The sequence below is a fragment of the Lethenteron reissneri genome, chromosome 25 (assembly GCF_015708825.2).
Source record: "Lethenteron reissneri isolate LAM-NWPU_2019-01 chromosome 25, ASM1570882v1, whole genome shotgun sequence".
NCBI classification, from domain to species: Eukaryota; Metazoa; Chordata; class Hyperoartia; order Petromyzontiformes; family Petromyzontidae; genus Lethenteron; species Lethenteron reissneri.
This window is the reverse complement of record NC_083803.1, coordinates 17,129,364-17,273,542: the sequence shown is the minus strand read 5'-3', so window position 1 is coordinate 17,273,542 and position 144,179 is coordinate 17,129,364. Positions and strand designations below refer to the sequence as shown.

The 144,179-nt window shown below is 51.3% G+C and overlaps 6 protein-coding genes across 10 annotated transcripts in view; 3 read left to right on the top strand and 3 right to left on the bottom strand.

The window, feature by feature from the left end:
• The window catches only part of LOC133347351 (uncharacterized), a 5,352-nt gene extending 471 nt beyond the window's left edge, over positions 1-4,881 (top strand). Inside the window, exon 2 of the mRNA XM_061559560.1 lies at positions 91-4,881. Within this exon, the coding sequence (XP_061415544.1) occupies positions 129-1,274 (1,146 nt within the window). The 5' untranslated portion in view covers positions 91-128 and the 3' untranslated portion in view covers positions 1,275-4,881. The remainder of the gene's footprint in view (positions 1-90) is intronic.
• A 5,788-nt stretch (positions 4,882-10,669) lies between these two features.
• Positions 10,670-15,132, bottom strand: LOC133347350 (ADP-ribosylation factor 6). The gene is made up of 2 exons (XM_061559559.1): positions 15,004-15,132; positions 10,670-13,781 (listed from the first exon to the last, which is right to left on the bottom strand). Exon 2 carries the CDS (start codon positions 13,762-13,764, stop codon positions 13,237-13,239), a length of 528 nt encoding a protein of 175 aa, XP_061415543.1. The 5' UTR covers positions 13,765-13,781; positions 15,004-15,132; the 3' UTR covers positions 10,670-13,236.
• Positions 15,133-16,092: 960 nt separating this feature from the next.
• On the top strand, positions 16,093-20,172 carry GEMIN6 (gem nuclear organelle associated protein 6). 3 transcript variants are annotated; one of them, XM_061559557.1, is made up of 3 exons: positions 16,093-16,349; positions 17,499-17,838; positions 18,807-20,172. In XM_061559557.1, exons 2-3 carry the CDS (start codon positions 17,534-17,536, stop codon positions 19,219-19,221), a joined length of 720 nt encoding a protein of 239 aa, XP_061415541.1. In that variant the 5' UTR covers positions 16,093-16,349; positions 17,499-17,533; the 3' UTR covers positions 19,222-20,172. The 3 variants fall into 3 exon arrangements, with proteins under 3 accessions (XP_061415541.1, XP_061415542.1, XP_061415540.1); XM_061559558.1 differs by lacking the exon at positions 16,093-16,349 and adding an exon at positions 16,419-16,744 and having other exon boundaries at positions 17,492-17,838; XM_061559556.1 differs by lacking the exon at positions 16,093-16,349 and adding an exon at positions 16,420-16,744.
• Positions 20,173-32,487: 12,315 nt separating this feature from the next.
• Positions 32,488-72,571, bottom strand: SOS1 (SOS Ras/Rac guanine nucleotide exchange factor 1). Its single transcript, XM_061559565.1, is given in 24 exon segments — positions 32,488-35,402; positions 35,404-35,979; positions 36,700-36,809; positions 37,514-37,781; positions 38,205-38,321; positions 39,351-39,523; positions 39,837-39,954; positions 40,523-40,685; positions 41,640-41,759; positions 41,998-42,226; positions 42,786-42,889; positions 43,711-43,833; positions 44,500-44,581; positions 45,396-46,089; positions 46,947-47,226; positions 47,722-47,849; positions 48,231-48,329; positions 48,951-49,061; positions 49,741-49,884; positions 50,792-51,004; positions 51,334-51,498; positions 51,964-52,095; positions 53,065-53,190; positions 71,058-72,571. Coding segments are annotated over 24 exon segments (4,572 nt in total). The 5' UTR covers positions 71,136-72,571; the 3' UTR covers positions 32,488-35,183.
• A 2,086-nt stretch (positions 72,572-74,657) lies between these two features.
• On the top strand, positions 74,658-80,993 carry RDH13 (retinol dehydrogenase 13). The gene is made up of 7 exons (XM_061559569.1): positions 74,658-74,868; positions 76,335-76,453; positions 76,933-77,088; positions 77,725-77,829; positions 78,822-79,034; positions 79,434-79,535; positions 80,041-80,993. The coding sequence occupies exons 1-7, from the start codon at positions 74,804-74,806 to the stop codon at positions 80,343-80,345; spliced, it is 1,065 nt and encodes a 354-aa protein (XP_061415553.1). The 5' UTR covers positions 74,658-74,803; the 3' UTR covers positions 80,346-80,993.
• A 4,632-nt stretch (positions 80,994-85,625) lies between these two features.
• Positions 85,626-141,251, bottom strand: LOC133347356 (mitogen-activated protein kinase kinase kinase kinase 5-like). Of its 3 annotated transcripts, XM_061559566.1 has the most exons (34): positions 139,992-141,251; positions 128,050-128,107; positions 127,587-127,677; positions 125,851-125,915; positions 124,510-124,565; positions 121,724-121,771; positions 119,822-119,864; positions 118,905-118,977; positions 115,857-115,988; positions 115,500-115,562; positions 113,312-113,393; positions 112,281-112,394; positions 109,587-109,662; positions 108,955-109,013; positions 105,110-105,171; positions 104,867-104,905; positions 102,890-102,934; positions 101,627-101,653; positions 100,003-100,033; positions 99,144-99,342; positions 98,680-98,795; positions 97,753-97,791; positions 96,619-96,703; positions 95,981-96,060; positions 95,778-95,838; positions 95,053-95,143; positions 94,400-94,458; positions 93,414-93,520; positions 92,355-92,520; positions 91,665-91,733; positions 90,359-90,451; positions 90,156-90,226; positions 89,264-89,319; positions 85,626-88,844 (listed from the first exon to the last, which is right to left on the bottom strand). In XM_061559566.1, exons 1-34 carry the CDS (start codon positions 140,097-140,099, stop codon positions 88,757-88,759), a joined length of 2,652 nt encoding a protein of 883 aa, XP_061415550.1. In that variant the 5' UTR covers positions 140,100-141,251; the 3' UTR covers positions 85,626-88,756. The 3 variants fall into 3 exon arrangements, with proteins under 3 accessions (XP_061415550.1, XP_061415551.1, XP_061415552.1); XM_061559567.1 differs by lacking the exon at positions 102,890-102,934; XM_061559568.1 differs by lacking the exons at positions 102,890-102,934; positions 104,867-104,905.
• Between the last annotated feature and the right edge of the window lie 2,928 nt (positions 141,252-144,179).

Here is a 144,179-nt window from a genome sequence, read left to right as displayed (position 1 = left end):
AAATGGGTCCGGGTTTGGTCTACAGTGGGAAAAGGTTGCAACCCTACAACCGCCCCCGTGTTTTATTCGTGCTCATTCCACAATTCACAGGCACCGCACCCCCGGCACGGGGAAACGAGAAGCTTGGCATGCAGGGCACCGTGCGTGCCACGGGTGCCGGGCACCTGCAACGGGCTCAGCGGGTTGCGCGCGACCGCCTGCTGCGGCAGCTGGAGCAGCAGCGCGTCCACTGCGTCCGGGAGCTTGATCGCCGCGTGGACGCCGAACGTCGACTGCTGGCGACCATCGCCGAGAGCCGCTCCACGGCCGCCACCCTGGCCGGTCCCGTCGCCGCCGCTGTTGCCGCCGCCGCCACCGCTGTCACCGCCACCACGCGGTCTCCGGTGCCGCGAGGCCGAGCGGAGAGATCCTCGCTCGTGCCGGGCGAAGTCGTAGGTGCGAGTGACACGAATAGCTCTGCTGTTTGTGCACCCGGTGTTTCGTGTGAGTCTGCACTCCGCTCAGATCACGGAGCTCCTCATCGACACAATCACCGTTATCCTCATCATTATTCACAGCATCGTTTGGCCTCCCAGAGCCAGCCACTCACTAAGTTGTCACTGCCATCGCCTCACGGGGAAACATCCAGCCTGTCTTGCCTGAATGGCTCCACTGTTAATCACAATGGTGATGAACAAACTCAAAGGTCTGACTGCTTAGAGGACAAACATACGTCAACTGGGAGCAAAGACAGTGACACGAAACACGATCACCAATGCGACGACCACCACCGTGTCCACCACTGTGGTAACCGCCGCCATGCCCGGCTCCAGCACGGCTATCGCCGCATCGCCCAAGCAGACCTTGAGGAAATGGTGCCAACGTACACGGGCGGCGACGAACTTCGTGCGGTCGATGAACGAGAGGAGCTCCCGTTGGCGTTTCCCTGCCGCCACCGCAGCCGCCAGCGTCGCGGCCGCTCACCCGCCACCCGCGCCAGCGCGCCGTCGGGGCCTCGCACGGGCGTGCGGGCGCGGCGCGACGAGGCGGCGCGCGCCCGCAAGGCGGAGCGGGCCCGGCGGAGGAGGGAGCGCATCACGGAGCGGACGAGGCTGCCGCCGCTCTGGGGCCGCGGTCGGCACGGCGAGGGGGCCGGCGAGGCGGCACCGGAGCAGGGCGACTGGGCGAGGGTGCTGCGCGACGTGCGCTACTTGCGCATTCGCGACTGCGGGGAGGGCTCGCACGCGAGCGGTGAACCGGAGCAGGGATGCCGGGACGGGTCGGCCGTCGAATGAGAACAGCTGCTAAACACGTCCACGGGTGGTAACGCATAGGCTTATATGCATAGGCCTACTTCAATCCACTGCTGGATGAAGACCTCCCCACATCGCGTGGGTATTGTGGGTTGAAGGGGGAAGCCCAGGAGAGGTTCGCATCTCACTCGCCACTGAAGTTGGCTTGTAGCCTGGCTCACAGTCACAGCCACTGCCCTCCAGACAATGGGTTTGATTACAATGCTGAAGCCTGTATACCTGCAGCATAACAAAAGGCGGCTTAATCCTAGCTTGCTTATCTACTTCTGCCATCTACATTACAAAGGCTCAGTCCCAGCAGCCGGACTGACCATCTCACAACAACTCCTCTCCCGTGGCCCATCCTGGCTCCTCCCCCCTTAACCAGTATATATAAGGTCGGGTCTCTTGGGACTTCTCTTCACTTGATACAGCAATTGTGTTGTGACGGTTTCACCTGAAGACGGAAGCTTGTGTTGCCTCCGAAACATCGTGATTTGTAATTTTATTTCTATTATTATTTCTATTATTTCTTTTTATTATTTATTTTTACCTACGTGAGTCTGTATACCTGTGTTTGGAGTCTGCGTGATCTCTACCTGGGGTTCCTCTGGTTTTGCCCTCAACATTTACATACATGACTTTAGATTATTTGGCTGCCGCTATAAATTCTCAGGCATGAAATCAGCCACTGCGATGAGCTATCATCACGTGTTACCAGGTCGCCTCTGAAAACGAGCTACTAGCTCAGTGGGCTGTACCTCGTAAAATAGTTTAGTGTAGTTTAGACATTGCAAACCAAGGCTCATTTTGGCAGCTCCCACTGTTCTCTCTCCAATGGTGATGGTTCTACTGAGGCAGTGCTCCTTCATAACCTCATCACAACTGGAGGTGACAATTTAATAAAAACATCTCATCATTTAAAATACTGTGGTGAATGTAGCGTCTCAGGGATTCGTGTGAACGTATTACATAATGTAACCAAATGTACACAATGGGATTTTTTGCGAGGTATTGGTGACCAGCATCGGTCCATCACATTCGCTCGGAGAACCTGCATCTTTTAAATCCCAGTTTTGGAGCTCAGTGACCGTTTGCGTAAAACACCCGCAGGACGACGCTCAAGTTTCTGCAGGTTCATCTTCTTGGTTCTTTCGGTAAAGTCACGAAAGAACCAAGAAGATGAATCCCTACAGTCACGAAAGCTTTAAATCGAAATTTCTGCAGGTTGTCTGACGCGACCGACCCCAGGGTGGCGATCCCCGATGTGTGCAGCAGAGGCTCCGTGCCGTGAAGCAGCAGCAGCAGCGTCATTATTCGTCCCCAGAGGCCCCCCTCAGACGGATCGGCGCGAGTTGTTACCGCGGCGTGCAGTCGGCGTGAAGCCACAGAGGCTCCCCACAGTCCCATCGTCCCTCGCGCGCTTGCCAATGCAAGGGAGCGGTCGTGCCATTTCGTGGCGTTTAAGCACGTTCGCGTGCATATATTGCAACGTACATGAAGCTGCGGGGCAAGTATATGCGTGCACGCATTGGGCGGGCAAATGGCGTACCCAAGGGATCACCCGCATTTTTGGGGATTCATAGAAATCCAACAGCAATAAAGAGGGGAAACATTCGCCGCAATATTTCAGTCTTCAATTAAATTGCGGCCTCGAACTGTGGAAATTCAGGGAGTGAATTGATACATTTTTAAGGGCAATTACATATCTTTTTCTGCGATGTAACAATCCGTCCAGCAGCTGCACTTGATACCATTGCTCCATCTCCTCTGTGGACGTGCTCTCGGACGCGTTTCATTCCTTGGCTGCCACTCCGTCACTATTCTTACCCAAGCGTACCCACTTTCCCTAACAGTTAGAACGATGTCAATATCCTACGTATTTTCTCCAACCCAAGTGCTCCACTTTCTCTCAATGTAATTCCAGGAACGCCTTTGGTATGTCATAAACAGTATACGGCTGTGACAAGTCAACCTCGGGTCCCGGTTTGAATGCATAGGGCGCGTTAACATATTTATATAGTAACGTCGTAACGTTACTATATATAGTAACATATAGTAATGTCATGACGAGAGAGCGAAGAGGCTCTGGTATTCGGTAAATAAGCGCTCTTGTAAGCGAGCAGCGCATGCACGTGACCTTGAAGACACACTGTGCATACAGTCCTCTCTACTTAACTGGCTTTGGGTAATTGCGCTATAATTAACCGATGTTTTATTCACTGCACGCCTGCGTTTTATTTCTCCTGCAATTACAGTTTGACGTAATTTGTTGACAATTGGTGGCAATCAGCCCGATTTTGCATTATCTGCACGCGTGAAAAATGAGCTCGAGGTTGGGTGCGTTCGTACGCTACTTTCGCGACCAAGCTGTAAGCCCTCCGAGCCACGGAACTTGTTCCCGTAATTGTGAATATAAAGAAAAATTATAATGAAAACTGCCGATTCAACACAAACTAGAATCAATCATTCCGGGACAGGAATGTCACCGCGTTCTCCAGAAATTTTACTTCTGCAAAGGAGTTTCCAGCCTTTGATCCACATTGAAAAAACACCAATGAAAAACACATCTGAAGGGAATATCACCGACACTATATCAATGCACCGATTGATATCACTCTGCCTCCTTATCCCGGAAATAATACGGACAGAATAATGTAAATTTAATATTTTAGTGTCCTAAAAATGGAGTTGCACAGAGGCAACACTGATAGTTTGTTTAAACATAATGGTTTTATGCATAATGCATTAAAAGTACAAGCACTGTTATGGTTTGCTTGTGGGATACACATTACATTTTTTGTTCGGCGCACGCAGGGCTACATATCTCACCTGCTTCTGTATAGCCACAGTTGCGGGTTTGATCAAATCGACTCGGAAGGGTAAGCAAGCTTGAACCTGGATAGCGCTTGCATGGGTCAACCACTGGTGGATAAAGCAGGTGCTATAGGTCCTGTTGACATCAGATGGTAGTCGAGAACAAGCCACCGTTATGCTGTACTTCTGCACCCCTACTTTCACCAGTCCGCGTTGAGAACTCCCGTGACCCCCGTGTCTCACTGCTCAAAGGAGCAATCGGGGGTATCACTCCTATCCACTGGCATCCCCAAAGCCACATTCCCACGCTGTGGCGAGCGGTCTCCCCCGAGGAAAACAACCACTGCTGACGTTACACACAGCGGTGCCGATTGCAATCGACCGCGGTGGGATGAACACGAGCTGCAACGACCCCTTGAAAAGTTGGGCGGCTCGGCGGTCGCGAGTCATCCCCAGTGCAGGGGATCCACAGTCTTGGATGTGCACCTCTTCCCGTCCCTTGCTTCCTGTGACGTGCCGCACTCTGTCCGTCCTCGTGAAACAAAACACTTTCGGTTGTGTCGCCCAGACATTCAACTTCCTCGTCTCTACCCTCAACCTTACGAGCGATGCACAAAATCACCAAGCCCTCTCGTCGCATCACGTCCCAAACAAAAACCGTCGCCCTCCCTTATTGTTTCAGGGACTCCCGCACGAAAGGTTTCTCTTGCACACCGCCAACTGCTCACCATTGCACTCTCTCCACAACCATGGCTTTGGCAATCACAGGCAGTGGTGAGAGAACACACAAGTCAGAGACTTAACTGAGATGCGTTACAATTGAGAATCGTGTCGGTGATTCAGGTGGCTAATACCAGCCACGTAACAATGAATAAACATTTTTTTAAAATCTATTCCTACACTTCCAATACATGCATTGCCTCATGCATGTAACAATGTTTTTGTGTTGTATGATAGTTTCAAATGACTCCTGCAGCCACGGGAGGTGCTACATTCACCACAATTGAAACAAATAGAATTGATGCTTAAATATAACCCGTGAGTGAGCCCGTGATGCAAGCGGGGGGAAATGACTTCATGCCTCGCTAACGCACTGTCAGAACACTGAACCAGTACCACCAAGATCCTGGGAGGTCTAAGTCCAGTTTTCAGACACGCGCCCCTCTGTTCAACCACGTTCTCAAGTATCGTGATGACGCGATCGACTCAACGTAATCAACAATCGCACAAACAAAAAAAACCCCATCTTGTTCAACTATTCCTGCGTGTACTTAATTCACCTCTGTGGTGAGTTATTTGTGCTGCAACACCCGCTGTGAACGAGGCAAATGACGCGCGCGAGTGACATCGTCTCCCGGGCGTCCAACACAGGGTCACCAGCGTGCACTCAGCGTTGCGAGAATTCATTACTTGGCGACTCTGCCTCTCCGGCCTCTCTCCGAGGACTGTGAAGACGAGTCATTGCCCGAAACGTCGCCTATTTTTATAGTTTTTATTCAGGCGGTGTTACGTGCCGGATTTTGTTCTAATTTATTAATTAAGCTTCGTGGGGAAACCCCCTTGCAAGCCTGCGTAGTAAGCTCACTGAACAACACCCTGCAAGCCTGCGTAGTAAGTTCACTGAACAACACCCTACAAGCCTGCGTAGTAAGTTCACTGAACAACACCCTGCAAGCCTGTGTAGTAAGTTCACTGAACAACACCCTGCAAGCCTGCGTAGTAAGCTCACTGAACAACACCCTACAAGCCTGCGTAGTAAGCTCACTGAACAACACCCTACAAGCCTGCGTAGTAAGCTCACTGAACAACACCCTACAAGCCTGCGTAGTAAGCTCACTGAACAGCGCCCCGCAAGCCTGCGTAGTAAGCTCACTGAACAACACCCTACAAGCCTGTGTAGTAAGCTCACTGAACAACGCCCTACAAGCCTGCGTAGTAAGCTCACTGAACAACACCCTACAAGCCTGCGTAGTAAGTTCACTGAACAACACCCTGCAAGCCTGTGTAGTAAGCTCACTGAACAACGCCCTACAAGCCTGTGTAGTAAGCTCACTGAACAACACCATACAAGCCTGCGTAGTAAGCTCACTGAACAACACCCTGCAAGCCTGTGTAGTAAGCTCACTGAACAACGCCCTACAAGCCTGTGTAGTAAGCTCACTGAACAACACCATACAAGCCTGCGTAGTAAGCTCACTGAACAACGCCCTACAAGCCTGTGTAGTAAGCTCACTGAACAACACCCTACAAGCTTGCGTAGTAAGCTCACTGAACAACACCCTGCAAGCCTGCGTAGTAAGCTCACTGAACAACGCCCTACAAGCCTGCGTAGTAAGTTCACTGAACAACACCATACAAGCCTGCGTAGTAAGCTCACTGAACAACACCCTGCAAGCCTGCGTAGTAAGTTCACTGAACAACACCCTGCAAGGCTGCGTAGTAAGCTCACTGAACAACACCCTGCAAGCCTGTGTAGTAAGCTCACTGAACAACGCCCTACAAGCCTGCGTAGTAAGTTCACTGAACAACACCCTGCAAGGCTGCGTAGTAAGCTCACTGAACAACACCCTGCAAGCCTGTGTAGTAAGCTCACTGAACAACGCCCTACACGTCTGCATGGTAAGCTCACTGAACAACGCCCCGAAATCCAGGAACTGAGCACCACTCGGTGCTGAGCCAGTGTGTGTGGGGGGGGGTCCACGTGACCACAGGCAGCTGGGTTGGGCCCATCAGGGATGTGGCTGCTGGCAGCCCGGTGGTGTTGCTGGCCTCTTCGAGACATATTTCGCCACAGCCCAAGCGCCCTTCACCAGATGACCCTCATTTGTTGCCCACTGTTCAAACAGAACGGTCCACCGATGATGAAACATTACACATCCCAGTGAGCCATTGCAGGCAAAAAAAAACAATGAATGGCACATTAAAAAAAACTTATTTACGAGAACACTTGCGTTCAATAAATGTATTTTCTTCGAATGAAAATAAATACGTAAGTCAAGTCTCTTTTTCAGAAGGCTTCTGCTTGGGATATAGGGCCACTTTTTAAGAAATAACTTTTAGTGATTGACGTTAACCCGTCATCTTCACAGCACGGGTGTCATTTTAATGTGTTCTCCTTGACCGTTGTGACTCCGCAAGCAATACCTTTAGCGTCATCCCTCATTGCATGACCTCCACAAACACCCTGGGAATTGTCTAGAACAGCATAAGCACGTGGGACAATACACCGCTTCACTAATTATTTGTCTCCACTCAAAACAGAAGAGTGGGCGATCTTACAACGACTCACAAGTAAATGTCCCTAATCTCACTGCATACACTGTAACTCACTGTATACACACGGTGATTCACAGCCTATCTCACAGGAAAGCATTGTGCGGAGCTCATCAGAACAATCTAAACGATAAGAAAACAAGAATCGGTGGTACTCAGTCACCGATGTTCTTCAGCTGCAGATGCCGCAGCTTACTTAAGTCTGAGAATCGTGACATTGTTTTGCAAATGTCACTTAAGTTGCCTCTCGCGTGACCCACCCTGAAGCATTTAAGACAAAGTTAAAACACCCACATGTTTTATTTACGACGCATCGTATACACGGCCGCTCATAAAAGCCCGAGTAATCTGCGACACGCTGCTGCCATAGCACGGCAAAGCCAAATTGCACTGCGCTCGCCACGGAAGGCAGGCGCCGTCGTTATTGGCACGAGTTGAGAGCCTGCCTGGGATGGCCGGGATGGAGAGTTCCCCGCAGTGCAGCGACGTGACGCCACGCGTCCACCACCACCCCGGGGGGATGCGAGGTGTCGTAAGCTCAGCCGCCGGTTGCGCAGTGGCATCGCTGGTGAGCGAGCGAGCGAACGTGCGCGTTGTCTCATCACGACGGAGCGCGTCCGACACGATCCGCCCTGGCCAGGACTTTTAATCGGCACCTTTGCGCCGTGGGCAGAAACCACACGGAACCATCGCAGACCCGGCGCGCCAACTCTGCCAGCTGGAGACATTGTTACAGCGAATACAATTGTGAGAATCTTTAGCCCTTTCACTTTAGATGTCTCAAGATGGGTACTGGTAAAGAAAATGCCAAGGTGGAAAATGCACAAATAAGTATTGAAAGGTGAATGCTTGGCAATCGGCCGGGACAGAAAGCAGGCTTGGATTAAAGAGCACGAACTGCACGCATCATGTGGTCGATTAGCAGTGGGAACTTCGCACAAGGGAAGACGGCCGGTGGTCGAGACTGACAATGGAATGTGAGCCAAAGAAGACCGCGTGCCCGAGATGACGCATACCGCGGAGATGATAGCTCACGTGCACAAAACTTGGGATTGTGACACAGGAGGCCTTCATCTGGCAGTGGAAAATGGCTCATTAACATTTATTCATAACCAGGTGAAATCTTAGTGTCTTCTTTGAATATAAATTTGGGAATATAAATTGACGTTACAATATTTGTATGAAAAGGCGGTGCACCAACCACGTATTTATTTTATCCTATGGATTTCCAAGCAATATTCCGTTGGTGTGCTACTTAATTATATTCCCCCATGGTAAATGTGTTGTATTGTCTCGTCATTCCCTTGCAATGCTCAGCATCCCTTTGGTTGACGTGGCACGCGCTGAAGAGCGCATGCAAGCAGATTCAGCTGCACGGCACTGCGGTGAAAAAATAATGCAGTCTAAAGTGTTTCCTTCACGTGCAAATAGACAAATGGTGCACTATAGAGGTTAGTCAGCATGAGCCATCCGGTCATGGGTAACCAGGACAACAATTTAATGGGAGACTTACCAGGCTAAAGTTTAATTGTAAAAAAAAAAAGATTTGAAGTCCCTTTTCAGATAAATGTCATTAAATTGGAAAATATGCCTTACAGTAACGATTGACCTTTTTTTGTATCCAGAAAACCTCAACTTGATACTTTTGAGTATGCTTCATTGGATATTTTGCCAATTCCTTCTTCAAATGTTACATCTTGGAAAGAACCAGACTACCCAACAATAACCCTATTTATCTCACATCATGAGATAAAAGTCTCCTGCAACAATTTATGTTTAAATCACAAAAATTGCACGGTCTATTTTTGTTGTTCTCTCATAACACCACGACGCAGGTTAATGACGTACGCCTATTTGTTAATGCAATAGCCACTAAACACAGGATGCAAATGTGTCACGGTGGCGCAAGTTCCACTGCGGTGCCCCTGAAATGTGAAACACACACACGGAGCTGCCGCCAGCACTTTCGACCTAATTGTCGCCGTGAGCTGCAGGAAACCAGGGCACGCCTATAAACGTAGCTACACACACACCAGAAACACGATGCTATTTTTAACTGAGCTTCACTTTCACGTCCTAGAGTCATCCTGAAGACTCGATGATCGGGTCACAGCAGAATGACAGGACCGACAAGTCTTGCCCATTTTGCAATTTCCATTTTGCAAAAAGATCCATTTCGCGATGCTACAGCACGGACGCAACTCGAAACTGTGATCGCGTCAAAACAGTTACTTGAAATGGATTTTAAAGAACCAAAAAATAACATTTTGGCCAGTTAACTGCTTTCTGAAAAAAATCTATTTGCGCTTTAGTCGTGTAATATTCATACTGTGCATACTGTATAAACTACATGTGTAATGTGTGGTGAGGCTTTTCCTGAATTAAACAATGAGTTCTACGTACACACCACTTATATATTGCATACATTACAAGTGTAGGGGGATGATACGTGCAGCTGACCAAATACGGGACACAGGTACAATGGTGGTACATTTACGAGCATTTGGGAAGTCGAGCTCTTTCTGGAAATGTGGATCCAAGTACACATTGTAATTAAACACCGTTTAGACATTGACATTCTGTGCTGACCTAACAACACTGGAAGCAAATAGATCAATGGCAGTCACTCACATTCATTACCTGAGCCTCGCATGGGATCTCACTCACGACTCTACTTTTTAAACTGCTCGTGTCAAATGCGTGAAATTGTTTCAGTACTTCATTCCCAAATTGTTATGACCACCACCCTTCAGTGTTGTTCAAATGCATTTACACACATCACCGTAATTTTGTAACTAAAAAGCCACCCCAGTTTGTCCACATGTTACGTACCACCGAGCCAGCTTCTACAAAATAAGCAAAACGTCAGCTGCATTTTCCTCATGCAATTAATTATTTACGGTTGGCGTGCCGCAGTTAATTCTTTCCCTGGCTTAACAAACTCTTTTGTAAGCAACTAGGAAGAAGAAAAAAAAAGGCTGTGTTAACAGACAAATGGACCCACACCTTAAAATATGATTTAAGTTGTTGTAAATAATGCACCAGAATCTACGTCAGAATAGATTAGGTGGTCTTGTTTGTGACCCCGTGAATCCAGAAGGGAGGACATGAAAGGGCAGTATTTAAGTTGGGCTCCCATCAGTGACAGAGGCTTTCAAATGTGCAGCACCCATCTTCTGCATCCGTGGACAGTGGGCCCTTGTGTTGAACGCATCTCAAAGCCCCTCACGCACGAGGCCACGTTTGCACCTAACAACACGCGTTGCACGTAGCACCACCCTCACATATTGGACACGAGACCTGTCAGCCATGGTTAAAATTTTTACTGAAATAAAACAAACCACATTGAAATAGCTTTTAATGAACAGTAGTATAAATTATCCCAAAGCCCCCACTACCTGTTAAATCCGCGTGCATCTTTGCTCAGCCTCACATCCGATAAGCATCTGTGTTTCAGGATTATGCACGATGACAGATTGTCCGGTGGACCTACATGCACGTGCACCCTAATAATCCATCGGCGTCAACGCAGGCGCAAAAGCGGCTACCAGTTAATTAAGAAATCCACGCCGCCAGCAAATCGAGCAGGAGTGCATGTACTGTGTGTGTGCAGCTTGAAGACTTATTCTCCACACACACACAAAAATTGTCAACGGCACCGCAAAAGCAAGATGGCTCGATGCCCGGAGCAGCTGCTGTCACCTACACCGCCAAGCCCGAGTGCCGCGCAAGCAAAAAGCCACCAGAGCCGGGCAAACCACACGCGCGCAAGATGCTATTCTCCTGCAGCTATCATCAACTACAGTCGGCACGGCCCAGCTTCCTACGTTGCCAGTGACCGGACTCGAGCCCACTGCCATGGTCAGCGACGCTACCTGGGGCCTGCCGGGGGGGGGGGGGGGGGCACGGGAGCACGGGTTGTGCAGACTGGTGTTGGGGACTGCTGCTTCAGGCAGCTTCAAGTAAACAAAGAGTCTTCTGTTGTCAACACACCGGTTGCACCACTTCCCATAGCTCACAATTAAACCTAGCAAGTATAAATTACGTCACTCGCTATTTTCTGCCGGAAAAAAAATCAATTGTTAGATGTTTGGTCTTGAAATTAAAAATGCAATTTTATATTTTACAATCAACAATAGTTTACTTTCTCAGTTGTTAAGATTATAATAAAACCTCTTGATGCACCAATGTTACCGATATCAGTGCTATCCAGTAAGCAATGGTGTTTGTTGGGTCTTTTCAGCAGGCAGCAAACTGCATGTTAATTTTATAGCATGCCTTCTTCACCTGTAAAAAAAACTACGTGGTGTGATTTCAGCCATGGTGCAGCACATGTCAGGTGCTATTATGCTTCCAGTGCAATGAAAACCTCCACAAAAACACTAACTTCTTTACACTAACTTCCATTTATTGTTTAAAGAAAAAGCAGATGTTAAACACAAAATAAACTCTACACATTTAATTGAATTAAAATGTCTACAATTAAAAGACAGGCTCCCAAAGAAGTTAGCGTTTCCGTGGAATATCACTGCTCTGAGTAATTTATTTGAGAAAAAATCATTATGTGGTTCATACTTTGTGCACTTATATACGTGGAATGGCTGGAAGAAATAAAATAGCGTTAAATTCCCCAAAGCTAACACTACATCCGTACCCTGAAAAGGCTGCATAGTTAATGTATGTACAACAAAAGAAACGAATGAGATGAGACCGCGTGTCTTAATAAGAGCATCACCGATATATAAAATTGAATCGAAACTGATATGTCCGACATGCCCAAATACGGTATCGCCAAACCCTGTGTCATGGATCATAGCACATCTGCGTAAATACGTTTACATTGTTTTGGTTAAACATTTCACAATGCATTACAAGTAGGGCGAGGATGATGTGGGGCGGATTGGGGGGGGAAGGAGGGGGTGCGCGGGCGGGCAGGTAAAATACATTCTAAAGCGATCATCTTATGATCAAATACACGAAATCCAGAGAAGATATATAGAAAAATAGCCTATTTTACAAATTTAGTCCATTCTTTATTTTTGATCTTCATCCAGATGCGGCTAGACGGCGTTTTTAATACTTCGAGGCGGCTGCTTCTCAACAGTGGTCATCATCTATCAATCAGTCCATGCTGCCCTCCCTCGACTCCTGGTTCATGGGAGCATCGAGACAGTACGGCACAGCTGCTGCTGGGCCGGAACTGGATTCCACCGCCACCGCCAGCCGGTGACTTTGGCGAGGGAGACACCGCATGAGCTGGCATCGGCTTCAGTGTGGGCGACACTACACCAGCAGAATGTGATTTCAGTGCGAGTGGCACCACGCCAGCAGGTGATGAGAGTAGCACCACACCGGCCGGCTGGTGGAATTGAAGGTTGGTACCACGCCGGCAGGCTGTGGCGACAGTGTGGGTGGTACCACAGAGGCAAGTGTATACCCACCCCTGCATGCAGTGGCTGGACGCCACCATGTCCCCCACCGTTATGAAGCCTCACCGATGGCCGGTAGCCTCAGAGAACGGTAGAATTGGCGCTTGAACATGTAATCGCGCACAATCGGCACGCCACGCGCACACAAACTCACATTCTCTCACTTGAACGCACTATATAAACCTTTTAAAGAAACTAAACCACCTCTGACCAATAAAAAAGCTAGCTAGCTCAGTGTGCCATTAATCCCCCTTCCTCATCACCTTCGCGCCCCTACCCCCCCCCTCCATCCGCACCCCCCCCCCCAATAACTATGAACGTGTCAGGCAGTGCCAACACCAAACCACAGTCCCCCTTGCCCCACGAGGGCATGGCCAGCTGGGAGGAGCCTTCATCTCCGTAACCTCCGTCCTCCACTGCCACCTCCCCGTCACTGGGGCCACCGGCTAGGACTTGTAGTTGGACGTGAGCCACGTGAGGCCTTCGTAGAGGCCGTCGCCCGTGGAGGCGCACGCCGGCTGCACGTACCAGTTGCGGTCGCGCACCCTCGTGAGGCCCAGCTTCTCCTGCACCTCGTGCGGCTTCATGGCGTCGGGCAGGTCCTGCTTGTTGGCGAACACCAGGATGATGGCGTCGCGCATCTCGCGGTCGTTGATGATGCGGTGCAGCTCCTGCCGAGCCTCGTCGACGCGGTCCCGGTCGGCGCAGTCCACCACGAAGATGAGGCCCTGCGTGCCCGTGTAGTAGTGCCGCCAGAGCGGGCGGATCTTGTCCTGCCCGCCCACGTCCCACACGTTAAAGCGCACGTTCTTGTAGGTGACCGTCTCCACGTTGAAGCCCACGGTGGGGATGGTGGTGACGGGCTGGCCGAGCTTGAGCTTGTAGAGGATCGTGGTCTTGCCCGCGGCGTCCAGCCCCAGCATGAGGATGCGCATCTCCTTATTGCCGAACACCTTGGACAGGAACTTGCCCATGGTGGCGAAGTCACCGTCTGCGAACAAGTATATCGATAACATTGTTCATTGTCAATAACGATTTTTTAATGTACAATGCGGTATTGATGTAATTTTTTATATTTCTTTGTGAGAAGTCATGGACTTATTCTTACTGTCTGATGTTATTCATATAATTGTACATTTTAATTGAGGTGATTACAAGGAGCCTCACCTTACCACCCTGTTGATTAATATTGCTCATGCTTCATGATAACAATTATTCATACATTCTAAATAAAGGGTCTTTATTTAGAATGTATGAATGAGACGTGTTGCCCTGTCTTTTCCGTCTGAAGACATTAAGAAAACACGAGAAGACCCTTGCCACCCCACGATATTTATAATTGTGTAATTGCAAGTGCAAATTCATGACACAGTGCCTATTCTCAGTCTGATGACCTTGATGTTATTTATAATCATGAGTGTTAATTGACAAAACGCAAGCGCCCTCTCTATCTCTACATCACAAATGACGTTAACTCGGTTCATTACAATTATAGTTCGATTACGGCTCTCCACAAGGGCCGATGACGTTACTTATAATACCATAAATTACACGTGTCAACCCACGAAACGTGACACACGCTTTTCTCACCTTCTGACGATGCGAATTATAACGTCCAATTGCAATTATTAATGTTGATACGCGATGACTCGGTGTGGCCTCGATATTTGACGACGTTAATGAGATGCATCATTTATAACAGTTCTGTACGCTCGGCGTAAAGACGCCGAGACGAGGCGAACCCCATCGCCGACGATGCTTTTCCTGTTACCGAGGTATCATGGTTGAGACGCGAAGCTTTCTCTTATCACCCATTAATGACGCTGAACAACCGTAAGCCGCAATTAGAATTGCCAAACGATTGTGCCGGTTTCAACATCCTCGCCGCCTGATCGGGTCCAATTACAACATTATGGAACATTTTACGATCGCTTAATACTTGTCTTCACCGGCTAATCACGTTCACAATCACCTGTTAACAGTTTAAAAGTCATTGTTATAAAGGGCTTAATAACGATGATTATGGAGGTGGTAGTGGTGGTGATGATGATGACTACAGGGCCCCGGCCCTGCCCTGCCCAGCCGCCTCCATACAGCGAGGGCCAGCGCCGCGGAGCCTCCACCCTTGGCACCGCCGAGCGCGGGCGACGCGTCGCCTTCTCGTCGCTCACAGAGAGCGGGGGAGAGCGGCAAAACAGCGGCGTGGGCCTCACCAGCGGTGCGAGCGGAGCGCGGCTCCCTGAGCCCGGTGCCGGGGTCGCGGCCTCCGTCTCCGTGGAGTGGGAAGAGCGGGAAGGACGAGCAACTCCCGACGCTGTCGCCCTCCTCGCCGGCCACGCCCCTTCCCCGCAAGCCCCTCCCCCTCGTGCCACGGCCACGCCCTTTTTTGCTGTAGCTCCGCCCATTTCTGGGCCTGCTCCTCCCCCTTCCTGCGATAGCCCCGCCCATTCCCGCTCCGGCACCTCCCCCTTCACGGCCGTTACGCGCCACTGCGCATGCGCTGGGGGTCCTGAGACGCGGGGGCGGCGACGCGAATCAAGCGCGTTCGCGGATTGACGTCACGTCCGGTGCAAAATTATATATAAATCGTATATATATTTTTAATGTGTCATGATTACGTCGGTTTTGCAGTTTAGTTTTTGAGAGAGTTGAGTTTTTGTTAATCGGAAACATTTATTTTTATCTAGGGGAAGTAAAAAATAATGGTGACGTCACATGGGTGTGTCAACCTCCGTCACGGTCCTCGGCTCATTTTCTCGCGACTTTGTTTTCAAACGCGGGATTTGAATATTGATACACTCAGATCAATCGGAGCGGACGCGTTGATTATTGCTTTAAGTTGTGTTTTTAAAATCGATGCTGAGTTTTGTAAGCGTAGTGACGTCACTTCTCGCGTGACGTCACCAGTGCGGTCCCATTGCATCCCCTTGATCGGTTTCACGTGGAAGTAACCCCGCGTGTGATCGTGAGAGGCGCTGCCCACTGCCTTGATCCCACGCGGGCCGCCCTTGGCGCTGCATTTACTTGTAATTAGCGAGCTCGAAATGGACAAAAAAAAAACCTCCGCCCGGTTGGTGACGTCACTCCGCAGTGGCAAAGGCGCGCGATTCTCTCTGTTTGGTTTAACATTTATCGTGAGCCGCAGCGAGCGTGCGGCTCGAGATCATTGCCGCAGGGTGGGGGGGTTGCAGGCGCGGGAGGTTTATTTGCAATTATTTAAAAAAATCAATCCGGTAAAAGACGCTACTCCGGAAGTGACGTTCACAATGGACATGGTACATTTAAAAAAGTGGTTTCGTAATAACGCCAGCGGCGTGGTCATCACGGTTTGTGGTCTGTCCTCTTATGCGGAACAAACCAAATATATAAATTACGCGCGTAGCTCACGCCCTGTGCTCCACACCCGTGCTTTCATTCAAGTCGCATTCCGCCTGTGGGCCGCAATAGATTTAGACGACGCGTCTCGAGCGTGACGTCACCCCGTTCGGGCGCGTCACCGACGTGCGTGATGACGTCACGCACGCTGCTTTTCGTGACGTCACGTCTCTGGCGACAGCCGGTGAGTACGCGTGGTCAAGTGGTACAGTTTAGTGGTTAAATGAAACTCTTACAACCAGCAGCGTTCTAGACCACTTCATTTACTCGGCGTTAACTCGTAAACAACAGCGACACGGCTGCCCAAACCCAGTCGATAACAATTGCGGATATCGGGGGCGAGGTCTGGGCGACCTCCCATGTGCGGAGAGGAGCCAGAATCAGAATGTGTATACTGCAGGAGGAATCTGATGAGCTCCCAAGCTCTTTGCATACAGGTGTAACAGCAACAGCATCGGGGGTGGGATGTGTGGCCTCGCCCTGGAGTGGCGCTGTAGCGGCAGCTGCCCCCGCTCTTGTCGTCTGTCTCTGCCAGCAACTCGCTCCGGTATCGCCCCCTTCAAGGTTTGAGGGGGCTGGGTAAGTTTAAAGTTGATCAGCTGCTCATCGATGATTGTTCATTGTTACCGATCGTCGGTGACGTGGTGGTGTGTGCCGCGTTCCCAGTTTTGCAACTTGTGACCGTGAGGAAGCCCCGTTCCCATAGGGGGCCTCCTTTATTCGTATCGGCGTTCGTCATGTTCTATCCACTGTTTGATGATGAAGTCCCCACGTCTGGTGTATTATTGCAGTGAGGCAATTGCAGTACCGTCACGTGTGGTTGATTTGTCGACATCGCTGGGTCTCCAGACGCAGTTGTGTTGGAGGGGCCTGTGAACTGGGATGTTGTGATGGCCTCAATTGGGTACAGTCCATTGATTGTTTTTATGGGAGGAAATCGGGAGAGAAAAAGTCCACGCACGTCATAGTATAACACTCTAAAGGCTGCTGTTGCTGCTTCACAGGTTAGCAAACTCCTTAGTGTACTGCCATCGTCTGGCCAAATGACAGCCACAACGGTTGACAATTCTGGTAGACAACACGCGTTCCAAATGATCCACAAACTGAATTGCAAAGTGATGAACGGACCACTCAGAAATGAACAAGAAACTGAAATGTCACGTTTGTTACCGACTTGCGTGCTCAGCACCTTGACGGCGTCAGCCACGGCGATTCCACGGTCGCGAAGCGTCAACGATTGTGAGCGGAGGCTGCGTATCCGACCAGTTCTCCTTCTCGATACAAAGCAGAGTTTTAATAAATCTGAATTCCACGGTGCGGTCTGAGTGCGCAGCGGCCTCGGAGAGAGATTCTGAAGAGACGGGAGACATGCCGACGATGGGAGACGCTGCGAAGACTAAAGATGCCTGCGAGGTCACGGACGCCGAGGTGCGGGAGACGGAGGGAAATGCAATGGAGGTGGTGGCGGAGACGGACGCTGAGGTTGGGGAAGTGAAAGAAGGCGACCAGGCTGGAGCGACGATGGGGCTGGAGGAGGTGGGAGAGCCGAAGGCGTGGAGCGAGCTGTCCCCGCTGCGCTGGCAGGAGCTGCTGCACAAGCACGTGCGCGTGTGTGCGGACGAGGGCGTGCAGCTAGAGGGCTGGGTCTACACCGTGGACCCCGTCTCGGCCAGGTGAGTCCCGCTCACCACCCCTCTACACCCCCCCGCCACACGAAGGACTGCGCGGGACGACGACCACCCTGCAGCGTGGTGTGAACACGCTCCGTCAGGCACCGCCACGATATACAGGATTGTGCACGTTGTCCATCCACTGCTGGATTGGGGTTACTTGACCATACTTCATCACACTGGTTGGCATAGGATGGTGAAGGGTAGACCCATGACTGGTTCAAATAACACCCATGGCCGGGACTTTTAACTCGTATCACTGCGTGCGCTACCGTTCAACCCTAAAGGAAGATGCAGGGTGCCGTACGAGTGGGCCATCGAGGTCCGTTGTTGATTTTCTGACAACTCTGAGAAGGAAGCGATGGTGAGGCATGGTGGCATAAACAGCATTGATTGTGATTAACTCTTGACCTTGACTTGAGCGATAGTGTTGAGGTAAGCATTAGGGGTTAAGGGTTAAGCTAAGAGTGATTTAAATTTGAAAGATCAAGTAAGTGATTGGATTTCTGTTTTTAATTCGGTTTAAGATTGTGATGAGGACTCGGGCTAAGATTAATGTTGCAGTTAGAGGTACTGCTAAGTGCTAAGGCGTAGCGATGTGGCTACAATTTTTATTAATTGCTTGTTTAAGTTGGAACTGAAGTGAGGCTAGTAACCAACTGTTAATCAGTTTTGTGCCCAAAGGAAAGCCCGTGGCTCAAGCTCCCTCGACCCCAACCAGTCCCGCTCCCCACCCTTCACCTGACAGCACTACTCTCCATACCAAGGTTCTTGAGCCACAACAAGAAAGTGGAGTTGGACGGTGTTTTACAGCCGATACCATCGCCGAGATTAACGTCACTGTCGATGAGACTTGAAACAGGGCCATACGCACGAGGTGAAAAGGGCTCAATGCGAAGGACTTCAGCTTTGCAAGCAGATTGAAGGGTGCTGGAAGGACGAGATTAACCGACCTCTCCCCTGCCCTGCAGCATCATGCTCGTGACCCGGCCGTCGCCGGGGAGCCCCGAGCTGACCCTGTGCACGGTGATGGGCCACGCCGTGCGCTCCGTGGTCGAGACTCTGCCTCCGGGGGGCGACACGGCGGCGGCGACGTCCGAGTGCCCGTCGATGCTCTTCCGGCCCGCCGCGCACCACCAGCCCTCGTTGGGTGCCGAGGAGGTGGCGTCGCGCCGGCAGGCGCTGCTCGTGTGGCTCCGGCGGAACCACGTGCCGGTGGAGGAGCGAGGCGATGAGCTGCTCGTGGCCGGCGGCGCGCTGAGCGTGGCGCCGCCATATGGCTCCGACGACTGCAGCAGCGCCAACGAGATCATCCTGGAGAGGGTGCGCCGCCTGGTGCAGGCCCGGCTGTCCGAGGGCTGCGAGCCTGAGACCAACCCCGCCTAGCGCCAAGCGTGTGTGCCCGCACGGCTCCGAGCTGGACGTTTCAAGCGTATGGCGCGCATGGAACTTTATGATGCGCAAGTGTGGGGTGCACAAGTGTGCGACGCACAAGTGTGTGATACACAGATGTGTGATACACAGGTGTGTTGTGCGAAACTGAACCATGCACTGCAATGATGTACAAGTTTTTAAAAAATACTACTTTCACGGTGTAAAAATTCATAACTGTCCATAATGAACGGTTCATTTTTTGGTCTCGCAAAAGGGAAATGGAACACTCTCAACATCGATACAAACATAATGCAAGCTTTCATTGTAAACTATGCAATGGTATTAGAACGTGCTGTTTGTTTAACCGGTTACAAAGTGCTGACTGTAATTCTAAATTGATTTAATGTAAAATTAAATGTGAACAATTACATGACTATTTTTCGATTTAAAGCTTTCGTGACTGCAGGGATTCATCTTCTTGGTTCTTTCGGTAAAGTCACATAGAATGGAAATAATAAAATAATAAAATACTACATAATAAAATAATCATTCTGACTGTCTTCTCGACAGACCTGTTCTTCACCTGAGGACGGCTGCTTGCGTTGTGACCGAAACGTCGTGAGAATTATTTTATTATGTTTTATTTTATTATTTTATTATTTCCATTCTACGTGACTTTACCGAAAGAACCAAGAAGATACATGACTATTGTGGCCAAACAAAACAGTGTTTCTCCCCTATGGTTGATTCTAGAGTGATTCTAGAGTGAAAACATTCAGCAGTCCTAAACAACCTCTTCAGTGTGTTGTGTAGCACACGCTGCCATCCCAAAGGACATTCACATCGGTGGTCAGTAACCAAATCTCATCGATCTCAACGCACGCGTAGCACATTGATACAGCAGACGATGTGTCCGTCATGTAGGAGATGCACAGTACTCTTTGTATGGAGAAGTGGGGAGGGGAGGGGGTTCAATAAAAGAAAGAAAAGCACTGCCATATTCGTCGGTGTTAAAGGTTTCGTTTGGTTGCCTCCAAAGCCTGGGCCGTGACTCTGCACTCTGCCTGCACCTGGACCTTAGATGAAGGTTCGCTGTGTTTTTATGCAAATTGCACGGAGGTGGTGGGGGTGAGGGGGAGGGCTGACGTCTGCTGTTACCAGTGCCTCCAATACCGTTCCGTGTGAATGAAACGCATCTCACAGGGACCACCACACAGGATCCGGCACCCATAGCCATTGGGCTGACGAGCCCGCCACACTTGGCTCGTTTGTGAACGCCTTGGATATTTTCTCGAGACCGTGAGAAGCCCTCACCATTTCACGGATGCTTTAACCCCTAATGATGCTTGCACGCTCCTGTGGACTTGGCTTAGGGTTTCATTCTCAGCAGAGGGCAGCGCAGCAAAAGCCTGCAATGTACTGTTAGCCAATGTCTATGCTGCCCACCTACACGAACCCTGTAGGACGTGGGGGCTACATAATGGGCAACAGACACATTGTGTCTGAACTTCGGTCCCACAAGCCACCGGGGTCAGTGTCTCGTGCAGATGACCATGTACCAACTGGGCAAATATTCATCAATGTCACCAATCTGTGTGGTCAAAGTACCAGTGCCTCCAATACCGTCTTCTGCCTGCTCATAGGGGCAGATGGTTCAGCACCCACCTGAAGTTCTGTGCCAGTGGGGGGGCCTCGACAAGACAACCACTGCAATTAATGACATGGGGGTGACGACATTTGTGAATGGCTGAATATAGGTGGTGGTCAGGCGATGGGGTTGCTGAGACTGTCAGAGTTCCGAGCTGGCAGTGCCGAGAGCCTGGGTTTTAATTCAAGTTTCAGCTACACACCCATCATTGATTCGTCCATAACACTGTGGCATTCAAGTTTATACATTTAAAAATAATTTTTGTTGTATGTGCTGTGAAGAAGGGTCATTGCTTGAAACGTCACCTGTTATATATAGTTTTGTATTGGCGAGTTGTGTTGTTAACTGTGCTTTGCGCACCACTGCCAACTCAGCAGCAGCATCACCGGATCATTCATGTCATGATTCAAACGCGTGATAATGACGTACCAAAGGCAAAGATCCCCCGTATAGCCTTAACAGACTGTTGGGGCAAGTGATGTCAGCGAGTAGCACCTATGAAGGCCGACTCGGCACATAAGGGTGTGGGGTAGCCAGCAACCACCCCAGACCGCCTTTGTCTCCCTAGCGGCGATGTTTCCACAACGCACTGCGGACTCATTTGAGGCCGAGTCCACTTAGGGGAAGCCTGGGACCGATTCGGAGACTCGTCAGCGGTGTTGGTGGCCGTGAGCAGGAATGGAACTCGGGTCGTAGCCGCACCACTGACCGGTTGACCCTCTTACCGGGGGAGGCAGGCGCCACCGCACGGCCGAGTTGCTGCTGTGAGCGCCACTGTGGCACGAGTCGATAATTATTGACGATATGTTAAATAAGGATATCTAATGTATTGTCTAAAATCATACACAGCTAATCGAACACAGCCACGAATATCATCACCATGCTCGACCACGCACCCCCCGCTGTTGCCAATGCCAGAAGCTGCGCCTTGGATACAAATGGGGGCCCAGGTGACAACATTTTTCAGGCCCCTTTGTCCGTTTAAAACATTTCAAACAAAAAAATTCTCAACCTACCGCCCCCCACGAAAGACAAACACCAGCGAACAACAGCGACGTGAGCCCCCCCCCCCCTCTTAGTCCACACACAGCCCAGAGCCCGTCGTCTCACACCCACCCCGCACCCTGCCCGGCGAGGCGCTGCGTGGTTGCCAGACGCACACAGCGCAGAATGAATGTTCCGCATTGCGCCACCGCGACTCACGAGACTGGGGACGGTGCGAGAGGCACGGGGCGATTCAGAGCGGCTCCTGGGAACTGCAAACACGAGCGCGTTGTCCGCGTGCGTGCGTCTGGGCGTCGTGGGGAGCGGGAAGCGTCGCGGTTCGCGGTTTTCGCGAACCCGACCAAACCGAGTTCGATTCCAGCTCACGGACTAGAACCAGTGAGGATTATCTGAACCGGTCCAGGGCCTCACCTAGGTCGACTCAGCCTCAAAAGAGCACCTGGCGCGGTGTGTAAACATCCCCAAAGGCGGGCGTGGTGCTGGCCACCCACTCACTCGCGTGCCGTCCCGGCTTTCATAGGTGCTCGCTAACAGCACTTGCCCCAACAGTCTGCTACAGGCTTTACGGGGGATCTTTGTCTTTGTCGGCATCTGGGTAGCGGTGACGCAGTGGTTAGCGCATTGCGCTATTGACGCCGGTGACCTCGAGTTCGATTCTGGGCACGCTTTGAAACGAGATGCTCCGTCTCAAGGGGTCACTGGATTCAGGTGAAACTTTTAAATAAAAAAAATCCGCAGGAAACCGACAGTCTCTCTCTCTCGGGAGACTGGGTGAGACAGTGCAGCATACGTAGGCACGTGATACGAACGCCAAATACATCGAAGCAATACAAGAAGTTTGAAATAAGATCTTAACATTCTAATTTAATTGTATTTTAAAAAATTGTGGTGTTGTGGTTGGAGGACCGCGTTACGAATCCAGCGACCTGGGTTCGGTTCCCACCACGGCCAAACTCATTCGCCTATTCCGTGCTTCCCCTAGGTCTGCTCAGCCTTAATCGAGTACCTGGGCCTGCGTATCAATATCAGCAGTGGAGGGATAAAGGCATCCGGGCGTGGTGCTGGCCACGCCAACACGATCGCTGTCCCGGCCTCAATAGGTGCTAGCTAACAGCACTTGCTCCAACAGTGTGAGCGTGTGTGTGTGCGCGTGTGTGTATCGTTGTGTGTGCGAGTGTGTGTATTGTTGTGTGTGCGATTGCGCGTGTGTATATGTTTCAGTGTGTGTATGTGCAATGTGTATCGGTGTGTATGCGAGTGTATATCGGTGTGTGTTGGGTGTGTGTGCGCTCACGGCCAACACCAGTGATTATCTGAACCAGTTCTGGGCCTCCCCTAGGTTGAATCAGCCTCAAATGAGTACTGTACCCAGTGCGATGTGTAAATATCGCCACTAGGAAGACAAAGAAGGCCGGGTGTGGGTCTGGCCACCAACTCCCTTGCTCCTCCAGTCTGTTGAAGGCGACATGGGTGATATTTGTCTTGTGTGCGTGCGCGCGTCTGCGTGTCAGTGGGTGTAGTGTGTCTTCGTGTGTGTCCGTGCGTGTGAGTGCGCGTGTCTACATGTACGAGGGTGTGAGGAGTCTATAGTGTATGTGTGAGTGTGTGCCTGCCTGTCTGTGCACGTGTGAGTGTAGTATGTGGGGAGCGGTGGGGTAGTGGTTAGCGCACTGCGCTACGAACCCGGCGATCCGAGTTCAATTCCCGCTCACGGCCAACACCGGTGACGATTATTTGACCCGGTCCTGGGCCTCCCCTAGGTCGACTCAGCCTCAAATGAGTACCTGGTGCGTAAACTTCACCACTGGGGAGACAGAGGCGGTCGGGCGTGGTGCTGGCCACCCACCCCCTTTTGTGTACCGTCCCGGCATTCATAGGTGGTCGCTAACAGCACTTGGCCCAACAGTCTGTTAAGTCTACACGGGAGATCTTTGCCTTTGTAGTACGTCTGTGTGCGCTTGTGAGTGCGCTGCGTGTGTGTCTGTGTGTGTCTGCGTGTGTGTCTGTGTGTGAGTTTGCGGCGTGGAACTCGGGAGGGAAAGAGGCGGATTGTTTTGTCCTTTCAGATGCGATGGCGAGTAAGGGAAGCGGAGCATCACGCATGAGCGCTCCCGAACAGCGAAACACAAACACGGGGGGGGGGGGAGGGCTGAGCCGGCAGCGTCCCATTCCTACAGCGTGCGGTCACGACCCTGCACAGCCGCGAGAGAGAGAGAGCACGGGTAGAGAGAGCGAGGATAGAGACAGAGCAAGTCCCTCTCTCACCACCACCACCAACCACGCGGTGGATGATCGAGGGACACGAGGTGGGAGCTTGGAGGAGGGGAGGGGGGGGTAGCAGGTGCCGCGAGTCGCATGTGCTCTCGCGCGCGCGCGCACAGCGAGTAGCAACCACGACAGACTTGGCCATGTATATTTAATTCATCTGGGGCACTCTGCTCGGTGGAGTACGTCCTGCGTGCTGGTAGCGAGCGAGATAGGGAGGCGGGGGGGGGGGGGGCTTGTGACCGCCTCGACACACGGAGAGGGAGCCAAACGCGGGTCCTGTCTGGCGCTGGAGGCAGCTGCAGCCATCGGCACCACCTCGGGAGCTTGAGGCCTTCGGCGGGAGGACAACCGCGGAGCCACCGCAGGGAGATTGGGCGAAGGAGACATCCCCCACCAGTCCCCAGGCGAGTGCCCCCACGATGTACTAAGAGCGGAGATCTCACACCGAGAGTGAGACCCCCCTGCCTGGAACCCAACATCTCATCTCGGGGAGGATGGAGCCAGGGAGCGGGGAACCCGAGATCATGCTCAAGTTGACAGAGATCAGAGACATCGTGACCTCCATCAAGGTGCAGCACACAGCTCACAGCTCACCCATTCACAGCTCATCCACTCACTCATAGCTCACCCAGTCACTCACAACTCACCCATTCACAGCTCACCCATTCACAGCTCACCCATTCACTCACAGCTCACCCATTCACAGCTCACCCATTCACTCACAGCTCACCCATTAACAGCTCACCCATTCACAGCTCACCCATTCACTCACAGCTCACCCATTCACAGCTCACCCATTCACAGCTCACCCATTCACTCACAGCTCACCCATTCACAGCTCACCCATTCACTCATAGCTCACTGACTCACAGCCCATTCACAACTCACCCACTCACTCACAGCCCACTCATCACTGACGCAATTGATCAAAACCACACACAACATAAAAAAACATCATCATTGTCATCATCGGGTGGAGCGGTGGCGCATTGGTTAGCGCACCGAGCTAACGTCAGTAGTAATATCCGGACCAGTCCGAGGCGCTGTATACCCACCGTCACCATCACGCACCGACCCACATTGTAATGTGCCGAACAGAGTTTCAAACTCGTGTCAAACAGCCCGGGACACACCGCCGAAGCGTGTAGCTACAAGACGAGAGACTCCCATCGGGAAGGGTTTGTGGGACGCGGTGCCTCGCACGTAGCGGTGTATGCGGGGAACGGTGGCGTAGTGGTTAGCGCACTGCGATGTGAACCCATGGGTTTACATCGCAGTGAGCTACCAGAGTTCGATTTCCGCTCACGGCCAACATCAGCAACAAACGTCTGAATTGGTCAGTCTCGGGCTCAGCCTGGTGCGGCGTGTAAACGTCAACACGGGGGAGACAAAGGCGGCCGGGCGTGGTCCCTAGCCACGTGAGCCGTGCCCGCCATCGTCAGGGATGTTGACGAACGTCCAACTTTGCCCAAGTGTGTCGAGGCTACACGGGGGACCTTTGTCTTTGTCTTTGCGCGCGGTGTCCCCGTGATGCCCCCCGCAGGCCGAGCTGTCGGGGGTCGTGCGGGGCCTCTCCGCGCTCGCGGAGCGCCAGGCCCGCCTGGAGCAGCGGCTCCTGCAGGACGGGGGAGCCCCGGGCCCCACCGCACGGGGGTCCGCTGGGGTCTCATCCCCTCCCTGGCCCAGGTGGAGGTATAGTTCATGAAGGGTGCGGGGGGGGGGGCATACACACGTACAGCAAGGAGGTCTCTGTCAATTAAGTGGTGGAGGCAGCTCATCAGCAAGTGGGGTTGAACGAGATCCCACGCAAATCTTCTTCTTGCTTAATATGCGTCCGGATAATTAAAATGGCATATTATTAAAGTGGATTGACAAAGGACGGAATATATTACTGATTTGAAGCTTTCGTGACTGCAGGAATCCATACTCTTTGGTTCTTTCGGTAAAGTCACGTAGGTATAAAATAAATCACGACGTTTCGGGCGCAACACAAGTGTCCATCATCAGGTGGGAAAGCGTGATCTGCTGATGATGACGGACGCTTGTTGCTCCGCTGGGACACCTTCTGGGTCTAAATCGAGCACCTTCATCTGCCGGTCGCGTCAACCGATTGCTCAAGAGCTGACCCCTCGCTCTCCTAGAGTTGCTCCAATTCCAGTTGCTGCCTGGACATCGACTCTCCCTCCCTCCTTGCCAGTCGGCAGCTGCACCAACTCCCAACACCCGCGGCTTCACGCCCTCTCCTGCCAAACCCCCGAACGTCTCCACTGTGCAACCACCGGGCCCCCTCTTCACCACGGCTTCCGCGCCGGCCCCACAGCCGCTGGGCCCGCGCGGGCCCTGCAGTGCGCGCTCCTCGTCCTCCAGAGCGCTCTCTTCCCGGGAGCGCTCTGCAAATGCCCCCTGCAGAGGATTGAACTTGGCGCCCTCTGCTAGAACGAGCCGCAGGTGCACAGAGGCAGCAGTGGCCCCACACTAGGGGGGGGGGGGGGTCCCCCTAGTGTGGGGCCACTGCTGCGCTGGACGAGGGCCGCCCCACGCCGTCGCAGGCCACGTGCATTGGTCACTACGGGTCGGTCGAGGTGTGGAGCGTCTATAGGTGGGCGCATAGTGGAGTAGAGTACAACGATGTGCAGCAGTATTTGTCTGCGCTGCCCTCTGCTGCCCGCGCGTGGCCTCGCGGTGATGACGGCGGCCCGGCTGGGCGGTTGCCGGTCCGAGCACCGGTCCAGGGCTCAACCCGGACTGTCCACCTCTTGGTCCCGCGGTGATTCACGACCTCTTGCCCAATGCGCTTTTATTGCTGTTTTGATCAACTTAAAGGATACAAACTCGCGCGTTTAGTCTGTGCACGCACATTGCGCTGTCCATCTCACTTGGACGAATTTGTTTCGGCATAATTTTGTACAAATGATGAATTGATTCGTTTTAAGCACGTAATTGTGTGTGTGTTGTCTGGTATGAGAATCAATTTAACGAACGAATGCCAACTCTCCATCTTGATGCCAACTCTCTGTCTCCCTTTGTCTCCGGCAGCGGGTGCTGCTCGTATAAATGTCACCGTGATGCCCTCTATTCAGCCAGGGAAGCGTCATTGAGTCTCACGTTTGTTTTCTCTCAGGAGGATCGAGATGCGTTTCCAATTCCTCTAAGAAGCGCGTGTCCTCCGCGAGAAACCCCGGGGGCCGCTGAACAACCCACGGCGCACGCTAGGGGATAGAGCAAGCAAAGTTCCACACAGACAGATTCAAGAATCCATGGCTGTACGGCCAACTCGCGGCCCAAATCGACACACACTTGACGGTCTTTGCCAACCAGGTTGAACCCCGCTTAGCTTCTGCGAATAACTTGATCTCTCCGCATGTGTCTCTCTCCGTGGCGAGGCTGGTGAGGCTGCGGCCCGCGACGCAGCCAGGGCCGACGTCGGCGCTGTGGGTCCAGGGAGCAGCGGGGCCCTCGCCCCTCGCTGGGGGGGGCCTCGGCCCCCTCTGCGCGCAGTCGCTTGTCCACAGCCAGCAGGGGGTGGGGGGCCGGGCCAGCGTGGGGGGCAGCCCCTCGTCCCCGCGGCGCCTGGGTCCGTGCGTCGCCGAGTACATCGCCTGTGAGCCGAGCAGAGACGCACGCGGCCACGGCGTTAGTGCGCACACACACACAGCATACACACACAGCACACAGCATACACACACACAGCATACACACAGCATATATACACACACACACACACAGCATACACACACACGCAGCATACACACACACACAGCATACACACAGCATACACACACAGCATACACACAACATACACATACAGCATACACACACAGCACACACACACACAGCATACACACACAGCACACATACAGCATACACACAACATACACACACACAGTATACACACACACGCAGCAGACACACAGCACACACACACACGTAGTGAGCAGAACGGCAAACAAACTCATGTGCAGCCACACACAACACCCCTGGTGAAGGAGACGACGTCTGCTCGTCCCAAGCAGGACAGTCCTCGCCAAGGCCTTTAGATGCAGCCAGGGGCTGCTCAGGGGTTAACTAAACAAGTCGATGTCCCAGTGCCGTTTGGTTGTTTACACATCCCATTAACTCAGTGGCCCTTCTGGGGTTGCAAATATAATGTCAGCAGCATTGGTTTAAGACAGACAAACTCTGGACGGGTTTTGACATTCATCAGCAGAGCCAGGCTTGCTCCAACCAATGCTGGTCAATGTGTGGCCGTGTAGAGGAAGGGCCCTCTCTGTTGGGGGTGGCTTCGTGACTCGGCGCACAACGACAGAAGACACAAACACACACAAAGACCACGGTGGGGTCACGGCCGATTCGTTTTGATCAACTCGCGTCTTGCAGAGTATTTGGGCTGCTGCACGACAGAAGGCACACGCCGACGATGGGTTTCAGTCTCGTCAAGTTATCACTTGTGGCCAGGTCGCCTCTGCAAGCGAGCTGAGACAGTGTCGCTCAGTGGGCCACGCGTGGTGAAATAACCACAAAAAACCCACAACAACAACCACCATAGTTTCGATTTAAAGCTTTTGTGACTGCAGGGATTCATCTTCTTGGTTCTTTCGGTAAAGTCACGTAGAATGGAAATAATAAAATAATAAAAAGAAAACATAATAAAATAATATAGTATAATAAAATAAAATTATATTATATATTTTTATTTTTATTATTTCCATTCTACGTGACTTTACCGAAAGAACCAAGAAGATGAACCACCATAGTGTTCAAGTCGTGGCATAAGAATGTCGCGGACGTCTTCCCGCAGGGACCGGGAGCGACGCTCGCCCGTTCCCTCCTCCTCCTCCTCACGCCTGCGACCGCTGCGCCGTCGACGAGGCGGACGGCGGTGGCGGCCCCGCCGAGGAGGCCGCGGGGGCCTCCCCGTGCAGCAGCAGCTCGCGCTCCAGCCTGGACGCCAGCGTCCTGACGCCGGTGGCGTTCGCGGGCACCGCCGCGGAGGGCGCGCGCACCCCGCCCATGCGCAAGTGGTCGCTCCCGTCCCTGCTCGGGGGAGTGGAGATGGAGGATGGAAGAGGTGAGGGGCAAGGTGGGTGGGGAGGTGGGGAGGGTGGGTGGGGAGGGGGGGCAGGGTAGGTGGGGAGGGGGGCACGGTGGGTGGGGAGGGGGGGCACGGTGGGTGGAGAGGGGGGTCACGGTGGGTGGGGGGGGCACGGTGGGAGGGGGGGGCACGGTGGGTGTGGAGGGGGGGCATGGTGGGTCTAGAGGGGGGGGGGGCACGGTGGGTGTGGAGGGGGTCTCCCGGGGTAGTAATCGCGCAGGGCTCGGTGTGGTGGGCATCGTGAGAACTTCAGGGCTTCATTTCTCACTCCGTGTTTTCTGGAACGCTGCCAAAGCTGGTTTGGAGCAGGAATTCTCGGCGTAAGGCACTACCACTAGAGTACAACGTGCGGCCGTCCATTATAATCCCGGCTCAAGGTAAGCGCCGGTTATACCGCGGCGACTTGAATCTGGCATCGGTGGTCACTGCCCGGTCACCGAAGCCCCAGGCACCGCTCCCGAGTCCCCGTGGCTCGTGCTGACGCGCCAGCGGTGCCGTGCGTGCAGGCGGTGTGGGGGGTCGCCACACGGCGTGGAGGCGCTCGCTGCAGGTCCACCCTCGCGCGGAGGCCCCGTGGCACGGCGCGCCGCGTTCCTCCTCTTCCTCCGGCGGCCTCCCGCGACCGTCGGGCCGCGCCGCCGCCGCCGCCGCCACCCCGGCTCACGCCCGCCCGGAACGGAGGCGCCACGGAGCCGCCGCCGCCGCTCCAGCCTCCTCCGGGGACGCGAAGACGAAGCGGTCGCAAGCGGCCGGGCGGCGCGCGCGACGCGGCAAGGACCGCGAGGGCCCGCGGACACCGGCTGCCCCGGCTGCCCCGACGGAGGGGCCGGCTCGCAAGGGCAGCCTCCGCGAATCCCTGCGCAGCTTCTTCAGTCGGGGCAGCAGGTGGCGCACGCACGGCGGGAGGGGGGGCACGAAACTCATCGCATTGTCGAATGGTCGGTGATGGGAGATGCTGGGATGGATTTTTTTGTTGTTGTCAAAAACGGGATCAAGATGCATTTGCCGATTTGTGAATTGGGTCCTTTCTGAACACCAAGTTAAATTAATTATTATATTTAATTGTAAATCAACTACACGACTACTGGAAAACGTCCTCCCCATGCTGTGTCTGGAATAGGGGTTGTTTGACCAAACTTAACTGCGCTGATCAGTGCAGGTTCGTGAAGAGGGGACTCAGGACCAGTTCACAAAAATGTCACGCGCCACTGATGTTATTTGTGGCCAGGAATCGAATTCGGGTGGCCGGGTTTATGGCGCTCAGCTTCGCGAGGGTAACGAAAAGTCCCCTTGCGCCGTGTTCGCGCAGATTTCCCAACGCCACGGCCACGGAGCTCCACGGGGAGACGAAGTGACCAAGGGCGGCACAAGGGGCCTCGGCTTCCTCCCCAGCCAGGAGAGATGACGGCGAGGACGGGAGGCGCAGGAGCGCGCGGTTAAAATCAAACAGAAGCACTTCGACGGGCACCTCCAGCACACACGCCCCCGCGAGCACGCCGCAGTCGTTCACGAGTCAGAACGTCGGTGCCGTGGGGGTGGCGCAAATCTCCATTGGCGAGCCGAGCCGGTGGTGAAGAGGACTGCCGCGAGAGGGGGGGGGGGGCACGCTCCCCTCCCCCACCTCCACTGCTGGGGACTCATTTCGTCAGCCACCGCTTGCGACAGGGTGACCCCAAACCGAGATTTGCAGCCTTCTAATTGCGAGTTGCACGGCTGCATTTGCACAGAGGATTTATATGCGAGTTGTTTCAAGGTGGGGCGTTAAATTCTGGGAAATATCAACATTACAAAATTGTTACATTAGAGAGTAGTGTTACTTTTGCTCGATTTCCACAATCGCGTGTATTTTGAACACACAACACTTTTCTATGGCACTTCTCGTGAGATTTGTACGATGTTTTAAAATATTTTGTCCAAGTGAAAATAAAGGCGAGTGCACTCTCCCTGTGCAACGACGGTGCCCATCGACTGTCTGCACAACGCCTGCCCGCTCGGAGGCATGCTACTCGGTTGGGCTGCCTCCGTCGCAAAGCAACGCAGCGGTTTTATTTCTATTCACGAGGGTGGTTCAAGTACTCCGGATAGTGTAAAAGCCACGGGTTCGACTCAACCTATCATCCTCCCTCCAGGGGGTGGATTAAAAGGTGTACCCCCACCTTAGTAGGGGGTGTGTATGCACCTGTACGCTGGTTTCGCCGGGCAAGGAATGGGTGGAAAAGCATTCATTTACACCGAGGAGTTTCCCGAGAAAGCCTCCTCGCTGTGTTCATTCACTGCGATCAGCGCCCGCTACTGTGGACATCCAAGCGCTGTAAAGAGTACACTCGTTTTTTCCTCCCCAAGTACTCGACCTTGGTCGATGGGAGACCGCTCAGTGCTATAAGCGACCAGAGACCCCGGGGCAGCCGCGAGCGCGAGGCCCACCACAGCGGTGCGCTCGAGAGAGAAAGAGAGAGGGTGCAGTGGAGGCGCTTCCTGCGCGCAAAGGCATCGATGTGGCCAAGGCTCGCCGAGTGACGCCGGGCCGCCACCCCCACGGCGTTCGGCGTTTGACGGACGCAGTGCTCGGACGGTCGGCAGCGCGTGACCGGCGCGCACGCTGCCGTGACGGCCGCACGAGCGTGCTGGATAACGTTGGGCACGGCGGGTCCGGGCTGAGTGTTTTGCCGCCAGCTCCCGCACCTCCGATTAGCTAGGGTTGGCTACGTACGGTGTGGAAGAAGTTCAACGTACACATAGTACGTGGCACATGTGCAAAGCCCGATTCTCCTTACTTGCTGCGTCACCGTCTGTGCGATTTCAGCAGAAACGTTATGGTCCATTGGCTAGAGCAGAATGCATTTCCACATAAGTTATCAAAACATTAGTATTGAGTTAGTTACACTAATAACAGTGAATTACATGACACTTGATTATCCACTCATCTACGGATAAAATGTGCCTTACAAATGTAAATTTGTTATTTCAAATGGTTATCGCCGTTGTTGGCCACATCGAAAAATTGCAACCGCCGAGGTTATGCCACCGCAGGGTGGCAGCGACAAGTTGAACACTGGTCTGGGCTCGAGACCCCTCGGTGAGCATTCAGAGCAACGATCCTACGATTCGTGGCCAGCTGCACGTGGCAAGGTGTCCACTGCCACTTGGGTCTCGAAACAACTTGACGCCTCCTACAGACAGGACCGTGTGCACATCAGCTCCGAGCTGCTTTTGAAGTGTTTGTGTTTTGGCAGAAAAAAATGAAACATTTTCTCCGAAACAAAAATTGCAGTTTTCCCTCATTTTATTTAATTACATTTTTCTTCCCGCGCTGTAAGAAATAACGTCGCTTATATGCAGGTCCGTGGCTACGGCACAAACGCAAACGCTGCATGATTTACGGCAACTTTCACCGTCAGGAAAATTACATAATCATGTTCATCAATGGATCTGGGAATAAAATATTAACGATAGAAAAAAACTAGACAGGCCCTTTTGTAAAATGTTGATGGGGAACAAAAAAAATAACAATAAAAACACAAGGCTGTGTCAAGAGCCTTGTGCGAGTGCGTGTCGCAGTTAAAACATTTTGCATCCTTGGTACACACTGGGGTCACATCTCTCCTCCCAACAACCTGGCAGACACAAGAAGCTTCCAGAAAGAAAACGTGACATTGAAGGCGACGGGCAGGCGAGGCCCTGGAACACAGCCAGCTCGTAGGTCAGCACACGACACCGTTGCCGGAGTTGAACGTTCCCCGCTCTACACCGCAAACCGAACCGTAAAGGGGAAGATGCTCTCATCGTGAATGACATGGGTGCTGCCGACACTGAACGTAGGGAACCCCAGCCAGCTGTAGCTGTCATGGCAATCGCTGGACACAGACGAGGCTTAAATAAGGACACTGCGGCGCTAGGTTCTGGTTCCAGTGTCGATCCCAACCCGACAACAACAAAAGAAACTAAATATAATTTCGCTGTAGGATTTTTGCCAGAGACAATGGCTGTTAAGGCTGTGTCATACAAACTCGAGCCGTGCAGGGTAATGGATAAACCAGGGGTTGAGTGTTCATATAAAAAATATATGGAAAGAAATAAATAAAAGGGACGACATTTGGAAAAGTGCCTACATTGCCGAAACAGAACGCGAGGCTCCGGCAGCTTCCTTGCCGGTCCAGGGCTGCTCTCTCCTCACCACTTTCCGTCGCCTCAGCGCGACGCTCAAGGTTACGATGTACGGCGGTGCCTTCCCAGAGTCAAGTGGACGTTTCCTCTTCTCTTTGTAACTCCATGATTGCGTTTAAACTTTGCCCCTCCCCGTGCGGCTGTGAGCAGTCGCTCTGGATGCGCGGGGTTCAAGCACGCTGCTCCCTCCCCGTCGTGACGATGGGATCGCGAGACCCCTTTTGACACCCCCCCTCCCCTCCCCGGCCCCGTGCTGAAAGTGGCCAAGCCCATGGGTGCTACTCTTGGTTCCAGCCGAGAAGGAACAGATATTCATTTGTATTGGTGGGCGGGGGAGATGCATGATAACCGTGCTCGGTGCAAGTCACTTCTAACCGATCAACATCCCTCATCTCTCTAACTTGTGTCTCCCTCTCTTCTCTCTCATCTCGCTCGTCTCTCTTGCTCCTGCCACAGACACTATTTCCCGGTGCAAACATCCGCGCCACTGCTTCAAGTCAACATCACGATGCGCCAAGTTTTCTTTTTTTGAGCCGAACAAATATTCAGAAAATCTTATCACGACTTTTGTTTTTTTTTCCACGGGCTGTTAACTTCCTGGCAGCCAAGACAGGGGGGGGGGGGAAGGGCAGCCGCACGGGAACGGCGTTGGCGTTGCGAGGACCTTGGCAGAACTGGGCGTTCGCGCGTCTGACGAGGACCCGACGCCGACACACGGAGGAGATGACAACTCGGGAGTGCGGAGCTCTCGGCTTGGTCTCAGATGCAAACCGAACCTTCTCTTGTTTTGCTTTTTTTACGAAGCACTGCTCCAGTTTGTTGCGGACGCACGCAGTGATTTCAACATGATGAACATTAAAAAAATTAAAATAAACCTTTGTAATAACGAGCAAAGATAAAAACGAAAACAAACCCAAGAGGCGGTGTTCGATTGTGTACAGGATACAGCATGCAGTGTCGCGGGGCCGGCTGCCGTCTCTCCACCTGGCCCGCGACGATGGCGGACGCGGGGAGCGCCCTTCCCGGCTCGCCTCATTTGAACCAAAATCAAAGGCGCCGGAGAAGGAGAAACCCCGCCACGATTTGTGTACAATAACAAATAAAAAGTAAACACGTGATTTTTTTTGTATGAAATAAAATTAAAAACACACCAACGACCAAAAATAAAACAATCCGGGCCGTTTGAGTTGCGCGGAATTTCACAGTCGTCATGCTCGCTCGTCACTGAGCAAAAAACCGTATCTGGCTCAGATGGACAAATGTATTCTTCTTGTTTGAGATTAATACAATTAAACATGACCAATAAAATAATACCAATACAAAAAAACATGAACATCATCTGCAACAAAAACTAATTAGAAATAAAATACAAAATGCGCAAAGAAATAAAAAAATAAACCGTCAGGCTTGTTGTGCCGTTTAAATTGGGCAGGGTGCTTGCGGCTGGGGTTGCTTGCGGCTGGGGGTCTGGGCGCCCCGTGGCCGGGGGGAGGGGGGTCCTCGCTCGCTCGCTCCTCAAAGACGATGACGACGCAACAGCGCTCGGCGCTGGTCGACGATAACACACGCTCCCCTCCTGCTGCTCTTCCGCCTTCTCGACAGTGTTACTTTGCGAACTCTTGATTTTTAAAGATCGTTTTATATATTATCATAATTATTACTAATATTATTATGAGCATTATTACTATCATAATTATTATTCATAATAACGTTATGATTATTTTACAACAGTTTGTGTTTTTTCTTTACGTCACGTCGCCGTCTTGATTCGCGGCTTTGTGTTTTGTTTTTTCTCCGCTAGGGGGCCTCCTGCGAGGTTGCCCGCGCGCGCGGCGTGGGCGGCGTCGACAGCTCGCGCTTGTACGTCTTGGGGGGCAGCTTGGGCAACGGCGCCTGCGCGTTCGCCGCAGAGGACGGCGAGGACGACGAGAACGGCGCCAGCGAAGACGAGAGCGACGACAGCGACGGGGAGGAGGCGAAGGAGGCGGAGGACGACAACGACGGCAGCGACGGCGGGAGTGGCGGCCGAGCCGGATCCGGTCGCGCCCCCGCTCAAAGCCGCGACGCCGCCGCCGCCGGGTGGCGTGGGTCGCGGAGGCAAGGGCGGCCCCGGCGAGGGCGGCGGGAAATCGTCGGCGTCTTGGTACGAGAGGTTCTGCGGGAACGTCTTGAGCGGCGGAGGCGGCGGCGGCGGGGGCGGCGGCGGAGGCGGGGGCGGCGCGGACGACGGGTTGCAGAAGCGCGGCAGGCGGCCGGGCGGCACCGGGGCCAGCGGGAAGGGCGACTGCTGGCCCGTCGAGGGCACGGGCTGCGTCGTCGTCGACGCCGTCGTCGTCGTGGTGGAGGCCGGGGGAGGCGGCGTCGGGGGCAGCGAGGGGAAGGAGCAGCAGGCCGAGCCGAAGGACTCGGGCGGGCGATAGTTGACGAAGGTCTCGGGCGGCCTCAGCGGCACGGGGGGAGGTGTGTGCGAGCGCGGCTCGCGCGGCGGGGGCGGCGGCGGGGAACTCTGCGGCAGCGAGGAGCGGTGGTAGGAGAGGCGCGTGGGCAGGCGCGGCGGGATGGCGGGGGGGCTGTCGGGAGGCTTGGGCATCATCTGAGCGGGCGTGGGGGGGGGACAGAGGGAGGCGCCGGCGGGGCGCGCACGGCCACGCGCGCGCGTCAACACGTGGGGACACAAAGACAAAGATCCCTCGCGAAGCCTTAACCGACTGTTGGGGCGGGTGCTGTTAGCGTGCACGGTAAGCACACGTATATATAGACTGGAGGGGCAAATGCTGTTATAGAGCACATACTGACATCAGCATGGTAACATGAAAAGGAGGTGTAGTCAGCACCCACACCTGGCCCCCTTTGCCTCCCAAGTGCTCGTGTTTACACACCGTGCCAGATATTTGGTACCGATGTTGGCCAAACTCAGGTTCGTCGTGCAGTGTGCCAATCACTACACTTTCACAAACCAAGACCCCCTGTATAGCCTTAACAGACTGTAGGGGCAAGTGCTGTTAGCGAGCACCTATGAAGGCCAGCACGGCACACGAGGGGGTGGGTGGCCAACACCACGCCCGACTGCCTTTGTCTCCCTAGTGGAAATGTTTACACACCGCACCAGGTACTCATTTGAGGCTGAGTCGACCTAGGGGAGGCCCGAGACCGGTTCAGATAAATCGTCACTGGTGTTGGCCGTGAGCGGGAATCGAACCCGGGTCGCCAGGTTTCGTAGCGCAGCGCGCTAACCGCTACACCACCGCTCCCCCACAAACACACACACACACGCGCACACGAGTGCGCACACAAGCGCATGCCAATTTGTTACCTTGGAAGGTGAGGACTCGGTGGGCGCGAGGTCGGGACGCCGCCGAGGGGGAAGGGGTGGAGGCACGCAGCACTCCTCCGCCCGGGACAAACTTGAGATGGATGGGGATCCTTGGCGGGGGCGAGGACAAACGGGGGGAGAGGAGAGAGGCGGCGTTTGGTTCTGCGGCTCTCAAAAGTCGCCCGCTTAAGCCGGTGCCGCTTAAGAACGCAACCTACAGTCTCGTCGACGACCGCGTCTCGCCGACGTGACCACCCTCGCCGTTCCTGGCAATGCAAATGTCAGTACGGGCAGTGCCACTGCAGCACACACAGACCTTGAGAGAAATGCATCGATTTATTCAGACCAAATAAATGACGCTGGGTGCTGCGGTCACTCAACTGCGGCCTCCCAACACCCTCAATCCCCCCCTCTCTCTCCTGCCAGCAAGCGGCGCCGCTTGTGCTCTGGCGCAGCCTTCGCCATGAAAGGCTGTGCACCGAGCCGTCTTGCAAACCAAGTAAAGCCGAGTCGATAAATTGACAACTTAAAAAGGACTGATCGTACCAGCTACAATTAAAACGACACACGTGTTGGCTTCAAATGTGTACGTGGATATACAGATCTTGTCAATCCACTGCTGGATAATGGCCAAGTCAGTTATTTAATTGTAAAGGATCTTGAGATGTCACTTGCATTTAGATGCTATATATAAAACCGAGCGATGTGATGCGCTCTGTGTAATGTCACCACCACCGTCACCACCAATGCCACCGCCGTCACCACCACAATCACCGCTGCCACATCGTAGCTCGCAGCCCGAGTGTCGACTCACGCGTGGCCGGGAAGGTGGAGCTCTCTCCCTCGCCAAACACGGAGCCCGTGTCGGAGGCGGCCGAGTGTGGCGGCGTGAGCGGCGTGTTGGGCGAGTTGGGCGTCGAGGCGGCGCCCGCCGTCTCGCCGTCGCTCTCGGGGATGCGGCTGTAGCTGATCTTGCGCGGTTCCCGCTCCAGCGCGATGGGGTGACCGCGCAGCGTGCCCGACGCGGAGGTGTGCCGCGGGCGGATGCCCGGCGACTTCAGCGGGAAATTCGTGCGACGTTGCTGTGGGGGCGTGGGCGAAAGGGGTCACCGGGTCAAGAACGGATGGGGACGTCGCCAGTCGGTTGTTGCCAGCGTGGATCGGTGCCCTCGTCTCCGTCACACTGCCATTGTGATCGCACCGTCAGAAACATCTTCACGCAGTTAAAAGTATTTGTATTTTTTACTTTAGTGGTATAACGTTTAACACAAATGTGTCGTAGTAAAGTAAACGAACAAACTCTCCTTTAATGCTGTAATCACGAGCATCGGCTGTGCTGCGCCGCTGTATGTACTGTATGTAAAGTCGCGACCACGTGCGTGCCGATGCGCGCGAGCTCGTGTTGACGCACGCGGTTGTTGGGTGCACGTTTTGTTGGCGTGAGGAGACGCGAGGCCGCGTACGTGTACACGCGTGTACGTGCGCACCGTGCGTCCGGCACTCACAAATCTCGTGGGCTGCTTGGCGTGGCGAGGCTCGATCTTCAGCGACTCGTCGAAGAGGTAGTCCATGAACTCCTTCTCCTCCATGTTGCCCATCGGGTTCAGGTTCTCAAAAAACCTCTGCGAGGGCCCAACGGCAGAGTCAGAGGAAGCCGCCCCGTGCGCACGCAAATTCCCCGCACGGACAACAAGCGGCGCCACCCTCGCCCGCCAGATCGCGCCGACAATTGCGAGCGCGCGATTGGCACGGTTGGCTACGCACGACGTGAAAGAAGTTCAACATAGATACGTGTATACTTGCAAAGAACAAAGAAGGGTGCGAGAAAGGACAGAGATGATTGAATCTCGAGAAGGGAAAGGAGGAAGACTTAACGAGTTTGAGCCTGAGCAGGAATAATTAATAATATAAAAGAAATAATATTATAAAGATGACCAGACCACAAACAGTGGTTGATGCAGACGTGATTCCTTGTAAAAGGTTTCAGTTTCGTCTTTTAACATCTCAACACCTGTTTTGTTGCCAGAAAAAAAGGGGAAAAACCTATTATCATATTTTGGCACTGGCAAAGGAGGTCCCATGATGATCAGACAGGTGATACGATGGAGATGGTTTGGGCACGTGTTGAGAGGAGTCGAAGAAGATGCAACGGGAAGGGCTGAGGAGTGGAGGGAGACCGAGGGGGTGGGATGGGAGGATGCGGTTGGACACTGAAAAGGAGCACGTGGAGAGACAACATCCAGGCAGCAGACCTCAAAGCAATAAATGGGAGTTTTAGTTGTGGAGCAGTGTGACCAGCGCATATGGTGTGTGATCGTGAGGTGTAGTGGTTAGCACACTGCTCTACCAATCTAGAGACCAGAGTTCATTTCCCACTCATGAGGACCCCCCCGAGGTCAACTCAACCTTAAATGAGAACCTAGTATGGTGTGGGTATACATCTCCACTCGGGCAGCCGGGCGTTACACTGGCCAACCCCCCCCCCCTTCGTGTAGTACCGTTCTGGCCTTTGTCGGTGCTTGCTAATAGCACTTGCCCCAACAGTCTGTAAGAGGCTATACTGGGGGGATCTTTGTGATTGTGTGAGCAGGTGTGTATGTGATTGAGCCAGAGTGTGTGCGCGCGTGTGTGTGTGCGCACGAGCCACTCACCCGTATGTCGGGCTCGGTGCGCAGGCAGTACGGCTGGTTCTGGTACTGTTGGATCTCGCCCGTGATCTCCGCCACCTTGCGCCGTTTGCTGAAGTTTATGAGCTCCTTGCCGTGCCGCTTCAGGAAGTCCGGGTTTCCCTCCTCCGTCTTGAGAATGTTCGTAAGGTAGATTCCTGCGTGGGATTGTTACAAAACGAAAATCACGCCAACCACTGCAGGAAGTGATCATGCTCCATAATTAAGTCGACTCAGCTCATCACGCCTAAAGGGTCACTAAAACAGGTACCCCATTGTTGTAAGTTAACAGTGGCCGTCCTAGAGATAGCGACTGGTCGCGGCCACAATAATATGAAATGTCCACCACTAGCTGACGGCCACCAATGACGATGGGCACTGCCCACAGGTCATCGTCACGGAGACGGGACTAAGACGAAGGCGGGGGAGCGCATTGCGGGGGTCAGAGGCGGTCTCAGGTCGAGGTCGTACCGAAGAACGGCACGCAGGGCGGGTTGATGGAGCGCAGCTTGAGCTGATACTTCTTGTAGTGATCTTCCATGAGCTCCGACGCCTCCTCCAGCGCTTTCCTCTTGCTCTCCGCTACTTTCTGAGAACGAACAAAGCCCGAGCGGGCGGACGAGTGAGCGAGCACGCACAAGACAGTGCAGCAGACGCGCGTACACACACTCATCAATCAAACTTGAATAGAGCGCTCAAGGGAATGCTGATGCAACGATCAAAGTTGCCTTGTATCAACGTACAGAATGCACGCACGCACACGCGCGCTCGCCCTTAAAAGCCTGCAAAAACGGTCCAAGAAAATGTTGTTCGTGAGCCCCTTTTTTAAGGCCAGTATGGCACAAGTAAAATTGCAGAGGCAGCACCACACATGGCCCGCCACCTTTATATCCAAATATCGGACCCAAATCGCTCATTTAAGGATCACTGGCCTAGCGGAGGTCTGAGACAAGTTCCGAGACCGTTAAACTGATAAGTCTCACAACAACAACATCAAGTATTGTGACGTGATCACATACAGGCACACTGGGGCACACACAAGAGTCTCGAGTCTGAACTTGAACATGGGCAAGGAGTTGACAGCAGTCACCGGGGGCAGGAAATCTCGGCGTGTGTACCCCCAACAGACGACACAGACGCGGGCACGCGGGCGTCACCTCGAGCGTGTGGTGCAGGCGGTAGACTGGCGCCGAGCTCATGGCGCTCACCACCTCCAGGACCCCGTTGAAGTTGTTGAGCTCCTGGAAGACCTGCGCCACCTCGATGATGCGCGTCATCACCGCCACGCGCTCCTCGAAGTTCTCCGCCTCCACGAGGCACCTGCGTGCAACGACCCCCCGGACAGAAGCGCGCAGGCGGACAAGGGATGTGAGCGGTGTGGGGTGGCATAAGAGGAGATGACGGACACAACACGGCAACAGAGCGGAAAGAGGAGACGGCCCCGAGACGTGGAGACAAAGTCGACAGCGAGCAGAAGGATTGGTACAAAATAATGGTATACAAATATTGGGTAGTCATATTGTACGTGGACAGCCCTTTGTCAATCCGCTCCTGGATGAGGGCTTCCCCATGCCGTGCGGGCTTATTGAGGTTGACCAAAGCTCACCATATTGGTGGTGAAGGGTTGGTGAAAACGGAGCAAAGATTTGGGAGTTTAAAAGCACGGTACAATGGATTTTGCTACACTGCCTACTGCTGCCTATAACGTAGGTCCACAACCGTTCATCACGGTGGTCACCTATCCAAGCACAGTCCAAGCTCAATCTTGCTTAGTTTCCAAGATCCGAAGAGATTAGTCAAATTTCTAGGTGATCTGGCCATAAGCAGTGGTTGCTATTAATATTATGAAGTTACGTTATCTATCCAGGAAAGCCTCACTCAGTCTGAAAACTTTTTTTCAAAAGAGTGTTACATTGGGTTAATTGATACATTTCTATAGTGTTTTGCCTATGGAAGAAACCTGAGGACTTGGGAGACAACCCACACAAACAAGTGGATAACATTCAAATGTCTGCAGAGACAGACTCGATGATTTATTTGCTGTCCTGCCATCTCCTTCTGGCCTCCCTACAGCTCAATGAAATTTGGGAATTTCACCAACTTTCGTGATTCATCAACCTTTCCCTTGCCTCTAAAGCACCACATCGCATGCAAGCGCCACCACACTGCTACGAGTCGTGTTGACATTAACGCCAAAATCCACAAGGTGGAGGGTTAAAGATAAAAGCTCGTGGGTCAAGGCTTTCCCGCACGGTATGGGCGGAGTTCACTCACTTCTCGAACCACAGCGTGAGGTTGGTGGTGTGGCGGATCATGCGCAGTAGGTTCGGGGAGTTGATCTCCTTGTCCTCCTTGGTCCAGACGCTGCCCACGAGCTCAGAGGGCTGCACCGCCCTGCGTGGAGCACACACACACGTAGTATACTATTGATCAGGGTGTACAAGGGAAATAATAACGGCGACTTATTTACACGAAAAAGCCACGGTGCGGTTGCACCACCAGCACCCTTGATAGCAAGGCCGACTCTGCCGCCTCGCACGCGCGCCACGAGGAAGGGCATTCCTGCCGCCGCTGGCACCGCGCTACCCCCGTCGCGATCACGAGGGGCACCAGCGCCGCTGGCGCCGCTCACCTGTAGAGCTCGGACTCGATGAGTGTGAGCTGGCGTGCGATCTCGATGGGGTGCAGCGTGAGCACGTCGAAGCTGTCCGCCTGGTTGGGCCGGCTGATGTGCCACTCGACGGGTGGCGGGGAGCTCTCGAACGTGAGGCTGTGGCTCGGCCCGTTGGGCTGCGTCTGCGCCTGCGTCTTGCGCTGGATGATCTTGGTGATGGACTCCACCCACTTGCGCATCGCCTTGCCTGGGAGGGGGCGGAGGCACGGGCTCTGCCGGTTAACAGCACCGCTGTCGCCACCGCCGCCGTCACTTAAAGAACGATGCGATTCCCAGATGAGGATTAAAAATCTTGCCTACGCATGGATTCTGTAAAGAATTCCAAACAAGCATTTTTTCTTGGAAGTATTTGATTACCAATAATGTCACTTTCCGAGCCGCACGACGAGATGATGTCAGGCACGACAAGATGACGTCAGGAGCCTTGAGATACATGGACACGATGATTCGGTGGGAATGCTCCACGTGCCTTATGCTGCAGAAGCCATCGGCTCAATTACTACATGGAATTCGTTTTATTTCTAATAAATATAGTAAAGCTACGTGATAGAGTCAAGTCATGATGTCACCGTCTGACTTATGAATGACCACACTCCTGTGTGACACACATGACCTCATTCTCGCGTGACATCACTCACCCGTGACCTCACTCCCATTTGACCTGACGACCCTGTGACCTCGCCTCCCACCCCCTGCCACGCCCCCACTAAGCACGCACGCACAAACGTGCCGCGGGCGCCACTCACCCCGGACCTCCCGGATGAAGTCCTCCAGGGTGCTGAGCAGCTGCGGGTCGCGCTCAAAGTCGTAGAAGTGGTGCTCCACCCAGTGGCGGCACACGTTCAGCACCCTGCTCGGCGACACGGCGGATCGCGACGGCGGTTACCGACCACGGCCTGCGCCGTTGCCCGCAGGGCGGCACGCCCAACGATTGATGGGTTTTCGACGACTCCACTTTCTAGCGACCGATAAATATGGGCAGCCAGCAGAACTCGTGCAGCTCAGATGGCATTCGAGAACCCACAGGCTTTAAGATAAAACCCAACATTCTGATTTGTCCCAGAACGAAAAGGGAACTTGCAGAGGCTTAAACACAAAACCCCAAGACCATTAATACCCCGAGAGCATTAAGAAGATCTCCACAACTTGAAGATGCCTGCTATTTATTATTTTACCAAGAAATCATCAAGACTTTTTGAAGATTTCAAGTCTCAAGAATTTTTCAAGAATATCCAGGATTGGGATGTTTTTTTAGTTATTAATGTTTGGCACATGTGAGGAGACCAGAGAACCTGGAAAATACCCAGGCATATGAGAGGATAACACTCAAAAACCTCACACAGATGGATTAAAGAATCAATTTGTTGTGATGTGATCTCCTGGCTTCTTTAGAGCCCAGCCGGTTTGGGAGTTTCACAAAACTGTATCATCCCCCACCTCGTCTCTCAAGTACCAGACCAGTGGCAGGCGCCACGGCACCGGCTAAACCCCTCAGTCTCACGCTCCAAGTGCCGTACGAGGACTTGGAGGACTCCTCCAGTCCCTCAGCTACAAAGAGAACTCCCACAATTCCTAAGGCCCCTAAGGGCCACACAAAACTCCCATCGGCCTCATCGGTGACCACCACCAGCGGAGCATCGACGAGCACGCGGACACTCGGGGCGGACTCACCTGAGCTGCACGGGCTGCACGTACTCCTTGCGGAAGCGCTTCAGCTCGGCGCTCATCGGCTGCTCTCCCTGCTCCAGCGCCAGGCGGTCGGCGTCCGACGGCTTTGGGTCGGGGATCTTGAACCTGCGGAGACGACAGGCGATGACGACGACGGGTAATGACGGGCGACTTTTCACGAGATGATGACGCCACCCACGCCCGCCCGCCGTCAACTCATCGATTCATTCACAGGGCTCTCCTCAACAACCCGTCGATCGCAAGTGCTAAACATCACGGGCTTGCAGAGGACAACAGCTTAAGTTCATAGCCGATACGATTCTCGCCATCCGCCAATTGTAATGAACGCGTTAAACCTCACTCTGCGGCGAGCGACTCCTGTTTGGTAGGAGTGATGCTCACCAATCACACATGTATGAATGTTAACTATAGACAACTGGTTAGTTAGGAAAATTAAATGGTGCACAAATGATCCAATCACATTCAATTCAGACTATTACACAAAATAATGTGTTCACCATAATGCTACATTTACGAATAATATAAGGAACTGTGGATATTTAATGAGAGAAACACTTAAACCGAACATGATAGTGTTGGTCTACCATCCTTAACTGTTGCTAGAGTAACGCTCAAACACCAACACATGCTTGGCACATGGGATCGTGCGGTTGCTGTTGGAGGGAGCGTGGTGTTCACGATCACGGACGAGCAACAGAGACCGAACGAAAGCAAATACTTAGCCCTCGCCAGAACGCAACTCTCTACGACACCACCGTGCAGCCTCCTCACCGTTCGATGAGCAGATCCAGCAGCTCCTGGGGTTTGCAGAACGAGCGGTACGTGGTCAGGAAGGTTCGCACAAAGTTGGGATCTGTGCGGGGAAAAAACCACAGACAGGCGATGATGATCCGGCCGCATGAAGCACTGGCATGGTCGCCCTCGGGCACCTGCTCGCTGTCAAGGATGACCAACACAAGCTCATCGCCAGGATTCCCACATCCTGGCGATCGATGACCGTTGAGAAACCGTCGAGGACTAAACGTGGCTTCAGACAGCAACGCGAATTGGAAAGTGACAAGCGATTGAAGGCAGAAACTCACAACAAGACTGCAAGCTGTGGTTATAACCGGAGTCAATTCAAGAAACGTAATGACTCTTACGCACGATCTTACTCTAGCTGTGTCTGTTCCTGGCCATTTTATATTATACGCGAAGGGCCTTTGCTTTGAAGATTGTGATTACAACATTGGTGATTAAATTGAATTACGCAGAAAAGAGTCAGAGTCTCAAGACTCTTTCAGGACGAGTCTGCATTGGGATGTTTTGCCAGCGAAATAAGTTCAACATACATACATTAAGGGAGTGTTTTGCGTGTGGGATGAAACCAGAGTGGCAGGGGATAACACTCAAAGACTTGTACTGCCATCTCCTGGCTACCTCTCAACCCAGCGGGTTTTTCCTTTTGGCAAATGCTTGCGAGCTACCAACGCTCGCGAGCTACCAACGCTCGCCTGCAAGCAGCGGTGAACCGCGGGACTGCCAGCGTTCTACACGCAAGAAGAATATTTCCGTGACGGTGAACGAAAGCACAAAGAAGGAACTACAATTCCCATGCGATTCACCAACGCCACCCTCCTCGACTGCTGGATCGCAGGGCGAGCCTGCCGCCGTCTCCGGGGCCGTACCTGCATACATGTGGTACGTGAGCCTCTCAATGAGCTTGAGCACGGTGCCTCCGCGGATGATGGGGATGCCCGACTTGGCCTGCACGCTCTCCTCGAACACGATGTTCTCGTCCGAGTCCTCCAGGGCGAAGCGGTAGTCGCTGGGCGCCGGCAGCCGCAGCGGCCGCTCCTTCTCCTCCTGCGCCAGAGCGGCGTCGAGCATGCGCTCCAGGGTGCTGCGGTACTGCAGCGCGATCAGCGCCGCCATCCACGCATCCTTGTCGTCGGCCGTCCGCGCGCAGAACACGATGGACGTGCCGCCACCGCCGCCTCCTCCGCCACCCGAGCCGCCGTAGCCGTAGCCGCCGTTGCCCCCGATGACGATCATCCCGGCGCCGCCCATCCCGCCGCCGCCGCCCATCATCATCACGCCGCCGCTCACCATGCAGACGCCGCCGCCGCCGAGCCCCCCGCCCCCGCCGGGCCCTCCGCCCACGCCGCCGCTCCCGCCGCCCGGCAGGCCCGGCAGGAGGCTGCCGGCGGAAGAGAGAACGCCGCCCGAGGCCAGGCCGGCCGCCACGCCGGGGCCGCCGGGAGGCAGTCCCGCCAGGCCCGAGGCGCCGTCCGAGTCGCGGCACGTGATCTCGAAGGCGTGGCGGTAGTCGGAGGAGTCGTCCTTGTCCGTGATGCGCGCCTTGCGCACCTGCAGCTTCTCCTGCGCGGCAGGCAACAGCGGATCGTCCGAGGCAGGTTTTAGGTCACTCCCAGTGAGAACTATGCCGATTTTTTTAATGCCGACTGTGCGCACACTGATATCATGACGTGAGATTAAGTATTCGGAATGCTAGCAAAGCGGTCACTAAACGCGCATGTTACACAACAACCAGTGGGTTGCAATTCCACAGAAGTACTGAGGTGTCTTCAAAGTGACCTTTTTATTCACAATCAGCGGGTGCTGCACTTTTTCCCCCAAATGCCCTGATACAGAGAAACATTTTCAATGCACAGCAGTCAAAACAATATTTAACATTTTCAGAACTGGATTTTATCCGAGTGAAAAAATAGTTGGGAGGTTTTATGTTTTGTGCAGTCATTGGTGCCCAGGCTGAATGTGTTACTCACAGATGGCTGGAACCTGGAGTCGAGCCCAGGGTTTCAGTGGTGCCAGTGGTTCCATCGCTCGGACCTGAGCTACGTGGAATTGCGTTCTTTGTTGTGGCCAGTGCGCTCAACTCCAGGTCCCAATGTTCTCTAGCCCACATCCTGTCAGCCCAGCCAACCAAGACCTCTACGTGCATGCTGCAACCGACCCAGTCAACTCAGCCAATTTATTCTCGCCTGCCAAAGGACATCACTGAAGGGACCCCACACAAGCCTAACCTCGATAAATATAATAAACCAACAAAAACAACAGCAGCCATCGATCTCCACTAAGTGAAGATGACGCCACCGTAGCTACGCGCACAACCGCACGCCAGCATCCAAACAAACTCCACCACGAGCGCCTTCGCGTTGCTCCTTTCCCCACCCTCTCATGTCCCCCCCCCCCCCGCCGCCGCCGTGGTCGCCCACCTTGAGTCGGTACTCGGAGCTGCTGCTGGAGCCCGGCAGGCGCGGCGGGCCGTGGTGGCCGAGCGGCTTGCAGCTCACGAGCAGCCCGTCGAACAGGAAGACGTAGCGCTCGTGCTTGGCGCCGGCGCGCGCGAGGGGCCCCTCTGTGAGCAGCTGGCTGCAGCACTGGCTGATGTCGCGGCCCTCCCAGCCATCGATGCTCTTCTGGATCTCGTGCATGCGCCGCAGGGCCAGGTGCTTGCTGCGCATGGGGCTCATGTAGAAGCGGTGCGCCGGCTCGCTGGTGCCCGCGGCGTCATGGAACGGGGCAGGTGGGCGTGAGGGGGGGGGGGAGCAGTGGACGGACGCACGCACGCACCGCCACGGGCGCACACAGGGGCACGACGACACGTGTACACGCGTACAACAAAAAGGCAGAAATCGCCCGATTAGACTCACAGATTGTGGAGGCAAGCGCTTTTAGTGAACGCCTGTTGAGGCCCGCCTGACTAGGAGGGCTGGTGCAATAGTGTGCACCGTGGATGCTCAGCCACTTTTGTCTCCCCAGTGCTGTGCCAGACGGTCATTTGAGCCGAGTTAGAAAAGAACGAGGTTCAGACTCAGATACCGCTCATGACCGAGCACTCCCCTTCACCAACACTGCACTGATCAGCAGGTGGGGGGGGGGGGGGAGTACGAGTCACGCCACCCCCGAAACCGGCACGGAGCGGGGGAGGCACACGGATCCAAGTCGCAGAGCGCGTGCGGAAAGACAGAGAGAGAGCAGGCAGCTCACCTGAGACGGCGCTTGGGCAGGTGGCGCGCGCACGTGCGCTCGATGCTGCTCTGCAGGTTGAGCAGTGCCGTAATGGCCTGTTTCAGGCACTCGCGGTCCTCCTCCTCCTCGCTCTTCTCCTCCAGTTGCTGCGCGTGGTGACGCAGGGAGAGAGGGGGGGCGGCGAGGGATGGCAAAAGTGGGAGCGTTGACAAGAAAGACGCGGGGAGAGAGGCAGAGAGATGACACGATGGATGAATGATTGTCGCGTTAGCAAACTCTTGTTTGTGGGGGACAGCACGAGTATGAGTAAGTGAGCGTGAGTCATTGAGTGAAGGATTTATTGAGTTGAGGGGGTAAATGATTTAGTAAGTGGGTCAGCGTGTGGGTGAGTGAGTGTGTACGAGTGAATGTGGATGAGAGTTCGAGTGTGTAAGAGTGAGGGTGCTGAAACGAGAGTGTTAACGTGAGTGTACGTCAGCAAGTGTGCAAGGGCGCGATGTCAGGTGACCAATGACAGCCGCCCCCACCTTGAGCAGCTCAAAGTAGTGCAGGCAGTGGTAGATCGGGCGCAGCAGCAGGCGCGGGAGCATGTACTGCACTGCCTCCTTGAAGCCCTCACCAATCGACTAAGGGATACACAAAACCACCAACACACACACAGAAAGAATGCCCCATATAGCCATCACAGATTGTTGGGACAAGTGCTGTTATCGAGCAGCTATGAAGGCCAGAAAGGCACGCGAGGGGGTGGCCAGTACTACACCCGACAGCCTTTGTCTCCCCAGTGGCGATGTTTACTACACACCGTGCCAGGTAGTGATTTGAGACCGAGTCGACCTAGGGGAGGCCCAGGACTGGTTCAGAGAATTGTCAATGGTGTTGGCCGTGAGCGAGAATCAAACTCGGGTTCCTGGGTTCGTAGTGTAGCGCGCTAACCGCTACACGATCGCTCCCCACCCACACACCCATGTAACACACACACACGTGTGTACAAACACCCACATACACACACACACGTGTAAACGCCACCAATGTACACACCCACGTACACGCACACACCCACACACACCCACGTACACGCACAAACGTACGCATGCAGACACGCACAGAATCAGCCGTCAAAAGAGATGAAGCTGTGTACAAAGTGCGATGAATTCTGAAGCGATCACACAAGAGTGGGTGTGTGTAGGGAAGTGGGTGGTGAGGCAGGGTGTGTGTGTGTGGAGGGCCGTAGGATCGAGACGCACGCGGAGGTAGTTTGCGGCCCCAGGCTTGGACATGAGGCCGAGGAAGTGGTCGTGGTAGCCAGAGCGCAGGATCTCCTGCGTGTAGATCTCGTAGGGGTCAAACGCTTGCTCCTAGTCATGGAGGAGAGGGTGGAGATAAAAAAATATATATTAACGTCGTCAATTCAATTCAAACATTTCTTACTACACTGCATTGCGGCTAGTTTTCGTCTCAACCCAGAAAAAGCTCTCCCAACTCAACGCATGTTTTCTGTGACCCCCGATCAACAAGCTTTCAACCCTCCACCCACAATCCTGGGTTTTTTCGCCTGTGACCTTTCTGCGAGTCTTCTACAGTATGACCACAATGCCAAGGCATCCTGTCAGGGAGTCATCACCACTGCAGCAATTATAGCTGCATTTGTTTTGTAACCTTCTATCAGCCAGCGTTCAGCACTCCAGCAAATGCAGGTCATGTCCCTTCACCCCCTCCCCCGCCCACCCCATCAGTAAACTTTCATTGCTAAACGAGGGCCCCTGGAATGTAACAAGGCGAGCACAGAAGTTGCAGTGGTGGAACATTGATTGTTATTGTTCACAGGTGAGTGTGCATGGGTGAATGGGTGAGCAGCTCAGCAAGTGAGCGAGTGGGCAGGTGAGAAAGAGAGAGTGAGCGACTGAGGAGGTGAGTAGTAGAGTAAGGTGAGCGAGTGAGCAGGTGGTCGGTGAGCGAGTAGGTGAGTAGGTGTGCGAGTAGGTGAGCGAGCAGGCGAGCAAGTGAGCAGGTGAGCGAGTGAGCCAGCGTTGTCACCTCAGCCATGTCCTCGAAGCAGCTGCCCACGAGCGGGTGAGGGCTGCTCTCATCTGTCATCTCGACCGTGTCCTCCATGAGGCCCAGCAGCTTCACGGTCAGCTCGTGCACGTCCAGGATGCGGCTGAACACCATGTCCAAGTCCTGTGGCGCGGTGCGACACAGCACGGTGAAGCGACGACATCCTGTGGCACCGCATGGCCAGTAAAGCACAAGCCTGACCCGGCGCCTGAACACACTGGTGATCGATCCAGAGGTGGCCGTGTGGCTTGGGAAGCTGATGCTTCAACTGGGTGAGAGCATTAGGCCAGCACTGCTTCAGGCGTGGAGTTTGAATCACAAAGATTAAAAAGCCGTATGTAAATTTATGTTACATATTGGCTTATACCAGCCCTGAGGGATAGGTTTGCAACTGTGTTTTAAATGGCACACGTTCGCAATGAACCACTCTCTGCCTTGTGGTTTGTGGGCAGACACACATGCGTGCACACCAGTGCGCACAAGGACAACAAAGATTCCATGCGTAGTCTACACTGCCTGCTGGGGCAAGTGCTGTTCACAAGCACATAGAAACGTTGATATAGCACACAAAGGGGTGGTCTGATCAATTGTACACCTGGCTGCCCCCCATACGCACAAGCATGCATGTACATATACATAAAACAGCTGCCATTTGCCATATGAAGTGTGGATAGCTCGCTGGCAGGAAGTAACAGGACGACTAAGGCATTATGGGTTGACCGAGATACACCACCTGCACTCCCCACTTTGCCGAAATTCGCACGTAGACACACGAATGGACACAGACGAACAAACACGCGAATACCAGGGCACGCACGCACACACGCACACCAACAACAACAGTCGCCATTTGCCACTAAATTACGGTGACGTCACCACAGAGCCTGTACCGGGGCTAAGTACACATAGCACGTGAGCGTGAGCATGCGCGCACGCTCACGCACGCGCTCACACACGCTCACGCACGCGCTCACGCACGCGTTCACACACGCTCACGCACGCGGGCGTGCACGCGCGCACGCTCACGCACGTGAGAGGAGAAGAGGCCCGGCGATGACGCGAGTGGCTCGCGGAAGACGCGCAGGATGAGGTTGAGCTCGCGCAAGTACTGCCGCTCCTCGGCGATGAGCGCCTTCACCAGATCGTCGTACGTCTGCTCGCACGCCGCGCTCGGCTCCTCGTCGCCCGAGAGCACGCTGGACAGGTCGGCGTCGTCGTCCTGCTGGAACATGTCCATCAGCACCTGGGTCGGGGGGCGGTGGGGGGAACACAGCGGGACAGACGGTGTGGCTCAGTCACTCGGCCAGGAGTGATCGTCGATATGAATAACACTGTTAGTGATTCCATGCTATATGTACCAGATAATGAAAAGGAATGACTCGTACATTCCGGAATTTTATCGTGACCCCTTATCGTAAAAATTCGTCTGAATCTCTACATGCAGAGTCGTGTGCATGCGAGTTTTTATGGCGACGTTGTTTGATGTATGTTGAACTTCTTTCGCACCGTACGTAGCCAACCGTGCGTGCGCCACCGTCGCTCCACAGCCACTAGCGGCGCATTTGCAGGTACCTTGTCGGCGCACATGGCCACCTTGATGTCCTGCTGGGTGATCTCGAAGTGGCGGATGTTGCGCACGTAGTTGCCGGCCAGCTTGAGGATGTCGGCCGAGATGTACTCGAGCACGGCCACGATGTAGGTGGACACCTGGTGGTCAATCCGGTAGCCCAACACCTCCTGTGCACCACCGGCAGCGGGGGTCAAAGGCCAAGAGATCAGAAGAGAGGTGGCAGAAAACGGCCCTTCAGATATCAACTCCTCACGGAAGAGGACGACGAGGAGGGATTCAATAATGCACCAATGAATCTATTAAAACCAACTCGTACATTTAGGGTACAGTAATTGAATGACGCGTGTAAGAATCAATTACTTTTTCGATATGTGTATGTCGTGTGTAATGGGATCGCACGATCCTCGTATCCACTAGCGATGCTACATTCACCAAAGGATCAAAGGGGAATAAGAACGAATAAAGGAGAAGAGTGAGACAGGGTAAGTTGAGCGAGACGTCGAGACCGAGCGAGTGAGATTAAAAGACGGAGCGAGGGGTGGGAGGGAGAGGCAGCGAACGGACGAGGAGAGGAGACGGGGAGAGAGGAGACGCGCCGACACCGAGAGATCGAGGGGACCGAGCGGGGCCACCTTGAGGAGCGGGTGTATCTTGTCGACGGGGAGCAGGAGGGGGCTCCTCCGCTTCCTCTTCTCGATGGCCGACTGGGCGTCCCCGATGGCCCACGTCTCAATCGGGTGCGGGAAGGTCTTCTGGACACGCTCCTGGGAGCACACAATGTGACAACGCAACACGCACATAGTTCACATAGTCACACACGCAGTCACTCACGTACATTGTCACACACGCAGTCACACATGCACAGTCATAGTTATTGTCACTCACACATGCACAAAGTCACTCACGCACAGTCAGACAAGCAAGCACAGTCACTCACACACATAGTCATGCACACGTAAGCACGAACGCAAACACCGCCGTCACCGTCGCCGCCAGCGCGCATGTACTGGGCGCTGAAGTCGCACGCACGCCAAGCCGCATGCGTTGCCACGAACGTTCATGCTGTTCGTGTATTTGCCGTTACGCGCCGGGATTCGAAGCATTGTGCCGTTCAACAGAAGCACGCAAAGTTTTTGCGTAACGACATTTGCGGGGCAGAAGGCAGCTGGGCGTCTTTAGCTGCCTAATGTCCCGTGTCAGAGTAATGAGCCGGCACCCAAGGGCAGGAAAGTCGGAGAACAAGCCTTGGCCGTACGAGTGAGAGAAAGCGCCGGCAGACAATAACCGGGCAAGGGCGCCTTCTGGTTTTAAAAAGGGCTCTCGCTGCGGCGAGTTGGGCAATACGTCGGTGTGTTTGCATTTTTATTTGACTTGCACTCATCTGTGAGACCGCAGAAAGGAAAGCGCTAAGTGGCGGGGCGACAGGTGATGTTTGAGGAGTGCGACGCACAGAGGTAATCAATTGTCAGCCAAAGTGCCGGTCCTGTAATGACACAGTGATAAGACAACTTTGGACTGGTTTCGTCCTCATTAGGACTCATCGGTACAGTAGTCACCAACGCACACTACTGCAAAGTCTACCTATGGAAACCATATTTGTGGAGTCCTCACTGTTGTTTGCTTTTTTGTGTTTGGTGTTCAGCATCTCCCCCTCTGCGGCTGCTTCCTACTCCCAGGACCGCCGGTGAACCTGTGATAATCCTGCAAGTTGGGACGCGCGAGGACGTACGCACCTCGACGTCCTGCACGTTGCGCGGCTGCGTCACGCACAGCATGCTCAACAGCTGCAGGATGAGCTCCTCGATGTAGCGCAGCGCGTCGTCGTTGGCGGTCAGGTTCGGGTGCACCTGCCTCTGCACCTGCGCTCATTCACGGGCAGAAAAGGGTCAAGGGTCATCCGCCTGTCCGAGGGCAGCGTCGGTCAACTTTCACGCGTTATCGGACCTGCACCAATCCTAAACCAGACTCGGGAAGAACATTTTTACTGGGTGTGTACCGATTAATTAATTAGAAACAGAAGGCACTTTCAAATTGACTTCTATTGTTGTTGGAGGGAAGCTACCTTTAAATGCCCAGTCGTGTTTTTCACGGGCACCTTCCACAGGTGCCGATTTTGATGCTGCTGGTACCAGTCATCAATAAACCACTCAGCGCCAAGCCCCCCTGTAACCACATCAACCTCTCTTCTCTATCCGGTTACATGTCAATTTAGCCCCCTATATTAAGCCAAAGAGAAGCTACTTAATCGTGCAGTCAGTTGGCATGCGGGCTACATGAACCAGCCAACACATCCTCGCAAGACGGAAAAGTTCACCGAAGGGGGCTATGACCAAATATTTCAAGTTTCTGTGATCAGAAGACAACTTACAATCCATCTTGGCTAAACCCAGGATGGATCATAAGACAGGGCAGCTTGAGGTTTGAAATCAGTGCAGGTGTTCCTGTAATCGAGTCCATGTTTCTCAAGTGCTGTGACAAGATCCAGAGCTGTATGCAGTGCAACAGGCCGGGCAGCCTGCAAAGAGCATTAAACAGTCGCTGAAAAGATGCCGCGTGACAAGATTTAGAGTGCGACCTCTGCTGCCTAACTGGAGCTGGTCGTCGGCACACGGCCCAAATACCACCACCTCATAAACCACCGCACAAAACTCGAATGGAGAATTAAGGATCTGGATTTGTTGAGGACACAGGGTACTCAGGTAGGTGTTTTGTTGGGTCAGATGGCAAGGCCCGATCTCTTGGGGATACGTTCCAGGTTTACCAGTTCATCAGCATGCATACATAACATGGTTGACCAGCAGGGAGACATCCTTTGACCTCACCCGGGTATCAATCACTCACTTGTTTACAAACCCAGACAGCCAAGTGTATTCACACATACCGTATACACAGATGCACAAACACACACATTAACAAATATGTACACATGTTCACACATTAATTACTCATTTAACCAACTGATAAAGACTCATAAGCACTGTTACCAATGTAAAACCTAATGTGAAACCAAAAAATATTCATATGACCTTAGGGAACAGTACATAAAGAGTACAGAAATAGGCAAGCGAAAACTATTTTACAGCATCTCATTGGAAAATATTTGACTAACCCATGTGGAAATATACATTCACATGATTGACTTATTGCATGTCTATCTTGAGTCAAAAGTTCAGTCAGAGGGTCAACTTGGGCCAACATTTTTCTTGGGGTGATAAAATACGCATTTATACACTGGTCCCCCACCATGGGAATGTGAAATATTCCCCGTCTGTTCAGAGCCACCGGCAGGAGAGGAGCGCTTTGCACCTTGGCTGCCCGAGCAGGCAGACGACGCCGTGGCTGGAACTTTGAGTTTTACTGGCAGAACGTGGCCCGAAACCACCGCTGCTTGGTTGCCTGCTATCACTGCCAAGTGCCCTCTACAAAACACCACAGTGGCCCCCCATTGAGCACAGTCGGGGAAAAGTGTACCCAAATTCATTTTACGTACATTTTTGGTGGTTCGTTACAAACCACCAACACGGACCAAAAATGTACGTCGTTCTACAATAATTGTTATGCTTGCTTATCCAAGAAAGCCTCATGCAGTCTCAGGACTCTTTATTCTTCAGGAGTGTCCTGGCAAGTTTCGCTATATTGGGGGGTGATGTTGCTATTTGCAAACCCAATTTAATACTTTGCAGGTAGATTGGGATGTTTGTCAAACACTAGTTCCATTCTCTGTGGGTCTTTCGGTAAAGCCACGTAGATAGAAAAATAATAGATCACTACGTTTCGATCGCAACACAGGCAATCTTCAGGTGAACCAATTTCTCAACCACATCAATTCCATACACCCAGCCATCAAATTCACCATGGAAGTGGAAAAGGAAGGCAAGTAACAATTCTTGGATGTTTTAATCGAAAAGAGACCAGATGGCTCATTGGGACACTGTCTACAGAAAAGCCACCCACACGGATGCCTATCTAAATCCTGACTCCCACCACCATCCAGCCCAGAAGAATTCCCTCATCAAAACCCTACACCATAGGGCCCGTTGCATCTCCGACCAGCAACACCTAGCCAGTGAACTGGAGCACATACACCAAGCCCTCAAGATGAATGGATATTCGGACCACACAATCCGCAAAGCTGTCACCCCAACCTTGGGGAGAGAACCCTCTGAGAATCCAATCAAAAACATCACCTTGCCATACATAGCAGAATTTCCCAAAAAGATTTCCAAAATCATGAACAAACACAAGATCCAGGTTCGATTCAACACAGTACATAAAATTCGTGATCTGATCCCATCTGTGAAGGATGTGATCCCTGACATGCAATACCCCGGGGTGTCTACAAACTAAGCTGTGTCTGCGGCAGTAGTTATATTGGGGAAACTAAGCGACATGTCTCGGACCGTGTTGGTGAACACAAGGCGGATCTGAAACGCGGTAGGACCAATACCTCGGCCATGGCTGATCATCGTTTGAACGCTGTGGGCTCACATTAAATTGATTTTCCCAAGACGAAGGTACTATGCAAACCCACTGGCAATCAAAGATTTGTCCATGAAGCCATCCAGATATATAAACACAGACACAACTTCAACCGAGCAGATGGGTACCAATTGAGCAATCATTGGAAGGACGTAATTAACCAGGTAAAGTCTTAACCTGCCGTGATGTTTTCATCCTTCCTGCCGATGTTAGCTGACTCTCTGAGTTGCATCACTAGGTTGGATGTCTTTGTATTGACAGGCTGGATGTCCTACTCGATCTGCCACCGAAGCAAAATTGACATGCTGATCTCTCACAATACAATGGCCACTTTCACAGCTTCAGGGAGACCATCTCTAGCCCCACCCTCTTACCCTGAGGGGACTCCCATCTCAGGCCTATACAAGACCTTGTATCAGTAGCTTTCTGTCTCTCACCTGAAGACGCATTTATATTTTTACGAAAAATATGAACATCAACACACATTTAACAAATGGGATGGGGGGAAAAAAACTATTTGGAATTAAAAATGTGTGCTGAATTTCTGATCTTCCGTGTGATATATGTGGTTGTGCAAAAAAAATATTTTCAGATGAGACTTGAGTTGTTTATGCCCTTGCTTAAAACCATAAACTCACTGCACTTGAGAAGCAAGTTCAATCACAAGCCACTACCTTGTTTTGAACTCAGGGTGTCAAAAGTAACAGCACAGTCCTCTGACCTTCGAGACATCCACCAACATCACATTACACTTTGGTGCTGCACTTAATTTGGCTGAATCCCAGTTCTAAACATTAAGAATATCACTCTCAGCGGCCGCGTGGATGGGCAAGTGCTGCCCCCAACTGTGTGGGTCAGAGGACACTCGGCGAGATGTCAGAAGGAGTTCCGTGATATCCATTTCCATGGGCCATTCAAATAGATTCTTCCCCTCACAACACGATGCCAATACTTATATTCTTCACAATTACCCTCATGATGATTTTGTGTGATGTACCTATGACACTCTCCGCTGGAGGAAATTACTAATTTCCCCGACAGGTGAGTGTGTCACACATCTTTCTCTCCTGCCATAAACTGATCCACCGCCCCCCCCCGCCCCCTCCCTCCAAGTCGCTGAGTAACAGCCGGTAAAATAAGAGGGCCTCTAATGAGCGGTCACCCAAGAGCGGTTCAGACCGGCTTTGTGGTTACACGTTTTACTGGAGGGCCCAGTGGTGACGAGGCAGGAAGCCAGGGCCGGTACACAGCACCGAGACCCCAGGAGGCAGTGGGCGTCATCTCAGGCCCTGGAGACGTCTTGGCCCACATGGAAGAAGACGCAAGTTGTGTGGTGCGGCTGGTTTGCAGTCGCGAGTCCTTTCACTTCGCAACTGTTGACATTTGCATTGGCGAATGTTTTTGGACAATGCATAATGTGAAACACACCTGGCTTCTTCAAAACCCCACATTTTTGTAAATGTAACCATGAAAAAAATAACGTACGGTCTTTTGTCAATCCACTGCTGGATGAAGGCCTCCTCACACCCCGTCTGTCATGGGGGTTGTTTGATCATACTTCACCGGGCTGGTCAGCGGGAGTTGAAGAGGGGGTGGGGGCGTCACTCGGACTGGTTCAGATATCACTCAGCACCCATGTTAGCTGTGGCCGGGGGGGGGGGGTTAAACGGTGAAATGTGCTAACCACCCTGCCCCCGCTCCCCCTTCCCACTGTAAAACTTAAATACGACCGCGAGAGGGAAAGTAACACCAACGGAGTACGGCAATTTTTTTGCGGTTAGCAGCCAGGCATGCACCCACCGACTAAAAAACGCGTGCACAGTTTTCAGCGGATGAAAACTATGTTAAAATATTTGTTTTTGAGAGCGACCTGCTGGGCTTAACGCTCGCACGCACACAGGCGCACGCAACCAGTCAGTTTTTGTTCGAGCCCCCCCCCTCGCCGTATCGTCTCAAACCGCACCCCGCACCGCCGGTCCGCTGCTAAAGCTAAAGAGTGCAATTTTCCCACAATATTATTGCGTACGGCAACATTGCTGTCCACATTGCTCGGCCTCAATGCTGAGTAAATACTGATCGACGTCAGTCTACGACAGGCAGCTTGGTCCCAACGCCTTTTGAAGCGTATTGCGATGCACATGCAACAGAAGCATTCTGTAATTGGCTGGAAAAGCCATGTGGGTCATCATGGAAGCTTGGACAAATGTGGCCAAATGCTTATTCAGGCACATTGAACCATGTTGCCAAGTGGAGTTGGTTGGAGTGATGGAGGTAGCACTGTTAGAGGTTCTGGTCATTGAAGTTGTGGTATTAGAGGTAGCGGTGATGGAGGTTGCAGTGATGAAGGTTTGTGGTATTAAATGGTGAGATGTTAATAGGTTGCAGTGATGGAAGTTGTGGTGATGGAGGTTGTGGTATTAGATGGCGAGATGGTAAGAGGTTGCAGTGATGGAGGCTGGATATAAGAGGTTGCGGTGGTGGAGGTTCGGGTTTTAGAGATTGCGGTGATGGAGGTTGAGGTGATGGAGGTTGCGGTGATGGAGGTTGAGGTGATGGAGGTTGCGGTGATGAAGGTTGGGGTGTTGGGAGGTAGCTGCATTGGGATTGCAGCATTGGGGGATGACGGAGAGAGACTGGAGTGAGAAGCGCAGGCAGGCGGTGGGCGTGAGGGCAGGCGGGTAGGTGGGAGGGGGCGAGGGGCAATTTCATGCAAAATGATGACGAATCACTCTTGAGTCACGGTCACGAGTTCACGCGCCTAACGTGGGGCGACGCTAGGGAGAGAGTGCAGGCGGGCAGGGTGTGTGCGTGTACGTGTGTCAAGTGAGCTGGCGTGCAAGGCATGGGGAGGGGTGTGCGCACGCACGCGTAGTAAGTCTTGCGGGGCCAGGCAAAGGGCCCGGGATTTGAAACCTGCAACAGCTGCTGGAGCCTAACGCTGTTTCACCGTGTCAAAGACACAACAGAGCACCCCAAGCAGAGCCTGTCGTCCCGTGTCTCCCTTCTCCTCTGGACTCCGCCACCCTCACCCCGAGTCACGTCGCACCTCCCCCCACCCTCGCCCCCAAATCAAATCCTCAGCGGTTCTGCAGCCAGCCTCTCCGTCTCTCCCTCCTGCTGGCACAAATCTGATTTGGACAGCCGGTCTAAACTAGCCAGACGCACACTGCACACTGGGAAGGCACTCCACAGCTTCAAACGCGGGGTCAGTCGGGCATCACTCTGAACCCTTAGAGACGCGAGCACAAAAGGCTTCCAGCATTACCATTAGTGTTATTATTCAGGGCAGCAACAGCTACTTAATTTGATGAATCAACAATTTATGTTAATATTGTGAATACATTAACTCCCATTATCTAATGGATAATATGAAAGTATTAATCCATAAGTGAAAGCGAGGATCGGGGCAAAACCCAAGGATGCGGAAGAGGATTGCGTCGCTCCATTAACGATTCGCAACACGCATCGTGATCGGACACTGGCATCGCAGGCAGCGTGCAGGGCACACCACACTCTTGAAGTGGCCGCAGCCAAACTCCACAAAGCCTCACTGCTGCCGGTCCAAGCTTATGCAACGTGCAGCTCTGGCATCGTCCAAAGTTGGAATGTTTGAGTTGCGTAGAAGTCGCCCGGCCATCATCAGTTGCAGAGCCATATGACATCGAGCAACCACCACATCTGAAAACGGTCAATCGGCAGAAAATGTCGTCGCACGGTTGTTGGGGAGGCCGGCGATGAGACGCAAGTGGGGGTCACGGCAACACGCATTCCCTGCCGAGTTTCGGGAATCGGTTGCCTAGCGCCAGACGGGTTGCGCCAGATCGTGCAGGCGAAGCGTTAAGGGCGGCGCAGCTTTTGGGAAATCACACTCGCTCGGGGATGTTCCATCGCCCGTGACCCCGAGTGCCCCCATGACCGCTCCGCCACGGCCCACCCAGGGAGCATCGTGCGCGTGCGTGCCGCGGATAAATATTTACAACAGCTTTTAAATAAACCACACAACGGCTATTTCTGCGCACGTCACCGCGTGTCTGAAGAGACGCTCTCGGGCGGCCATTGGAAAAGTGACAATTTGAATGCCATCATTTACTGTGTACCGTATTACAAATGACAATTAGTTTATTGTAAATCATTAAATTATAATTACATTCCCATCTTAAGGAGAAGGAAATAAGTGATTTCATTTCCCCTTCACAATGGAGGAATTTTGCCAGAAAATGCAAATTTTTCATTAATAAGATAAAATCTGTCTTTTGAAGGGGCAGGTTTGGTTTGCACAGACTTGTATAATTTATGCCTGGGTGTCAGGTGAATAATTGTTTACAATAGGACCCAAATAACTGACTTTATGGCTATGCAAAGCATGTTTATGTGCAAATCGCACGCAATGACAGAATTTAATCTGTGTGCTCAGAATAACTCGGATTAAGCCATCCTAAGACAACAAACAACCTTTAAAAAAATATGTACATAAAATGTACACATCCACCCGCGCTCGCAGACACTACAACCCCAGGCTGCTTGCCTGGACTCGTGGATTCGCATGTCCGGTGCACAGCACCGAGGACTCTGCCGAAGCCACCTTGGCGCTGCGCGCCACAAAATGGCAAAACGCCGCCGGCCTTATGGCGGGAGATCACAGTGGGAGCGACGCCACCACTGCCACCGCGCCGCCGGGTATCAACGGCACGCCCTGCCGTACCTCGCTGTGCCCCGTTTGGACGGCCTGCCCACACACCCACCCGCCTCCCCACCGACCTTCGCACCAAAATGCTTTTTGCCTTTATGTTGTTGTCCTTCCCCGCACGCCGGATTAGCACAGTTGGCTACGTACCGTGGGAAAGAAGTTCAACATAGATACGTACATACCAACAGCTCCCAAGGTCCACCAGGCTGGCCCACGTCACAGCACGCACACACGGACTCTAGGCTGGTAAATAGAGAAGGCAACATGGTCCAACCAGGTGGTGGTGAAACGAGTGGGGAATGGATGTTTGGAGAATTGATGCCACCGAGGGCGATGATGCCTGCTCGTGGCACCAGGCTGATTCAACAACGTGGGATACAACTACTGTGCCATGTCCATAAAACGAGTACTACGTTGTGGGAAGCTAAAACAGCGTTGATCCTTTGCCAGAAAAATGTGAAACTTCAAAGACTTGTTCAGGGCCACGTTAAGAGATAAGCGCCATCCAATGCTCGCTTGAGCACGGGTGCATTTTGACCGAATAGAGAGTTCCATCGGCCGTAAACAATAACGATGGTGGTGATAAGTAAATTATATTTGTCAGTCTGAGAAAACATGTCACACGAGGCAGAGATGTATCGACGGGTCAAGCAGGCAGTGCTGGGCAAGGCCCGGTGCCGCCGTGTGTTCCTGGAGGATGGTGTCAGCGCTCTCGGGCACGTTCCCACTTTTGGGCTGCTGCTCAGTCATTAAGCCTCGACTGCTGGCCATCATTCCTTCTAGCGACGTGTCCTGCCCAAGGCTCTGCTTCCTTTCCTTAACAGTCAACGTGATGTCTCTAACTTACATTTGAAACGCACAGCACACAAAAAAAAAATCACAAACCCCCTCTCCCCTTCGTCTCTTCCATACTGTGTTCATCCACCGCACTGCAATTCCCCGTCTGCTTCTGTCCTCGCACTACTCCACAATGGAATTCCCTACGTACACACACACACAACCTTGCTCCATTCAATACAAATGTTTACTCCGACCGATTACAACTCTGATGTGGTGCTGTGCGTTGCTGGCCGTTTTGGGCCTGTGCTCAGCAACCGTGTAAAAAAAAGAAATAACTAAACCTCGCAAGAATCCAAACCACGAGGAGCGTGGTGGAGTGGGGGAGCAGGTGACGTGACCACGAGTGAGGGAATCTCTGCCGTTCGTCCCCAACGTCTCAATTTCATGCACAAGCCACCCTTTTAGGGCGACGGGCACAGGCACCGCGCTGTTACTTAACGAGATGGAGAGCAAAATAAATTAGAATTATTATTTCAGGCAACGGCACGAGTATATTCGCTTTGCTGTACACTCGCCCTCAACCGACGAGCAGAGGACAAACGCGTGCTAACATGCTGTTTGCCTGTTTTTCATTTTATTTTTACAACCTGCAACCTTTCGTAAAAATGAGGGTACTGTCCGCTGGATACAGAGAGCGAGAGCAAGACAGCGAGTGTGCGAGAGGGGTGGGTGGCGTGGCCAGGTTTAATTTCTTCTAATTATAAATAAATAAATTGGTGTCTATTTGCCCACCCTGGGGTGAATATGATACAGGGGGCATAGTGCTGAGTAGTGCCACCCCCTTTCCCTGGGCCCAGCATTCTGAGTTTAGCCTTTTTACCCACCAAGAGCATCCCCTAGGCACCCTTGAGGCTGAACAGTTGAACACAGTCTGAAATGAGCACACACTGAAAGCCTCCGTGAGGTCTCGCGAGGATGGTACGAACATTCTGTGACATCCTGGCCGAGAACACCCCACTCATAGGGTTGGTACCATAAGCATTACAACCACTCAGTAGGTGCCAAGGTGTGTATCCACCCACTGTCTCAGCCACGTGCAGTTCCAAGGAATGGAATTTTACACTCTGCCCACTCATCAACACAGAGATCCTACGTTACACTCCTGATAAGAACCGACGCTCAGGTGCATTATAAAATATAATTCTGTGGTGGCCGTGTCTGACACTGCACTGGCGCTATTCAGATTCTAGGTTGAAGTCTCAACAAAATTGGCTTTGCAGGCCAGTCTACAATCAATGCATAAGGGACCGTAAAAAATTCTGCCTTAGCATGTAATCTTGTCAAGAGCATCTCTATGCAACAGCTTAGAAACAAGACAGCTGCTTGTCTGTTGACAAATGCAGCATTGAGCCTGCTGCACGGCAGGCCCGTAAAGGATGCCCAGCAATGGCCTGTAGCATCATTCCTAGGTCGTTGCCGAACTGGGCCGCGCTGTTTAGGCAAGATACCTTAGTGTGCGCGTTGATTCCGGGGGCACAATCGGTGACGCGACATAATTGGGGAAGACGGTTTGAAGATGATACCGCTGGGCAGCACCCGATGCCGCATCTCACAGCGTCGGGGGACAAAGGGCAGCGGAGCCGCGTGCGGCACACACACGGTCTCGCCGAGGTCGCCCCCCCCCCCCCCCCCGGCACCGCGTGACCCGGCCACGTTCGCCGCTCACAGAGGGATTCCCTCTCCCTTTGTCTCGTCACCAAAGCAGCGCGCGAATAAAGGGGACGGTCTTAGGCTACGGGGTCGTGACCCAGAAGGGGCAGGGGTCACCGGGGGCTCAGATGGAGGTCGAGAAGGGGAGACTACTGCGCCAAATTCCCTAGCACCCCCACCCCCCAACAATTAATACCGTATTGATTATACCGTGATCTTCATGGGAATTTTTTTTTTACAATTGTTTAACAGGAAAAACATCTCACATTCTATTCGTGAGCGCGTGACTTGAGGAACGAAATTCCGTGGTTGGAAAAAACTCACGTGTATGACGGGGGGGTGGAGGGCAACACTCAAAGCTCTGCAGGGGTAGATTAAATAAATCATATCTGCATCAAAATCTCATGGCCAACCTACAGACCTGAACAAGGTAAAACACAGACGCGATGTTACATCAGTAATCACACCATAAACACCTGTCCCCGCATGCTCACCGTATGCTGCCAGCTTTCACCGGTGGACAGGAGGAAAGAGAGTCTGTGCTGGCTTTACAAATGCGCGCCAAACATGAAAGCCATCAGTGGGACGCATTTACGATGATAGTTCAGGAGGAAGCGTGGTTGTTTTCCCAGTTAAAAACATATTCTATAAAACGTACCACTTAATGCGAGAAAAGGCTGCCAGTCTAAAAGGTCCGATAATGTGTAAATGCTCAGGGATTTTTAAAAGTGTTTTAATGGGTGGCTATTACATGACAGCCAAGTGCCATATAATATTTAACAGCCAGAAAGTACTGATTATCATTATTTTAAATAAGGAGGCTCTGATGTAAAAATAAAAATGTCTGAAGACAATAGCCACTATTTGCTAAAGGTTCCTGATACTTAGAGGTGCCAATGAAAATGTTTTAATAATGGCATTTGACGGTAAAATATGCGCAGACCCGTGAAGAAAGTACCTGAAGAAGTAAACTCGGTGCCATTAGCCAAGTGAAAAGGGGAAACATTCCTGGACCAGAGGGTATAACTGTAGAGATCATCAAAGCAGCGGGACCAATTTCTTGAAATAAAAGAAAGTAGACTCGCTCGCTCAATGCTTACATAGGAAAGAAACACCGCAATCATGGAATGACGGATCAATCATTCCTCTATTGGAAAAGGGAGATAAACGGACTTGAAGACCCACAGACCCATTAGCCCCTTATCGTACGTCTATACATTTTCACGAAAAACATTATGAACAGCATAACAAAAATAATCCGAGGCCAACCAGGAGGGTTTGCAGGGTTTACCATTGACCATGCACATCCCATGAACCAAGTTCTGGAAGAGAAGTTTGGTTCATGCTGTGCCTTTGTAGACGATGAAAACACATTTAATTCGTAGATATTTATGCGGTCACCCAGGGCTCTCACATGCAAAGACAGACTTTTTTTTATGTAGACATTACAGAAGCCTTTACAAAAAATAGAACAGCCGCACTGAGATGAGATGAAGAATGTAGAGGGATGCATGTTAACATGGGAGTCAGACAAGGTGACCCGCTCTGCAACAAAGCTATTCAGAACGACGTGAGAAGATATTCGATGAAAATCACACTGGAGAAACTAAGGCATAAATGTTAATGGAGAAAAACATGAACAATCTTACAATTTGCTGACAACATAGACATAATGTCAAATGGGAATTAAATAAAGGCAATGTTATAATAAAAATAATTTGACAAAAGGCTGCAAAATTGGCTTCAGGATAAATAGGAGCCAAATTAAAGGTCATGTACAACAAGCTCACTCAACAATTGGGGCCGTCTTTGGGAGGGTCACAAACTGGAAAACACAGCAGCAGGTTGTGAATATCCACGACAGCTACTGAAGGCAGACCGAGAGCAGAAATATCAAGCAAAAATAAAGAGGTGGCGGAGAAGGGGGTGCAGCGATTGTAGAAAGCTAAACTTGATCATGAAAAGTAACACAGCAACGTGCCCCAAATAAGATTTTTTTAACCAGTGCGTACAACTGGCTCAAAAATGGTCATCAACTGTGCATGCGAAGAAGCATAGATACACACGTTTGGGCTTGCATTGCAAGATAGACAGAAGAAGACGACATGGATTAGATAACACACACAGGTTTAAGTCATAATTCCATTTGTGAATAAAAGTGTGACGGAGCAGGACACGTCACTCGAAGAAATGATGGCTGATGGTCTGGAATAATAACGGCGTGGCAGTCAAGGGATGGAGCTCTTCCTCGGGGATGTCCACCAAGGGGATGGAGCGAAACTACTGGACTTCGCTCATTGGATTCCTCCAGTATAAAGATTCTGATTCTGAATCTGCTCATGTGCAGGTGCCAGGTAGTTTATTACAACGCAGAGCTGCGAGACATGGTGACAGCAGCTTGTGAAGGCATTCATCCTGCAGTGAACTGATCATGGCTGATGATGACGATGATGTACACTCATACACTGATCGATCACCGCGTTAGATTACAGTGTACAATAACTATAAAAATAAGCAAAATACAAACGACTAACCCTCGTACACATAGGCCGTGGTCACATGACCGTGCATGTGACTATTTTTCATTGCGACATTAAGGCGATGAAAATGGTGCTATTACACAAATGTATCTGCGCACCAACAAAAAAACAGTTGATAATGTTAATTTTAAAAGGTATCTCAAATAATGAGCGCAAACCAGATTGCTGCATTATCTGAAAAAAAGTAACCTCTGCAAAGTATTTAAAAAAATAGGTCAGCTATTTTCAATTCCAACAGGTGCTGTGGTGTTCAGATGCCAGAGAGAGGCCCACCGTTGACTCGGCTTGCCCGGCTTGTACGTACGAGTTAAAGAAATCTGATCAGACGAGGCGGTGGCACGAGCCGAGCTCTTGGCAGGCAAAGTGCCGCGTGCTTGGCCTCTCGAACGTTTCAGCGCACCCGGAAGGCACCGGCCGCAGGTGAAAGCGCGCGGCGAAACAAACGCAGCCGCCGCCGCCGGGTGAGTCGCGGGAAAGCAAGTGTGGCTGCATTGACGCTTTCGTCTGCCTTGGCCGGTCGACGATTAAAAAAAAAACCCCTGCAAATAAAATAGATTCTTTTTTACTTCCTTGAGCCTAACCCAATGCTGAGGACCGCAGTTCGTTGTCGTGAACGATGGACAGAACGGCTCTCCACAGGGTGCACAGAAGCTCCGCATCTCGTTCCAGCATCCCACTCAAGGAGATGCAACAGGCCAAGTGGTTGCACGGTGTTACCTGCTATGGACATTTCCTGGCATTATGCGATGTACTATCTGCGAGGAGTTCCGGGAGACGTTTATTCCCTTCACGACATGACCCCAATAACACAAATGGGATATAGATAATGATACATTTTAAAACTCTCGTGTCAAAAACAAAGATAACATTGTCATCTAGATTTTACTTTTGAAAACAAGTTCCTAAGGGTATAGCAATGGCACTGTGTAAAGTGAAAGCGACTGGAAAAATGCATTCCTGCAGACCAGCAGCCGTAAGAATTGGGTGTTTTTTGTTGTCATGAAACGACATGCACACACCCGACCAGCAGCGCTCTCGGCTTTCATGCAGAAAACTCCTAAAGGACGTAGAACAGATCAACATAAACGAACACCGTCGATGCTGTCCAATTCTACACTCCGGCTCGCCCAGACACGCACTGGAACCCACGGGGGCCTGGGCACACAGGTTCCCTTCTGGCCCCGATCGATTTGCAAACACGGACGCGCGATTGCGATCCTTCGTACCGCGCACACAGGCACCTTGCTGCAGCGCGACCAAAATCATTACGGTGCAGGTAAGGCCGGGGGGTCAGACAATGGCGGCTATAAAAATACAAGACTGTAACATTTACCACTTTACAGCCACCGTGGCCTGGCGAGCATGAGTTGGCACCGGCGAGGCGCTCCGCACGAGCACACGGACTGTAATGGGAGCACCGCTCGGCATGTAATGTGACAACGCGAACACACACACACACTCGTGCTGGTCTCGCAAAGTGTCCAAGATGTATTGGGGATGCTTTCGCTGGTTTTCTTCCTTGCGATTAATATATGTATTTTAAGTGAATAAACAACAAGACTCGTTTTGCTCTTTGCTAACAGAGTCGACGTTTCGGACAGCTGGTCTTACTCAGGGAGCCCCAACAGATGAAGAAATATTGGGTGTTATTTTTATAACTTTTCACTCAACAAGTGCTGACTTGGCCAATAAGGCAGACTATTTATGCACAGCACATATATAGTATGTTGTACACATGTCACTAATATACGCAGCATGGCACGAAACACGACCACTGTTTTGCAGCATACGGCAACAACTTTCCAAGCTTACTGATGGGCAGCGTGCTTCAAGATGCTGTGAATTAAAACTCAGAGACTATGCACACGTTGCAATGATGTCCATGGGCTGGCATGCTAGAACCCTCAGGTTTAACGATAGTCGCGAAGATTAGGGGGATACATGGATGATTACGGCACTCAACATTAACGATTATCATCATCAGCCATAATAAATCCACAGCTGGAATGAAAGCCAACATAAGCTGCTGCAAGCTCTCACGGTCCTGAAATGTAATAACCCACCCCGTCACCTGCACCACGAGCGGATTAATCATCGCCAGCAACATGACCATCGGTCACATTCTCCTGCTGCTTTCCAACGAGGAATCTCTCACATCGCACGAGCCATGCGGGCGGAGTGAAGGGGGTCTTGCAGAGGTTGCGGACCACGGCTCACGACGCGAGCCGTCTTCCTCGTGGGAGCAGTGACGAGGCTAGCGACGATGGGAGCGCGTTCGTCTGGTCGTGGCAGCGGCGTGCGTTCTGCATGCCCTGCCAAGCGGTAGTTGCCTCACTCTCTCTTCCTCATCGGTTCTTTATTTATTTGGTTTGTTTTACTCCATTTGCTATTGCACCCTTTCACAATTTGTATCCCAATTCTTCCTGCAGACCGTCCATGTACTACTCAGCAAAGTGTTTAATAATGCAGGCTGCTCTTGCTATCCTCGTACAAGCAACAGACACGTGCCGCAATAATATCCTTCAAGGGACTATCTTACAAATCCACTTCAGCTGTGCAGACAAGCCAGTGGTTTGGCCTATCGCTGTCGGCCAGGCCAATTAATCCTCAAGAATAGAGAGCTCGGCTAAATTAGAGGCAAAAGGCACATTTTATACCACACATATATAGTGTCGTCATTGGTGACCACACTGGGTTGTGGACATCAAATTCACCGCATATTAAAACTCTGGCGTTATCAGACTGGAGACCAGGACTCCAACCTATGTTCTCACCGGCACTGGTTCAGAACTTAACAAGCACAGGTGAGGCGAGCTCCCAGAGATGCCGGATACCTAAACGCCCATTCTCCCAACACCGCGAGCGTCAGCAGCCAGGAACGTGTGCACACACGCAGCACAGCACCACACACACACGCAGCACACCACAGCACCACACCACACCACACCACACACCACAGCACACACGCACCACAGCACACACGCACCACACATGCACCACACACGCACCACACACGCAGCACACCACACACGCACGCACCGCAATGCACACTAACCAAACACGTGTACACCAAGAGATGCCCCGAAGACCCAAGATCCCCCACGTTGCCTACCTACATCAGCTGTTGGGACCGGTGCTGTTCGCGAGCCTGATCAAGTGCAGCACAGCGCACGAGGGGGTGGTGTAGCTAAAACCGCGCCTGGCCGCCTTTGTCTCCCCACTGCTGATGTTTTAACACCGTACCAACTAACTCAATTAAGGCTGAGTCAACCTCGGGAAGGCCCAGGCCCGGTCGAGATACACCAACACTGCACACGCACTACACGTACAGCTCCTGCATACAAGAATGCTAAACTATATATTGTTGTTTTTCACCAGGTAAGGCCCACTGAGTTACCTGGCTCTTTTTCAGAAGCAACCTGGCCACAAATGACAGCTCAGCGAAGTGGCTGATTACGTGGAAATGTATAGCAGCCAAATACTCCACAATGCATAATCGCAGCACATAACGCACCAAAGCACAAAACAATGCCACTGACCAAACACAGCGTGGCCACAAACACTACCCATGTACTGTACAGCATCAGTGACAGCCAAGAGGAGAGCTTTGACAACAGTGCACACACACACGCACGTGAACTGTGCTTCGCAGCACACACACAGACACGTCTGGGGGCCCAGGGCACACACTCAAATGCGTACGCCAACAACACCACGCACACACCAGCACATCACACCGACACGGCCGGCACTCTCATACGACACCACCGCAACATCCAACACGGCCAATGTCAAACTAAGGCAACACACGCGCCGACAACAACAACACCACTACCAACACCGGCAGGAAAGCACGGTCCCGCGTTCAATCTGTACCGTCCTACGGGGCACACGGGGGGGGGGGGGCTGTGTGCCGTGTGCCGTGGCAGGCAATACGCCTGTGGTCACTGCACAGCCGCCAGCGAAGGGCCGTCACACTCACAACGGTACACGCACGCCCACGAGTGAGTACACGCAACGAGTGCATGTAGTCAGCCTCGCTACTAAAATGTTCGTTCTCGATGCGTATGAATGGGGCACACGCAGTGCGTTGGACTCTGTGCCCGAGTGCACGTTCCATCAGCCCACACGAATCAAGAGCGACATAGTACACAGACCCCTGTGAGTCCAGTACTCACACAGCAGCCACAATGGGGTCCTAGTATCATCAGAGTACAGACACACGCCTGTGAGTGGTGTGTACAGCACTGCAATCACAAACACTCCACAAGCACACGCGGTGCACACATCAAAGGGCACACAGTGCAAGTGTAACAACAACAACACACACCTAAGATTGCATAACACGTCTTGCGGTACACAGCGCACACTAAGCGCCACTTCGTACACGTTGACAGCACGAGAAAACAGCTCTCCACTCCACATCACGTTCTACACACGTGTGCACACACATCAAGTTGCACATCATAATACACCTCGTATAGCCTACGCACAAAATCAGCATATGCACATCAGTGTGCAGTGTACACCCATCATTCTGTACGCAATTATGTACACGCATTATTGTGAATACACATCAAAGTATTGGTGTAATAGACTACGCACATCACAGTACCCAAATCAGTGTACACACATCACAATACACACGTAACAGTGTGCACACATCACAATGTACACACATCGCAATACACACGTAACAGTGTGCACACATCACAATGTACACACATCACAATACACACGTAACAGTGTGCACACATCACAATGTACACACATCACAATACACACGTAACAGTGTGCACACATCACAGACTACACATACGAGTGTAAACGAAGCACAATGCACGTAAGAGTGTACACACACCACAGTAAAGACATCAGTGCACACACGTTACTATCGTGTATACGGTTCCGTGTGTACACAACTGTAGTATACCAAACTTCAGTGTACACGGGTCACAGCGTACACACACACACTACAGTGTAGACACATCAGTGTACACACACACACCGTGTACACACTACACACAGTGTACACACTACACACAGTGTACACACTACACACAGTGTACACACTACACACAGTGTACACACACACCAGTGTACACACACACACCACACCGTACACACAGTGTTCACACGTCACAGTGTACACACACAGTGCACAGACACACACAGTGCACACACACACACAGTGCACGCACACACATAGTGTACACAGACACATAGTGTACACACACACACATCACAGTGTACACACCACACACACCGTGTACACACACACCACAGTGTACACACACAGTGTACACACACACAGTGTACACACAGTGTTCACACGTCAGTGTAGACACACAGTGTACACACACACAGTGTACACACACACAGTGTACACACACACACATCAGTGTACACACATATCACAGTGTACACACACATCACAGTGCACACACACACATCAGTGTACACACACACACATGAGTGTACAACAGGACCACCACTACTACCACACGACGCCGTGTTGCCGCGTCCGCACCTTGCGCAGGGCCGCGATGAACAGTCCCCGCCATTTCGAGGCCGCCTCGTCGCTGCTGAAGTCGTAGGCTGGCTGCATCGCGCCTCTCCCTGCCTCGTCCCCTCTCTCTCAGCACTCTCACTCACACTCTCACACCGAGACACACTCACACACACTCACTCACTCTCACACGCCGAGGCACACGGGGCTGATCCCGCCTCTACATGCGAGAGCCTCTCCCTGCCGCTGCCTCCTCCGTCCCAGCGCTCGGCGTGTACTGTAGTACAGTGCTGTAGTACAGTGCTGTACTGTATGGAGCGCGTTAGTCCGACGGTAAAGATCCAGCAGCGTTGGTGGCGATTCTCTGGCCGGCACGCACACACGTGGAGGTCGACAGTGGCGACAGTGATGGTGCTGCTACTGTAGTTGCAGGAGGCCTGTTGGTTGTGTCTTCAACGCCACACGAGGAAGGCTGACGGCGGCGGCGGGCCCACGCACAGCAGAGGAGACCTCGCTCGGCACATCCACCACCGCTTCTCCGGGACCTCTCTTCGTCTCTCTCGACAAGACGAGTGGCGACAACCAAACGTCGCCGTCACACCGAGAGGCTGCGAGGCGGCGATGGGGGCGAGTCTGGAGCGCTGGGGGTGCCTCTACCGCACCGTGCCGGCTGCTGCCTCGGCCTCCTCTCCACGTGGCGGGGCCGTGCCCCCCTCCGCCACCACCTCCATGGCCCCGGGCGCTCCACCGGGGGCCCTCGTGGGCGATTCGTGGGCGCCGGTCACATGCGCACGAGGTTGAGGTCCCGAAACGTCGAAATGCAGAGACTTCTTCTCCTGAGTCCAGTGGCGGAGTTGTGGGGTGTCGCGGGATCGATGCTTGTTGAGGTCCCCGTGAGGTTCGCGGATAATTTGGTTTCGACTTTTAATGACTCTTGATTGTGAGCTCCAGATTCGTGAAGTTGATGTCTGGCGTCGTCACCGATTCGGTTTAACCAGATCGCGAGCTGTACTTGGGGGATCTGCAAGAGGATGTATTCGACCTGGAGGTTGAGTTTAACAACGCAGATGTATATTGTGGTTTGTTCAGGGAGAATTATTTTAACCTTCGCGTTCCTAAGTCCTGAGGTCAATTTATTTTGACGAGTTTGTATTTACGGGCTCCCGAATTCTTTATCCAGATCCAGAATTCGAATACAGCGATGATAATTCTTCAAGCTCGTGTACCTTGCCGTATTCTTAAGGCCAATTCCCAAAGTTATGTTTACTGCGGTTTAATTATGGAATCTTCAGTGCCGATTCCCAAACGTGGCGTTGGGACTTCCCAAGTTCTGCTCCGGGTTCGCCGCGGTCCCGGCCGAGCGAGGCTGAACCACCAACCCCAACAACCACCAACCCTACTACCAACACCACCACCAACACCACCACTACCAACACCACCACTACCAACCCCCAACCCACCAACAACCACCAACCCTACTACCAACACCACCACCAACACCACCACTACCAACACCCAACCCACCAACCCTACTACCAACCCCCACCAACACCAGCCCCACCAACACCACCACTACCAACCCCACCACCACTACCAACCCCCACCAACACCAGCCCCACCAACACCACCACTACCAACCCCCACCAACAACCAACCCCACCACCACCGCCGCCTCCTCCTGTAGCGAGGTGTTCACCGCAGCAGCAGCGCGGCAGACGCCACGGAGACTGCGCGTGGTGCAGCAAACCCCGCGCGAGAACCACGCCGCCGCCCACCCCCCTGGCAGCCTCTCTACCCCGTCTCTCTCTCCCCTGTCGTCTGTCTCTCCCCTCTCCCCTGTCTCTCTACCCTGTAGTCTCTCCCCCGTGCCTCTCCCCTGTCGCCTGTCTCACGCCGCTTCGCCCTCTCGTGCTGCGCGCCGCCTGATCCCCGCGGTAGAAACACGCCGCGTGTGGCGGCAGGCGACGAGGCTGCTTCGCCGCGTGTCTCCCCCTCGCCCCCTCGCTTCGTGTCGTGCTCGCACGACCCCCAAACCAAAACACGGAAAGGACAAAAAGAACCCCGAACGAAGAAACGAATTTAAAGAATTCGTAGAGAGGCGGGAGGAGGCGCCAGAGGCGGCGCAAAGGTCGCGCAGCCCCCCGAGCGCGCAGGCCGCGGGGTCCTCCCCGGCTCGCCGGACCCGCGACGTCTGTGGCGACGTCTGTGTTGATGGTCACGATGTGATGGTGATGATGGTGGTGATGGTGATGATGATGACTGTTGTGGCTTGGCAGCAGCTGGAGAGGTTCAAGGTTCAAGAGGAGGAGGAGGAGCAGCAGCAGCGCCGGCCGCCGGGCCCCGCTTCGCGACTGCTGCTGCTGCCGCTGCCGCCGCCTGCCCAGTGCGCATGCGACGGGCGGGATGACGACGACGATGACGACGGTGGTGGAGGTGGTGGAGGAGGGGGAGGTGGTGGAGGTGGTGGAGGATTTATTTTATTTATTTGGAGGGAGACGGAGATTGGTCGGCGTCTGAGAGACGACGACGATGATGATGATGTGGTCGTTGGTGGTGGTGGCGGCTTTTATTATGTGACAGTATTTGGGGGTTGCCAGACGTTGGGAGGAGATTGTGCGCGCGGAGTTTTTGTAAAGATGTCAAGGTGGTAGACGACACGGTGATTGTGATGTTATGCTTTGATGATGAGTCAGATGAATACGTGTAATGTTACTTTTGAGGGAGGCGAGACGTTTGTTGGCTCTGTTGGTTATTTTGTTAGGACGGCGTGAATCTTTATTATTTATTTACAATGTTTTGGAGGGTCATGTTCACAATAGAAGAACCATGTTGTGTTTAAGGCCAAGGTATGTTCATGTTACCTGGATGAGATTGTCTAATAAAGCCACGTCAGTCTGTATCCCGTGTGTACCAGGCGAGTTTGTATCTCATCGTGAGCAGTGTGGCCAGCTCCGAGGTTTCCCCTTCAGATCTCTCGGCTTGTTTTGCGTTCACAGAATTTGAACTTGGGGTGGGGGAGTGATTTAAGAGGTGACCTTTAGTCTTAGATGTTTCCTTACGACTGTTTCCCCTCAGTAATACGTTGCAAGCATGCCTCTTTCAACACGCTGACGCGCTATATTGGTGTGAATAGTGCCCCCCTTAACGGGGATCATCAGTCCACTTCAACTCTGCTCCTACCCAAAACCACAACTGTGCGAATCACACAACACAGTGATCTTTAACTCACACGGATTAAAGCTGTTTGTTATAATCGGAATCAGCTCAACTTGCACCTGCTAACCTAATGCCTGCAGCTGCCGCATGGAGCGATGAATTATTATTACATCGCACGATTTTTTAGTTTTTTATTCGGCGTTAAAAGTTTCCATTCACCCGTCGTAAGATGTTGCGACGTTCCACGCGGCGCCTCCGTCACAATCGCCGTGGCGGGTCCCGCGCCGCCACCCGTAGACGCCGACGGGAAGGTCAGGGTCACTCGCACGTGACTCGTGTGCAATGACGTCACCGACAGTGGGGTGGGTGACGACTGGGCGATTGACGTCATGTTCCCCAGCGTCACCGCGGCGGCCATCTTACGTAGGGAACCTCCCCCAACAACGCATTGGTGACGTCACTCCCTCGCCTGACCTGGCGCTCCTCCCTACGTAACATGGCCGCCGGGTGATTTGAATGACAGGCGGCGATCGAGGCTTGCGGGTTTAATGAGAGTGGACAGTAAACGAACCTGTGAATCACAACTAACCGGTTAACCATTACACCCGACCATGAACCGGTACCTGTTGCCCGCGTCGCTGGTGGGGAGCGTGGTGGGAGGATTTGTGCTGCTAAAGTGAGTACCCGGGTGATTAGACGCGCAGCGTGGCGCTGCGTAGCGGTGGGACCGGGCGTTGAGTTTAGCGCACGAGGTTACTCGCTACACATCGAGTCACAGGTTCACGCGAAGTTTGTGCAGATGTTAGCGCGACTTTATAGTGAGTGGGTTGTGAGTAGAAGTCCACCCGCACTGTACTTTGCGGGAAGTCATCAGTGGTCATCGTTCAGATGAACTTGTCACCACCATAAGAATGTGGAATTTCCTCCACGGACTCAGGAATTTACCCCATAGGATGATTTTTAAGGACTGCATTTAAACAAAAAAAACACGCAAACAACTGTCCGATGTTGAAACCATCGACCGGAAAAAACCCACGCATTGGAGAGGGAAACTCTTTAACACTTCTCACAGATAGGTCACCTATTTGCTTTACTGCCTCGGGCAACTCATTGCTCAGCGCGCTGTGACATAAACACGTCGTGAAAATGTCCTCCTAAAGCCAGGCGAGGAACGGCATGGAATTCGTAAGTGGCCATGGTGTGACCCCCCTCCCCACTGTCTTCTTCAAGCTACCCAGGTGCACGGTTCCCCTTGTACAGAGCCTCTTGCAGTGTTAGTCTCAAGACACCAATTCGAATTGTAAGAGTATAATGAATGATTTAACCAGGCGATATCCCGTTGAGACATTACCTGGATGGACAAGGTAAGATAAAAAAAAAACATAGGTTCATATTTTTGGAGATAGTTAAAGCAAAATAAAACTCAGCCCCGTGGTCTCATTGGACAATCCCAGTGATAAAAACGCCTTCACCGGTCCTCGTCCACCGTGTACCCACCACCGTGTACCCACCACCCTGTGCCCACCACCGTGACCCACCACCCTGTGCCCACCACCATGTCCTGTCGTGACATAGCGGGATGTCACTGAGCAGTGCCAGCCCTAGAGGGGCTCGGTCAGCGCTGGTTGATAGTGCTGGGTGGGGCGTGCAGTGCCAACCCCTACAGGACAGGGTGTGGGAGTGCCGGCTGTAGGAATGAGGTTATTAGAGGCCATGGCACTCTGGTTGACCCGAGAGGACACGTGACCGGTTAAGTCTACAAAGGGGCCCCAGGTGGGGGCTCGGGATGGTCACGTGGTCGGGGTCCAGATGCTTCTAGATGATTCTGGAAGGTGGGCGTGGCCAAGGGCGGAGCCGGCCACGCCGCAGAGAATATAAGCCGGGTCCCCCAGAGGGACCCGGCGTTGTTCATCTTGAAGAAACCTTCGTCTGCGTTCTACGTTCCAACACGTGGACCTGGACCCGAGCTGTGGTCCCGGTCCGTAGTAGCTAGTTACGTCGTAATTAGTGTAATTACCCTGGTGGTCACCACCATAGGTTGTTATTCTGTTAAGGGGCAGTCACCCCGTGTGTTGGTGTTGCCTCCAAGAGTACGTCTGCGGCTCAGTTGAACTCACTACATACCCACCACCGTGTGCGCAGGGACTCCATGCATGGCGGGCTTTGCAGCAGTAAGGCCGTGCTGCAGGGCAAGACGGCAATCGTCACCGGGGCTAACACGGGGCTCGGCAAGGAGACGGCGCTCGACCTGGCACGCCGAGGTCACGACGCACGCACTCCGGCGCCGTGCCGCACCACGTGCCACATACCATGGGCACGTGGTGCGGCGTTGTGATGCAGTTGCCACATCACAGCACGTCGCGGCCCACCGCTCTCCAACACAGTTGCCGTGTGCTCTGCGCCACACCGGTCGTCATGACAATTTAGAGGATGAACGAGCTGGTGCTAACCCAAGCTTCGTTGCTCACTGGTTTCAGACGCTTGTAAACGTTGCAGTCTGCTGCTAAAGTCATAATTCCACTGATGTGCATTCATAGCCACACAGGCGGTGTAACTGTATCTGTGACTTAGGGCTACGAAGAAGGGGGAAATTGGAACTTGGACAGGGGTGACCATTTTATTCCTTGGACGAGGACTCATGCCAATTACATTACACCACTGCACCCATATTAAACAAGGATATACGTTGACATGTGTTGGGTTGGTTTTGGGGGGGCGTGCGTGCTGGCGGTGCGTGCAGGGGCGAGGGTGATTCTGGCGTGCCGTGACGAGGCGGCGTGCGAGGATGCGGCGCGGGAGATTCGCGGGGAGACGTTGAACCCGCGCGTGGTGGCACGCCGCCTGGACCTCGCCTCGCTCGCATCTGTGCGAGACTTCGCGGCGCGCATCAACCAGGGTGCGTCACGCCGTACCGCTCGCTCCAATCCCTGTCACGGTCAGCCCGGTAAACGTGGATTTTTAAGAGGATGCATGAAAGCAAGGAGATGGCGAACACACCTGTGTGGACCTTCGGACTGTTGTCCTCGCATGCGTGGGTTTTCTCATGCCACTCCAGTTTCCTCCCATATGCGTAAATTCCCAATCAGGAACTGACCCAAAATCCCAAGCAGGATTATTCTCATAAAAAAAGGATTCAAAATCCGTGAAGCTCTCCATTATTTAACATTGTCATCTACACCAAAAGTACAAGGCCCACAAGCAGTCAGGCTTGGTGTCAGCAGTTAGACTTGTTATGTCAAGTATATTTAAAAAATGTTTGAACAGAAACTACACAGTTGCCAATGGTAGAAAGCGATTCATATGCCAGGGGCAGAGGAATATGGAAATTCTATCATCGGTGCAGGCTCCACCTTGTTTGCACGAGGAGGAAGTGAATTACTTTGACCTTCACCAACCCCCACTAACCAGTGTTTAGAAGCATGTTAAAACAGCCCTCATGATCAACATGGCGCGGGAGGCCTTCGTCGAGCAGTGGATTGACAAAGGACAGCATGTTGCTACACTAACACTGTGGGTAACGACGCCTCCGCAGACGAGGAAAACGTTCACATCCTGGTCAACAACGCGGCCGTGATGCGGTGTCCACACAGCACAACGGCGGATGGCTTTGAGATGCAGTTCGGAGTCAACCACCTGGGTGAGCTGCAGCAGCAACAGCAGCATGGTTCTTGTGGTTGGCAGTAGAGCCAAATAGGTTGCCAACCTACACCTACACATGTTTTACTGTTAGCCCCCAATATATGAACCTTATGGCGGTACCCCGGGGTACCATAGTACCCCGGCTCTCGCCTAATGTCCGTGATGCAGTCATTTTTAGTCTGTTGATGGTCGGCGATGTGGCAATCGACTCATCTCGACGAGCTGTGCACGATGCACCGCTACGGTGCGTACAGCGAGCGTTCAAGGTTTCAGCGCAATCGTCTTCGCTGCGTTTCGACATCGTGGAGTAGCAATGATTTCGGATTGATTGGTACCCCAGTCGCGGAGTTAAGTAAACCCCTGGACAAAATTTGTGTCCAGAAATAAAACATTTAATTGCCTCGGCCATTTTTTATTATTTGGTACCCCGGGATACCGTCATAAGGATCATTTGTGTCATTTCTTTAGACACTCTTTATTACCTCCCCCATAAATAAAAAAACTCAATTGTCAAAAAATCTTGCGAATGTTGTCTCCATACTCATTTGCAGCTTTCTAGCCTAAATAAAGCAGTTTTTTGTTTTACCTCTAAACACAATGGCCAATGCTTGCAAACAAGTCTCAAAATTTCACATCGCAGCAGACAACATGCTGTGGTAGTGCATAATTGCCTATAAATTCCCTAAATTTACCAACTGTGCCTGCCAGGAATTTGATTATCGACAGTACAAAGTTGCCCAGCATCAAGTTAATACATTTTGTGGTTCAGTGGCTCCGCACATATCCTGTGTTGATGATCTTAATCTTAAAATGATGGATAACGACAATTGACGTCAAGGCCACTGACGATGGCTGTAAAGTGTGGATTTGTAACAGAGTTATGGTGCCCAGGATTGTAGTGATCTGGTCGCGGTTGTGGTGGTTTGATGGGGGTTGTTGATGGTCTATCAGGGATTTTTTACAGCCTGGTTTTGGGCAATGCCACCACAGGCCACTTCCTGCTGACGAACCTCCTGCTGGACAAGCTGCGTGCGTCGGCCCCGAGCCGCGTCGTCACCGTGTCCTCGCTGGCTCAGGTGGCCGCATGCCTCGACCTCTCCGACCTCAATTGGGAGCGCCGCAAGTATGACCCCAAGCTGGCGTACTGCGACAGCAAGCTCGCCAACGTGCTGTTCTCGCTGGAGCTCAGCAACAAGCTGCAAGGTGCGCCCTGGCGCTCGGTGTCACACACGGCGGAGAACGCTGTTCGGCGTGCTCGCACCCAACGCATTCCATCGTCAACCCTCATCAAGAGGCGAGGTTGCACATTGAGCCTTGTGTCGTAAATTGCTCGCGATCACTGAGGAGGACTGATTATTGAGTATATTTTTGTGGCCAGTCAAGAGGTGCTGTCGTGACCTGTCTCTGCAGTGGTCATGTGGAAATCAGGCCCACCAACGGTGCCACATCCGATGTTATTTTCGTATTGTGGGAGTGTTATCCGTAGAATGTGTAGTTATGTGGGTGTTGTTGGGAGGTGCACGAGCTTTGCCATGTTGCAGTCCCAGTTGCACATGTCGCACACAACAGCGACGCGTGTGCCGCGTTGTGTGTGCCGTGCAGGCACGGGGGTGACGGCGAACAGCGTGAACCCAGGAGTCTGCAACACGTCGCTGGGCCGCCACACGGGCATGCACAAGTCAGCCTTCTCCAGCTCCGTGCTTGGTATGCCCGGATATCGCAACCGATTGTCAGTTTCTAATTAAATCGCACAAATGCCTTGCGGTTGCTCGACTGCGGTGGATTACATTGTTTTTGTGAACTTGTCAATCTGTCTGTAATTTAGCAGGGGCTACCCTCATTGAGGGGTTCGTTTACACATTCATAATGATGGTAATGCTGTTATACAGCACTACTACAGAATTACATCAAAGTGCTTCGCAGGCTAATTTAAGTAAACCACTATGAGTTAAACATTCACATGACATATAACAAAAAATCAGTTATTGAATTAAACACAAGCAATTAAAGCTATTGAAAATGACAATATATCTCAATAAACATGAATCAAGGCACATAATGAAGATGGTTTTCGAAACAACATTTTAATGTCACTTTAACCGATGGTTCTAATGCAGAAGTACATAAATTATGGCAATAACGTTGATGATGATGACGATTCGTTAATGGTGCAGCCCCGTCACTCTGCCCCGCGGTGCCGTGGTGACAGGCCCCTTCTTCTGGCTTGCGGTGCGCTCCCCTCGGCTTGGCGCCCAGCCCAGCATCAACCTCGCGGTGTCCGAGGAGCTTGGGGACGTGTCGGGCCGCTACTTCGACGGGATGCGGCAAGTCGACCCGGGCACGAAGGCCAACGACGAGGAGCTGGCGCGGCAGCTCTGGGAAGCCAGCGCTCGCCTCGTGGGTCTTCACGATCACGGCGGTAGCGGCAAAGGTGGCGCGGGGGAAGCATCGGAGTGCCACGAAGGCCAGGGCGCCGGCGCTCCCGAGCGCTCCGCCGCAGAGGACGGTGCCTAGGCTGCGGCGATCGGCCAAGCTGCTGCTGTGAACTGTGCCCCATGGCCTCTTTGAAAGCTCTTCGAAGGCTGGGCTTCGTCCATATGATGGGTCAATCTGGTAGGACAGCACTAGTTATAAGGGAGGCCCCTCGAGAATGCAATAGGCATCAGTGTGGGGCTGCAGAGATGGGATTGAGGTGCTTTCTGGAGACAGCTGCCAGTCAGCCCTGCATGTAATCCTGTGACACCATGGCCTGCTGATGGCACATCACGGTGCACTGGCGATCACCTAACAGTGCATAATTAGGTCAAATAACACAACGAACTGCTTCAAAGGAAGCCTTAATCAGAGACGTTTCCAACCAGGGCAAGTGGCCAACTATAAACAAATACATATTCTTGGGTCTTTTGGTAAAACCTATCTACGTGACTTTACCGAAAGACCCAAGAATATGAATTCCTGCAGTCACGAAAGTTTTAAGTCAAGATTTACTATAAACAAAGTACAACCACACAAACTGACACTCGCCCTGGCGCGACGGGTTCTCATGTGAGATACTTTTATATTTTGCGCAAATAATGTTTTGGTGCGCGGACCTCTTCCCTCTCCCACGGGTGTTGGTTTGACTGTGCATTGCACTGCGTTAATAAAGGCGTGTGCCCGAGAGTGACGCCGTCACTGATGATCATCACCGCACTGGGTGTTGCACGCGGTCCAGCGTGCACCCGGCCAAGCCGCTCGCTGCACAGGGCACAAACAGGACGTGATTTAGCACAAACCCTCGAGTGGTTTTCCACAACAGCGTTGCGACAGTGCCGCGCGCAGCTACATGGAAAGTGGCACCACGTGAACGGTCGTGCCTGGCTCCGGCACTCCAGCATCGTCGGTACGGAAAATCTCAATGCTCTCATGCGGAGAAGTGTTTAGTGAGAAATGTTGGTGGGAAGTGACGATGCCATCGAAAAAGAAACGGCTCTTGCAGGTTATTCCGACATGAGTTTGAAGCTTCGTTTAGAGAGAGAAAAAATAATTTTAAGTTATGGTGAGGCACTTTTTGATAGCACTTTATTGAAGTCACTACAATGACATTACAATATATGGAAGTGATTAATGCACTTGACCATAACTTCTTTTCTTCTCACGATCAAAGCTTCAAACTTGGAAAGGACAGCAGAGGACACTTAGCCGATATCCGAATACACACGTCCTGTTTGTTTTTTGGGTTGAGCTTGAAGAGATCTCATTGTACCACCTATACACTACCAGAGTACACGCTTTTAGCGAGCACCGATTAAAGTCACCTTGGCATACGAGGGTGGTAAGGCCAGCACCAAACACTCCATTGCCTTTGCTGACTATATCCAAACCCACACCAGAACACACAATTTAGGCCAAGCCAACATAAGGGATGTCCAGAACAGGTTTACATATAATTTGCACTTTCCACTGTGGCCAGAAACTGAACCCGTTCAAAAAACCACAACCGATTTCCACCATAAAACTGAGAACCGATATAAAAGGTTGTAACAGTTGATTTCTCCCCACCAACTATCCGCAGATACTGCCCCTCTGGCATCACATGAGTTGGACTCCTCTTTCTAAGGGAGAGCGGCACAGTATAGGCACGAAGTTGGAGGAAGTGGCTCTCCATCAACTGGGTCGGAGTGCGGTCACCGAGGCTGTCACACAAGTCGCCCAAAAGAGGAACCCAGAGCACGGTGGTTTCGCTGCCATCAGAGCCTCGCGGGGGAACGAGCGGCGCGAGGGGGATTCCCGGGGAATTCTGCGGTTAACAAAGAGGCGAGCGGCAGACTGATGTTTATTCTTTCGGCTTTAATCGCGCAGTTTTTTTGTGTAACTAAAGAGGATTAAACAAAACGTGTAGTCAACCGGCCTTTTCAGTTCCAGATGAGTAGCAGCAGCAACAGACGGCATTTCATGACATCGTTACAAAGTATTTTAGTCCCATTAGACAAAAGTGAAGGGTTTACAGTGCCACCAAGAATTATTGTTCAACACGATGCAATGTAGATTGCTGACTTGAATCCGAGATGTAAATCTGTAACAGTCTGCAAAGTCGTGATTCGGTGCATGTGTTTTAAGAGCACCACACGCCCGTGCGTGTATCACACGTGCACGCCCTACAACCTCCGAATATGTTTTATTCAACCGGAACAGTTAATATGTACCTTATATGTACCTTCAGGATTTTAGTTTCAACTTTGTTTTAAGTCGGTATGTTTCGCACAGTTAAAGGTAATGTTACTGTTAATTAAAATTTGAAGTGTACACGAGTCAACCGTGTAAGGTTGTGTGCAAGTGGCATCCAATAGGGGCTTTGCACTAAAGAGACAATCTGCGATGTTATGATTAACAAGCAACTGCTGACAAGCAAGCCAACCAGTCCACTGCATACGCAATGCAAACCTAAAAATCAAGAACATTTCCACCTGATTCTCATTATTTTCATATTCTGTTTGTGGCTTCGCCTCGAATGGGACACTCAACACGACTGCAGCACCGAGTGTGGGAGTGTGGCCATGCACTGGGGCAGACTATCTCCGAGTGGCAACGTTAATCATCGTAATTTAGCACGGGCCTTTTCAACCCTGAAAATGCATTCGTGTTTGGATGTGGTAAGCATTTAAGACGACAAACATAACACTTTAAACGTATGTAAAGTACAACTAAAACACGCAGAACGCTACTCGAAAGTGATGTATTTTGAATGCATTTACAGGTGTACGTTTATATGTGTTCCGATATTACGAAAAATAAAGTTATTAAATGGGAAGTGAAACAGACATGTATTATATTAAAATATGACCAAAGGCTATGAATGTATAATATATATAAAAACGATGTCAGATTTTGCACAAAAACCTTTGGGCCACACTGAATTGTGGGAAAAGCCCCCCACAATGCAACGCAAGCCCAACAAAGGACACGCGTGTCCACAGTTTGATCTGGCCTGCAGCCTCTGTGAAAGCATCGAGTGTGGCTTTTTGTGTAACCTATGACGTGTTGCTCGGCTGGAGGATGGGAGATAAAAAAAAAACCACAAAGCAGAGCAGTGCTGCTCATGTGCCAAACCAACTTACTTTCCAAGCGTCTTGGAGGCATGGTATAACTAAAAGCCCTTTTGAAGTTGCTTCATTCTGTGTCAGGCACTTTGCTGTGGATATTGCACATGCCCCCAGTAACACCGGGTATGGGGTTTCTGCCACTGCGCTTCAAGCTGCCCCGGGTGCTCGTAGCGGTGGGCACGCGGCCGTCTACCAAGTTGACGGGTTTTGAGTGAATTGAGCCGTGTTTTTGTATCAATTTTGTCCAGTACCATTACACCTACCTCTCACTATATGTATGCATGGAACAATTCATCGCAGAAAATAAATTATTCCGCTTACGATACACAACTATAACCTATAACAAATAATGTCCCCCCAAATCATACATATTGTATGTCAGTCAGCATCCTTTATTTAACCGGGAGATTAAATAAACCCACGAAGACAAAACAAAAATGTGCCTCTTCTGCAAGGGCGACCTGGGTTACATCAAGACAATTTGAGTGCAGAAAATATTTCTTTTAAAACATTTAAAATGTGGTTCATGGAGACCCAGCAGGCGCAGTTGCACATAAGTGGCCGAAGTTGCTGACCCCACGAACCGCCAAACCCAAGCCCTGGGTCACTTGGCCGAGCGCCACACGGACAACGCGTTACGCGGGGTGGTCACGCGGCCTGCTCCGAGAGTTTTTTAAATGTAGAAATCTGCGGCAGCACTCCGGGAATTCTCGTGGCTGGCTCTGCTGCCAGAGACGAGTGCTCTGCGCTACTCCGGCTTCCGCAGATTTTTGTCTTTAACATAAAGTGATATCGAAAGGAGTGGTATGCGTCTGCATAGCCTCACTATGTACTTTGCATTGTATATGCACAACAATGCCGAACAGTTATCGGTTCTTGAATCGAAGAGTGACCCCCTAATCATGTCAATTCGTGAGGAGGGTTGAATTGTCAGATGGCACCTCTCTTTTCCCAGGTATCCCTTGCGAAAGTAACATCTCTTCAGACTCGTACTCGATTTAAATAAAGGCTACGTACCTAGCGATCTACCTGCTTAACACCTACCCACACATCTCTACCTGGCTACACTTAGGAAACGTGTTAGTTTTGATCAGAGCTAATTGCGCTATACTGCCTAACTTCTGGTGGCTGCTTCAACAGATACACGTACGTATGTATGCCGAACTTCTTTCGCACCGTACGTAGCCAAACATGCTAATCGTACGGCATTTGAAGGGCTCCAGACCTCACTGAAAAAAATCAGTACTCAACAGGTATCGCCAAAGAGGTGTTCACAGGGGAACCGGCAGAGGAAATGACAGACAGACGATTGGGCTCCGGTAAAGGAGTGTTCATCCTCCACCGCTAATAAATACAACTACTCGCCTTTTGCCCGTCCAAGGACGGGGGTATTGCAGTAAATTTGAAACTTGCAAGCATCAATTCGTGTGTAACTTGTAAGGGCGCGGTGACACAGACTTGTTTAATTTCAAGGTTATAATCCCTTGTTCATGGTGACGTCCTTTTTACTTTGATGTCTCAACAGCGCTACGGAGATCGCGTGACGTGAGGGTTGTTCTGCCTTTGTCGTGAGGGTTGTGAGTTGACGCCGAGGAGGGGGGAGGAGGCGCCTCGGCCCCCCATGTGGAGTGACGTCACCCGCTCATGATTATTAATGAGGATGGGTGGGGGTACCCATTTTGGGGACGTCACCTGCTCATGAATATTAATGAGGGGGGCTGGTCGATGTGGAGTGACGTCACGAGCGTTAAGGACAGGCATTCCTGGGTGATGCTAGTAGTTATGATGCTGTGGCGTGACGCGAGTGGTCCCCAAAGTGTTGAGCATTTATGATCGCGTGCAACCTCAAGCAGTGTGTGGCTACTGACGTGGTAAGACTACGTCATCTGAGCGGTAACAAAACACATTGTAAACGACGGCAGTTTCACAACAGCAGCCAAAAAGTACAACACTAAATAATAATGAGCGTCGTAAACAATACGTCGGGCAACTGACACTGATAATACAAAACATGAAAGTACGATATTAAAATCTAAAATCCCAAATACACATTGGGTGATAAATTCATGCAAAAGTGTCTCCGTACACCGACAACTCAGCTGCTGCACGAGTCCCAACACTGGCGCCCCACCGCCGTCAAACGACGGTGGGGGGGGGGGGGGGGCCGCTGACGAACGGAGAGGCGACGGCACGCGTCGCTGTGCGCGTGGACTGGGGCATTTCAGACGTTTATTCAGTACAATTGCACCGGGATGTGTCCGAGTTTCGTTTGAAAATGCTGAAAACATTGCCGGAATTTTTTGTTACATTTCTTGCGGACATCTGTTGGGGTTGAACAAACAAAAAGCAAGATTTTGCTAATGAACGATGATGATGCACGCTAGCATACCGGCCCGTATGCCCCAGAGTGAAAACGCGTGATGTTGTTACAGCACATTCTCACGTCATTTTTACCATTGGCCTACTTGCACGTTAATGTCAAAATATAGAAATCCGTGGTCAAAATTGAGGAAAAATACCTCATTCAATGTAAAATTTGGAAAATGTTATATTACATAAATCCCTCAACCCGTGCTGACCAGCTTGGTGAAGTATAGTCAACAAAAATACTCATGGCTAATACGGCATGGGTTGCTTCATCCAGCAGTGGATTGACAGGTTTGAAAATTATTATGACTTTTCCTGGGAAATGTTTTGTTCCAATGTAAAATAAATGAAAATGAACTGGTGAAAGTGCTCATGTGAATACATGCTTGTAGGGTAAAACTGAGTCACAACACACATACTCGCACGACCTTTAAAAATGCAGAGTTCGATTCTCAGGCACTAAATCTCTTTTGTGATCAGTTCCTCCCCAAAGTGTGATTTGTTAGAGCGCAATGGTGTGGTCCATTGCCATCGTCAATTACAGCTGCACCAAGCAAACCGTAACGATGACAAGGGACAGTCGCTTCTCTGGGAAATTATCATTTTTTGTTAAGGACAGCGTTTAACGATGCATGCCATTTCATTTCAAGTCCTAAGCCTCACCCTTTTTGGTGAAGACATACCTGAAGCCCATGTACGTGATGACAATGCGAAACGTTGTACATATATGCGCAATACAGTACAGCGTTACGTGTATATACAGGAACGCGCAAATACATCGGTGGCTGTGACTATGAATAAACACATTGACATATGATGTGCCTGAGAACACAAGCATGTTGCGTTATCGACAATCTCCACCGCGAGCCACGAGATGTGCCGACGCAGTACCAGCTGACAAGGCAGCAGTCACGGCCGCCTCTAGGACACGTGGGGCTCGCTCCCCGAGGGCAGCCACTGCTCACGACCCAAGCGGCGTGCTCAACAAGGGCGGCCCAAAGGCTCCGCATGCCCGACAAGAATATATATACGGCATTTGGAAGTCTCCTTCCAGCAAACCACTCTCGATCTTTCTCGCACATTTGCGACAAATGAAACCCATATTTGTAACAAATGAGTGCACGAGGTGGAATAATACAGCACGTGAAGAACCGTGCTGCGATGACGGCCACGGCCCACCTGTGGGTCGTGACCCCAGCTCGGATGTGAACTGTTGTCTGTGCGGGTAAACGGTCAACCCCGATAGCATTTACACAGCCAGCTGTGTTTAGCTTTACGAGGCCGAGCGTAACGTTCGTGCACAGGCGTGCACGCTCACGTTCAGAGTTAATACCAGTACATGTTACGCATTTCAAAATTAAATATAGGTCTGAAGTCCCTAGCGTTCCCAAGCACCCTCTCTCTCTAACCAATCTAGTTGTGGTTGTCCACGGGTATTTTTTAGTCAGGTTATCTTGGGTATGTTTTCTAGCAGAGTAGAGATAACGGCGGATATGTATGATGATGATGATGAATGAAATTTCGGGTAGCCGTCCAATACGTTATAAAGGTTTTCGTGGTACGATAAGTAAACGGAAACATCACGTAAACTAAATGGGCATGCCGGTGATGTTGACGATGCCGTTCAAACTTGCGCTCCAGGTGTGGCTATGAATGAAACGGTGGGATGGGTAGGCCCACGAGGAGTTGCATAGAGTTTTGATCGATGGGCAGCTATTGTGGCAAACGCATCTCTGTGGCAATGCGGCGGTGAGCGACCTCACGCAAACACGCACGCAAGACCAGACGCACAGCCTCTCACGCGCACGCATGCAGCTCCGACTCTCAGTTCATTGAATACACACACGCACACACGCTAGCGTGTGTACACAGACGCTGTAGCTGGCACTACTGGCAAATCATTGTATCTTGTACATGCACAAACCCCCACCATGGCCATCGAACCGGGGCATCTATTTTGTAACGGAGGAATGCCTCGCTGAGTCTCACCACTGTTTTTCAGGAGGGTCCTGCCAAGTTTATTTTTTTTGCGATGGGGGGGGGGGGGATAATCACTACGTACATTCCAATTGCGAGTAATTTTTCAAAATCAGCAAATGAAGCCGGTACACAATGGCCTACTTTTACCAATGACGTCGTGGGATCTTTAACGCCCATCGTGCGGCAGACAGCGCGTAGTTATTGCGGCGAGTACACCGGCAGCAACAAGCAGGCGTGCGTAGTCCCATCGCACGGCTCCTCCGTTCCCCCACCCCGCCGCTCTCCGCAGGGGAGCCGCAAAACACGCCGCCTACGCGGAGCCGCCCCTCGAGGCTCCGCAGGTTTGTTCCGTTCCTGTCGTCGGTGGCGGATTCTTGAGGGAACAGCTTACAGAGATGGTCGCCAGAACAAAAGAAAAAGCAGAGAACGTGGCCGGTCACCGAGTCGCTGGCAGGGATTGCGTCGGAGCCAAGGCCACGTCCACAACTCGGCGCATCGTGCGCCAGGCAAGCCGTGTGTTAAATCCTGGCCAGGGCGAGGCAGTAAACATGAGAGAGCAGCAGCACAGCTGTGTTGGCCACGTCCCATGTTGCTACACGGCAGTTAACATACCCCGGCATACGCGTGACGACTGCAACCACAGCAAGAAAGTGTCTGCTGCAGGAGGACCCCCTCCCTCTCTTGGCGGTAAGGAACCTCAGCGGAACACGTGGTTGCCCCCGCATTTGAGAGGTCACTCGCAAGGACCCGGAGATCTGTCTTCCAATCGCCAGAGTGGATCCAGAGCTGTGCTCGGGCCTTTAATAAGCTGGCGTGCTTAGATTTGGGCGCTGCGTGCCCGTCTCGGCAGCAGCATCGTACCGACGGGTGACCACTCGCCCTCCGCCCCACAGTTCGGCATGGGTGGCACGCCGGATGGGGACCGGGGCGTGCCATTCGCTGGGGTGCATGGATGATGAGGGCAGGGCATGGATGAGCAGGGTGACGTTGGCGAAGTCAGTAGCTGTTCTCGTGGCCCGCCAGGATGTAGAGGTTGCTGTGCACGGAGGGGTTGTCCGTGGGCCGGCTCTCCAGCACCACCACCCTGTGCCACGCACAGGGCCAGTGTGAGCAGACAGGGCGAGCACGAGCACTTAGTGCTCGCGAGCAACAACACGCACGCACGCAGAGCACGCACAGACGTACAGAACGTGCACAGCATCACCATGCAATCATCTTCATCATAACACAGTCGAGATTTAAGGTACACATACATTCAAACATGTGAATTTCACAGCACATTCCTTCAGATATTGTTGGGACAATGACTTAATTTCTATTTCTACACGACAGGCAGAGATAGGTGACATCAAACTCTCCCATACGTATCGTGCCTGTCTCTCTCTTTCCTCTTTTTCTAACCGCCATGTTTACGTCTCGTGTACATCTCTCTCGTTACGCGACGCCTCCGTCCCGTCCGTATCTCTCTCCTGGCTCGGGCACGGCCCGGGCCGGTGCTCTCACCTCTCGGAGCCGAGCAGCCGGAAGACTCGCGAGCGGTCCGTGATCTCCTGCGTGACCTGCGTCCGCACACACGCGAGACCCAGAACGCCAAACGTTACGCGTGCTCGCTCGAGATCGCCGACTTCAATGCGAATCACGATGTTTGAAATCTGTCCTCATCGTCAAGAGTAAAATGCACAGTGACAGAAAACGTTCTCCTGAAAAAAAACTCAAATGAGCAGGTCGGCCAAAGACCGGTCCAACTCTCCCATGATCTATGTGCGCGGTGTATTTATAAATAGCAGTCCTTTACGCAGAAAATCCTGACTGAGCCACGAAACTCGTTAACAAGACGATCCCCCCGTTTCTGATGTTTGGCCAAATCCTTCCAGAGAGCTTTTTATTATGGGAGGAAGCCGCTGCGCCCAGATAAATCCCTCACCGAGGAGGGGAGATCGCGAGTGAAGGAGCTGCGAAGAACTAAAACCTGGTCAATGGTTGTGCAACCAGCAGACTCTCGAATCTCGGAAATGAATGATCACCTCTAACCGCTCTGTCTACATCTGGGCGAGCAGTTGTGCAACAAGGAATTTAAACAGCACATTCAGGATTGTAACAACCTATCAAAGTTCGCAAGTGTGCACGTGTGATGATATACTTTGTTACACAAGTCTCTTTAGCAGATCGATGCTTCAGAGTGGAGTCTGTTTCTACTGACAACTACCAGTTGTGCGCAACTGCTCGCAACTGGTTGCAGAGACGTCCACATGTAAGTGATATGGTCGGTGCAACTAAGTGTCAAGTGACCGATCGCTCAGGTGTGGACTCGGGTGAAGAAGCAGCAATGGTAGCAGCGAGCAGCTGGAGTGAGACGGGCATGTGACTGCCGGGAGAGCGTGCATGCTACACTCGCCTCGTTGGATCGGAAGCTGCGTCCCTGCATGCCGTGCTTCCAGAATGCCAGCACGCTGTCCTGCAGGCACACTGCAGCCACACCACGGACGGTACAGACAGACGGAAGGCCGCTCTCAATGTGCTGTCTCCGGACTTTCACCTTCGAAGACATTGCAATGACCACGAACTGCTATCATCATTGGCAATAAGGACGTAGCTTACCGATAGACTCGATCTGGAAGTCGAAGAACAGCTCAGAGGCCAGCTTCTTGCTGGACTTCAACTTGCCCTGAAGATTCACTATCTTCACGCTCTCTAAAAATAAAATGTTCAACAATTAATTAATTTGAAAGTGAATATGATTCTGCAACATGCTCAAACTAGCTCAGCTGTGTCGCTGGCCTTGGACAAGTATCATTATCCATGTCCACCGACACACTGGGTTTGCGTCCGTGTCACTCGTCCGTGGTTAAATTGGGTTCTCGTGTGTGCAGTGACCTCAATCGTGAGGAAATATGGTCAAAGGGCCGCCACGACCCGCACGATGTGGGGCAAGCCCTCGACCAGCAGCGAGTTCACGGCGGAGTGCTGCTGCATGTGTGCCTAGTTACGTACGACGGCACAAACACGGTACGTTTGGGAGTAAAACTTAATTTATGAACTGAATCTCCTTACCATTTTTCAAGAGTGCCCCGCATTGGGATGTTTGCCAATTAATGTTTAAAGAGCGCGTTGCTTGGGAGAGGAAACATTGCAAGTGCGGATACATCTCACACACAGGGATAACATTACAGGTGCACAAAGATGGGCGCACGAACCCACTTGCTGTGCTGCCAACACAATGGCTGTCTCCCCCTAAGCCGAGCCGTGGGTTTGGCGGCGTGGTTCCCCGGTGGCGGCGCGTTGGCCGCGAGATGCAGACGTTTGCCGTGACTCTAAAACAAGCGGCGTCCGCCTCACAGTGGCCATTAAATATCCCGTGATGTCATTTGAAGAAGGGGAGGCCACCGCGTGCCAGCGTCAGGCTCAAATGTGAAAAATGACTTGCAAATTGTTTCAGTAAAGTCATGTAGGTAAAAAATTAAAATAAATTAAATCACGACGTTTCGGGCGCAACACAAGCGTCCTTCTTCAGGTGGGGACAACGTAGAGAAAGCACACCGCTTAAGCGGTGTGACTTTACAAAAAAAAACAAAGAGTATGAATCCTTGCAGTCACGAAAACTTCAAATCTGGAATCGCAAATTGTTTGATTGGCAAACACTGCAATCGTCGCCCCCTGCTGTGAAAACTTGGCAGGAACCCTCCTGCACAAAAATACTGTGAGACTCTCTGAGACCCTCCTTGGTAAATAATAATTGATGATCAAAATAATAAGTGCTGGAGTATAGGAATATCCCACGATGTATTCAAATTTGCTGTGTCGTGTACAACGCTTTAAGATCCTTGATAAAAAGGTGCTTTGTCAAGAGAAGTGTTGGGAATGTATGAGTGTGCCAAGTTCGTGCAGACGGTGGCGCCACACGCACTGTCAAAGCACACGAGCACGCTGTCCCTCTCCAGCTGGTTCACGTAGACGGCCTCCAGCGGGTGTCCCCCTACGGAGAGACGGCCACACCAGCGGCGTCACGAGACCAGCGGCAGAAGCATCAAGACCACCGGTGCCACCACCACCAGCGATATCATTTTCACCGGCAGCAGCAGCAGCATCATTGTTATCACGAGCATCAAACCAGTAACATAACCAGGACCTCCACAGCAGCAGCACCAGTATCAATAACACCAGCAGCACAACCACCAGCAAGACAGCTTGGCATACAATGATTCATCACCCCTTGCCTCCTTGCCTGCCCACTGATTCAGAATTGTCAGAATTTGTGGTTTTAATTTTACCATCCCGTTTATACAGTTTCTCATCTAATTTCACAGTTTTTGTTTGCTTCATGAGCCTAAATGTAACATGAGCGTACAATAACCGATTTTAACGTGCACACTTTGATACGCGTATCATAAGCATAGGAATACAGCTGAATTAATGAACTGATGCGTCAACCATCACCACTACAGATCCCCCATGCATCCTTAACAGTGTTATTGGGGCAGTGTTGTTAGCACGCACTTATGAAGGCCTTCATAAGTGCTCGCTAGCAGCACTTGTCCCAACAGTGTGTTAGAGGCTATACGGGTGATCTTTGTCTCTGCGTGTGCGCGTGTAGGACCAGCTTGGCTGCAGGCGCCCGTGTTGAGGTCGATGGCGTGGAACGAGACGACCTGGTCCGGCTGGGAGCTCGACGCCAGCCCCACGCACGCCAGAGGGAACTCCTGCTCCGGCATCACCAGCATCTCGAAGAGCACCAGCGGGCTGCGTAGGGGCGCATCCACGTGCTGCTCAGGGCGCCACCATCAACGGGGAAGGTACAGTGCGACGTGAACGTGGGTTAGTGCCGCGTCCAAATGCAACGGCTGCACCTGAAAACTAATTTCTTGAGAACTGCTTTTTGTGTTTAGTTTGTTGTCCTTCCCCCGCACCTCCAATTGGCTACGTATGGTGTGAAAGCAGTTCAACGTACATACATACAAATACCACATTCGCTAGCTTCCTAACATACTCTACAGACATTTATCAATCAACTATTGGATAAAGGCGTCCCCATGCCGTGTCAGTCATTGGGTAAGGGTGTTTGACCATACTTCACCACGCCGGTCACTGTGGGTTGCTGATGGTGGGGAGCTCAGATGAGAGGGAATAGCATCACACTACGAAAATGGACTTTGCTGCAGTGCCCTATGCTGCTCACCATCTAGGCCCCCACAAGCCCTATCACACCCGTGATGCACAGTGGTCACCCATGCAAGCACTATCCAACCTCAAACTCACTTAGCTTCCGGGATCTGACGAGATCGAGCGCATTTCCGGGCAGTTTGGTCAGACGTTTAGATTATTGATATTGTTTTGCTGCTATACATTTCCACATGATAAGCCACTTCATTGAGCTATCATTTCTGGCCAGGTTGCTTCTGAAAAAAAAGCTAATAGCTTAGTGGGCCATACCAAATATTTTAAGTGATTCGTTTACCTTTCCTACACTTTCCACTGTGTGTTGTTATAACGTTCTGGCCCCATGCCCCTCCTGGAAATGTGTGAAAATGAGCTTCACAGCTCTTCGGATTCCTCCTCCAATAAATATAAATATTCTGATTCATTAAAGCGGCTTCTGACGGGGGAATCTGCAGCGAGGGCAAGCGACGGGTCGCCTCGCGCGGGAGTCATCGCCCACCTTGATGAGCATGAACTTCATGAGCGGCTCGTACCACTGCAGCAGCAGCAGCACGCCCGTGTGTAGCGCCGCACACAGGTACTTGCAGCCCGTGTACGGGTTCCGCACTGCAGGCAACGGGCCAGACAGGGCGACACACACACAAGAAAACAAAGATTCCCCCGTGTAGCCTTTACAGACTTTTGGGGCAAGTGCTGTTAGTGAGCAGCACCTATGAAGGCCAGCACGGCACACGAGGGGGTGGGTGGCGAGCACCGCGCCCGAACGCCTTTGTCTCCCTGGTGGGATGTTAGAGGGGGCGACACCCACACATGCACATACGCAAATGAGTGCGTGAGAAAATACAAGCACACACTCGGTCATCTTGCCTAAAGGACGTGGTGTAATTGTTTTCTTTGTTCCTCAATCAGCACCACGAGATAAAGTATCCATTCGGAACGCTCACGAAGATAAACATCGCCCCTGTTTTTATAGAACGGCCTGCGTAAGGCGACTTTACAGAACTACTTCAGAGATGCTGTCACATGACCTCGAGCATCTACAAGGTTGGGGGGGGGGGCTGCACTCTCACAATTTCCAAAACAGAGACATGATTGTCAGGGCTGGAATTTTACCAAATTGAAGTAAAACACCAAATCTAAAATCATGTGTTTTTTTGTGGACTTATCGGGGACCAGGCCAAGACCATCAAATTGGAACACTTGAGAACCCGATTTAACCGTGGGTAGCAACCTAGACTTGACTCCAGAACCTCAGCAGTGCCGGCTCGGCACTCTTATCCCCAAGACACCCGTGCCGCCTCTGAGAACACAGGACACCGTTATTAAAAGTTCAACGTGTCCAGATGGTGCCCTGAGCCGGTGGTGGGATATCTACGCTGCTTTGCAAGGGAATTGGTCTAACCTTACCAAGGAATTGGTGCTCAGCCCAACAAAGCCTCCGAGTTGAAAACAATGAAATAACGAGACGAGGAAGAGATGCCTTACCCACACAGCACCGGTAGCATCCCTTGCTGTTGGGGATCTTGGTGGAGACCATGAACCTCCTACCACAACACAGCACACGTCGAGATAAACAGAAACAGCAGCCAGATGATGGCGTGCCAGCAACATCACCATCGGAGATGGCACACGTAGGGGATGCCAGATATTTGTGTGCCTGTGTTCATGTGTGCGTATGGGTCTATGTGTGCGCATATGAACGTTCATGTGTGCATGCTTACGTATGTGTTTACACATGTGCGCTTGTTAATTGCGTGCCTGTGTGCACATGAGTCCACGTGCGTGCGCCTCTGTGGGGAGCAGTAGTGTAGTGGTTAACGCACTGCACCACGAATCCGGCAACACGAGTTCCATTCCCTCCCGCTGATGGCCAACATAAATTAAGAACATCTGAATCAGTCCTCGGCCTCCCCTCGGTCGACTCAGCATTAAGTAAGTACCTGATGCAGTGTGTAAACATGAGCACCGGGAAGATAATGATGGCCGGGCTTGGTACTTGCCACACCACCCCCCCTTGTGCCGCATTGGCTTTTGTAGGTGCTCCTCGCAAACAACACTCGCCTCGGTTGCCGGTGAATGTTATGGGAGGGTTTTTCTCCCGTGTAAACGTGCGTGCGTGTACGCGCACACACACGCACCTTGGCAGGATGCGGTCGGGCAGCTTCTGCTCACGCCGCGCCTGCTCAAACAGGCCCAGGAGCGCGTGCGAGTAGAGCGTGCCCGCCTTGCCTGGCGCAGCACGGAACACACGCACGCACGTTCGCTCACATCTCTGCCAGCACAGATTATGTATGTTCTTCTCATATTTTTATAAGAAACATATTAATTTCCAACTAAATTCCATATTAAATCGGGTCACAGCATTTATCAATGCAAATTAGCAATGGGCAGCCTTCACCTCAGTCGGTGGCCAGGAGCCAGTGGTGTAAATTACAATCTTTCCATTCATACGTGTTACTACATACACAGCATATTGATTCTCTTTCTAAGCACAATATTAATTCACCCTCAAGCGATTTCCTGCTAAGATGCGGATTGAGGCGGTAGTCATCTCCTGTTTACAGCCATGAACAAGCAGTGAAAATTCCTCATTCCTATGGTGGGGGCAAGATGCATTGCCCCACACAGTGTCCCTCACCCCTCACCCCTCACCGTGCCCCTCACCATGCCCCTCACCCCTCACCCCTCACCATGCCCCTCACTCCTCACCGTGCCCCTTGCCCCTCATCCCTCACCATGCCCCTCATCCCTCACCCCGTGCCCCTCACCCCGTGCCCCTCGCCCCTCACCGTGCCCCTCGCCCTATTGTTTGCCCACGCGATGGCGGCGCTGGGGGGAGCGAGGGCTGCCCTGGCGGCCGTACCGGTTATGGCCATGAGCACATTGTTGAACACGTAGAGCCAGGTGCAGCGCCGTGGGTAGAGCTGCAGGGGACAAGGATCCGCCAGTTAGCCAAACGGACTGCAAGAGATCTGGTGCTGAGGAAGGAAGCAAATAGTAGCCTCACCTGGTCCACAGCCACCGCACCTGTTAGCAGCCACCGCACTCGCTCTACCTTATTCTCACCTGCTCCATTGTAGCCTCGTGCAACTCGTTGAGGTTGAGGGTGTAGATGCCTTCCTCGGCGCCGATTATGATGTGCTGGTCTGCAGGAGACAAGGGTGCCAGCACACGGCATGCACGCACGCACACAAGCATGTACGTACGCAACGCGGGGCAACAAATGAACGGCAACGGGGCTGTTCGACCATAGTTCACCACGATGGTCAGTGTGGGTTGGTGAAGGGGGGGCCCAGAACCAATTCGGACACCACGTGATGTTAGCCGTGGCCAAGAATCTAACCAAGATCACAGATTTCATATCATGGTATGCAAACCACCGTTCCACCACTGCACCCCATCGTGGAATGTATGTACTGTACAGCCCTTTGTCAATCCACTGCTGGACGAGGGCCTCCCCCAACGCTGTGCGGGTCACCCGAGTTATTTTGCCATACTTCACCACGTTGGTCAGTGTGGGTTGGTGAAGGCAGGCAGCATCGCCGCCGAGTGCTCAGATTCACAGCACAACCGTCAACGTTGCTACAGTGCCCCCTGCAGGCCAGCCACGTCGCCCCCCCCCCCGCACCACAAGCCACCCGATTTAACGTAACCTAGCAGAACGGTCTTAGCTCACACATCGCACCCCTGCAAGCAGATTTCACCTCTGGTGTCGGGGTGCACCCAGGAGGTGGCGCAGCTGATGCGGAGGGGACACCCGTTGAACACCTTGGAGAAGCAGGCGCCCATCTGCAAGACGGCGGCGGTGGGTGGGGGGGGGGTGCACGTGACGATTCACACTCAACAAACGGAGACGTCTGTCGGACGGGCACAGCACACAGCTGAAGAAAACGCATCCAAGCGTGCGTAGTCCTGGGGCGGATACCGAAGGTAGACCGAGACGAGAGCAGTCCGAAGTCTTTTTGGAAAGCTGAACTTTATAACGAAAAGCAAAATGCCGGTGTGCTGGAAGAAGCACGTTTTTAATGAGTGCGTATTACTCGCTATGAACAGGGATGAGAAACTTTAAGACAGGCAAAGAAAATTTAACGCAAAGCTGAAAACAATCGTGGAGAGAAGCATGCTGAGAATTCCGTTGAGAGAGAAAGCCAAACATGCACAACAGACAGAAAATAAATATCAGAGACATGATAGTGACCGTTAATACTGTACTGTATATGTAATTGGGCTGAGAGATAACCCATCGCTTAGGCCAACGCTTGCCATTGGTGGCGGCATGGCAGCCATAGGTGGGGACGTGTCTGAGAAGATGACCGACACTGAGATGAAGCGATGGGATTCACTCAATGTGCCGGGGTTAGATCGATTACTGCATCGCAGGACCGTGACGGATGGCGACGGCATGAGGCATCCAGACAGCAGTGGAGAGAACATGGCCCATGATGGAATGTAACAATTAATTGGTTAAAATGGATGCAGACGTTGATATTCAGACGTTGATCGTGTTTGCATGGAATCATGTATCTAATAATTAATTATCATTCATGAAACAAGTCTTGAGACTCAGTGAGACTTTTCTCGACAAAGAATATGAATATTTTTTAAAATCTTAATTTGTATTCCCCCTGTGAAGCTTTTAACGATGTAATAATGGTAATGTCCAGGAATTCCACGACACTAGGTGCCTCATGCAGATAGAAGAAAAATCATCATCATCAGCCGCGATCAATCCACTGCTGGATGAAGGCCTGCCTAAGCCGTCGCCACCTCTCACCGTCACGCGATGGAACATTCCGGCCAGTGAATGGTGAAATCAAATGAAACGTGGAGCTACTCACGTGAACCTTGGGAGTCGGAGGAAGTCCGTTACACCAGCTCTGCACAGCGCGTGACGAACACAATGAAACACCTTGTTATTGTAACACGCATTTTAAATCATTCTTCGCTGCTACAATTACAATAGACAAATCCGAAGACAAAGAAGGCCCAAATAAACTAAACAGATGGGTTGGGAGTTATAGTTCAGAGAGCTGGACTTTAAGGAAGCAATGGGAAGAGCAGCTAGTGGTGTTGGAATACAGATTAGAAGGGTTGGCTACCTACGGTGCGAAAGAAGTTCAACACACACACACATATACATGTGAAGGAGACTAAGCTGCTCACATACAGCCCTTTGTCAGTCCACTGCTCGATGAGGGCTTCTTCACGCCATGCAGGTCGTGAGGGTTATTTGACCATAGATGTGGAAGCATGTAAGTACAGTGAACAGTGGATGTTGCTGCACTGACCACAACGTAACGCCACAGCCTATTAAGCGTAGTCGCTCATCCAAGCGCCATCCACTCTCAAGCCTGCTTAGCTTGATCAGATCGGATCATTTTGTATGAATTGCACAGCAAGATAGGATGAGCAAACTGGAAGTTCTAAATGGAATAGAATGTGGTAGGAAAGTGTTTTAGATGTAATCAGGGAAGGTAGGTTGTGATAGATGGGGCACGTGTGGGGATGAGGGCAGGCTACCCAGACAGGCACTGGAGTGGGCACCTCGGGGTCGGTGACCGAAGGGAAGACGAAGCCAGATTGTGGTGATGCGACTCTAAGGGCAGGTGGTGCAACAGCTGAGGAATCTGGCGGAGGATTAAAGTGGTGGCAGGGTGGCATCATCGGCACCGGCTCTGGTGACCTCTTGAATGCAGCTGTGTGTTCATAATTTAAGAGGAGTTGAGGTCAGGATGTCAGGAAGGCAGGGGACTAAGGGCACCTACTGAGAGGTCCTTCTTGTCCTTGTGACCAGGAGTCAGATGCGGCTGCCCCTCCATGCTGGCTGAGTTTTCAATCACGGGCAGACCGGTGAGTTCATCGCCATTAATTATCTCTGCCACTGCACTCACAGGGGCACACGCAGACACGCGTGCGCACATACACAGATACTCGTACACACAAACACGGAGGTAAACGCTATCCCATTCAGCCTTAGACCACAGAGGGTATCAGGCCGTTAATGAGCTCTCAATTAAGCACGCACGTACGCACGCACCTCCCCACATGCACACTGCACACCCCCAACTACCACGAACACAATGGCACCGATCCAATCTTTCAATTATAATCAATGTAACCGTTTCACACCTATCAAATGCCACCCACGCGAGCCACAAGTAGGCCACCTGAAACGACCCTCTAACCCAGTGCCTGGCAGGCAAGAGGAGGAGGAGGAGGGAGGTCTCACCCAGGGGCTGAGGGGCGTTGTGGTACTGCACCCACATGTGAGAAAACTGGCGGAACGTGGCCCTGGGTTCGGCCCCGGCCGCCCCGGCCCCGAGGGCCGCCTCGTCCCGCGGAGGGCCCGGCGCTGCGGGAGGGGCGGGGGTGGCACCGTCTCCCTCCTCCTCCTCCTTGACGACGACGACGTTGCTCTCGTCCGTCGCCTGCTCGCCCGCACAACCACAGTCCGAGCCGTTACGGATTTTGTTTCCCCCCCGCCCCCCCCACCGGGTCTCCGTGCCCCAAGGAGACCTGGCCCACAGTTCATTTGTTAGCACCAAGGTTGTCTTGGCGATGTTTTGGGGGGAAAGAAAAAATACCTTTTTGCAACGTGGGAAAATACACATTTTAAGCACCGGGTAGAGTAAGGACACGAATTGTTTTTATGAAATTATCTCATTTGTAAATATTATCACAGGTCGTTTTTTTTTATAATGATACGGTCCCACGTAGTTACACGGCCATCTCCTCTCAAAAACGCTGACAGCACAGGTTCTTTAACATCCATTTTACTGCAAACTTCGGCAATTACCATACTGCTCAAGTGGCTTAGGTGAGTGCATCAATCACGAGGGCACCCTCCTGAAAGCTTACATTAATTTGTAAATGAACGTCTAAACTGAAGTTTGCAGCCATGCAATACAATTAATATTCACATAGCAATGGGATGCGATGGCATCACTAAACGCTGTACAGAGCCGGGCAACACGTGCGCAAGGAAGGGGGAGCCATCGTCAGCGCACGTCACAAATTTGTCTTGGGATGAAATGAATCAATAAACACGTGTGTCCGTATGCGAACCACTGTGGTGTACATTGCTCTACCTGTATGGAAGTCGTGACCTTCATTGTAGGGCTGTGAAAGCAAAACAACCAAAATCAATCCACCAATCGATCAAAAACATTTTTTATCTACCCAGAAAAAACTTCACTGAGTCTCAAGATTCTATTTCCGGAGGGCCCCGCTAAGTTTTGCATGGACGGGCTGATGGTGCGCTGCGTTTCCCAATGGAGTAATTTGTTGGCAATTTTGAAAATTTTTGGAAATTCCATATCCAAATAGCAAAAAAAAAAATTACTCTGTCCATGCATTCAACTCGATTTATTGATAAAGTGTCAAGGCTGTAAGTACCACGAGGCTGGTAACAACAAATTAACCAGATAAGTATCAATTGCAAAAGCATGTAACTTCTGCAGATAGGAGAAATAAAGAATTGGGTGGCAAGGTGGCAGGCGCAGTGGTAATATGTGCCCCACAGCAAAAAGTGTCTAGGTTCGATTCCCCACTCGGGTGCCTTTCTGTGTGGAGTTCGTATGTCCTCCCTCTAAAAACATCAGATTTTATTGCCAATACAATGGGTTAGGCCTAACCCACAAACAAATATGGATCCTGTTCTCGCCCTGTTCTGCACGAGTTTCCTCCGTGTTCTCCGGCTTCCTGCTATAGCTAAACAAACACACAATGTCACCGGTGTTGACCAAACATCCCAATCCTGAAAACAGACCTGAAAATTACTCGATTGGGATTACACTCAGCAGCAGCAACATCACCCTCTGCTGAGAAAACCTGGCAGGACCCTCCTCAATGGCGGAGCCAGGATTTTCAGGTAGGGAGGGCAACCCCTCCAGCAATGAAAAATGATAGAGGAGTTGTTAGTAAGTAAGGACTTATCCCTTGCTTTTTATTCGACGTGTGTGCGGTGATGGCGCAGCCATCGATGGAGGGTCGAATTCGAACCGTGTGTGATCGGCATCGCGCTCACTGAAGGTGTTTTCCTTCAGGGAAGTCGTGTACTGTATACGCAACTGCGCACAATTCTGTGCCGTTACTTATTGCCAATTATGGACTCAGACTATTGTCCTATCATCTCATATAGTCCCTGGCACGTAATAATATGCTACACAGTGGCAGTGGGGGTCGCAAAATGCCGATTTATTACTAATAAACCCCAATGATCCGATCGAAATTAGGGATTTCGATCAGATCATTAGGGGGGCACGTGCCACCACCACCCACCCCCCCCCCCCCACTGGCTCCGCCAGTGACCCTCCTGATAAAGAGTGTTGAGACTCAGCGAGGCTTTCCTGGTTAAACGAGTGTAGGAATAATACAAATAAAATAATTTACGAATCACCCCAATTTGAAATCACCATTCAATTCGAGAATTGGTCATTGCTGCTCTCCCCTTGCAGTGCGCATAGAATCCACGGTGGCGGAAAATGCTTCCGTGAACCAACGACACTCAACGTACGTGAATTGCAGACAACTGATTGGGGGGTACAGTTCGATGCAGACATTCTGAGAATAAGCATCAAATTTAAGTAACCGTTGCACGCCCATGGTTAACTTAGAATGGTGGAGCTTTTCTCGATCGCAAATGACCGCGGCTTTCGCCATCCCACGATGAGCGAATGTTTGATCTTTGTGTAAAAAAAGTAAAAAGGTTACCTGTTGCAGTAATCGTGATATCTCATGCTTTAGTTTAAGAAGGCGCCACACAGGAGGAGGACGAGAAAGGGAAACAAGAGAGAATGCGATGCTTTAACGCTTCATGCATTGTCTTACAATAAGAATACTTTATCACCTGTTAGAAAATATATTACCAAGTCACCCTGCCCACATTTCACGAACGATATTTATAAGTATTTTTCTAGTTTTCATGAATTATTCGAGCGCTTAAATAATTTCGCCCACGGCACCATGAAGTCTAAAGTGGTAAATGTAATTACTCTGGATATATTTAGGGCAATTAAATATAACCTCAGATGGAATTACAGCACTGCGACAGACTTCGTTTGTCACTTGTACGCCTGTGGCCAGTTACATAAAAACTACTTGAATGAACATTTCCTTTGGTTCACGCGGATTTAGTCTTGAAAAATAAAGAACACTTTCCCTAAAACCGTTCAATGGCACCGATCCGTGGAGCGCGCTTCTCGAAGATGCTTCAGGCTCGCACGTGCGAATGTCATCGCGGCCGGTGATTGAGCAACAGAAATGCACCAATGGTGGAGATGATGAGGCAGAAATTGAGAATTGTGGAGCAGGAAACAGGTGAAAGCATGCACAGAGCTACCAATCATTTTTTGAGAATCAGTAACAGGTACCGACTTGCACATCACATGGATTAATGAGATATTTTCTGAGGCGAAGCAAAACAAAAACAAACGATACACAATATATTAGAACAGAGGAAATCACTCTCTCTCGTACTTGATTAGCTAACTACAAAGGCAACATCCAGCTACCGCATTCCCTTTTGGCGACAGAGAGAATCTGAAATTCATGCCACTTTGAGGTTTGATCTCGAGTCCATTTCACGCTTTGTGCAATGCTGCCCTGCGTGCCGAGTTTCGAGCGAGCGCAAGGGGCAGTGGGGGCCGGCCTCGGCTCCGGTGGATTTCTCCGAGTTTGCACCCCGTGATCAACGCTCTGCAGGAGGGAGGCTCTCCCGGCAAGGACACGAAACACGGGGGAGGCGGCAAGCGATAAGCAAGGGAAAGCAAAATGAACGGGTGTTCCAAAAAAACACCATGCACACACAAACACATTCACATGCGCACGTGTGTGTGCACTTGCGTGTGTGCACTGGACACGCTACGGTGCACGCACGCACGGACGCACGCCAGTGCATCAGTCGGGCGGAGACGGTCACGCCGGGTGAGCAGATTGAGGGATGGGAGGTGGCACGGCCGCACGCTCGGCACTCACTGTTGGCTCGCATCTCCGTCATCGTTTAGCCAAGCCGCGTGGCCGCTGGGGGGCACAGAGAGGCCGACGTGGGGAGAGGGCACGAGGGGCAGTAGCGGCGGGGGGCACGCGTGTGTAGGAGTGGCAAGGTAAGAGTGGCAAGAAGGAAAAGGGGGGACGGGGGGAGCACGGAAAGGGAAGAGGGCAGCCAAGACAGGTTAAAGGTCGGGAGGGGAGGGAGACACCGCTTTCAGGGATGGGGCATTCCCGTGAGGCACGAGTCTGTGTTGTCTCTTCCAGGGTGCCGTTACGTGAGGGGGAAATTATCCCAGGCGACAAAGTGCAGTGTGACAATTCGCTAAGGTTTTGTGCTGGCAACTAAGTGACCGACAAGATCAAAAGTAAGGTAACACGTGAGGTTAACTATTCATTTACTTTTCATGGCTGCAGTGGTATTCGTCTGCAATTCAGACATTATCCATAAAGCAAGTCGATTAATATCGCCGCATTAATATTCTGTCTATCATGGTCATACGCATGCTGACGAGGCCATTGGGGGTGCATGCATGTCATCCGCAGGATATTCATCCAGCGCTTATGGCTGTAAACTGCTTCATGCTTTAACTGCGCTGGGGGAAAACTTTTGGCGAGCATCGTTTGTGGGGGGTAGCAGTCGCCCTGGCCGGTCGCGTGGAGCTCCCCACGTGTCCACTGGAGAGCGCTGTTTGCTCAGAGCCCCGACTGGGGTTACCGCTGCGTCTGGGAGGCTAATGTCATTGCCAAGCGGGTGATGGACTACAAATACCTAACACTCTACATACAGTGCAGAAGACGCGTGGATTACCGTTCTAAGCGGGTTAAAGGTGGCTTCAGTTGTTCCACTGTTGCAAAGGGATGGACAACAAAATCTGAATTTTGAGAATTTGTTTTATCAAACCGAATACTGTGACGTAGAAGATTTTATGGGGCACGTGTGATCATTAAAATTACAAATAAGTGGCAAATGTAGTTGCATATTTTTTTATTTAATAATATTTCGTCCGATAGCAGCAGGCATAGTTGAAAAGCAATTGGAATAACCACAGGAGACTGTGTCCAGTGGCCCCTCATCGCAACGAAGAAGGTAGGTGAGAGCCTCGGAGGAAGGCATGATAACCATTCGCGATGGCAGCACTGTGAGCCACTAAATGGATTGCTAACTTCGACATCCAACTAGAACCGCTTCCCCAGCCAGACGGAGAAGAACAAGAAGAAGAGGAAGGTTATCGGGGAGGCGTGCGGGACGGGGAGGAGGGACCGCGGGGTCATGGGGACTCCTCGGGGTTTCTGTACGAGTCTTGTGCACGTAGGGTTGCCGCGCGCGCCACGAGGAGGAGGAGGGAGGGCACGGGACAAAGACCTGGGTCGGCCCGGTGCCCAGAGCCAGCCTTAGGGGCCGTGAATGTGGCCAATTGTGCACGAGCTCTGCCGTAACCAAGTGATGTAAATTCCATTGATAACGACAAACGAGCGTTGGGATTTGCCAGAGCAGGCGGCGATCTCCCCTTTGTCACCGAGTGCTGAGAAGGGCGCACACCGAGCGTACCGTTTCACACCGAGCAGTGATACCTGCTCCTGTTGCTGGCTATGCACGGACTGAATGCCAGTGGTCCATAAACACGTGACTTTAAACAATACAATAGCCCAATTGGAAATACATTACCCATAATTTTTTATTGAACATGTAAAAAATCAACCTCACAAACTGATTCAAAACGATATCAATTTGAATCTTGAACAAGGCCAATCATGAAAATAATATAGTTCCACTGACAAGGGCACAGTGTCTCTTGGGAGTCACAGTTGTCCCTACGCGCTCGATTTGCAAGCGGTGGTGTGCAGGGCGAGCCACACTGGGCCCAGCGGCCGCCTCCTTCGGGAGCCTCCACTCAGCCACAATTAGCCGGGTCCTGCCCGCGTGGCTCCGCGGGGCGAGTGGCGTGAGAGTGCGTGCGTTACCGTTGCTTCAGCTCCTCCTCGACGGACCTCAGCAGGCTCCTGTGACGGACGCGGTCGGTCCGAGCAGGAGGGACAGCGAGAGGCACAGGGTGGGCAGGGATTAGGAGCGGGTAGCAGGGGGGTGGGGGGGCAAAGCCTTGGGCGTCTAGCACATGCACGCACGCGTGTATGCACGCGTGTACGCACGCGCGCACGCATGTACACACGCACGCACGCGTGTACACGCTTCACGGCACTACTCACAGGTCGCCTCCTGTGTTGTGGGCCCACAGCGGCCCGCACTCGTAGCTCCCTTGCTGCACGTCCTGCCGTGACAAAACACAACACAACGCGGGGGGACGTGGGGTCAGAACGATGGCGGATTGCCCAAGTGGTAGTGATGGTGCCCCCCCCCCTTAATGATTCCTCCCGCGAGTGGGCACACGGCCCTGGGACAACCGAATGGACAAAGTCTGGGTTTGGGCGAACACATGGGTGGGATGCAGGCAAGCTGGTGGAGAAGGCTACAAAAACATATTGGACAATTTATCAATCTGCAGATAGAGAGAGTTTATCCATATGTATGTTGTTTGTACGTTGAACTTCTTTCACACTGTACGTAGCCAACCACGCTCATCGGAGGTGTGGGGGAAGGACAACAAACAAAACACAAAAAGCAGTTCTCAAGAAATTAGTTTTCAATTTAAATTTAAAAGTGCATAGCTCCAGTGGCTTTCTAATATCGGATGGAAGAGCGTTCCAGACGGCCGCAAAACGCACATCTGAAAGCGTGCAATGCAGTGACCGTCTTTGTCTTTGTTCGATGGCTAGACAATAGCTGCTGCGAGGATGACCCGAGTTGGCATGTTGGTAGTTACTATTTCCCGTGTGTTCCAAACCTCTATTGGCTGTCCTAAGCCAGTGGGGGAAGTTTCACATTCGCGTGGCAGGGACCATTCTGTCCTTCATGCAACTACTCCATGTTTCCTTCTTGCAACCACACATGGGGGAATGAAAACATTCAATCGTAAAAGTCAAATCGTGTAATTTAAATTATCCGCTTCTTTGCGAGGTGTTCACATGGGGACAAGGGTTTTTATAAATATCTTGTGACATGCCCCCCAGTCACGTGACCTGAATGTAACCTCCAAAGTGGCCTTTTTGACGTTAATGTGTTCACACGGGGAAGAAATTGGCTGTCCAAACTCATGTTTCGTCTCTGCTCATCCTACTTTAAACTTACAACACCACAATTTTTGCACAACATATTGCACAATTAAAATGTATTACCAATGTGATAAATACTTTCAGGAAGCTCACGATCATGTAGAAATTCACTATCCTTTTCCGTTCCCCCCTAACTCTCCCCCCCCCACCCCACCTCCACCTGCTTGAGTGATTTTTCAAAAACAGTGACGATGAGGTGTCGGTTCTCACTCCATGGAGTCTACCTGGTGGGGGATCTCTATGGCGCCGAATGGATGTCAGTTCATAATAGGCCTCTGTGACAAGGAACGGTGCTTGTTCAGATCTAAGTCATCGTGAATGGTGATTGGTTGAAGAAACTCGGTGATAGCCCGGAGCTCTTCTGCGGTGTCGGGGCAATGAGCCGGCGCTGCTGAAATTCTGTGTGTTGACTCTGGGTTTCAGCCCAATCACTAAGGTCACATTTAATTTTACTTTTCATTGACACGAAATGTGTGCCCCCAGTGTGGCCAGAGAGGTCGACTTAAGGGACTCCCCAAGGAGTTCTGTGACATCCCAAATTCACGCTGGTGCACTGCTTGCCGCGAATCTTCAGAATGGAGATGTCTTCACCTCGCAACAGTGTTGCCGCCAGCACAATTAGAAGATACCGTCATTGTAATACAAAGGAAATCGGCTGTGCAGCTAATGGTGAATTCCTCGCTGAGCCTTGCACTACCCTGGCTGCCACTCGGGGCCACGTCTGGGATGAGACACGACACGGGGCCGCCCCCCCCACCCCCCCGGTAGACCGCTAGCGAGCACCGCCTCGACTCTGCTGCTTCCCCACAAACTCACAGTCCCCCCTGCCCCCCACCGTCGGCCGCCCCGATTTTACGCCCGCGTGCCCAGATCCAACGCGACAGCTGGATAATCGCACGCGAGCGCGGACAAATCTGTGAGCAAATGCGTTGTGGCAAAGCTGCGCCGAGGGCGGCGCGATAGTGCCGGCGCACAAAACAAGCGGCGCCCAAAATAAACCGGCGGGAATAAAATAAAAAAATATATATATATACCGAGCACATTTTGTAAAAAAAAGGGGGTAATACGCAGCGCCGTCCCGGCTAAGTGCATTTGCGACGGTTTTAAAAAACAAGGCCACTCGGCCCCCCTGGCACAAAGCAGTCCACTCTCGCCGCATCCCATCGTCCGCGCACACAGACGCACGCACGGCATCGCGCTGCCGCCGCAGTGGCGACAAAACAAAAATAATGAAGACGAACGTCTTGATAATAAATACATTCACATGCTACTGGACGATGCAAACAAAATGTAAATCTAAAAAGTAAATATGAAGCTTGTTGACAAATAAACCAATATGGGATTGGAAAAATGGTTAATGTCTATGAATTTAAATAATATTTTGGTTTATGAAACTGAAATTAAAACGGCTGAAGCAGAGGGAGGTCAAAATGTCTCCTGTTCAACAAGAAAGGGGGTGGCACTCGCCTCTGTCGATGGCCCTCTGCCACGGGTGGAAATTAAACATTCCTATGGTGGGGTCCAGACTCTCCACAGAGCAACCGTTGTTGACTACCCACAAGGAGCAGTATTTATTTTATAAACCTCAATAAAGAGAGAATCGATCCTTAATGATCAGTGTAGGGACACTCTTAATAAAGGAGCACACATCTGCTGACCCCACGCCCTGCTGGACATCTGTATCTCATCAGATTCCTCCAATCTAAATAAAGATTCTGATTCTATTACAGTCTTATGACGTAAAAGCCCTTCTGTGACAACGTGGCCTTTGTCTTCGTATTTCTTTCAGATGTGTTTTTATTCATGACCAGTTTCTTCTGAGTAAAGGGCATTAATATTGACATATACATTTATGAAGAAATTAACTGCTTACTGAATGTAAGTACACAGAGTTCTTGAGATACACCTTGAGACTATGAGCTATTTTACTTGTAATTGCTAGTTCAAATTCAATTGTTTTTTTATTTATAACGTAGGGCGCTGTTTAAATAGCTTGAAGCATTGTGACCGCCCCCTGCCCCTGGTAAGTATCTAGGTCCACCCAGTGTCGGATTATGATAGTAGCAAAAATATCTACATATGCTACGGGCCCCGCACTTTCAAGGGCCCCGCGCTAAATGCTTTCAAGCTATCAATTCCGGTTCAGTGATTCTGCACTTGCTCTATTACTAGAGCACTATACCGCCTTCAACTTTTATGAACTACTGGATGTTTAAGGTTATAAATTTGTCGTATTATCTGGCTATATAGCAAATGAAAAAATACACTTACTTTACTATGCAAGTAAATAATTTGTGTTTTAATATTTGTGTTTTGTTTAATTTAGGGCCCCTTTATAACATTTGCTACAGGACCCGCACTAACTTAATCCGGCAATGGATCCGCCTCTGTTGCCATGGTAATTGTGAATATTGCAAATAATTTAAAAAGGAGGCTTCAGAATGTCACGGAAGGGACATTCTTCACAGACAGCCCGAATACGGTGGAATGCCCGTAACATAGGTGGTTGATTTGTTTGTATTGTGAAGGGCCACGGAGACCAAAGCCTTCCTATCGAGGGAGAGCTGGTCGCGAGGTGTCACCGTCAGCGTCCCCTCGCCACTCGCGCCTGCCGGGCCACCGCTGCCGTTCTCCAACGCACACACCACCATCATCACCACGTCTAGCGGCTCCGACTCTCTTCGCTCGTAGAGCGGCCCAAGTCGGTCGCGGTGGGGATGTTCGGACTCCACCGAGCACACGTCGTGCCACGCGGAGAGTGAGGACGAACCGAACGCTCGTGGGCTTGTATGTACGTATGTGTGCATCTTTAACTTCTTTCGCACCAGAGTACGGAGCTAATCACGCCAATTGGAGTTGCGGGGGAAGGGAAACAAACTTACCGTGTCGTGGTTGGGCTCTGTCTCCTTGCGCAGTGGGAGGTTGAACTTCACCCGGTCGACTGCGCGCGAGAGATGGTGAGGGAATGTTGTCAACAGAGTGAAGTTAAGGTGGTTCGGTGAATCAGCCGAGACGTAGTCAATGGTTGATACATTTGTTTGTGAGAATACTTTTTAAACTTACCAGTGAGCTGGAGCAATAATTTTTGGCTTGTTAAACGTTTGAACCTGTGACAATTTAATTGTATTGGCTGCATTGAGTGGTGGAGGGTTATAAGACACAAATTAGGCCAGATCATTACATGGCATCATCCAAAAGAGCTGTTATGAATCAACCTACTTTCAGTTCAGTTGACCTACTGGAATCACTTCACTGCACTGGTATGTAGGAGTCTTATACAGAAGTTATTCCTATTCTTGTATGATCAACCAAGTCGTTGGGTTACAGGCGCATCTTACAAGTGTCTAGTGTACTTTGTTTAACCTGGTGAGACCTCAACGGGGCCAGGATGAGTCTCATTTGAAATCGTGACCTGGGTCCCCAAAGTCACAAAAGGAAGGAAAATAGCAATAAGGACAAAAGCGACTGCATCAGCAATGGCCTGCTCGCCCGTTTTGTGCTGTGCGGGGCTCACAATTTATCTCTGACAGTGTCCTCTCGGTCCTCTGCCGGTTCATCGAGCGGATCCTGTGTGGCACTGAGAACTGCAACTGTCAGACAAAGCAAACACACACCCAACGCATTCACTCACACGCAAATACACACCCAACGCATTCACTCACACGCAAACACACACCCAACGCATTCACTCACACGCAAACACACATGCACATACACTCTCCGATATGCACACACAAACACATTCAAGCTCACACAAAGACAAAGATCTTCCGTATAGCCTTTAACAGACTGTTGAAGCAAGTGCTTTTAGAGACCACCGACGAAGGCCGGCAAGGCACATGAGATGGTGGGTGGCCAGCCCCACACTCAGCCACCCCCTACAGCTGATGTTTACACACCACACCAGGAACTCATAAAAGGCTGAGTCAACCGAGGGAAGCCACAGGACTGTTTCAGATATTCATCACCGATTTTGGTCTATTAGCGGGAATCGAACTTGGATCACCAGGTTCAAAGCGCAGCACGCTTGGCACTGCGCTACCACTCAAAGACACGCACACACACACACGAGCGCACAAATGCGCGCAAAGACACGCACGCGCACAAACACATCTACATGCACACGGATGCACACGTGCAGGAAAAAGGCAAGAGCACGTGCTTTAATTCACGTGCCAACTTTTTGATTCGGGCACCGTACTCGCGATGACAACGTCACATAGCATTTGTACATGGCGACGCCCTCGAAGTGGCATGAGCTCAAAAACTGCAATGGAGGGCGGCACTCAAAATTTAAGCCATCCACATTTGTTATCAACTGTTATGCGTGCAAGTTGAAAAATTATTTCACCTGCGTTTAATTTATAACTACTCTTCTGCGCCGAGTGTCAATATTATGTTTTTTCTCGCTATTTATTACCTTCCGCTGGCTTCAAGATACGCTGGTGGTGGTGGTATTAGCACAGTGTGCATTGTTTTTCATAGCGGGCCAGTATCACCGGCAAAACTGATTTCCTTTTTAAATTTTTTTCAGTAATGGCTAATTTTGTCCTATTTCGAAATGTCATGAGAAATTGTGGCCCTCGGCATTCTGTTACGAGACCAAGGAACAGTATGTCCATGCAGGATTCTCACGCAGCGGCGCATTCCTCGCTGTCAGAGAACGGTCCGTGGAAAGTGATATCACAGAACTACTTCTGAGATCGCTGCCCTCGCCCTTGTGCCCTGCTAGAGAGGTGCGGCTCGTGGGGCATTCCAACTCGAATTATTACTTTTTCATTCGTAGAGCTGGCAGTGTGACCCACCTAAAAATGTAGTAAAAAAAATTGTTAGCTCAAATATTTGTTTTTCATAAAAAAAATACTGTAAAAAAACATTAAAAAGTTTAAACAATAATTAAACCAAGTGGGTGCTTTAAGTAATTTTCTTTCTTTATTGCCTTTTAAATCGATTTGGATATAACTGATTTTAAATATTTAAATATTACAAACTGTGGGGTGCCTCTTCTTGGTGCCTGGTTCAGAGAGAGATCGCCTGATGCATATTTCTATTTTGAGCCCACGACGTACGTCATTTTTGAAAAGAAAATAAAAGAAGTGCCTAATCTGACGTATTTTTACAGCCGTTTCCAAGATATCACTTGACACAATTTCCGTGACCGCCATGACCTCTGGTGCAAAAATCGTAGCCTTATCCATTGGTGACAAGGCTGCTGCGCTTTGTTCAGGAGAAAGTAGCTGCGTGGTCATCAGCATTACACACGGCTCAAAGGGATTAGCCAGCGACGCAATAAGCCAACGGTGTTCAGACCCTCAGGAGTCCGGTGTAATTCTTTGAAAGTGGCTCGTGAATTGATAGTGCCTCCTTCTGCAGCAAACGAGCAACCTGGCGAGTCTCGATTTTCCGGTGGAAGAGAGGTGCGGGTGGTTTGTCTCCGTAACGTGGCAACAACGTACTCAACGTACTCCCCGCACACGTTTCTCCTGCACGTTAACCAGGCCGCAGCCTTCGGCGTGGTTGGTGGGGGTGGGCCCACTGGTTGAGACCACCGACTTAAATGTCTTTTATTATTCATAAGGTCACACCTATCCACTGGTTATATCTTTGAGACTTTGGGGCTCACAGTTGTCGGGACACACATTCAATGAATCGTTGAGAAGATGACCGGTGCCACACGTGTTGATTCACAGCGAGGCTGCGGTGACCACCGCTGGCGTTGGGTTTCTCGTGGCACCGACTGCGCCATGAACGAATCAAGAGTTTGTGGGCGTTACCTGAAAATGGGCTCGGGGATAAAATATTATTCTCGCTCGCTCTTATTGCTGGCGAGGGCCCATGGAAAACACGGCCACGTGCCCAGTCCGGCCTGCAGAGCGGAGCCCTTCGCACGCCATCTTTGGTGAATTCCTCTCCGGCAAGGAAAAATGTACAAAGTACACAGTCCTCATAAGTCTCTCCCATATAGACTGTCAAATACGGGTTGTTGTTTTTTTAAATACTTTTTGCAAAATGTACGTAAGGGTTAAAAACCTGGCTTTTTCGTTGATATTTGAAATGCCAAGTCCATGCGCTTGCGCATCTGTGCCAGCTAGACGAGGCCATCGCTGGGAGTCACTGCGTGCTTGCGTACGCAGTCGCACACATGTGCATGTCTGTGCGTGTATAAATACGTGCGCGCGTGCGCGTTTGAGTGTGCGTGCGTGCTGACCTCATCGTCATCGAGGTCGGGGTCGGGGGCCGCAGTGGGCGGCTCGGGGTCGCTCACGCGCTCCAGCAACTCCAACGCCTGTGCCCGGCTCAGTGGCTGCTGGACGTACGAGTGCTGCCGCGCGCGTTACCCGCACCGCGCACACCACAAGGAGCTCGGTTCATTTACGCGTTTTCACTCTGTGAACGTGTGGAATTTTTCCCCCCAGTTTTATTCTCGCTTGTGCTCTCGGCGTCATGTCGCGAGACGAAAACTTAATTAAGAAATCTCACAGAGGCAGATATCACAGATATAGCTTCAACTGAGTTTGGGTCCACGCAGTAGGGGGCGGCACTTTCTTCCCCGCCCCGTTACGCAGAGTGATATGCAAAGCGTGAGAAGTCAAACTGATATTTTTGAAATTTGGCGAAAATAACCAGATGCAATCAGATGGGATTTTAGTGCCGTCACTGGTGACCAAGCAGAGACCGTCTGCTCACTACACTCGAGAAGCGAGTTTAATCACAGGCGGCTCATCACCCTGACCTCTGTGCGACCCGGCCACCACACAAGCATTCACTGTCAATACTGTATACATACATGCATATCCACCTGTATGTATTTATGATGGAAGTTCTTTCGCACCGTACGTAGCCAACCGTGATAATTGGAGGTGTGGCACAGCAGACCGTGCCCTGTATATCAACATTCACCCTGAATACGAGGCGTGTAACCATGCATACAATCGTGACTTAAATTGATTCTTGCACTCAAAATACACGCATCGAATCACGCTCTGGGTACGAATTATTTATGCAAACCAAACGCATAATGCATTTAGATATTGCATATGCAAATGAGGCAGTACATACTGAACATAAAAAACACTCTTCTTGAACGACATGTAGCATTAACTATTAGTTACCACGGTACCCTGCGATCTGCCTGCCCATGCGGCCCTCTGTAGCATGGACCCAGCACGCAAAAAACACACCGGCGTTTGCCATAACGGCACGGGCGTTCGCTGCGGTGCCTCGGCGCGCCGATCTTACCGTCAGCATCTTCTCCGCCGTGGGCCTCTTCTTGGGGTTCTTGGTTAGCGCCATCTTGATGAAGTTGTGGAAGACGGGCGACCTGAGGGAGGTAGAACAGATCGAGCACAAACGACAAGGCGAGGTTAATCAAGAAGGAGTGGTTAACTACCAAGATGCCGCGTTCCCACAACTGCCACAAAGTGAGCTGGCTTGCTTTGTGAACTGGGAAAGTTGGCTTGGCCCAGATTTTCCACAGCAACCCGCCAAGGGAGCTGTAAGCAGACTGCGTGGCTCGTATATGGAACCAACCGGCTCGCATTCCGAAAGGGAGCTCCAAGCTTTCAGTGGATTGCCCTCGGAAACATTCACGATGTCACTGGGTCAGCGCAGAAGGCAGAGGCACGGTCAACGGCGTCTCTCGCTTAGGTCAACTTTCAAGGGCTGTGGTGTTGTAAAAAAAAAACACTGGGAGAAAATTACAAATACAAATGTCTGCTTAGGATAGCGTAATCTAACCCAAGCATAAGTTAAATCTCGCATCTCTTTGGCCGTGGAGGGAAGGGAGAGATGATGAGCTGCGCCAAGCTGTGAGTGGGACGTTCGTGAGACGTTCGTGGGACAGCGTGGGCAGGCTCAGGTCTGATTTTCAATGGAGGTGGAAACGCGGCACGAGTCACGGTGAAACGACATCTCGCTTTGTCCTTTGCGCCGAGAGGCACGAGGTTCTGCCTCTCACCAGAATGAGCACCGGCATCTCAGATGCCTTTCGAGCTCAGTTCGAAATTGTGAACAACAAATTTACGTAGGGTTTGCATATTGCATGTTGTACCTATACAATCGTATAAGTTCATATTAATTCAAGAATGTAATGAATATATAAATATTATACATTATTAATGTACAGTTTAATTGTTTAGAAAGCTTCGTGTGCCACTTTATATATGCTCACATTACATTGGCATTACACTGACTATTCTTTGGGTCTTTCGGTAAAGTCACATAGATAGGTTCAAATGATTGTATTTGAACCTATCTACGTGACTTTACCGAAAGACCCAAAGAATATGAATTCCTGCAATCACGAAAGCTTTAAGTCAAAATGACACTGTTTCTTGAGCTCAACGTCTTGACTCGCAACGTCTTGACTCACTACACTGTAAACTCTTTCTCAAGCTAGGCTACAGAGATAAACGAATGTCCCTGTGAAAGGTATTTATTGGTCAATCAAAGTTGTCCAGTAAAGGGTGTTAATGGTTGTTAACGTCTTTACTGTTTGGCCGAAGGGTTACGCCGTCGGTAAAGAGGTTTAGCGGTCGACGACGGGAACATTGGAGCTTCTGAGATGCTGCACCAGAGGCAACGGTCGGACTCTCTGACCCATCTCCACAAAAATCCCAGCCATGCTCGAGCCCAAGCGAAACGAGGCCCTCAGCGCTGTCATTTGGCAGCCTGGACGATCCAAGTTCTAATTTTAGCAGCCGCCCTCCAGAAACCGTGACGAAGAGGCAGCGGCACTGCACTTACGACAAAGACTCACCACAAAAGCTGCATCGCTACTTCCCAGTTATATATATGTCACTTAATACTAAACGTTTAACAATGCCTTAATGTATTTATTATTATTTATTATTGTGATATGACTTGTTTTCACAAATGGTGTGTTCGCCATTGCGATGTTTACACGATGAAGTAGTTTGCCATTTTGGTGAACTTATTAAAACCTGGGTCTCCCTTGATAAAACTGACTTCAGGACTCTGAGCCAGTTTTACGTATATTACATACAGTATACATTCATCACTATCGTGATCATTCATTCTCTATCCACTGCTAGTTTCAAGACAACGACCGCTGATGTCACCACGTGAGAGCCCGTGCTGTCGCGGATGTTTATTTGCGGAGTGATGACGATGTGTGCCGCCTCTCCAGGAGCTTGCAGTGTCATCGCGTGATCGTCGTGACGATGAAAAACTTTTTTTTTGTTGCATAATAGAAATTAACGGATAATACAACAGATGGAGGTGTGCTGCATGCAGAGTAAAGTGACAATTGTTCTCCCAGATACACTGGGACCAGTAGTAAAACATTGTCGACAAACTCCGGCCCACACCCGCCTCATGACAAACTTTTCAAACCAATTTGAATACGAACAAATAATATTAATGAAAGTAAAAAAATTCCAGACGGCACAGCAATCCCAGCACGTACCACTTCTGCTTGTCCCTGAGTTTGGGCGGCTGGAAGCCACTCTTAGACATCAAGAAGAGAGCCCTGGAAAAATGTACACATGCACACAAGAACAAACATCTAATTTCCAGTCTCATAGATTTGTAGGGTAAAATGTCATCAGCAAGCACCTATTAAGGTGGCACAGCATACGGTGGAGCGGGGTGTATATACCCAACACCAAACTTAATTCGAAAAACGTGTTATTCGACGTACCGTTAACTAAAACTATTTCACAACACCTTTTGCAGAAAGATTTTGTCAAATAAGAGCGGTCATGCGCCTTCCCTTTAAAGGCTGGCACTGCACTCGTGTGAGCGGCGGCAGTGGTGGGGGCACCTCATGGGGTGCAGGTCGAACATGGGCGGCTGCAGCTCAGCCAGCTCGATGGCGGTGATGCCCACGGCCCACACGTCGCACTGGTGGTTGTAGCCGCCCTTCCTCTCCACCGCCGCCACCTCCGGAGCCATCCTGGCGCGCACCGCGCCACACAGATGCCACATCGAGTCAGACCACGGAACATCGCGCCAACACTGCGGCACCGCTGTCACACCGCGTCGCATCACGCCACCGCAACAAGGCGTCGCGCAAACGTCGTGCCACAACAACACCATACCATGGCAAAACATCATAGCAGTAATGTACCATGCCTCACATCAAAATACCACAGCACAACTATACTCCAACAACACCAAACCACTGCAAGCCACCACAACCGTAACACTGCACACCATACCAATCTAAAACACCATAACGACAATGCACCATGCCTAACTACCACATTACACTATAATCATCAGCCATGACCAATTCACTGCTCGATGAGGGCCTCCCAAAGCCATCATCATATTACAATACCATCCCACCTTAATCACACCACAACACCCCACCACTCCAAACCACCACATCACAACGGCACCACATAAACACACCACATCAAACCATACCATCGCAACAACACCACACCATGCCAAACCTCATCACCAGGTGAAATAATCAATAAGCTGGGAACAAAAACACACGTGTACATATTTACATGGATATTAAATTGCTGCTGCTTCAGCAATTGTCTGGGATGAGAAACCCAGAGGATTGTCTTTCTCATTTATTGTCTTGTATGTTTCATTGGCCTAAAAATAGCGGAGACAATTTACACAAAACATTAATAATTGATTCTTGCACGTGTGTGGTGTGCGCAATAATTGATTTTCACCAATGACTCGTTATCTGCCTAAATATTAAGACCTCAACATTTATCGAACTGCCTTCATCAGCGCCATAGGGACACATGAAGCAGCCACGTTGTCTGTCCACGCAACACGAGAGAGGTGCGCGCGGCGCGTCGCGCCCGTCGAGGCGAGCCGCCCACCTGCGTCGCATCGACGCGCCCTCCGTCCCCAAGCACCAAGGCCCCGCGAAGCCAGATCGAATACCATCGACGTCCGCTGACAAAACGCACGCGTTATGCGTTACTTATTCATAAGCGCTTATTCATCGTGCCGTTTGGCGGTGTCAACCGCCGACCGGCCTATCGGCCCGCCGGCGCTCGCTGTGTCGTTCACAGGCCCCCGAGCAACCCCAGCACTGCAGCCGCATTCACATGTCTTTTGCCGCAGCCATTGACGATGGCGTAAACTGTTTTGCTTTTTTATCTTTTGGGAAAATTAACTAATCTGCCTGTTGACTAGTAATGATGTTTATAAATTACGATATACAAGACAGTCTGAACACAACTGCATCTCACGATGCTGTGACACATCGCTAATGTCAACAGACGTTGCCCTCCATGAAGAGACTGCCCCCCACCATAGTCATGTGGAATTTCCATGACTGACTCAGGGGCTGCCAAACAGCAATGTGCCACTCAACGTGCATTTGAGCACAAATATATTTTGACTTGAATCTTTCTGTAATCTGAAAATCCTCGAGGAGTCTCAGGATTCCTTTCCTGCAGGGTCCTGCTTGGGATGTTAAACCAATTCTTTATTGAGTTTTTGTAATAAGAGGAAACCGCAGAAGCCACGGCACCGTGGTAACGGTGGGAGCGGCGGCATGATGATTAACGACGTCCGCTTTCTCTGCCGCAGGCCAGGACAGACGCACGTACGGCGCGAGCACCCGGGCCCCGTCGCAGCCCCCCGCTTAGCATTTGCAACAGACGGGGCCGATCTGGGGCCCCTCAGTTGAGTAGCGCGCGTACGCCCGCAGGATCCATCGCCGGGGGCGACGGTCGTCCGGCAAGCTCCCACGCTGCCCCCTGAGTCCCCCGCAGCGTCCGAGTCCCCCACAACATCCGAACGCGGTCACAGCGACCCTGACCTTCAACCGTTGCCTTTTGGGCTGAGCCGCCAGGCGGACAGAGGCAGGCTAAAGGAAAGAGAACTCTCATTGTGTGTGACAAGAACTGAAAGGTGCACAAAGAGGCATGGAGAGACGCAAACTTGGACTTACGCCGAGGGGACAAAGGAACAAACACAGGAACGCACGGCTCAAAGAAACAAAAATCGGACACATGTCACACTGACAAAGGACTAACAGTACACGAGCGTGGGCAGAACGCATCGCGATGAGAGATGAAGGCCGACGGGCGAGGGCGGTGATGGAAAGGTGGCAAACGAAAACGTGTCCCAGAGGATGTCCGCCGTGGAGATGGAGCGATGGGATCAGTTCGTGCGCAGGGGTGGGATGGAAGGTAGCCGCACTGGACCGTAGTTGATGGTGGTGGCAGGGGGAGTCCAGCAGTGGATAGACAATGGCTGATGATAATTAACATGGGACAAGCTGCGTCTGACTGCGACTCTCTTTTCGAATGAGCATAGGTGGTGGACGCTGATCTCTATTGGTAGCCCACGGGAAAAATTACAAATTCATATTGAAGGCACCAAAAAATCCATTGATGCTCACTACTGACTCTGCAAAATGGTCATTTTAAACTCACCCTGAAGAAAGGCTGCATTATCCTTTGAAAACAAAAGTGATACTCTTGCAAACTAGAAATCCCAGGAAAGCCTGCAAACCACTCCCTGTAACATCTGCGGAACCGCCTGAAGGCAAACGGAATACTTCTCGTAATCTCTCAGCGTAATTGGTTGTGAATTTGATTCCCAGTCAGGAGGAAGACTCGGCCCATCAACGCCTCCGGACTTGATAAAATTAGCACCACTTTGTGCAAAATTAACAGTTGTTGTCTGACGAATCAAGACTGGTTCCCACCGCAGGAATGAGTAATTTCCACCACTCGCCACTTTTTTGTGGTGGCCGATTTTCAAGGAGCCCGAGCAATCGACTGCAAAGTGGCCGATTGCGAATCGAGTCGTCGATCCGTCGACGTAATCGATGGACGGTTTCGAGCTACTCGCGACGTGCGTGTAGGAATGCATCATTTACCAGTAAGGGGTGCCGATGAAGGACTTCCTTTTGGCGATCGTAGCCGTTATCTGAGCGGAGACCCCAAAGTCGGCTGGAGATCCGCAAGCACGGCACACACAGGCGAGGGCATTAAAGCAGCAAGGAGCAAGCCCCGGCGACAAGAAACGCAACCAGAAAACGAGCGCCCATAAACAAATCAACCTCCAGTGCTGGATGAGAATAACTTTACCATCAAAACCTCGGCTCAATAAGAAGCCTTAAAACCGAGAGTTCCTACAATAATTTATCTGAACGAGGAGTCGTTGGAAAGCATACGATATGTACTTAATACTGGAGTCAAAATTGCAAGAATAACAATGACTTTCTACACAACAATTACGCTTATTGGACTTATCACTGCTTATTCACTCACCCATTTATAATAGTCTAATGCAGGGTGTTCCCCATATCAAAATCACACAATGGATAGGCATATATATCAGTCATCAGAGCATCACGCTATCGGGGAATTGTACTGGAAGACGACGTCAGTCGAGATGGCGCTCCGTCATGCTCTATGAAGCTATAAGCACACCAACAAGGCTATGTTTCACCAGGTGAAATCAGTTCTGGGCCTATGTCTCCCCGGTGCATTAGTTTCAGCGGGCATGCTCCGAGCTGGCTTTCGACTTCCGCGAGTCTCATCGGCAACGCGGCGTGTTAATTAACGTTTTGGGTTTCTCCACAACGTTGTTGTCTTTTAGCCAAGAGCGGTGCTCGCTCACGGCACGCCCAGCCGCCGTGTTCGCTGAACAGGTTCTGCTCACGAAGGCGTGAGCGGTAAAGCGTTGTTGGCGTTGTTGATTTTTTTTTATCCCCCGTTGCAGTCAGTGCCTCCATGCCGCAGCCCACGCAGCCCCAGACATTGCATTTGGCGCCAGCGTGTGTGCCCGTACCCAGCTTCACGTCTCCGTCGTCCGTGAGCAGAATGTTCGCCCCCTGCAGGGAAATGCGGGAGTGGGTGGGGGGTGGAGAGGGAGGCGTCGCGTCACATCTCGTCGTTGTCTGGGCGTAGCATCGCCACACCCCCGGCCTGTAGGGTTACAAAGTGCCCTGCAGGAGGCAGTGCGGCAAGTAGGCGTCTGACATATTCGTGCAGATCTTTGAGAGTGGGCTTCCTTCGATCACTAACTTTAGTTGCTGAAGGACGTTCAGAGGTCACGGGGTATAATTGTCACTGTGCAGAAAGTAGGTTAAGCATATTGTTGAGCGTTATCTCCTTATAAGCACAGGTGGGATTCCTCTGGGTTTCTCATCCCAGACAAAAATACAAATAAGTCTGTAACAATGCATTCATAAACGGATTCCTACACTGACAACATAGGTGCGGATGGTGCCGTAACAACCTATTATCCCTTGCTATTTGTATGCGCTGCACTGGTGGGGTGGAGATGCACTGGTGCTGCACGCGCTGCGCTGCAAACCCGGTGACCTGAATTAAATTTTCGGCCACGGCTAACATCGGTGGCAACTTGTGCCGGTCCTGCGCCCACCCCTTCGCAAACCCAGAACTACCGTCATGGTAAAGTAAGGTCAAACAATCCCCGATGACCAACATGGGATTGGCTCGACAAAGAGACGTCATTAATATTGTGTTACATGTATCGTTGACTCGCATAAACCCAGCAGCCTCTATTGATTCATGCATGGCAACGGCGACGTCATGTACTGAGATTCGTTAAAACCTTTATTTGACAAGGGACTAGTGTTACCATTAGTACACGTGAATTCCATCACCTGTGGGAGTTTCCATGAAGCCACATAGGCGTGCACGTCTTTAGTGGATTACGTAAAATACTCAAAACCCTTTGAAGCCTTAAGGCTGGCAAAATACATCGAAACCTTTCCATCATACGAATTGCGCACGCTGGGTCCAAGCGATGCTGGCGAACGGGTGTACAAATGCGGGCTGGGCAATCTGAAGTTAATTCATGGACTGAGGAAATCCCTCCGTCCGCGCAGCTGACATGCGCTGGCAGCACTAGTGGGGCAGATGCAATGTCCCGCGCACAGTGCGGTGTCGGTGCCACACGGGAACGACACAAAGCACTTTGTGCAACGATTTACAATTGCCTCTACACGTCAACACCACGAGAAGAACCGATACAACCCACGCAACAGCCGGCTCCACACGAGCATTGGGCAGCGTTTGTCAACATTTGGTGGAATGCTGAGCCAGACCGAAGATTCCATATTCCTATAGCAGGGGCCGGTCTCTCCATCGGAGAGCCACCACTAACTTACAACAAGGAGGTGCTTGTTTCATCAACCGAAAAGGAAGGATGGCGATAAACTGAGTTAATCCTCAACGGGGATTTGAACTCGTGACCTTCCGACCGCACGCGAGTTGAGCGCTGCGACACAGCGCCGCCCGCAGGGTCACTTACAGCAGCAGTCCTCAAGCTGTGGGTCACAACCCCGTGGGATAAACATTTACAAATAATGTTGCTCTCAAACCCATAATCCTAACCTCAATGGTGTCCGTCCCCTTTCTCCCATACGTGGTTATGGCACGTCCATCATCACGTACACGATCTCGCCTTGAGAGCTCCAAATTCCACTTTGATCGGCAGCAGTATGTTTGAGTACACTGCCCAATTGTCATAACAGAGTTGTCATGAGGCGAGCCAATGATGAATGAATGCCGAAGGCATCCGTTTAATTGCCACGACATAATAGCATTAACATCCCCTTTCCGCAGCACCATATCGACAGCACCATACCATCCCCATACCATCCCCCCGATCCGTACATCCACGTAAGAAGGGCGTGGGGTTGAGAGATTTAGAAGATCTCACCTTGATATCTCTGTGCATCTTCCCCTCGCTGTGCAAGTAGGCCAAGCCCTGCAAGAAAACCGTCACACGAGAGTCGACATTTGTAACGATGCTAACCTTCAGCGACCGGGTCGTGGACGTGCATCGTGAAACGCCGCGAGGCCGCTTTTGCCGCATTTCATAGTTTGTTTTTGGTGTCTGATACACTCAGATTTACATACACAAAAAGAAGACTGAAGCCTTCGGGGAAAATCAACAACTTATTATTTCAACAGCTTGTTTATCTTCATCGCCAATAACAACAAAACAAAACATGAACCAAAAGAAATGCCGTGGTGTATGAAATGATAAATGGCCACCTGTGTTAATGCGCACGGCCCCTGAAGCAGGTCGAGGCTGTGCCTTTAGGCGGAGTGTGCGGCGACGGCTGTAGCTCACGCTGCCACACGTGGCACGATGCCCGCGGCTACAAAACAATGCCACGGGAGCTGCGCTGCGATCCCAGGGGCCCGGGGTGTCGTTCCTGGCCACGGCTAACATCAGTGGCGAGTGATATTTAAATCAATTCCGGGGTTCACCCTTCACCAACCCTCAATGACCGGCATGGCGAAGTCTAGTCAAACAACCCCCCCCCCCCCATGGTTGACATGGTGTCGGGTGGCTTTCATCAGCCAGTAGATTGATTAAGTTTGTACATTTAGATTTATATTATTGTTGTAGTAATTTTATGTAAAATTACATGCGATGATGATAAATGTGATTCAATCGGCATATTAGACCCACAATAGCACGCCTATCATGCGCCCTACAAAGTTGTTTTGGCACATGTTAATAATTTTTTGTATATTATTTTGTGAACTGAGAACCACATTTTCTAATCCGTTTGTTTATGTGTAGCTGTTGGTGATTTGGCCAACATCGTCAACCCAGCCAAACCACGGGGGTCAAACCCAATATCTCGGTGGAGGTAGCGGCTCAGCACTCAGACCCGGTATTAGCTCCCTGATCCATCCGGCAACCTCGGGGAGGAGCATGCACGCACGTGGCACGCACGCACGCAGGCGGTAGCAGCGGCATCACGGCATGTAAACTAACTTGACTGTGAGCGCGTGAGACGTCTGGCCCACGAGCGTGCGCGTGCCTGCGTGCACGCTCGTCTCCCACGTGGGCGTCCGCCATCCGAATTACACGACTCGGCGAGCACGCTACCCCCATCGCCGCTGAGCGCCAGCAAGACCTCCTGCCTATGCACCACCCCCACCACCGCCACCCAGCCTCACCACACTGCCATCCCTCACCCCCCAATGCCGCCCGCCACCGCACGGCCTCGAACGAATGCAGACAGCGGAGAGACCCTCACCTTCGGAGGTCACGAGCTACATAACCACGGTCAACGTCGTTACATTATATATGTCGCAGGTGCAATACAGAGACTAAGTTGCTGACCTATGCTAATATTGAATTACATTATTGTCGTTCCTTCATGTGTGGGTGTACTTTGGGTATCCCTCATACCACGTATGCATCAATACAAACGTATTGTAAGGTCTGCTTGTGCGTGCCCATTAAGAGGCATATATCAGATGCACTCCCCGTCGATGGGATTCAATGCATTGTCATAATTTGGAGCAATGATTTGAATCGAGAATCATGTTTATTTCATTATTAATTCTTATTTTGTCACTTGCACTGTCGAGTTTATATTAGCTGCATGGCTTCTTCCGTCTTGCTCACGCTCTGAGCTAACACAAATACATCGATATAAAATGCACATGACTTGCACGAGTCTTAAATAATAGATGTTTTACATGCACGGATGGAGGCATGCATCGTTAGCGTAAGAGTTGAGTTTACTCAATGACTCGTTACACGCCTACTCATCACGGAGTTGGCCGCATATCCTGGTGCCGAACTCTGCTGAAGGAGCCCTAAATATATAAAGAATATTGTGTTCTTTACTTCATGCTATGTTTCAGGGCATTTTTCTGCATGACCACCTTGTTTTTCTACGTTCATATTTAAGATTAATTTGTTTGAAAAATTACATTTCTACGTGTGTCTGCTTTTATTTTAATCCAGCCTAGTCGATGAATTGCACAAAGAATAACATACAACTACAGAATGGGCTTTTTGTCATGTCACTACAGAGAAAATGTAAAATGTAAAAACGTATTTCTCTCCCGTCAGCACCAATAATCCACTCGGAGTTTAAATTTACAATTCAATGAGTTATTCATTGATCACATATTGCGACTACATCTCAATCCCATCGTCTGCGTTGTGACGAGGAGGCTTCGAGGTTCTGTTCAGTGGATTGCGTGGTCACGATGAACGAGAACGTGGGCCCTGCGATCCGGTGGCATCGCCATCTAAAAACTAAGATATTTTTATTTTACCAGGTAAGGCCCACTGAGCTATGATCGCATTTTTTCAGAATCCACCTGATCAACGAATTGGCTTATCACGTGGAAATTTAGAGCAGCCAAATACTCTAAACGCAAGTTTCTAAATGTGGTGGGAAAAACCGGAGGACCCAGATAAAAATCCATGTGACCACGGGGAGAGAGATATGCAAAGTTCAAATATACAGGCGTCAGGGTCAGGATCGAACCCACGACCTCCTGTATACCAGGCAAGGAAGTTAACATCTCCTAGTCACCGTGGCGCCCATCGGCCCGACGGACAAAGAGCGGGAGGACAATGGGACAAGTCCTTGTTCATCGCTTGCATTGGGGCTCATGCCAACCTCGCCACGCCACTGGCGCGGCCCTCCCCGCATCCATGGCTGACCATCACGCGGCACCCACCTGGAGCGTCTCCCGGGTCACGTACGCGATCTGCCGCTCCGTCAGGGGCCCCGTCACTGCGACAGACGCGGTACAAAACACCGTCAGAGGACGTCCACGACGCGCGACTTAGGGGGCTCATGCCACATGCCTCGGCACCGGGCCGACTCCAGTGAGGTACTGCAGCCGGTTACATAAAACGGCTTAAAGGAAGCCGTGACCCAAATAAATAATCTCCTATATCGTAGATACTGACCTAGGCTGTGTGTCCCTGGGTGTCTGATACCACTTTGCAACTGCATCAATAAGCAATAAAATGCTTCAACGTCAGGGTTATACACTCCCTTATTGCACTCCGATGATGTTACTGGGATGTTACTCCATACATATTGATAGAACAACGGTGCAGTGCGATCATTAGAATAATGACTTGACCGCGGCTAACATTATTGTTTAATTGACAAAGCTTCAAACTTGTGTGAGACAGCCCAGCTGTGTGTGTTTATCGATTTGTATTTTCGGGTTGCATATTATTTCAAGTCGAATGTACCATTTGTTATTTAAAGCAATGAAAGCTACAGGAAAAAGGCTTCAAGGTGTTTTTGCAACTGACCCCTGGGCTCAGGAACCTCACCCACATCAGCTGTTTAGAAACATGGCAAGAGTAATTTAACAATGTAAACTTTCATATTTCATGTCTGTAAAATGTACAGGTAACCAGTGACTTACTTATATGTCCCTTGGAGTTGTGAATTACATGTTATTATGGTAAAATATAAAATAAAATACACATAGCTAGTGTTGCTTTGGACTTTTATCGTTTGACAGGTCCATATGGCTGAGTACATGCAAATGAATTTCACAACATTACACAATTAACCATCAACTAATCGCAAGGCATATAATTGATCTATTTATTGACTTGAATCAATTCGAAACTATTCTACCGAACAATTTTAACTTACAGCATATCATGTGTCTAAATAGAAAGATCATTACTGATGTTTGTACATTATTTTCAAATTGCGTGCATACATTTACATTGAGGATGTACGTATGTATGTGTGTTGAACTTCTTTCGCGCTGCACGTAGTCAACCATTTTAATCGTAGGTGTGGATGACCTTGAATGATGATAATTCCTCAAACGACAGGGCGGTGGAGAGGGCGTGCTGAGTGTTTGCAGGGACTATCCAGCATGCCGTGTTCCTCCCTGCGCCACTGTAATTAGCGTAGCGTACAGATTTGTTCACCGTCGCAAACGCGACACCGCAGGGGTATGAGCGGCCGGCGAAGACGCAGCTGAGAGCGCACAGTGCCGCATCGCTCTCTCTCTCACTCTCTCTCTCTCCATCTTCCTTACCGTGATAAATATCCTGGAGGGACCCTCCTCCGCAGTGCTCCATGCAAATCCAAAGCTTGTCATGCCTGCAGGCACAGACACACGCACACAAAGTGAACACGTGCATGCGAGCTCCTGTCTGCCGGGATAAGTCACACGAACCACCCACACACCGCTTCATCTGGCCACAGGTTATTCCCGAGTCCCCGTCCCGTGTCGTCGCCCGCATGCCAGATGCTGCCTTGGGGCGGTTTGGCCCGAGCGTGAAGCATCCCCCACTCACAATGGGGATCCCTCACCACGGCCACTGCACAAGGAGCCACTATTGGTACATTTTGTAAGCGATTTAGGCAACAAGAATTCTCATTTTTGGGTCATTACATGAATGCAAAAACTTAATCCATGAATGTAAATGATGTCATATTGTATGTAAGCTCAAATAAATCACTGCAAATGCAGGGCTTTTGGTATCTCTACCCAGCAGAGTGACATTCCGAAACCATCTTCCTTACCTTTTTGAAAATATTATAAACATCTGCTAAGCCTCTAAGGTCTTCATTCCACGTCGTTTCCCAAAGATACATTCCCAACATGCACCTCGGCATTCTCGTCTCTGTCCTGTTAAGTATCTTTCATTAGTCTTCCCGTATGCCCATGCCTCTGCAGCGCGTCACCGCACCGCTCCTACCACTGCTCTAAATAACCTCCCTTTCAGTTCGACTGGCATCTCTCCATCACAATGCCCGGAATCTTCTCTCCATTTATGCGATCGCATCCTCCTACCTCACTTACCACCCCACGTAAATACTTAACTAGTGACCTGCTCGACGTCCACCCCTCTCCTATCTACAATCTTAATGCCCTCCCTCCTTTCCCCTTTCCTCATGAACAATTCCCTCGTCTCCTGGGAAATTCCAGAATTCCCGTCCCACGCACCCACCTGACAGGGACCGGAGACGGCCAGATACACGCGAAGCGTAACACGGCCGCCCCCACACAAGGGCGGCCGTGTTGAGTGCGCGCACGCGTGCATAACGCCGCCAACTCGGCGTGAAAGTGCGGCTGCGGATGAATTATGCTTCCCGTCGCGCGTATTTAACGCGCATCGCTGGGACGTCGCGCCTCTGCCACGCTGCGTACAAGCTGCCTCGTGGGGTCACGGTGGCTAGAGAACGTGAAGAACGCTTGCACTCTCACAGGTGAGTGCATTACAGGTGAGTGCAAGATTTCATGACCTACATTGGTTCCCAGGCCATTATTATGTTGGCTCTTGCCTGTTTACTGACTTTAATGTGTACAGTAATTATCGTGTACAATTAGAATTGCAATCGAGTATCCTTATTTTAAGTTGTTGCAATTATTTGTCCTCTTACTTTTAGACAATAACAGATTTCTCCAGATTATGAGACGCACTTTTTCCGCCCTGTATTTTAAAGCACATGTTTGGGGCTGCGCCTCACCCTCCGGTATGTTTGTGTCTCCATCTTATAACATCGAGAATACAGCAGCAAGGGTCGGGCTATACGCGTTCATGCCGTATATAATAGCGTATTGGTTTCTTTTCACATTTCGAGCAAGTTCGTGAGCGAGTGAAACATTGACAAGTCATCGTGAAAGTGGGTGATCATGTCCGTAGATGAATAACTGAGCGAGCGAGTGGATGAATGTGTTAATGAGTGTGTGAGTGCATTGGTGAGCAAGCGTGTCATTGAGCGAGTGAGCGAGCGAGAGCGAGCAAGGAGTTGAGTGCCACACACCGCAGGTAGCTGCCGTAGTAGGCGACGATGTTGGCGTGCTTGCACTCCTTCATCATCACAATCTCTTGCTGGATCACCGAGAAATCATCTCCTGAGACACACGGGGACGTCCGGGCACACATGGTGGGGGCGGGGGGAATAATTGCCTCGGGAACGCCGATACAGCATCGCTCACACCACACGTGCAGAACACCCACGGCCACTGTGGTATCGTTTAACGGCGAGGAGGGAAACGCATGCTCGAAACTCTTGGGAAGAAAAAAAAACCAGTGTCTCACGTTAATTATTCATCAAAGGCTGTGTAGTGTTGCGTGTAGTGCGGGCTCCGATTAAATTGTAAGCCGAGCCGTTAACCTGCGATGCCGCTTGTGACTCAAAATACCGAGCAAGGCAAACCGCATCCCCAACACTGATGAAGGCCCCGCTGTGACCCTCACTGTGTGTACTGGGATGCTATGCTCACCGGGCTCCAGTTTGATGATTTTGATGGCCACCAGCTCTCCTGTTTGGACATTTCTGGCCTGCGGTGACACAAACGCACAAGAACCCAGCGTTTAGCCTGCATGCCTTTTGAGGATGGCCCACCAGTTCAGGCCGGTATGGTACACGAGGGGAGGTTTGGCAGGCACCACACATACCCGTCAGCCTTTGTTACCGCATTGCCAATACGTAAGCATGTCGAAGCATCGGGTACTCACTTTAGATTTTGACAACCAAATGGAAGCCTGTGCCACATCTAAGTCCGCCGATGTCGTGCACGGTCAAAAATCGAACCCAGGTCGACCGGGATCATAGCTCCATGCGCTCAGTACGAGCTCCCCACCGCTGCTCCCCACACTATCGACGATGTACACCGGTGACAAAACAGAACGTGGAAAGGGACACACGACTCTTGACTCAAGCCCACCGTGCAGTCCAGCTAATTCTGCTCCACTGCCAATGTCACCAGCGCTCTTCCCCGGGAGAAAGAGCACCACCCACCCAGGGCGATGTTTATCTCGGGCAGCTCGTGACGCTTTCCAGAGACGGCATCAGAGCTACCTGTCTGGAGAAATAACCCCGAGTTCTAGCACAAGTAGCGGCAGGATGAGGGTCATCATTAGTGTAATCATAACGTGGCTTTTTACTCAAGCGTCAGTATGTCAACCAATCAGGACTTGAATTCAGACAGAAATCATTTGCCCACCGTTCTCGACAAGGGACATATTCTCAGAAAATACCGCGGTGTTGGACGTACTAGGACGAAATGCCTTTTTATCCACCCTCGGGTGAATGCCACCGTGGGAAGTCAACATCATTTGCCCGGTCCCCACCCGAATAGCACAAGAGAATTTCCACCACTGGCTCTGGGCCACCAACACAAATGAACACCGCCCCCATCACCGTTCGAGCCGGGAAACAGTTTGACCTTTTTTATTTGGCGCAATGAAGAAACTTGTACACGTTGTGAAACTGTGCTCAAAATTCTCATTGTGGTGCACGTCGATAAATTATGGTAAATACCAAAAAGGCAAAGCCACTTGTTATTAATATTCTGCAGCGAATACCACGAATGTGTAAAAAAGCATATTTCTGATTCCGTGTCTCCCGTGGGGGACGACGACGATGCAGCGGGGGCCACGAGCTGGGGTGGCGAACCTCTGCCAAGTGCCGCCGCTACAGCGCACGCCGGCGCCTTCAACTGCCAAGCAGCGCACAGCCTCCGCCATCCCAATTGCTATTCCGCACACAGAGACTGGGAGAGGGTGGACGCTCATACGTGGCCCCACAAGCAGGCTCCATAAAAAAACAACAAAACGAAAGTTTCAATATTTAATGATCCATTATTATCTACGTCAGTGTCACACTATTCAAAAAGTACCCAAAATATTGAGTTCTGAAAAAAACTAGGATTTTAACATTTGGGGTTCAGTACCCATCAAAACTTACAAATACAAACCTTCACAGGACAAGGCGTCGAACCCAGCATACACAATATGCTGTCCTTTAATTCTGGGGTACCCACATTTGTAATTAATGGCTTTGCATTTTCCAGATATAATAGCAATCAACTGTGCCATGATTATACAAAATGTTAGCTTTCTAACCCTCAAAGAACTTGATTTAAATTGACATCAGTCATCATGAGATACTGTATTCAGAGACTTTCAGTTAAGGCATCGTTGTAGTCCCTATCTGAACCCCTGGCCATAACTCTACCATGATAGGGTCCGAGCGAATACAGGAGCATATTTTCAATTCAAACTTTTTTTCCCCCACGTCCGTACCGAGCCACCATCGCGAATCGAGTGCGAGCTCAGCAAGCGGGAAAATAAAATATTTCTCGGATTTTCAGGACAAGGTTTGTGGTGAAAAATACAAAGAAGGCTAAGGAAGTTTAGCCTGGAACAAAAAGTGACCAGAGGGGAATTTTCTTAAATCACGAAAGGAATGAATAACATCGGCAAGACAAAATGTAAATAAAACATTAATTTTGAGTTCCACAGCACTTCTCAGGGCGGGGCGGGGGGGTCATTACGAGATGCGGCTAATGCCAGAAACAACAAAGATCCAAAGAGACAATTACTTTACCAGAGTGTGGCCCTCATCGTGGGAGCACCAAACAATTTGCCCGCACCTCATGGTGAAAGGGGGTGCAGCAGTAGTACAGTGTATTGCACGTTGCACAACAAACACAGACATCCGAGTTTGATTCCCTGCCATGGCTAACATCAGTGGCGAATGTATTCCCAGCTGGTCCTCAACCACCCCTTCACCAACCCACACTGCCCGGCGTGGCTATGCACACAGTCACATAGCCCCTATGGCCTACGTGGCGTGGGGGGGGGGGCCTTCATCCAGCAGTGGATTGACAAAAAGGCTGTGAATAATTATTGAGACACCACAAATTGTTACGTAACACTGCGTACACAGTAGATACGAGATGATTGTACCTTCACCATTTTAACGATACAATTTTTGCCTGTAAGTCAAAACATTTAAATAAAAACATAGCAAATAGGTTTTTTTAGATCAATAGATCACTGTGATATATACTTAATGAGATATTATGCAAATATCCAAAGCAGGCATCGGATAAATACGTGTCTTGAGACTCAATGAAGCTTTCCTGGATAAAGGCCATGATTATTTCCATACCATTAATCAATGTGAAGACTTGGAGGCACACAAATACAGTGCTACTCTAGTAAGGTGCTTTTAAACAAGTATCAGCATGTCACCTGGTAGCTCGCATCCACAGTCAAACAAATAGTTCACACGAGCATCATCCATTCAACGACAATACAAGCAGCGGAACCATCGCTGCAAGAAGCAGAAACGAGTTTTAAGCACAAGTTGTTCAGTGCAGTCCGGCAATAATTTGGAAGCCACTATTGTAGGGGAAAGGGCTGAGTTTTTTAGCACCAAAGCGGCATAGATATCGCGAATGAAAGAGCGGTCTGTGAGGGATATCACAAATGTCACGAGCGCAGGAAGCTTTTGGGAAGCTCATTTTGTGGTCATGAAAGCGCAACTTCAAGCTGTTACAGAACACAGTAAGAGGATAAAGGAGAAAGCTGACCAAACCTAAGCATGTTTCTCCACCCGCTCCCCTCCCCCTGAGCTGAAGAGATCACAGGAGCGAGTGTTGCATAGAGAACACTTGACAGATTATAAACACGGGGTCTGCGTGCGTCCCAGCAAATGCATTACACGCAAGCGGTTCTGTACACAGACTACCGATCACATCGCAGCAACAAGTGCCATGTGAAGCATGTTCAACGTTATCTGCGGGGGCGAGATGTTAACTCCCTCGCCTGGCATACAGGAGATCGATGCAATCACTCGTTTTCTTTAAACGTCTCGGCTCTACGCGTTAAAAATGTACGTCTAAAAATTACGACTCACTTAAAATAGTCTACACTAACCCATGCCTTCGTTACACTTTTCAAATAATCAAACTCAAAACAATATATCTCCTTGACATTCCACTCCAGAGAGTAGGAAGTGGGATGAGTTGGGGGAGGAAGGAATGGGGGTGGTCGAGCCGATGGAAGCTCACGGTTCTATGGAGCATGGGGGGGACATGGAGCTGGGAATCGGTGACGTTTCCGGGCTAGAACTGGGTCGTCCCTGGGCTGGCAGAACCTGGTTCCCAGTGATCAAAGAAATGAGGCACAAGAGACTACACATGATCTACAGTACCACTCGTGAAATGCGTAGGAGGTGGGCGGGAGTGGTACTGGTCGCATGTCTGCATTTCCCATGGGTATGCTGGATTCCTCTTGATATGCGGATTCTTTTGTCGGGGCGCTCTCCCCCCCTCCGGCCCAGCTTAAAGAGACGCTCCAAGCCTGGGGTGTGTCATTCAGACTCTGTCTTCTCGACAGACCTGTTCTTCACCTGAGGACGGCTGCTTGCGTTGTGGCCGAAACGTCGTGAGAATTATTTTATTATGTTTTATTTTTATTATTTTATTATTTCCATTCTACGTGACTTTACCGAAAGAACCAAGAAGATGAATCCCTGCAGTCACGAAAGCTTTAAATCGAAATGCGCGGTATTTATTTACTTAAGTGTGGGAAACTTTCATTGGGTGCAGGCAGTGTCCCTGGCTCGACAAATGTATTGCTTGGTGGGTCACCGAGCTGGGCTCACGGCACGCACTCTCAAGGTGTGGGCGCGCCACGGCGCTGGTGAGGGCGGCCGGCAGAGCGGCGCGACCACGGCGTGAGAGAGTCGCTCCCCAGCCGCACCGAGTTTCACAACGTCCCGCGGTTACGCAAAGTGCCCGCGCGCTCCCGCCAGCATCCGGCCACGCCGGCTCCGTGTGTCTCGCTGGCGAAGACAGAATTATTAAGGGCCACTTCAATCCCAAAAGTCTAAGTGTGAAGTGATCCCGTGCTCAAATAGGCATTCAGCCGTGGTCACCGATATGAAAAAATGGCACCGCCTAGAGGGGCGATGATGGTGATGATGATGATGAAGAAGCTGATGATGGAGCAGAGTCTAGATTTAAACTCACAATTCCACGATTGGGAGGTTTGCATTTCTACCAGCCGAGTTGCATCCCACCTCTCCTTGTGTGCGTGTGTTTACGTATACCAGCTGAGGGTTCAGTTCAGTTCCACAACAAAACAACTTTGTCTCACGCAAATTCAACTGCAATGCGGTGCCAAGCGCTTAACTGAAGCAATTCATTCCCCTTTCTCTCTCCTCTTTTACTCTTCACAGATTCCGAGTACTGCGTAGTGGACACCCAACCACAGAGTGGGGATAAAATAAATAAATCGCCGCTTTTAAAACACCAAGAACAAAACATGCACCGACCCCTACATTTGCTTATTTAAGGCACCGAGACGGACCGCGTGATTTACCCACGGTGCCGCACCGAGCATCGCCGTGAATACAAATCCTGCGCGGTTCTGGCCGGGCCGACCGGAGCGACGGGGCTCGAACTTCCAGCGCAGGTGCCAACTCCACCTTCGCGGCGCCGGTTTCCTCTGAACGCACCAAATTTAGACAGACGCAGAAATTCTTTCTTGGTGACGTCGCTGCCACGACATCCATGGCACAGGTCGCCAATCGCATTACAAACACACACCACGGTCTGGCACAAAATAAAAGATGACATTAACACCTCGGTTTGTTCAAGACAGCCTCACTGAATGTGATTTTCCAGAAGACCTGCTCCTTGGATGAGTGCTCAATTCCTGTTTGAGTGGTTGTTGTGCGCAAGAGAAAACTATAATACCCGAGAAGCTAACGTGGAGTTTTATCACGTAGAAAAATGGCCACTGGCAGCGACCACTACCAGAGCAGGCTCTTGCACCGTGTTAAGTGCTCCCGTGCGTCAAGCGCCCAGGTGTGCTAACCAAGGGGCCAGGTGTAGAGTGACACAAGGGTACACGATGACCCTGAGCGTCGTCGACCGAGCTAGGATCGTCGTCCCTCGAGCTTGAACGTTGCCGCACGTGCACCGGCCGTCACCCGAGCTGGCACAGACGCCGCCGCGAGCAACTAAACCGTGCTTGGGCCGTGGAGGAGGACACACGGGTTTCCAAATTACCGGAGCTAAGGGGCACGGCAGCAGTTTGTGCAAACGGCGCTCGCGGTTTGCAGCTGCGTGCGCCGAAAGTGGGGAAAATGCGAGCGCTTTCCACTCCACGCCAACGTTCTCAACGCCGCACCCAACATCCGCAAGCGGCCCGAGAGACACCGCTGGATCAATGCAACCGAACACGCCCGTCACTCCCAGGGGTACTACAACAAGACACCGGCGGCCAAACGTCCCGTCGATACGCTTTACGTACGTGCGCGGTATTCCCTATGTGTTCCAGGATGCCCGGAGGAGGCAGGCAGTACAGGAGATAGATGGCTGACCTATCTGTTTTAGTGTTGTGCACCTTGTTAGTGAGGGTTTTACTCCAGGCACTGGTTTCACCCACAGACCCAAGTCCTCGTATTTAAAGGGGTTGGCCAAACAATTCAAGCAGGCGCCTCCTGATAAAGACTCTTGAGATTCGGTGAGGCTTTCCCAGGTAAAACTAATACTTTAGTGAACACATATTTCCTAATAAAAAAAACTAGCGGGATGATCAATTTTGTTTATTTAATGTGTTTAAATATCTTTCCTTGCAAAACTCGATTATTGTTGTTGAGTGTACATATTATAAAATGTAATGTACTGCAGAGTTTTCATTGAGAGTTGTATTAATTTAAAGACGTTCACACCCCCTTGGAGGCACTTAATCAGTGGCATGTGGGGCTCAAACTTTACCAGACGTGGCTTTGAGCCCAAAACAACATGCGCCATCTGCACAGGAAATAGTTACTGAATGTTACAATAAATATTTTCAAGCCAACTATTTGGTAAAGTGCAGGTTAGCTCACTGCACCCCGGCACAACGTTTCTCTAACGCCTGCTCTCATCATCATCAATCTGACTGTTTACACTGATAACGATACCAATGTGGAAAACAGTTGGTTTTTGGTATTGATGTCCAGAAATTGTGAGTGTTTGCGAAGAGAGACTGCCACACTGAGCGACGGAACTCCCGAGTGGCAAGGTGTCCTTTGGCCTGTTGGCACTTGGGAAGCCATGAGCTCCGGACGAAAGTATTCTTTCATTACCTGAGCCTAATTAGAAAATCCAGATACCACCGCAACCATTCCCCTTGGATTCCAGCCGAAACTTAATACTTTTATCCCAGATCTGACATGGGCACAAGGGCCAAGCTGATTTGTTTAAGGTGCCTGGCACATCTACGCAGCATCAACAAACGGAAGCATCCCAAGATCAAGGAAATGCAACTCGAGTCCCCTCTGTGTGCTGTGCTCGTTGCTCATGAGCAAGGGACCGTCCATAAATGACGTCACGCGATTTTGTACGATTTTTGACCCCCCCCCCCTCGTCGCACGACGTCACAAAAAGTCAGACCCCCCCTCAAATATGACATCACAAAGCTCTGTCCCCCCCCCAAAAAAAATTAAACATGCTTCAAATCGCTTTAAACTATTGTCATTGTAGTGCGCATTTAATGTGGCGCTGCACTCTGATGTTGTAGAACACATTTATAAAAAAAAGTCGATTTAATTAAGTAGAACGTGTTGTCTATATTTATTTAAAGTTGCGCATTTTGATGTGACGTCACATTTCTCACCCCCCGCCCTCGTCACACATGTCACAAATGTCTGACCCCCCCCCCCCCTAGGTGCATGACGTCATTTATGGACGGCCCCCAAGTGTGCAGTTCATGGAGTTCGCAACAAAACAGAGACCGTATTCTTTTTGAACAATTCCACCAACCCTGGTCACATGAACCTCATCATACATTCCAGCCGTACGATTACAGTGCGCTTCGTGGCCCAGTAACGCACGCACTGACGACTCGGAGTGCGCGTGCGTTAACAACGTAGCGAGCTAAGAGGCAGGGTGTGTTTCTTATGAAATCATGAAACAGGGTGTGTGTCCTCTAGTGTTAAAATGCAGGGTATGTGTGCGTGTGTCTGTTCATGTATTATGAGCACTACGCACACTGAATTGCAGGAAGTGGTGGGAAGATGACGTTGACCTCCTGACCTGTTCACCGTCCGGTTGGGCTTTCCAGACACCAACACTTTCTACGCTGCTACTTCCCCTGCTGTGTGCGCGCTCACATTTGTACCTCTGTCTCTTTTCCCAAGTGTCACATTTGTGTCACCAAGAGCAATGCAAGCGAGAGTGAGCGAGCGAGGAGATAAAAAGGAACAGCCGCTTGCTAGAATCATCGTCTAAATGTTTTTCCACCTGCCTACTGACACATGAGGTTCCACACAGTGCGGCCGGACAGTTGAACACACTCACAACACATGCCGTTTAATTTACAACTCTTACAAAGCTTCCAGTTGTCAAAGTCCCCTGTTGCTGTTTCTATAAAGTACTCATCATTAGTAAATATCATTATTTATTTAACTTGTGCATCTGGTGCTGTGTAAAAACTAAATAAATACGTGTTTTATATGGACTGAAGTGACAGTGGTGCGCTGTTTACGGTAACGCATAATTAACTTGACACTACGCTCACAGGCCCAACGCTGCCGCACATGGGGATTGTACGTCACCACGCTGGTCAGTGCGGGTTTGTGAAGGAGGGAGTGCACCCAGGACTGCTTCAGATATCACTCGCTACTGATGCTGCCCGTGGCGGCCAGGAGCTAAATTCAGGCTGCCGGGTTCATAGTGCACGGAGCTGACCACTGTACCACTGTTCAATCGGCATCACGGTTCCAGTACGGTGAATGGTGGGTGCACAACCACTTGCCAGGGAGTGTGAACGCATTTTAGAATGCACATTAAAACTGTAATTCATTACCGGTGCCGTATTGTAGTGTGTCTACCACCAAATCACTCGGACTGCACCCCATCTCCCAGAGGTTCGGCAGGGTTGAGCTTGGATAGTGCTTGGATGGACCTCCACCGTGTAGCAGAGGTGGTATAGACTGTGGGATTACATGTGGGCAGCAGAGAGCAGCGTAGCAAAATACTTTGTTGTACTGTAAGTCTATGCCACTGGATAGAAGTACAGTACCATAATGTACTCATATTATATCCCCCATTTTCACCAAACCTGCGCTAACCAGCGTGACGGCCACCACGATCCGCATGGAATGGGGATGCCCTCATCCAGCAGTGGGTTGACAAAAGGCTGTACTTGAACACTGCGGCGTAGTCCAATCTCAGATATTTCAAGATTTACATGTTCCCGCCACGCATGTAAATAATATGTTAATAATAAGCAAACACATGTGCGTATTGACGTGCCAACGCACGGCAGCACTGGGTGACGTTGCATCACGGTTAGAGGCTGGAGATGTGGTCAGGAGAGTGTGGAGGAGGCGGGCTGGCGGCTCAGGGGATGATTCCATGTCAAAGCACTGCAGCCAGCCAGCCATGATGAATCCCGCTTCGTATGTGGCATGAGTTGATGGCCTCAGCCCAGTCACCAATGACTATACCAAAAGAAAAATAAGTTAATTATGGCGTTTAACTTAATCAAGTCAGCATGTTCCAGCAATCAAAACAATTAACACGTTGGTTTAATTACCACGCGGTGAACGTTCTTTGCAGCACATATACAAGATGTGCTTAAAAAGGCCTTGGGATGTGATGAAAAAGGCCTTGGGATGTGATGAAAAAGGCCTTGGGATGTGCTTAAAAAGGCCTTGGGATGTGATTAAAAAGGGCCTTGGGATATAACTTCGGAAGAAGTTCAGTGATGTCATCTTCCAGGCCGTTATTGCACACAAGGTGATGTTCGCTGTTAGCTGCTTGAATTGAAAAATCTTTGTCTCATTCAGACAACGCAACAGAAATCTAAATGAAAGAAAATAACAAAAGTTTCAAGGCTAGTTTTGTGCTGGAGAATTTTCCCTAAGCTAGATATTTCATAATGTATATATTAGCGTGTGTAGTGTTCATGAGTAGAGTGGTGGTGCAGTGGCTAGCAGACTGTGTTCTGAACCCGGCAACCTATGTTTGATTCCCAGCCACAGATAACATCAGAGGCAAGTGATATCTGAACCAATTGGCACATGTGAAGTCTATCGCAACAGTGTAGGGAGGCCTTCGTCCAGCAGGGAATAGACTTCAGCCTGAAAAATATGATTACTTTACTTTACAAAAATAAGATGCATGTTTTCCCCTGTACACTATTTTAACGCACGGATTGGGGGGAGGGTGGTTCTTCTTATAATCCAGAGATAATACATTGTTTTCCAGAACACTTGCTTTAATTTAGTTGTTCATAATACTTTTCCGGTGATCCTTCTTCACGACAATACATGACCACCAAGAGGACGGAGGAACCACAAGCAGCCGTTCAGATTTATCTTGCAGAAGACATCTTCCCCGTTATAAAGCAGCATTCATCTTCTCGAAAAACGGCTCTCCAGAGACCCATATCTTCCCCTATTAAATAAGCACCTTTTTCCCTAAAACACCGCAAAGTTTGGGACATGTCTTACTTTCTGGAGGCTCTTATAATCCACAGAACACGTTACTACGTGTTTAATGTTCACGAGCTAGCGGATGGGTACGGCTCCAAGGCAAGGGGCTCCTGGTGACACTAGCACTCATGGGGTTTATAATCTGGGCAGTGTTCAACAAGTGGTTGCCGATTACTCTGAGTTGTGCTTGGGGAGTTTGGGGGTCACATCAATAATACACGGTTGCTGGCCACATTACTGCATTCAGTTAAGTGTTACAATGATTAAACATTCACATTATTTACTGAGTATGGCTCTATGAAAAGATACAAATCATCATCAATTGCAGTAGAATAATATACTGCAATTATTTATAATTTAACGTACACATTATTGATACAGGCACCATCAATAAGTAGCTGATCAATTATACAGTAGTTAAATACCACGTTTCCCAACATTTCTAAATCAGCTAATTGTGTTTCCAGGTCATGCATTAACGCCCTCCTTGGCTCCGATTTGACCCTCTGTCATTGGGTCTGCTCAGCGGGTGAGCGGGCCAGTGATCTTGTGGTCAGTGCTAGAGGCGAGTGGCCAGTCACAAAGCCACTTGGTACGCTGCTTAAAGGATGAACTGAGTGGAATGGACTGCCGTTGTCTGGCGGTGAAACGAGGCGACAAAAGTCAACAACTCGGAGCTGTGAGGATCACAAGCCACCATTCGTCTTCATCGCGTCGTCATCCGGCTCATCTGACAACTACACAGAGCTAGGCCTGTCCAGGACACACCTTGGTACAAGTCGGTGGGAGCCCACTGAGCGCACGCGTCTATGATTCGAGGGAAAGGCAGGCTAACCACGAGTGCAACAGGACATCGAGAAGTTGCACGTGATCAAGACAGTAGTTGGGTTTGGAAAAAAAACATGTTCAGGTATTGGTGTTGTAAATGCAAATTGTCACAAATTTGCAAGGATCACGACTGGGAAGGATGAGACGTGAATTCTGCCGAAAGTCCCGTTGCATTCAACAACCCAAGTGATTAAACTTTAGGTTTCTTTGGTGCTGGTTGTATGAACACAACCAGCGACATAAGGCCAGGAGTTAGATAGAGGCCAGGCCAGGAGGGTCAGGTTCAAAGGGTCATATTTCAAGGTGTGGTCACAAGATCAATGAGTCCCAGGTCAAGAGGTCAACATGAGAGCGAGTCCACACAGCCAGAGCTCCCGCAGCGAGTGCGGCGAATTCAACATCTCACAGGTCAAGACGTGGCCTTAACACAGGGGGTCGTGGGCCAAGCGAAACCTGGGTCATAGTCCACGAGGTCATAGGTTAAGGAGGATGTGGGTCATCCGCCCAAAGGGGTTACGGGTGAATTGAAAAGAGTGGTCATGGACCAAGACGCCTGGGGTCAAAAGGTCAAAGGTCGTGTGCCTTGCGGAGGTCAAAATGCCACAAACGGGTCCAGAGTCAGGCGCAGCATGCGTCGGGTTGCAGTGGTGAGGAGTGGTGAGGAGTGGTGTAGTGGTGAGAAGCAGTGTGGTGAGGTGTGGTGGAGAGGTGTGGTGTAGTGGTGAGGTGTGGTGAGGAGTGGTGAGGTGTGGTGTAGTGGTGAGGAGCGGTGTAGTGGTGAGAAGCGGTGTGGTGAGGTGTGGTGGTGAGATGTGGTGTAGTGGTGAGGAGCGGTGGAGTGGTGAGGAGCGGTGTAGTGGTGAGGAGTGGTGTAGTGGTGTGGTGTGTAGTGGTGAGGAGCGGTGTGGTGTGGTGTAGTGGTGAGGAGCGGTGTGGAGTGGTGAGGTGTGGTGTAGTGGTGAGAAGCCGTGTGGAGTGGTGAGGAGCGGGGTAGTGGTGAGGAGTGGTGTAGTGGTGTGGGGTGGTGTAGTGGTGAGGAGTGGTGCGGAGTGTTAATGAGTGCCGAGGAGCGGCGAGGAGGAGGAGGAGCGGTGATGGGGCCCCGGGCACCTTGTGCACGTCGCCGTACGTGCCGCTGCCCAGCCGCTCCGCCAGCTCGAAGTCCTCCTGCGGGTTCCTGCGGCTGATGTCCAGCCCCGTGGGTCCGTAGCCGCTCATCTCCCCCTCTCGCTCGCCTCCTTCCCTCACTCACCACTCACTCACTCCTCTATCACTCACCACTCACTCCTCATTCACTCACTCACCACTCACTCACCACTCGCTCACGCCCCTCTCTCTCTCACTCACCACTCTCTCCTCACTCACTCCTCTCTCACTCACCACTCACTCACACCTCTCTCTCACTTACTCGCCACTCACTCACTCACACCTCTCTCTCTCACTCACCACTCTCTCACCACTCACTCCTTACTCACTCCCCTCTCTCACTCACTCGCCACTCACTCCTCTCTCTCTCGAGACGTCTTTCGCCTCCCCACTCCTCCCACCCTCGTATCGCCCTCCTCCTCCTCCCTCCCTCCTCCTCCCCCCCCGCCTCCGTCCTTGTCTTCACTGCTCCGCTCGTCGCTCTTCCACACTCCTTGCTACCGACTTCTCCTCCCCCCACCGCCTCCTCCTCCTCGTCGTCGTCGTCTCCGCCGCTGCGTCTCTCGCTCACGACGACGACGACGATCCCCGCGCTGACCGCAGCGGCAGCAGCAGCGACCACGACCACCACCACGGCCACCACCACGACCACCACCACCACGGCCACCACCACCACGACCACCACCACGGCCACCACCACCACCACGACCACCACCACCACCACCACGGCCACCACCACCACGACCACCACCACGACCACGGCCCCGCCCGCCTCGCGTCTTCCCCTCACGGCGTCACCCCCCCGCACGCGTTGCCTGGTGACATCGTTACCCCAATTAGAAAACAATAACGACGACGATCGTCAATGACCGGAATTGCAACTGTCAACAACAACAGCAGCAGCAAGAGCACCAAGAGCAGCAGCACTAAGAGCAACACTAAGAGCAGCAAGAGCAGCAGCACCAAGAGCAGCAAGAGCAGCAGCACTAAGAGCAGTCGTGGCTGACGTTAACTGCATCGCTTTGTTCGCGTGGCTGCCTGGAGCGCGTGGTCACCAACGCGCCGTTGACGGCCGCCGTCCAAGTGCGCAGCACTCACTACAACATCCATGTTGTTGTTGTCGTTGTTAATGCTGTTGATGTTGTTGTTGTTGTCGCGGTAATTATCAACGCGGTGAGCCTCATTACGTGGGCACCGTTATCGCCTCACGCGCCTCTTAATCCACAGCCCCTCCCCCCGCGCCCACCCCCCCCCCTAGAGCCCCTCCCCTCAGAACCCCCCCCCCCTATAGCCCCTCCCCCCGCGCCCACCCCCCCCCTCTAGAGCCCCTCCCCTCAGAACCCCCCCCCCCCCACCGATAGAGCCCCTCCCCTCAGACCCCCCCCAATACCCCGCCCCCCGTGCTCAATTCCACACAGCGCACGCGCACAGAGGCCGGGGTGGCGCGCGCCGTCACGTGCGCGTGCTCCGCCAATCGCGAGGGGGTAAGGGGGTGGAAGGGGCGACGCCTATCCGGTGTGGGATTTATAAACGCGCACCTCGCCCCGCCCTCGTGACGCGAAATGCGGAAGCAGTTTTCCATCACGTGGGCTTTCCCAGCCGGACGTGCGTCACGATGGCAGGGTTCCCGCCAAAACACGACCAGCCACGTGCGTTTGAAGAGTCCACGTGGCTTTACTCGACGCGGCCACTTCAGACGATGGGGTGGGGGAGATGCTGTATTGGTGGAAAGTAGACGTTGTTGTGCCGAGGATCAGTGTGTCCCGAAAACAAATTCAACGTTACCATGAAGAGACTTAGTCTTTGCTGAACACAACCGTTCCTATGGCTACTCATGCATCGTTACGTATGTTGAACTTCTTTCGCACCGTACGTAGCCAACCATGCTAATCGGAAGTTCGGGGGAAGAACAACAAACTAACACACAAAGATCGGTTCTAAAGAAATCAGTTTTTCATCTAAATTTAAAAGTGCATAGCTCCTGTGGCTTCCTAATATCGGAAGGAAGAGCATTCCAGACGGCCGCAGAAGCGCATTTGAAAGCGCGCAATGCGGTGACCACCGTCTTTATCCGATGGCCAGCCGACGTTATTCTGCTTCCCTTGTAGAGACTCCGAATCGTGAAGACATTTGACGCAGTCATCTAAGCTCCCGCAAATCATGGCCCTAATTTACTAAAAAAAAACTCCACTGAGTTGTAACGGCCAGACACGGCAACACAACTACGTCTCCAGGGTGCAATGCTGTCGCCGAGGCATTTCCTGAAAACTGAATTGGAGAAACAAAGGCAACAAAAAAATGTGTCACATCTTAACTACGTTTTACTCGTGACGCGTAAGAATGGATTGAGTCGATGCATCGGGCTACTGCTAAGGGGCCGTCCATAAATGACGTCACGCACCTGGGGGGGGGGGGGGTCAGACATGTGTGACGAGGGGAGTGGGTTTGAGAAATGGGACGTCACATCAAAATGCGCAACTTTAAATAAATATAGACAACACGTTCTACTTAATTAGACTTTTTAATAAATGTTTTCTCCTACATCAGAATGCAGCGTCACATTAAATACGCACTACAATGACAATAATTTAAAGCGATTTGAAGCATGTTTTATTTTGGGGGGAGGGGCGGGGCAGAGCTTTGTGACGTCATATTTGAGGGGGGGTCTGACTTTTTGTGACGCCGTGTGACGAGGGAGGGGGGTTAAAAGTCGTCCAAAATCGCATGACATCATTTATGGACGGCCCCTAATGCCCTTTCGGCAGCCAAGCTCAACGCAACTGTCTATACTTGAGTCTATACTCTATAGTCTGTAGTACAGTCTTCCATTGTCGAGGAGTGGATCAAATACCCCCCCAGAGCTCCCTCTAGTGGAGGCGCTTTCATCAGCATTTTAACACAAGGCAAACCCTCAACCGATTTCACTCTGCTGATGAGACACTAAACGTCAAAACCGGTCCAATGCTGCTCAAACGAAATCACTCCCAGAAGACCGTGCGGCGGGTGGGATGTGTACAAAAAATGTTTCCCTTGCTATCAACACGAACCCACTCTCTGCACTGACCATCTCCCCTCCCGACCGTTTTCGGAGCCCACCAGCAGACCCCCCAACCATTGCCTCCGAAGCGCTGCGTCACAGGCGCGCAGCCACGGTGCAGGCAGTGTCCCAGTGCAAAAACCCCCTTGGGCAAGGAGTCCTGGGGGCTCTCCGTGACGCTCTGGCGGACCGAGAGAGCGCTGCGCTGCTGCGAGGCGCAGCACTCGAGATCGCCTCGCGCGACTTGGCGGTGTCAGGGGGAGGGGGGGTCGTGGCGCGGTGGAGACGGCGATGTGGCGAGGTTCCACCGCGATGCCTCGCTGACTCGATGAGATGTGATGGCTCCTACTCCTCCCCCTCCTCCCCTCGCAATGAGCCCCCCCCCCCCACTCACCCCCACGACACAACCCACGCGTCCCCCCCCCCAACACTAAGAACCCCCTCTCCCTGCCCCCTCCTCTCACGCCCCACACAGCAGCCCATTGCTTCTCCCACTCCACGCCCCCCACGCAACACCCCCCACCCCCGCTACTTGTGAAGAGATCCCCATTGCCACCCACGGCTCCCTCCCTGAGGCCACGGCTTCTTGCTGATGCGCACCGACGCACTCACATACAAGCACACAATCATAACGCACACACACTCACACTCACTCATAGCGCACACTCATAACGCACACACTCATAACACACACACACTCAATGCACACACACTCATAACGCACGCACTCATAACGCACACACTCATAACGCACACACTCATAACGCACACATTCATAACGCACACACACTCATAACGCACACACACTCAACACACACACACTCAACACACACACACTCATAACGCACGCGCAGACATAACGTGCACACACGGACTCATTACGCACACACTCAAAACGTGTTGAGTGATTTTACCCCCTATCTCCAGCAACCGGCACTCACCAACGTGGTGAAGTATGGCAAAAAAAAACACGTCGTCATCCAGCAGGGAATTCACAAAAGGCGGCGGTGGCTATGCACGCGGCCTGTGAGTCCAGCTCAGTGGAGGCGAGGGTTAGTGGAACACACATCGGTCGTGAGACTCCCCGTGAGCCTGGCTCGCCAGGAGAAGGCGGT

Coding starts and splice junctions, on each gene's coding strand:
- LOC133347350 (XM_061559559.1), bottom strand. CDS start 13,764: ATGGGCAAGTTCCTGTCCAAGGTGTTCGGCAATAAGGAGATGCGCATC.
- GEMIN6 (XM_061559557.1), top strand. CDS start 17,534: ATGCCGACGATGGGAGACGCTGCGAAGACTAAAGATGCCTGCGAGGTC. Junction 17,839..18,806: donor GTGGACCCCGTCTCGGCCAG/GTGAGTCCCGCT, acceptor CCTGCCCTGCAG/CATCATGCTCGTGACCCGGC.
- RDH13 (XM_061559569.1), top strand. CDS start 74,804: ATGAACCGGTACCTGTTGCCCGCGTCGCTGGTGGGGAGCGTGGTGGGA. Junction 77,089..77,724: donor CGCGGCGCGCATCAACCAGG/GTGCGTCACGCC, acceptor ACGCCTCCGCAG/ACGAGGAAAACGTTCACATC. Junction 79,536..80,040: donor CTTCTCCAGCTCCGTGCTTG/GTATGCCCGGAT, acceptor CCGTGGTGACAG/GCCCCTTCTTCTGGCTTGCG.
- LOC133347356 (XM_061559566.1), bottom strand. CDS start 140,099: ATGAGCGGCTACGGACCCACGGGGCTGGACATCAGCCGCAGGAACCCG. Junction 105,172..108,954: donor CAGAGCCCAACCACGACACG/GTAAGTTTGTTT, acceptor TTGTCACGGCAG/GACGTGCAGCAAGGGAGCTA. Junction 95,144..95,777: donor TGTGCTCATGGCCATAACCG/GTACGGCCGCCA, acceptor GTGCTGCGCCAG/GCAAGGCGGGCACGCTCTAC.